The sequence below is a fragment of the Ceratotherium simum genome, chromosome 7 (assembly GCF_057802395.1).
Source record: "Ceratotherium simum simum isolate JZ-2026a chromosome 7, ASM5780239v1, whole genome shotgun sequence".
Taxonomy (NCBI): domain Eukaryota; kingdom Metazoa; phylum Chordata; class Mammalia; order Perissodactyla; family Rhinocerotidae; genus Ceratotherium; species Ceratotherium simum.
The window spans coordinates 85,626,031-85,770,209 of record NC_141906.1 but is presented as its reverse complement, the minus strand read 5'-3'; positions in this window follow the sequence as shown (position 1 = coordinate 85,770,209).

The window sequence follows — 144,179 nt, the reverse complement described above, 5'->3', positions numbered from 1 at the left end:
TTGTTGTTACAGTAACAACAAAAAGAATAAAATACCTAAATGAATTTAACCAAAGAGGTGAAAGATCTGTACACTGAAAATGATAACACATTGATGAAAGAAATTGAAGAAAACACAAAGAAATGGAAAGATATTCCATGCTCATGGATTGGAATAATTAATATAATTAAAATGTCCATGCTTTCTAAAGCAATCTACTGATTCAATGCAATCCCTATCAAAGTCCCAACAATATTTTTCACAGAAATAAAATAAAGAATCCTAAAATTTATATGGAACAACAAAAGATCCCGAATAGCCATAGGAATCCTGAGAAAAAGAATAAAGCTGGAGGTATCACACTCCCTGATTTCAAAATATACTACAAAGCTATTGTAACCCAAATAGCATGGTACTGGCACAAAAAAAGACACACAGATCAATGGAACAGATCGAGAGCCCAGAAATCAATCCACACATCTATGGACAACTAATTTTTGACAAGAGAGCCAAGAACGTACAATGGAGAAAGAAAAATCTCTTCAATAAATGATATTGGGAAAACTGGACAGCCACATGCAAGAAAATGAAAGACCATTATCTTACACCATACACAAAAATTAACTCAAAATGGATTAAAGACTTGAATGTAAGACCTGAAACCATAAAACTTCTGGAAGAAAACACTGGCAGTACGCTCTTCAAAATCAGTCATACAGCATCTTTTTGAATACCATGTCTCACCAGGCAAAGGAAATACTAGAAAAAGTAAAATAATGGGACTACATCAAACTAAAAATCTTCTGCACAACAAAGGAAACCATCAACAAAATGAAAAGACAACCTAACAATTGGTGGAAGATATTTGCAAATCACATATCTGATAAGAGGTTAATATCCAAAATATATAAAGAACTCATAAAACTCAACAACAAAGAAGCAAACAACCCAACTAAAAAATGGGCAGAGGATATTAACAGTCCTTTTTCCAAAGAAGATATACAGATGGCCAACAGTCACATGAAAAGATGTTCAACATCACTAACTATCAGGGAAATGCAAATCAAAACTACAATGAGCTATCACCTCATGCCTGTCAGAATGGCTATAATAAACAAAACAAGAAATAACAAGTGTTGGAGAGGATGTGGAGAAAAGGAAACTCTCATACACTGCTGGTGCAAATGCAAACTGGTGCAGCCACTGTGGAAAACAGTATGGAGATTCCTCAAAAAATTAAGAATAGAACTACCATATGATCCAGCTATTCCACTGCAGGGTATTTATCCAAATAACACAAAAACACACATGTGTAAAGACATTGGCACCCTTATGTTCATTGCAACATTATTCACAATAGCCAAGACTTGGAAACAACCTAAGTGCCAATCCAGGGATGAATGGATAAAGAAGATGTGGTATATATACACAATGAAATACTACTCAGCTATAAAAAAGATGAAATCTTGCCATTTGCAACAACATGGATGGACCTCAAGGGTATTATGCTAAATGAAATAAGTCAGAGGGAGAAGGTCAAATACCATATGATCTTGCTCATAAGTAGAAGGTAAAAACAACAACAACAACAAACAAACACATAGACACAGAGATTAGATTGGTGGTTACCAGAGGGGAAGAGGGGAAAGGAGAGTGAAAGGGGTGATTAGGCACATGTGTGTGGTGATGGATGGTAGGTAGTCTTTGGGTGGTGAACATGATATAATCTACACAGAAATAAAATTATAATGTACACCTGAAATTTATATAATGTTATAAACCAATGTTACCACAATAAAAAAAAAGTTGATAATGGGCAAACAATTCAAACAGGCACTTCACAAAAGAAGACATATGAATTCCAATAAGCACATGAAATCGTGCTTAACATCATCATTTATCAGAGTAATGCAAATCAAAATCACAATGAGATAGCATCTCCAACCCATTAGAATCACTAAAATAAAAAAAAAGTTATGACAGTATCAAACATTGTCAAGGATGTAAAGTAACTAGAACTCTCATACACAGCTGAGGGAAGTAAAAGGAAACATTTGCTTTGGCAAATTCTTTGACAGTTTGTTTGTTTGTTTGTTTTTTATAAAAGCAAGTACACATCTGACCAAACAATTCCACTCCTAGCTATTTACCAAAGAAAGTTTAAAACATGTGTTTATAAAATGAATTATTTTAAGAATCTTTACAGCAGCCTTATTCATGACAGCTGAAAACTGAAAACAACCCAAATATTCATCAACTGAAGAACGAATAACCAAACCATGAAATACTCATATAATGGAATACTGCTTAGCAATAAAAAATTAACCTACTGATAAATGGAACCACATGGCTGAATCCCAGAAATATTATTCTAAGTGAAATAAGCCAGACACAAAGAGCACATTCTGTTTGATTCCACTCATATGAAGTTGAACAACCAAGTCTATTCTATGGTGATAAAACTCAGAAGAGTGGTTTCTTGTTGGGAGGGGTAAGGATTATATAAATGAGCACAAACAAACTTTCTGGGTTGATGAAAATATTCTGTGTAGTGTTTTTACTGTCATTTTATGGGTATATATAATCATCAAAATTCATCTAACTAAACTGTTAAATTATGACCTTAATAAATAAAGGTCATGGGTTACGGTGTTAAATAAGCAACAGTATCTAAGGTCAGCTGTTAAGTTCTTTCTGACTAAGATGAAACTGAAAACTGGATAATTACCAGTAACACAGCTACATTGTTTCATTTGATGGTGCTACCTGAGATACTGCTTGTTGATAGGTAATGGACATGATCTAAATCACTCTCTATGCCCCTTCAGACACAATCTGTTATCATCTCACAAAATAATGAATCTACCATACTGCAGAATCTCAGAAGGTCTTGATAGAATCAACCTCTTGAGTTTTATTTCTAACATTTTCTTACTCTTGAAGTATTTCCAACTCAAGCGACTCTCCTCATGAGACTCCAACAATAAACTGTAGAATGAGAGAGAAATACTAGTACCATGACTAGCTCTGTTACACAGCCAGAGATGAGAAGCTGAAGAGGGAGAGCGCATAGAGAGGAGGAAGATTGAGAGGGTGTGAGAGCAGGGAAGCTAAAGTACAAGGACAAGCAGAGAAGAGGAGGAGGGAGAGAGAAGGTAGATGAAAACAGAGAGAAAAGCTAATTATTTACTTCTGATACAAAAGAAAGTCTTGGGCCGGCCTGGTGGCGCAGCAGTTAAGTGCGTGTGCTCCGCTTCGGTGGCCTGAGGGTTCACCAGTTTGGATCCTGGGCACGCACCCACGCACTGCTTGTCAAGCCATGCTGTGGTGGCATCCCATATAAAGTAGAGGAAGATGGATGCGGATGTTAGCCCAGGGCCAATGTTCCTCAGAAAAAAGGGGAGGATTGGCATTGGATGTTAGCTCAGGGATAGTCTTCCTAACAAAAAATAAGTAAAAGAAAAAAGAAAGTCTCAGACTTTGGTGAAAATCTGTATTTTCAAACTCAGTTTCTGTACCAGGAGGTGTCATGAATTAGATAATAAAAGAGATGTCTCAGTATCTCCAAGGTAAGCACGTTGGACAGCTCCCCCACTCTAGGGACACCAGACCCTGGAATTACAGTAAAGCAACTCCTCTCAGGATTAGCACAGTTTTCGGAGACCCATTATCAAAGCTTTTATTGAGGCACATTCTGTACGTATTTACTGATATTGGAATCTATATTTTTCCTCACAAAAACTTTGTTATGGCATCAGGGATCATCTGTTTATTGCCATCTCTTTCTAATTTCATTTCTTGTAGATATATTTATTAAGAATAGGGAGGGCCAGCCCCGTGGCTTAGTTGTTAAGTGCGCACGCTCTGCTACTGGCGGCCCTGGTTTGGATCCCTGGGAGCCCACCAATGCACCGCTTCTCCGGTCATGCTGAGGCCCTGTCCCACATACAGCAACTAGAAGGATGTGCAATTATGATATACAACTATCTACTGGGGTTTTGGGGGAAAAAAAGAGGATGATTGGTAATAAATGTCAGCTCAGAGCCAGTCTTCCTCAGCAAAAAGAAGAGGATTAGCACAGATGTTAGCTCAGGGCTGATCTTCCTGACACACACACAAAAAAAAGAATAGGGAAACTCTCTTTTTGCCCGTTTTAGTTTTCAGTTGATTTGTGGAATAGTATGTTTCACAGAGGACTCATTTATTCAAAACATTTTTGTTACTGACTTTTTTCAAAGCATGTAATAATGCAAAATAATCTGTAACATAGCATTGTTTGAGGCTTTGTCTCTTCCCCATCGCTAAGTGCCTGAGAAAGTGAAACATGACTGATGGCAGCTGCATGTACCTGAGCCACACTATAGCGTCTCCATTTGTATTCCAGACCCTACCGCAGTCGTGGCACTTCTAGAAGAGCCTGGAAGAGCTGGTCTTGGAGAAGAAACAGCTCTTCTTACCTTATACAGTTTTTCGTGATTCAGGTGTTGTCAGTCCAGCTCTTGAAATTCTCAGAAGAGGAAGCAAAATGACAAGCCGTGGAATGAATTTGGAGAAAAAAATGGAGAGAGTTCAGATTCCAGTGAGAATTACCTTCTCAGTTCCCACCAGCTATGATTTCAAGATCCCAATGAGCATCTATCCTCAAGGAACCCCTCGTCTCTTTCATAGCTAGCAACTTAGAGATGATCTGGGGCATCTGACTGCAAGGACAGTGAGTACAGAAGCTGTAATTGTAGGTCCAGCCTCTTTCCTCTCTCCTCACCTGCTTACTGAAAGGGAATACCAAAGTGGGGATAAACAGCCTCAGGACCTTCGTGTAGCTCCCCTTATACAAATCCTTACATCTAGATTACTCAGTTCCCCATATTTATCCTCTGCCCATTTATACCTCTGAGATATTAAGGTCCTCATCAGAATGCTCTTTCCTAATGGGTGCACAGCACAAAGTGATCCTGTTCCTATAGGGCAAAACTACTGGGGGGAAGTTTCTTGGAAGGCAGCTGTTAGGGGTATCATTGCAATATTCAGAATTTGTTCTTGGGGTGGCTGAGAAGACCTAAGATAGAAAGAGAATTGATCAATTTCAGAGCCATGTTGGCAGTAACTAAAATGGGACCATCTTTCCAAAGCAAGTAAGTGATTATCTGGGCGTAATGACATGAAGCATAGAGTTTCTCAGTTTCACAAACATCATCTTCTAACTAAGGATGAGCATCACTCTGGGCATAGTGAAATTGGAAAAGGAATCTGAGCAGATGAGAAGTTTCTCTTTCCCCTTCCCTCAGCACCCTCACCCTTCCCAGCTTGCCCCTACAATTTGGGAAGCTCATCTTCCCAGAGGCACTCTAAGCACTTCAACCGTTCTTTGTGGTTCACTGCTTTCCACAAATGGCCTCTTAATAAAAGAAAGCTCTGCCTGGGACCCCTGACTTCTGAATTCAGATATTTATTATCAAAATTCAGGTAAAATAATAATCCTGATAGGAAATATTGACATGCTCATAAACTCACCCCTCAACTCAGCCTGCCTTTCCTAGCACAGGGTCACTTTGGCTCATGCGTTTTATCATGTCAATTTGAAGACGTTCTTTCGAATTTAGTCCACTGGTAGGAGTGAGATAAGCAGCAGGGAAGGGAGTACTAAACCAATTAGTACCTTAAGAATTGTGGCTAGAGGAAAGGGAGAATCATAAGAAGAGAACGGATATAAATAGACTTGGAAAATTTATATGAGTATAATATATGAGCTATAGGCTGCTATAAAAAAAGGATGTGCATGAAAAATAGCTTTAGGATATTTTAATATCCCTACTGGAATTGTTGCAATAATTTGAGGGTGGGAGAAATTTGGATACATGTGCAACTTTTATTCTAAGATAACTTCTCATACTGTCCATTTGATGGTGGCTATTATGAGGCTCAAATGAGGTAACAGACATTTTGAAAGTAATTTTAAACTATAAAACACTTTGCAAATATTGACAATGGTTCTGTTTGACATTATTCATATTAACCCAAACAAAAACTCACATGGAACTTCCCAAATTATTTTTCAAGTGTGTCACAAAACTATGTGGGATAAAAGATGCTAGGCTTGTTTCTATTTTACTCCAACGCATAGAGGGAAAATACTTGGAAATTTATGACAAAATTGGGACTAGAATCCAGGTCAGTTGTCTCCTGAGATAGTAGAGTTCATATTATACTATATTATTTCTATGTAGACAAATTAGATCAGAATACTATAGCGGCCTAGCGTGAAAGATGTAGCTTTATTCAAGGAATCTGGTCCTATAGAACAGAAGACACACCTGTAGAAAACAAGCTGTCAGTCTCACAATAAGAAAGTTTTGTGGAAGAAAGGATATAACATTCATAGTCAGGAGACTCAGGTTGGTGTTCTCACTCTACCACTCTGGCACGTACTATTTTTTGGATAACCCTAAAAATATCACCCACACTATTTTCTCCTATTCTTCCACTGTACAGGCTAGAAAACTCATTCCTTGTTTTCCCACCAAACTGACCACTAGGTGTGGCTATGTGATACAGTTCAGGTCAATAAAATATATGTTATTTTAGAGGCTTCTGGGAAAGATTTCTCTTTCCTAACCAAAGAAACAGTTAAAATTGATGCTATTATTCCATCTTCTTTCTACCTTAATTCCAGATGTAAGATCTGGAGCTAGAGTGGCCATATTATGACCATGAGGCCTCAAGCATGAAGAAAAATCCAATAGAATAACAGAGATGTCAGTCTCGATACTACCTAAGTGCTGAACATTACCAATATTTTTCTATCTCCAGATTTTTAATGTTTTGGGAAAACTTAAACCTCATTTCTTTTAAGCCACTGAGACAAGTTATTTTTTTTGTTTTTATACAGGTAAATATACGTTTAACTTGTAGGTAACCCTATTAAGTTGCAATTGAGCATGCTATTCACCTGCCTGGGCTGATGAACTAGATAAGTGATTGCCTAACACAGAGTATTGAAAGAATTAACTGAGAAAGTGTGGGGAAGGGAATAACAGAGGCTGACACACAGAAGACATTGAATGTACTTCTTCATCCCCATCCTCCTCCACTATTGCCTCTTGCTCTACCTCAATCATGACTGCCTCCATCAGTTCCTCCTCACTCCTCCTCTTCCTCCTCCCCCTCTTCTATGAATATTTTCTACCATTCTCAACACAAAATTCAGAATATTTTCTCCACTGAACAGATCCCAATACTAAATTTGCACTAGGGCCTATGCTGGATGTAAGAATGACTGAGATATAGACTTTCTAAACCTAGAGGCAAAATAATAAATTAAACAACATTTGAATGGTGAACCATTTATGAAATATTCTAGAACCCCCTGTGTTAGTTTGCTAGGGCTGTTGTAACAAAGTACCACAAGCCAGGAGGCTTAAAACAACACAAGTTTACTGTCTTACAGTTCTGGAGGTTGGAAGTCTGAAATCAAGGTGTTAGCAGGGCCATGCTCCCTCTGAAGACAGTAGGGAAGGGAACTATTCCATGTCCCTCTCCTAGCTTCTGGTAGCCTCAGATGGTCTTTAGCTTATAGATACATCACTTGTTTCCTCCATCTTCACATGGAGTTCACTCTGCATGCCTTCACACTGTCTTCCTTCTGTGTATGTCTGTGTTCAGATTTCCGTGTTTTATAAGGACACAGTAATATTGGATTAGGGCCCACCTTAATGACTTCATTTAACTTGGTTAAATCTGAAAAGACTCTGTTTCCAAATAAGGTCACATTATGAGGTGCCGAGATTTAGGACTTCATCATATCTTCTTTTGGAGGACATAACTCAACACATAACACCATTTGTAAATTATTCTATAGCCCTTGCTTCATTATTTCTGCATTATACCTTAATCAGGGAGAAACTTATTTTCAGCTATATGTCACAGTTTTGTCTTATTTCCTGTTTTTCTTGTGTTTTTAGGTTTAAGATGAATATGATTATAATTTTCTTTTACCCAAAAGTATTTACCTGTGAATGGGAGATTATTTAATCCAAAAGACTCCAGTTACTCTAGACAGGTAGTGAATAAAATATGAGACATAAAGGGGACATGTGCTCTGTAATTCCCAAAGGCCTGACCTGGTCTGAGGAATCATCACTCAAGCAAAAATAATGCTTATCTGTTTGATCCTCATGGTGGTGAATTCCCAACAGAATCCATTTCTTTGTCTCTTTTTCAAGAATCACTTCTCTAGCCCAGGTCCAGTAATTACCTGTCAACCCACAATAGGGATATTTTAAATGATGTTGATGGCCTTGTCTCTTTCCAGTGTAATTTATTGTTGTTATTTATAAGTGCCCTAATGTCCCCGGCTTTTGCCACAAAGAAAATCAAATGTGAAGTTAAGAGCAAGATTCATTGGCTGAGATTTCCTCAAGCAACACACATAAAAAGAGCTTGATTATTAGTGTTAGGTAGACAGCCATTTTCAGCACTGCACAGGGACAACCAGGACCAAATGTTCAGTGCCACTGGATGAGGAGAGGCCTGATAAATGTAGAGGAGGAAAGCTCTCCAGTAGGAAGGAGGTGGACAAAATAAACCTGGCTGGAGAAAGAGAGGAATCAGAGTAAAACTGGGAAAATTTTATTGGTAATTTTGATTATTTTCTCCTTTTCCCCTTGATATCTGAGCAGAGTTTTTCACGTTTAGTTGTGCATCTACTATGTTCAGAACTATTATCACTACGTAATAAGAGCCATCCTTTTCCATTCTCTTCATGCCTGCCTTTTTCTCCTTGTCTGACACCAAGTTTCCCATAGTTTGTACAGACTCCCTATCATCTATTTTTTCCTCCACTTCCTCCTCTGATTTAGCTATCCCTCCCTTCTGCTCCCTCATCTAAGGCAGGAAATCTTACCAAACTAGAGAAAAACTCCCACTCACCTAAAGAAAATGACCTGGCGAGGGCAGATGGGATGCTGTATCTTGTCACTATCTCGAGGGCTTTCTGCTAGCTGCTGACTAAACTCTAGTGTTGAGATTGCTTTTGCACTGCGCTTCTCCCACTAAGTGTGTTTAATCTGCTGTAAAATTGTTTTCATGGTTGCAGTCAGTGTTATTGTAGCTGTTTAACAGTGTGCATTTCTTTGCTTTGCAAAGGGCCTTGACAGTCTTTATGCAAATTAGTGCCTTGTCTAATGCCATTAAGCATGGTTCCTGGAAAAGCAACAACTGGAATCATGGATAAATTTGTGCACTCAGTCTGGAGGATGAGGAGAGTAGAATAAGGAAGCAGAGACTCTATCTGTGATGCATTGAACAGATATTGCCTGGAGATACATGATCTTCACCTTAACCTGTAGCTTTGTGTTTGGGACAGGAATAAGCAAATTTCATTATACCAGCTGAATTCGTGTCCCCCTCATCATCTGAGGCTGTTAAACTCTACCCTGAACTAGAACACAATTTAGATTGGTCAAAGAAAGCAGTTTTTGATTTGGGTTAGTCATGGAAGCCATGTGTCAGGGAGAAGACATAGAGTGCGTTTGGGGGGGTCCCCAAAAATATTTAGCTTGTGATGTTTTAAGGAAGGGGGTAAAGAGACATGTTGTCCAGTAATAGCACTAAATACTGTACATTTTATTTCTTTTAATCTTGGCACCAATTTTGTAAAGTTAGGTGTCACAGGTTGGGTTCCTATGAAAGCTAATTCAGAGACAGAGTTTGGAAGGCAGAATATTTATTAAGAAGTGTCTTTTAGAGGCCAGGTCAGGTGACCTAGTGGTTAATTTTGGTGTGCTCCACTTCAGCAGCCAAGGTTTGGTTCCCGGGCATGGACCTACACCATTCGTCTGTCAGTGGCCATGCTGTGGTGGCAGTCCACATACAAAAAAAAAAAAAAGAGGAAGATTGGCAGTGGATGTTAGCTCAGGGCAAATCTTCCTCAAAAACAACAACAAAAAAAGTGTCTTTTGGATGAAGATCTGTGGAAAGAAGAGAAAGGAAGAAAGAGTGGACAGAGGGATCATTTGAGCTATGATATAGGCCCAACAACAGCTTCAACTGGATCCCTGAAGGAATGATGGTCCTTCAGAGTTGTCCCAAGTTGGGCAAAGATGATCAGGCCTTCATACTCCCACATCCATCAGTCATTGGATGTGTGCCAATGAAACAAGACATGCCCCTAAAAGAACCACTTCTCTACAGCTAACAAGATCCCTGAAGGGACTGGTAGCTAAAGCCTGTTGCCAAAACCACTTCCAATAATAGGAGCAGCAATTCTTCATTGAAGGGTGTTCTGGGTGGTGTATCACAGTGTCCACCATGTAAGGTAAGTTTCTCATCACCTTAGAGACAAAAAATAGAGAAATTAAGAGAGGTTAGTGGTTGTCCAAGCTCACACAATAATAATAATAATAATGACAATAATAGGTACTATTTTTCAGGATCCCTTTGAAGCACTTCACATGTGGCCTTGTTTAAGTGTCACAAAAGCCCTATTGAATAGGTATTATTATAATCCCTATTTTAACAGATGAATAAACTGAGGTACAGAAATTTAACTTGCCCAAGATAACCCAGGTAAACCTAGGATTCAACCCCAGTCAGTATGATTCCAGAGACCATGCTCTTAACCCTATGCATCAATGCATCTGTCTGAATTTGAACCCAGAACTTTCTGACAATGAAACCCATGCTATTCCCTTCATACTAAGATGAATTCTTCAAGATTGGGATTTGGGGAAGGTGCTAGGACTAGGGAAAGAATGAGCTAAAACTTTTTCACAAAGCTGAAATTCAAGCGGAACAGGTGTGAAGCCGCATTTTCCTGAATCCACCACTCAGGAACCAGAAAAATCATCTGAGTGTCAAGAATGAGAGACTGCCTCATTTTTCTTGGCTCTGAACCAATGCAACCAGGTTTCCAGCCTCCCCAGGAGCCTGGAGAAGGGGACAAGTCTGGAGGATTTATTTATATACCTCTACCTCCTTTCCCCTGGAAGGCACAGTGATAAGGAGGCTGCCAGCTTTTTACCTTAATGTCAGTCATGCTGTGTGGGGCCTACATCTTTCTGAACCCAACACCTGTATGGAAGCTCCTCTTGCTTCTTTGAATAGGATCCTATCAGCAGCTAGTCAGCATTCTAGTGGCCTCTCCCCTCTTTGGCAAATTCTACATTTTTTGGTTTTTTTAGATCTTTTGTATGGGTCTTTTTTATGGGTCTTCTCTCTCTCTTCTCCATAAACCAGTCTCTTGCACCAGAAATTATAGCCCCTAGGTTCCCCATGCCTGCTTAAAGCCTTTGCCGTCACCACTTAGGCTTCCTGTCTTTTCTGGAACATGTAGAGGCACTTGAACCAATATCTAAAAGCTACCATGTTTCTTCCTCTTTTGTTTTATTCAACCAATATATATTAAACATCTGATAAATGATCTGATGGATCCCTGAGCTCCAGAAGCTCACAGACTACAGGCAGAGACAGATTCATAAGCAGATAACACAAGTGAAATGTCCTTGATAGATCAGAGTTGAGACTGATATAAGTCCAGATAGTAAACACCAGGGATACCTTGAGTAATTATGACCATCCTTTGAATTACAAGGACATGAGTTGATTCTTGGAAAATTAGTACTTGATCCATGTCACAAGAGAAACTCAGATTAATTCAGACATACATGAGAATCTGAGAATACATGATGTAAGCAAGGTAGAATGTTAGATGTTAGATGTAGAATGCCTCAAAAGTGAGGAGGGAGCTTGGCTAGTTTAAGAACATGGCCTGAAGTTCAAAGAGGAGTGATGATTTCCAGTGGAGGATTCCATTTAATTACCTCTTATGACACAGATACTTTTATAGGGTTTGTGTACTTTCAGGAAAATGACTGTGGGTGAACTGGAAGATCTGCTCCACTAAACTTTATGACATTTCAGTTCACAAGCATCCCTATCCTGGGGTCCTCCCCTTCAAATTAGCACCACACAGAAGGTGAAAGGATTCTCTGATTTGTTCTACAAAATCCTTGGCCCCAGAGACCTAGAAGGAGTCTGCCCTTGGTAATAAACATAGAGAAGGCTTCAGGCAACGTAAGTCAGGGCTAGCAGTGAAGGCAGCCATGACCACAGTGTATCTCCACCTACAGGACAGCAGTAATGACAATAGTGATGAAGGAGGTGCATATTTCTGTTAGAAATGCCTTCAGCAGAAAATATTAGAACACTTGGCCAAGGGGCACTTAAAAAAATATGCAATTGTTTTTTTTTCCATAAAATTAGAAGTCTGAGAGTAGTTGGCTCCTAGCATTGCTTGAGTTAATTAACGCAGTCAGAACCAGATTGTTGCAATTCTCTTGGCCTCTCCCTCTTGACTTTAAGTTTTCTACCATAGCCCCAGTTGTAAAATAAAGCATCAAACGCTGGTGGAAATAAATGTGTCTATGTGTGTGGAGGGAGGCGGGTAGCAGCAGCTGCATATGTCCCTTTTTATCAATAAATAAAATTTTCCCCTGAAGATAGCCCTTACATTTCAGTGGCCATAACTGGGTCATATGGTCACCCCTGGCTACAGAGAAGGCTTGGAAAGTAAGTTTCTAGCTTTCCAGTCTCATTGGATGAAAAGCCAAGGTAGATGAGAGTTGGAAATAGTAGTGATTAGTCAATCAAGTTCGCTGTGTGCCTCTTGACATCAAAAAATTTGTCAAGAAATAAAATTATGCAAGAGGCTGAACTACTAGAGAAGGATGGGAAGGCAGAGCTGGCCCATTCTAATTTGGACATGAATGTGACCTTATTTGTCTACCAGCTGGCTCTTCCAAAATATTTGAAGGAAAGTCCTCCCCACCTGCCTACCCCTTGCTCCTCGCCAATCCCACTGCCACCACCTCCATTATCTGGCACCTGGATTATGTGGATTTGCCACACCCAGTCTTATTCTTCTCCAATATACCTTATGCACTTCTTCCAAGTGGATCTAAAGGAAACACAAATTTTACCGTTACCCCACTGTTTATACCATTAGGTCGCTATGCCCAGAGGATAAAATCCAAGCTCATTATAATGACATAGAGAACTTTAAGACTTACTATGAAGCTACAATAGTCGTAACAGCATGGTATTGGCAAAAGAATAGACACAGAGAGCAATGGAACAGAATAGAGAGCCAGAAATAGACCCATACAGATATAGTCAACTGATTTTTGACAAGGCACAAAGGCAATTCAATGCAGAAAGGATAGTCTTTTCAACAAATGATACTAGAAAAATTAGATACACCTAGGCAAAAGAATGAACCTACTGAATTGTACATTTAGAAATAGTTCAATGGTAAATTTTATGTTATGCATTTTTTGCCACAATAAAAAATTTTTTAAATTTAAATGAATAAACCTAGATACAGACCTTACATCTTACACAAAAATTCACTCAAAATGTGTCATAGAACTCAATATAAAATGCAAAATTATGAAACTTCTAGAGAAAATAGAGGTGAAAATATATATGACTTTGGATTTGGGAATTAAGGTTTAGATCCAACACCAAAAGTATGATCCATGAAAGAAAAAAATGATAAGCTTGACTTTATTAAAATTAAAAACTTTTACTACATGAAAGATACCATTAAGAGAATGAAAAGACAAGCCCCATGGTGGGAGAAAATATTTTCAAAATTCATATCTGATAAAGGATTGTATCCAAAATATACAAAAATCTCTTAAAACTCAATTATAAGAAAATAAACAATCCAATTTTAAAATGAGCCAAATATCTAAACACACACCTCACCAAAGAAAACATACATATGGCAACAAGAATACAAAAAGATACTCAACATCATTTGTCATTAGGGAATTACAAATCAAACAACAACATGATAGTAATAGAAACTATGATAAATGGCTTTAAAAAATCTGAAATACCAATTCCTGTCAATGATATGGAGCAACAAGAACTCTCATTCATTGTTGATGAGAATGGAGAATGGTATAGCAACTTTAGAAGACAGCTTTCTTATAAAGCTAAACGTAGTCTTAACATAAGATCCAACAATCATACTCTTAGGTATTTAGCCAACTAATTTTAAAAATTATGTCCACACAAAAACATGCACATGAATAATTATAGTAGATTTATTCATTATTGCCAGAAACTGAAAGCAAATACAATGCTTTTTAATTGATGAATGAATTTAAAAAACGGTGGTACCTTCATACAGTGGAATGGTATTGAGTGATAAATAGGAATGAGATATCAAGACGTGCATAGACATGAGTGAATCTGAAATGCTTATTGCTAAGCAAAAGAAGCCAACCTGAAAAAGCTACACACTGTATTTTCCAATTATATGCCATTCTGGAAGGTAGAACTAGAAAGTAGAGTCAGTAAACAGATCAGTGGTTACCAGGGATTCAGGGAGGGAAACATGAAGCATTGAGGATCTTTGGGGTGGTGAATTTATTATATACTGAAATGGTGGATACATAGCATTGTACATTTGTCAAAACCCAAAGAAAATTATAGAACTTTAATGTATGTAAATTTAAAAGATTATTTAGGAGGTTGGGCAATCACAGGATTTGCAAAAGAATCTAGCTATATTACAAATGCTTGAAATAACCTAAAGGAAGGCGTTTGGGGGGTGGGAGGTGCCATTTAAGTAACTTTGGAAATGGATGGGGATCTGCAGAACTAAAGTACATAAGTACTGTATCCTAGTTGATAAAGTTGTTTCCCATGAGGGTATGAGTTAACACCTCATATACATATGGTAGTATGAAACCACTATATATACATATTGAAACTGAACAATTATGTAAATGGATGGTGGCTCGTAGGAGCCAGATTTCTCACTGATAGAGAGGTTACAGATAAGCATGAGGAGAAGACTAGAATGACGTGTTTGGCACTGGATTAGAGTTAGAGACATCAGTATGAAGTTATGTTTAGCTTAATATAGATGCAGATGGCTACGTGTATGTGTGTGTATGGGTTAATATACACAGATATATCTTTTGTTCTGATCATTGAGAGGTCCTAGAAGCAATGACATTCCAGTGTCACACTTAGCACCCAAATTTTGTTTTTTATTTTCCAATAAAAAGAACCAGCCCTTCTTAAAGAAATGACTGATGTTCAACACACACACACACACACACACACACACACACACACACACACACTAGGGGTATGTGAAATGGACTCCAGAGCCAACAGAAAGAGCACCTGATGGTCAAAGTTGGAATAATTTGAGTAACAAAATAAATTAAGCAGTATTGGATTATAATCCAAAATAAAAAAACAAGTTTCCATGAGTCCATGTATAGGTGAAACATTAGGGACATTTTGGGGCAGTGAAACTATTTTTACAGTACAGAAATGGTGGACCCATAATGCTATGCATTTGTCAAAACCCCTAGAAGTTTTATAGCATTTTAATGTATACCAATTTTAAAATAAATAATTAGAGGAGGAGACAAATCTCCCATGCAGAAGAATTTCAAATAATATATGTAGATATTCTGCCCTTAAGAAGGGCATATTTCCTCAGTCCTTAAATGTGAGATGTGTATAATAGATTGCTATATCAATATTGGTTCATCAGTTGTAAAAATTGTACCATACTAATGTAAGATGTCAATAAAAGGAAAAACTGGGAGTATGGTATATAGAAAGTCTCTGTAATATCTTTACAACTTTTATATAACCTAAAGCTATTCCAGAGAAGTCAAGATGGCGGCATAGGTGGACTCTGAACTCACCTCCTCCCACCGACACAGCCGATTTATAACTACTCTGGGAAAAATTACCACTGAGAGAGAACTGAAAACTGGATAGGAGGAACCCCTGCAAAAAACAACAGTCCCAATTGAGGTGGAAGAGGCAGAAATTCCCATCTAGAGAGAAAAAACACCACCTTCACAAGCTGCAACACTTCACAGCCACCTGGGAGCAACCCAAAGGTACGCAGCCTTCCCTGGAGGAGTGGGGGCCCTGAGCCAAGGAGTGATCCTGCTATAGGCATTTTTTGGACCCAGCACAACTGAGATGAATGGCATAATATCTGACTTCACTTGCTACTAACAACATTGGGGAGTACCCCAGAAAAGCTGGTTCACAAAGAAATTAAAGCTGGCTCTTAAAGGGCCCATGCACAAATTCACCCATTTCAGAAAGCAACCTAAATCACCAGAAAGAAAGGTGCACAGTGCTTTGGTGAAAAGAGACTCACTTGATAGGTTCTGAGTGCATCTTGGTGAGAGGTGAGACCTCTCCAGGGACTGGGATATTGGCAGCAGCCATTATTGTGACCTGATGTGGGTGTGCTGACACAGACGCTGGCAGACACCATTGGACTTCTCCCTTGTGGCCTGCTAGCCCAGGGTCTGCCCCACCCACTAGAGCAGGGATTTAATCCAACTCAGCCAGGACAGGCAACCCACCTTAGGAACTGGTCCCATGCAGCAACAACTTGTCATGGTTGCCTCAGGCAACTTGTGGTCCTGCATAGATTTGTGACTGGATTCTCCACAACCTGGCAAGTGGGTCCAGCTCTGTGGGGCAGAGTATGCACAAGGAGCAAGTGGAGAGTGTGGGGGTCCTGCCTTGCAGAGACTGGGCCCACTTCAGGGGGTCATAATGTGCACATGGGGCAGGACTGTGTTGACTAGGTGTGGACCTGTGGGCAGTGGGGTTTGTCAGCTGCAGAAGACTTATCCTTCTCAAAGACACATAGGGGATTGGCCTCACCTTCCAAAGCCTGAAATAATTGGGTGCTCCTGTGCCTGAGGCTAGCCCCACCCAGCTGTAATCCTCAGAGAGCTGACAAGAGCCTTATAGGCCAGAGGATTATAGCAATTGTAAGCCCCAGAGCCTAACAACCAACCATGCTTGGGACCTACTCACTTAATAGAAAAACTGCAACAGGAATGTGCTATTATACCTTGCAGCCAACTGTGCTGGGGCTCCCCACACCCAATAAAGAGACAGAAGGGCCCACAACAACTACACACAGCTGAACATTACAACCAGCCAGGTAGGGGGACAGCTCAGCCTCCCTGGGCACCTACAGGAAGAGCAACCCTGCCACAACAGAAGGACACTTAGCCCACATAGGAGTCACTCCTGGAACATTTGGAACAGGTGACAAGAGGGAAGCACACTGCTGGGCCTCATAAGGTATCACTTACATAAGGTGATCTCTCCAAGATCAGGAGATGTATCTGACCCACCTAATACATAGACACAAGCATAGAGAAAGAAACAAAATGAGGAGGCAAAAGATTACATTCTGAGTAAGGGAACAGGACAAAACCCCAGAAAATGAACTGAACGAGACAAAAATGAGCAACCTACTCAACAGAGAGTTCAAACAAAGAGTGTTAAGGATGCTCACTGATCTTGGGAGAAGAATGGATGAACTCAGCGAGAATGTCAAGAAAGAAATGGAAGATATAAAAAAGAACCAATCAGAAATGAAGAATACAATACTGGAAATGAAAAATTCACTAGAGGGACTCAAAAACAGAGTAGAGGATACAGAAGAACGGATCAGTGAGCTGGATGAAAGACTAGAAGAAATCACCCAAGCTGAACAATTAAAAGAAAAAAGAAGAAGAGTGAGGACAGTCTAAGAGACCTCTGTGACAACATCAAGTGTACTAACATCCTTGTTATAGGTGTCCCAGAAGGAGAAGAACAAGACAAAGGGGCAGAGAATTTATGTGAAGCAGTAATAGATGAAAACTTCCCTAGCCTAAGGAAGGAAATAGACATCCAGGTGCCAGAAGCACAGACAGAACCAAACAAGATAAACCTAAAGAGGCCTACACCAAGACACATCATAATTGAAATGTCCAGAATTAAAGATAAAGAGAGAATCCTAAAAGCCGTAAGAGAAAGACAACAAGTTACATACAAAGGAAACCCCATAATGCTATCAGCTGACGTCTAAGCAGAAACCTCACAGGCTAGAAGAGAGTGGCACGATATATTTAAAGTGCTAAAAGGAAAAAACCTACAGCCAAGAATACTCTACCCAGCAAGGTTATCATTCACAATGGAAGGAGAGATAAAATGTTTCCGAGACAAGCAAAAATTAAAGGAGTTTGTCACCAAAAAAATGGTTATAAAAGAAATGCTAAAAGAGACTTATTTAAGGGGGAAAGAGAAGACTACTAATAGGAAAAATTATCTATTTCCATGATAAGAGGGTAACAGATACAAATGCACAAAAAAGAGATTAGAGATGATATGAAAAACATAAAATGTAGAAGGAAGGGAGTTAAAAAGTAGAGCTTTCAGATAGAGATCAAACTAAAGAGACCATAAACTTAATACAGATTGCTATATACATAGTTTAGTGTATAGGTACCCCATAATAATCACAAATCAGAGACCTATAACAAATACATAAAAAACCAAGAGAAAAAACCCAAACTAAGTATGTACTTATCAATAGCTACTTTAAATGTCAATGGACTAAATGTCCCATTTAAAAGGCATAAGGTGGCTGATCAGATAAAAAAACAAGACCCATATATATGCTGAATACAAGAGTCACACTTCAGACCTAAAGACACTCACAAACTGAAAGTGAAGGGATGGAAAAAGATACTGCATGCAAATGGCAATGAAAAGAAAGCTGGCGTAGCAATACTCATATCAGACAAAATAGACTTTAAAACAAAAACTGTAACAAGAGACGAAGAAGGGCAGTACATAATGATCAAGGAAACAATCCAACAAGAGGATATAACACTTGTAAATATCTATGCACCCAACCTAGGAGCACCTAAATATATAAAGAAATTATTAACAGACATAAAAGGAGAAATAGACAGCAACAAAATAATAGTAGGGGACTTTAGCACTCCACTTAGACCAATGGATAGATCATCCAAACAGAAGATCAATAAGGAAACATTGGCCTTAAATGACACACTAGAACAGATGGACCTAGTAGATATATACAGAACATTCCGTCCAAAAACTAAAGAATACACATTATTTTCAAATGCACATGGAACATTCTCCAGGATTGATCACACATTAGGCCACAAAACAAGTCTCCATAAATTTAAAAGACTAAATAATACCAAGCATCCTTTATGACCACAATGGTATGAAACTAGAAGTCAACTATAGGAAGAAAATCAGAAAAGCCACAAATAAGTGGAAATTGAACAAGATGCTACTGAACAACGATTGGGGCAAAGAAGAAATCAGAGGAGAAATCAAAAAATACCTGCAGAAAAATGAAAATGGAAATACAACATGCCAGAATTTATGGTATACAGCAAAAGCGGTTCTAAGAGGGAAATTTATAGCAAGGCAGGCCTATCTCAATAAAAAAGAAAAATCTCAAATAAACAATCTCACAATGCACCTAAAGGAACTGGAAAAAGAAGAACAAACAAAGCCCAAAATCAGTAGAAGAAGGGAAATAATAAAGATCAGAGCAGAAATAAATGAAATAGAGACTAAAAAAAAATAGAAAAAATTAATAAAACCAAGAGCTGGTTCTTTGAAAAGATAAATAAAATTGGCAAACAAATCCTTAGCTAAACTCACCAAGAAAAAAAGACAGAAGGTTCAAATTAGTAAAATCAGAAATGAAAAAGGAGAAATTATGACACCACAGAAATACAAAAGATTATAAGAGAATACTATGAAAAGCTATATGCCAAAAAATTGGATAATCTAGAAGAAATGGTCAAATTTGTATAATCATACAACCTTTCAAAACTGAATCAAGAAGAAATAGAGAATTTGAATAGACAAATCACCAGTAAGGAGATCAAAACAGTAATCAAAAACCTCCCAAAAATAAAAGTCCAGGACCAGATGGCTTCCATGGTGAATTCCACCAAACATTCAAAGAAGACTTAGTACCTATCCTTCCCAGACTCTTTCAAAAAATTGAAGAGGAGGGGAAGCTCCCTAACGCATTCTACAAAGCCAACATTACCTTGATACCAAAACCAGACAAGGACAACACAAACAAAGAAAATTACAGGCCAATATCACTGATGAACATCGGTGCAAAAATCCTCAACAAAATACTATCAAATCACATACAACAATACATTACAAGATTATACACCATGATCAGGTGGGATTTATCCCAGGGATGCAGGGATGGCTCAATATCCACAAAACAATCAACATGATACACCACATTAATAAAATGAAGAATAAAAATCACATGATCATCTCAATACATGCAGAGAAAGCATTTGACAAGATACAGCATCCATTTATGATAAAAACTGAATAAAATGGGGATAGAAGGAAAGTACCTCAACATAATAAAGGCCATATATGACAAACCCACAGTTAATATCTTCCTCAATGGTGAAAAACTGAAATCTATCCCTCTAAGAACATGAACCAGACAAGGATGACAACTTTCACCACTCTCATTTAACATAGTATTGGAAGTCCTAACCACAGCAATCAGGCAAGAAAACGAAATAAAAGGGATCCAAATTGAAAAGGAAGAAGTGAAACTGTCACTATTTGAAGAGGACAGGATTTTATATATAGAAAACCCTAAAGAATCCACCAAAAAACTTTTAGAAGTAATAAATGAATATGGTAAAATAGTAGGATACAAAATCACTATAGAAAAACCAGTTGCATTTCTATATACTAACAAGGAATCAGCAGAAAGAGAAACTAAAAATACAATCCCATCTACAATTGCAGCAAAAAGAATAAAATATCTAGGAAGAAACTTAACCAAAGAAGTGAAAGATCTGTACACTGAAAACTATAAAACATTGCTGAAAGAAATTGAAGAAGACACAAAGAAATGGAAAGAAAGATATTCCATGATCTTGGATTGGAAGAATTAACATAGTTAAGATGTCTATATTTACTAGAGCAATCTATAGATTCAATGCAATCCGTATCAAAGTCCCAACAACATTTTTCACAGAAATAGAACAAAGAATCCTAAAATTTATATGGAACAACAAAAGACCCCAAATAGCTGAGGAAAAAGAACAAAGCTGAAGGTATCACACTCCCCGATTTCAAAATATACTACAAAGCTATGGTAACCAAAACAGCATGGTACTGGCACAAAAACAGACACACAGATCAATGGAACAGAATTGAAAGCCCAGAAATAAACCCACGCATCTATGGAGAACTAATTTTCGACAAAGGAGCTAAGAACACACAATGGAGAAAGGAAAGTCTCTTCAACAAATGGTGTTGGAAAAACTGGACAGCCACGTGCAAGAAAATGAAAGTAGACCATTATCTTATACCATATACAAAAATTAACTAAAAATGGATTAAAGACTTGAATGTAAGGCCTGAAACCATAAAACCTCTCAAAGAAAACATAGGCAGTACGCTCTTCGACATGGGTCTTAGCGACATATTTTCAAGCTCTATGTCTGACCCGGTAATAGAAACAATAGAAAAAATAAACAAATGGGACTACATCAAACTAAAAAGCTTCTGCACATCAAATGAAACCATCAACAAAACAAAAAGACAACCCAACAGTTGGGAGAAGATATTTGCAAACCATACATCTGATAAGGGGTTAATATCCAAAATAGCTAAAGAACTCATAAAAACTCAACAACAAAAAAACTCACAACCCAATTAAAAAACGGGCAAAAGACCTGAACAGACATTTTTCCAAAGAAGATATACAGATGGCCAACAGGCACATGAAAAGATGTTCAACATCACTAACTATCAGGGAAATGCAAATCAAAACTACAATGAGATATCACCTCACTCCCATCAGAATGGCTATAATTAACAAGACAAGAAACAAGTGTTGGAGAGGATGTGGAGAAAGAGGAACTCTCACACACTGCTGGTGAGAGTGCAAACTGGTGCAGCCACCATGGAAAACAGTACAGAGATTCCTCAAAAAATTAAGGATAGAACTACCATGTGATCCAGCTATTCCTCTGCTAGGTATTTATCCAAAGAACACGAAAACAGCAACATGTAAAGATACGTGCACCCCTGTGTTCATCACAGCATTATTCACAATAGCCAAGACTCGGAAGCAACCTAAGTGCCCATGAAGGGAAGAATAGATACAGCATACGTGGTATATATACACACTGGAATACTCCTCAGCCACAAGAAATGATGAAATCCAACCATTTGTGCCAAGGTGGATGGACCTTGAGGGTATTATGCTAAGTGAAATAAGTCAGAGGGAGAAGGTGAAATACCATATGATCTCTCTCATAAGTAGAAGATAAAAACAACAAACAAAGAAGTGACGTCAGCATCATGGCGGAGTGAGCTTTCCCGTGAACTCTTCCCCGGATAAGATACAACAAAAGGAACAGTCACAGACCACCAACGGAATCCCAGACAGTGAAAAGCTAGATCAGAAAGATCCACACTGCCGCACATGTGAGAGTGGAACGCGCTGGGTCCCCGAAGGAAGTGGGGAGAGGTAAGGAGACCTCCACTCCCTCCCCATCAGATCAGCGATCCTGGTCCGCCCGGCTCCCAGAGAGGGGGGGAGGGGCGGCCCTCAGTGGGGAAACCGTAGCTCTTCAGGGTCTCTCAGCCAGTGGGAAACTCCAGCACAGAGGACTCAGAAGAGCCACAGGGCTACCATCAACATCTGAGCACCTCAGAGAGTGGATAAAGAGGGGCAAACGAGAAGCCTCCCACGTCAGGGACCCAGAGGGCAAAAGAGAGAGGTCCCCCCTCCCCGCAAACCGGACTCTGCAGCTCAACCGACCAGACCAGACCAAGCGATCCGCGGCAGACCAGACCAAGCAATCTGTGGCAGACCAGATCAAGCGACCTGACCCGCGGAAAGCAGCAATGAGAAAAAAAAAAAAAAAACCTGCGGATTGCAGCAGAAAAACCTCGGCAGAGCGCAGGGGGCTTAGACTACACAGCCCTTTACCACCACACAGTGGCAGCGGGTGGAAATTGCAACCAGAGATTTCCAGGATGAGGAAAAGTAAACCAACACAGAAATGACAATGCAAAGATATATGAAATCACCAGACCAGAAGCAAAATGACAAGCACCCAGAAACCAACCCCAAAGACACAGAAATCCATATCTAAATGACAGAGATTTCAAAATAGCTATCATAAAAACACTCAATGAAATACAAGACAACACAGACAAACAATTCAATGAGATTAGGAGTTTCTTCACAAAAGAGATTGAAATCATAAAGAAAAACTAATAAGTGCTGATGGAGATGAAGAACACAATGGAGGAGATAAAGGAGAATCTGGAATCATTAAAGAACAGAGCTGACAATATGGAGGAAAGAATTAGCCCTTTAGAGGACAGGAATACAGATATGCTCCAGATGGAAGAGGAGAGAGAACTAAGACTAAAAAGAAATGAAGAAAGACTCTGAGAAATATCTGACTCTATTAGAAAATGTAACATAAGAATTATAGGTATTCCTGAGGGAGAAGAGAGGGAAAGAGGAACAGAGAGCCTATTCAAGGAAATAATAGCTGAGAATTTCCCAAATCTGGGGAAGGAGCAGGAAATACCAGTAAGCGAAGCCAACAGGTCACCTAAATATATTAACAGACAAAGGCCCTCTCCATGACACCTAGTGGTAAGGCTAGCCAGAGTCAATGACAAAGAAACAATATTAAGGGCAGCTAGACAAAAACAAAAAATAACGTACAAATGAACTCCCATCAGGATCTCAGCATATTTCTCAACAGAAACTTTACAGGCTAGGAGAGACTGGAATGATATATTCAAAATACTGAAAGACAAAAACTTTCAGCCAAGAATACTTCAAATATGATGGAGAAATAGTAACTCTCCCAAATAAACAAAAGCTAAGGGAGTTCATGGCCACGAGACCCCCACTACAAGAAATACTCAAGAAGGCCCTCAGGCCTGAAAAAAAGAAGAGAAAGGGAACACAAAGCTTGGAGGAAGGAGAAAAGTAGGTAGACAAAATCAGAGAAATTGTAGATCTTTACCGGTATAGGTTAGCAACCACTTAAATACTCAATTCAAAGATCAAAGGAAGAAATTCACCAAAAATAAATTTAACCTCATCACTGTAAACACACAGCCACAACACAAGACAGAATAAGGTATAACAAGAACAACTTAGAAGGGGAAGAGGAAAGTGACTGAATTGACTTAGTATAAGGAAATAGGAGGCTATCAGATAATGGACTATCTCATACACAAGATTTTTTGCCCAAACCTCAAGGTAACCACTAAACAAATAATCAAAACAAAACCACATATGATAAACAAAGAGAAAACTAGAAGAGTCATAAGACAGAACAACCAAACTGAATTGGCAGCCCGAAACAAATGAGACAAGAAACAAAGGAAAGACAAATGAACCAGAAAATAAGTGACAAAACAGCAACATTAAGCCCTCATATATCAATAATTACCCTAAATGTAAATGGATTGAACTCTCCAATCAAAAGATACAGAGTGGCAGGATGGATTAAAAAGCAAGACCCAACAATATGCTGCCTTCGGGAAACACATCTTAGCACTCAAGACAAGCACAGGCTCAGAGTGAAAGGATGGAAGACAATACTCCAAGCTAATGGCAAACAAAAGAAAGCAGGTGTTGCCATACTCATATCAGACAAAGTAGACTTCAAGATAAAATAGGTTAAGAAAGACAAAGAAGGGAAATATATAATGATAAAAGGGACACTCCACCAAGAAGATATATCACTTATAAATATATATGCACCCAACATAGGAGCACCAATGTACATAAAGCAACTGTTAATGAACCTAAAAGGAGACATCAACAACAACACAATAATAGTAGGGGATCTTAACACCCCACTTACATCAATGGATAGATCATCCAGACAAAAAAGTCAATAAAGAAATAGTAGACTTAAATGAAAAACTGGACGAGATGGACCTAGTAGACATATACAGAGCACTCCACCCCAAAACAGCTGACTACACATTCTTCTCAAGCACACATGGAACATTCTCTAGGATAGACCATATGTTGGGAAACAAGGCAAGCCTCAATAAATTTAAGAAGATTGAAATCATAACAAACACCTTTCAGACCATAAGGCTATGAAACTGGAAATGAACCATGAAAAAAATTTTTGTCACTGGGAGAGTGGCAAAAATGTGGAGATTAAACAACATGCTACTGAACAACCAATGGATCATTGATGAAATTAAAGGAGAAATCAAAAACTATCTGGAAACAAATGAAAATGATAATATGCCATATCAAACCATATGGGATGCAGCAAAAGCGGTCCTGAGAGGGAAACTCATAGCGATACAAGCCCACCTTAACAAACAAGAAAAAGCCAAAATAGGCAAGCTTAAATTACACCTAACAGAACTGGAAAAAGAAGAACAAACAAAGCCCAAAGCCAGCAGAAGGAGAGAAATAATAAAAATCAGAGCAGAAATAAATGAAATTGAGACCAAAAAAACAGTAGAAAGGATTAATGAAACAAAGACTTGGTTCTTTGAGAAGATAAACAAAATCGATACACCCTTAGCCAGGCTTACTAAGAAAAAAAGAGAAAAGGCTCAAGTAAATAGAATTGGAAATGAAAGAGGAGAAATTACAACGGATACCATGGAAATACAGAGGATTATAAGAGAATACTATGAGAAATTATATGCCAACAAATTGGACAATCTAGAAGAAATGGATAAATTCTTAGACTTATACAACCTCCCAAAACTGAACCAAGAAGAAATGGAGAATCTGAATAGACCAATCACAAGTAAAGAGATTGAAATAGTAATCAAAAACCTCCCAAAAAAGAAAAGTCCAGGACCAGATGGCTTCTCCAATGAATTTTACAAAACATTCAAAGAAGATTTAATACCCATCCTTCTCAAACTATTCCAAAAAATAGAGGAAGATGGAACACTTCCTAAATCATTCTACAAGGCCAACATCACCCTGATACCAAAGCCAGACAAAGACAATACAAAGAAAGAAAATTACAGGCCAATATCGCTGATGAACATTGATGCAAAAATCCTCAAAAAAATATTGGCAAACCGAATACAACAATACATTAAAAAGATCATACACCATGATCAAGTGGGATTTATACCAGGACTCAGGGATGGTTCAACATCCGCAAATCAATCAATGTGATACATCACATCAACAAAACAAAGAATAAAAACCACATGATCATCTCAATAGACGCAGAGAAGGCGTTTGACAAGATACAACATCCATTTATGATAAAAACTCTCAACAAAATGGGAATAGAAGGAAAGTACCTCAACATAATAAAGGCTATTTATGACAAACCCACAGCCAACATCATACTCAATGGGGAAAGACTGAAAGCCATTCCTCTGAGAACAGGAATGAGGCAGGGCTGCCCACTCTCACCACTCCTGTTCAACATAGCACTGGAGGTTTTGGCCAGAGCAATTAGGCAAGAAAAAGGAATAAAAGGAATCCAAATAGGTAACGAAGAAGTGAAACTCTCACTATTTGCAGATGACATGATTGTATATGTAGAAAACCCTAAAGAATCTGTTAGAAAACTATTAGAAACAATCAACAACTACAGCAAAGTTGCAGGGTACAAAATCAATCTACAAAAATCAGTTGTATTTCTGTATGCTAGTAATGAACTAACAGAAAAAGAGCTCAAAAAGATAATAGCATTTACAATTGCATCAAAAAGAATAAAATGCCTAGGAATAAATCTTACCAAGGAGGTGAAGGACCTATACAATGAGAACTACAAGACATTATTGAAAGAAATCCATGATGACATAAAGAAATGGAAAGATATCCCATGCACGTGGATTGGAAGAATATACATAGTTAAAATGTCTATATTACCTAAAGCAATCTACAGATTCAATGCAATCCCAATCAGAATCCCAATGACATTCTTCACAGAAATAGAAAAAAGAATACTAAAATTTATATGGGGCAACAAAAGACCCCAAATAGCTAAAGAAATCCTAAGAAAAAAGAACAAAGCAGGAGGCATCACAATCCCTGACTGCAAAACATACTACAAAGCAATAGTAATCAAAACTACATGGCACAGGTACAAAAACAGACACACAGATCAATGGAACAGAATTGAAAGCCCAGAAATAAAACCACACATATACGGATAGCTAATTTTCGACAAAGGTGCTAAGAACATACAATGGAGAAAGGAAAGTCTCTTCAATAAATGGTGTTGGGAAAACTGGACAGCCACATGCAAAAGAATGAAAGTGGACCATCTGTTATCACCATTCACAAAAATTAACTCAAAATGGATCAAAGACCTGAAGGTAAGACCTGAAACTATAAAACTCATAGAAGAAAATATAGGCAACACACTATTTGACATTGGTTATAAAGGAATCTTTTCAGATGACATGCCTACCCAGACTAGGGAAACTAAAGAAAAAATAAACAAGTGGACTTTATGAGATTAAAGAGCTTCTATAAGACAAATGAAACCAGAATTAAGATGAACAGATAACCAACCAGCTGGGAGAGAATATTTGCAAAACATACATCTGACAAGGGGTTGATCTCCATAATATATAAAGAACTCACACAACTGAACAACAAAAAAACAAACAACCCAATCAAAAAATGGGCAGAGGAAATGAACAGACACTTCTCCAAAGAAGATATACAGATGGCCAATAGGAACATGAAAAGATGTTCAACATCACTAATCATCAGGGAAATGCAAATCAAAACAACACTAAGATACCACCTCACACCCGTTCGAATGGCTACAATCACCAAGACAAAAAACAACAAGTGTTGGAGAGGATGTAGAGAAACAGGAACCCTCATACACAGCTGGTGGGAATACAAACTGGTGCAGCCTCTATGGAAAACAGTATAGAGATTCCTCAAAGAATTAAAAATAGAAATACCCTATGATCCAGCTATCCCACTATTGGGAATCTATCCAATGAACCTGAAATCAACAATCCAAAGAGGCTTATGCACCCCTATGTTCATTGCAGCATTATTCACCATAGCCAAGAAGTGGAAGCAACCTAAGTGTCCCTCCACTGACGATTGGATTAAGAAAATGTGGTATATATGTACAATGGAATACTACTCAGCCATAAAAAAAGACAAAATCGTCCCATTTGCAACAACATGGATGGGCCTGGAGCGTATTATGTTAAGTGAAATAAGCCAGAAAGAGAAAGACAAACACTGTATGATCTCACTCATATGTGGAATATAAACAAACACATGGACAGAGAAAACTGTGCTGTGGTTACCAGGGGCAGTGGGGGTGGGGGGTGGGCACAAGGGGTGAAGGGAGTCATATATATGGTGATGGACAAACAAAAATGCACAACCCAAAATTTCACAATGTTATAAACCATGAAAACATCAATTAAAAAAAAAAAAAAACCTTTCCTTCCTTCCTTCCTTCTTTCCTCCTCTCCTTCCTTTCTTCCTTCCTTCCTTCTCTCCTTCCTTCTTCCCTGTCTTTCTCTCGCATATACTTTTCTTTCTTATTAAAAGCTTAATGCTGATCTCTGAGTTAACAAGGACATTAGATAAAAAAACAAAAAAAAACAAAGACATAGAGACAGAGTTGGATTGGTGGTTACCAGAGGGGAAGGCGGAGGGAGGAGGGAGAAAGTGATGATCAGGCACATGTGTTTGGTGATGGATTGTAATTAGTATATGGGTGGTGGACATGATGTAATCTATGCCGAAATAGAAGTATAATGATGTACACCTTAAATTTATACAATGTTATAAACCAATGTTACTGCAATAAAAAAATAAATAAATAAATAAAAAGAAAAAAATAAAGCTATTCCAAAACTAAAGATTTCTTTAGAAAATAAGAAAAACACCCAATTATCCCTAGGAATACTATTTGGCAATAAAAAGGATCAAAGTACTAATACATGCCACAGCATGGTTTAACCTCAAAAATGTTATGCTAAATGAAGGAAGCAGAAATGACAGTCCACATTGTATGATTCCATCTATATTAAATATCCAGATAAGGCAAATTGATAGAGGCCAAAATTACATTAATGATTAATGTTATCTGTACCAAAAGAAATCAATTTTCCAAGGCAAGTATCCAGTGTGTTCAATATTCCCCTTCAAAACAGAACGTGGAGGGGCTGGCCCCGTGGTGTAGCAGTTACATGTGCCCGCTCCGCTGCTGGCGGCCCAGGTTCCGATCCAGGGCGTGCACCGACGCACCACTTGTCAGGCCATGCTGTGGCGGAGTCCCACATAAAGTGGAGGAAGATCGGCACAGATGTTAGCTCAGGGCCAGTCTTCCTTAGCAAAGGGAGGAGGATTGGCATGGATGTTAACTCAGGGCTGATCTTCCTCACAAAAAAAAAGAAAAACAGAACCTGGAGAAAGGTGGGGCTACCAGTCTTGGCATGATTAAGACTTTCACTCTATCTGGAGGACCAGGAACTGAAATGTTGAATCACCAGTGTCACTTTTACAGTATTCCCAATGTGCTTTCCAAAGAGCCCAAAGGTTCGAGAGTTTGGAGAGGCCTCCAGCCTCAGGTGGGCCATCAGCTCTGCAGACTGACGCAGCCTCAGCCTCCTCCAGTCTCTCCACTCAACTCTGCACCCGCACCTCCCCATGCCAAGCCAGGTATTGATCAGCTCCCCCTCAAACAACCAAGGGCATTTGAGGGGTGATGATGATGCATCATAAACATGACCAAGAAAACCACCACGCAAGGCAGAAACTGTAATGAAAAGAGAAATTTGTTATTGACTTTGCTTTTTCTTCCATGTACACATTTAGATAACACAGAACATGAGGAGAGCATGGAACTGCGCAGAGCCTGTTGAACCAGCGAGAGTCAGGAACACCGGCTTCTAGTCTCTGGAGAACCTACTCCACCCCCTGGGCATCAGCTCCCATGTCTGCACATGAGAAGGTTGCATGGCATGTGGTGGAGAATATGGGGTCCCAGCTTTGCCACCTACTAGAATTTGGAAATGAGAGAGCCACTTAATCTGCCTGAGCCCTGAGTTCCTCATTTGTAAAGTGGGGACAACATCACTTTGTGTCCCCACTTTGTGGGGTCACTCTGAGATTAGAGGTGGTGTCAAGGGCCTGGCACAGCACAGCCTGGCATGGAGTGGGTGCTCAACCCACAGAAGCTCCACACAAAGAGGATGCATCTGCAGTTCTGCCAGGTTCCAATGGCAACATCTGATGGTTCCAATGACACACTGGGAAGGACAGACATGGAATCCCACACCTGTGATTACTGCAGGGACTGGAGATACCAGAACACAGGACCAAGTAAGAATCACTCGACTCAGGACTCTGACAATAAAAATCAATAGCGGTAATTAATAATGACAATAATAGCACCATGCGCCAGACTGTTCAGAATCCTTAGGATCTGTTAACTCATCTCACTACCACAATACACTTCTGCATTGGTGTGTTATGTTTATTTGCTCATAACCTATACAGTTCACTGGAAGCGATGCTGAGATGGAGTTTAGGGTGCAAGATGTTTATCAGGGACTGCACCCTAATGAAAATGAAACTGGGGGAGCAGGACTGCGCAGAGGAAGAACTCTAGCTGCAAGGCAGCCCCAACAAAGACTTGCCAACCCAATAGGGAGCTCAGGGGTGAGCATTGCCCTCAGAGCTGTCCTACATCGGCCGAGGTGGGCAGGCATCATACCCCTCAGGGTTCAGATTTTCCCTGGGCTGCCTGGGCAAAGCTGTGACCCCAGGAGAGAGAGCTCTCTGTAGGTCAGGCCAACACTCAGGGCTAGAGGCTGTGTGCTGATTGCAGTCCCTGGGGGGACAGCAAGTTCTTTCCTGGAGGGAAGTGGGCAGCACACATTTTATAGGCATCGTAACGGAAACACAAACAACTCACCAAAAAGCACATGGATAATCAGTGGCTGTGCTTGGAACCATTCAACTACACCGCTTCTTAACTACTGACATTTGTACTGTGCTTTACAATTCATAAAGTACAGATCTTGAGTTCCATCCAATAAACCCATCGAAGTTGAAACTATCATTAAGTTGAAAATACATTTAATTCACCTAACCTACCAAACATCCTAGCTCAGCCTTGCCTACCTTCAACATGCTCAGAACACTGACATTCACCTGCAGTTGGGCAAAATCATCTTACACAAAGCCTATTTTATATTGTGTTGAATATTTCATGTAATTTTTTGAATACTGTACTGAAAGTGAAAAACAGAATTGTTGTAAGAGATGAGTATTATATCACATATGGCTATACCGGGAAAAGATCAAAATTCAAACTTTGAAGTACAGTTTCTACTGAATGCATATTGCTTTTGTACCATCATAAAGTCAAAAAATCATAAGTCGAACCATTGTAAGTCAGGGACCATCTGTACTGTCACCTCCATAATATCACTTGATCCTCTCAGCAACTCTGTCAGAACTGTCAACTCCACATTTCAGATGAGGAAACTGAAGATTGGAGAGTTGATATTATCTTGTCCGGAGTCACAGAGAAAGTGACAGAGGCAGCATTTGAACCCAACTCTGCCTGTGCCTGATTCCACAATTGAGCCCTCTCCTCTGAGCCAGACTGACCTCCAGAGGAGCTCTGAGGTCCTGGCTCTGGAAGCCTGTGCCTGACCACGTTGACTGTGGCTGTTCTGCAGGACCAAGCACCCCAGTGTGCTCAGCCCTGGGCGGCAGTCTGTTTAGTCTGATGGCATGTTAGGGAAATGAATGCTCCTTCTTCATACAGAGGTGAGTGTGGGTGTCAGTCCCAAAAGTGTCAGTCTGGGATGGGGGAGGACACACCTGCCCCGCAAGAAGGCCCTCCTGCTCGGAGGAAGGGCCTCGATAAATGGGGAGGAGGGAACTGGAGGTTGATGGCCTGACCTTGGCAGTTGGCTTTGTGACTGTCCCTTTCAAAACACATTTACAGACGCAGGCATTGCAGCTCAAGAGCAGAGATGCTCACAGAACAGTGAAAATAAGGCCGTGATATCACTGACATGGAAAGAATAGCAATGTTATCTTAATGATTCTGAAATAAAATATAATCACTGGAGGAAATTTATCCTGAAATCATATTCATCAGCTTTGCAGGGAAGCCTCTCACCTTCCCGGCCATCACCCTGGTGCACCTTCTCCCCAGAGGATGAGACTGCAGAGGCCTTTCTTAATACCCCATCTCTGGGCTGCCTAGGGCAGAGGCTTCTGGCCCCTAGCCAACTTCTCCTGAAATGTCAGGCTCCTCCCTGAAATGTGGTCAACCACAATAGGGGCCACTAGACACGTGGCACCCCCTGGCCCTCAGACTGTCAGCTGTGGCTATTTCCCTCTGTGGCTGAGCCCTCAGTGACCTGGCAGACATACAGGGGCTGCTCAGGGCTGCATTACAATTGCCTACTTTCCACAGCTGGGGCTGCCTCTGGGGAGGCATTTTACTTCTCATTTTACTTCTCAATTTTACTTCTCATTTCCTTAGAAGTAAAATTTAAAATCCTACACAAAGCTTTCAGCGTCTTCACAATCTGGGCCCAACAAATAGTTTTAGCTTCATCTCCAGCCACTCAGCACCCCCAGCTATACTGAAAGGCTTACTGCTCCCCAAACACAACATGGACTTTCAACTTCTGTGTCTCTGTCTTTAGTAGAAGTCACCAAAGAAAATATACATATGGAAAAAGTGTACCAAAAGATGTTTAACATCATTTATCACTAGGAAATTGCAAATTAAACAACAGCTTGACAGCACTACTACAATGGCTTAAAAAAATCTGAAATACCAATTGCTGGAAGGCCTCTTCTCAGCCCAGCGAGCCAAGTCAATGTCTCCTCCTCCATGTGCTGCCCTGAGCTCCCCCCACCCATCAAATTAAAATTATCCCCTTGTCTGTGCTCAGTTCCTGGCAGTGGCACTCACTGCGTATGTGACTAACTGTTTACTGTCCTTCCCTGATTGATTGTGGGCCTCCTGAGGTCAGGGGCTGCCCTGTGCCCCCAGACCCTCCCAAAGACCCTCACACACCCTCACACACACCTTCACAGACTCTCACACAACATTTGCTGAAGGATTGTTGGCCGGCACCAGGCACCAGCCCCACCTTCCTTCTAAAGCCAGCTCTCTCTGCTCTGACCTTCTGAGGCTCAGAAAGTGACATGCAGGACCCACGTGCAGGGCAGGGGGCGATGCCTGTATCTGATGACGGCAAAGATGCCGCCATAGCCAGGCTCACTAGTGCAGAGAATGGAGCTTAATATCCACAAGTTTCTGACCTGAATGCCTGGTCTGCCCCTGCCTCATTCCTGCAACAGTCACACACACACTCACAAGCACACACTCACCCACATGCTCATACACACATGTACTCACACACACTCTCACATGCACACAGACACGTGCATGCATTCACACATGCACTCATGCCCTCTTTTCCTTGTCATCTTTCAGATGAATTATATATGCTTCAACCTTTTTGCAGTTCAAGGAATTGTCATTTCTGAATCTCCTCCTCCATTTTTTTGACAAATAAAATTACATATATTTAAAGTGAACAACACAATGATTTGATATACATTTACATTGTGAAATGATTACCATATCAACTTAATTAACACATCCATCACCTTATATCGTTAACTCTCTGTTTGCTTGTTTGTTTGTGGTGAGGACACTTTAAATCTACTCTCTTAGCAAATTTCATGTATATAATACAGTATTATTAACTATAGTCATCATGCTGTATATTAGTCCCTCAGAACTTACTCATCTTGTAACTGAAAGTTTGTACTCTTTGACCTGCACCTCCCCATTTCCCTCACCCCCCAGCTCCTGTTAAGCACCATTCTACTCTCTGTTTCTATAAGATCAGCTTTTTTTGTTTTTTAGATTTCACATATCAGTGAAATCATACAGTATTTGTCTTTCTCTGTCTGCCTTATCTCATTTAGCACTATGCCCTCCAGCTTCATCCATTTTGTCACAAGTGACAGGATGAATCTCCTCCTCTAAATTCTGTTTAGTTCAGGTGGTCTTCCCCAGGTCAAGACTCTCAGAGATGGAGACAGCTGGCCCAGGAGGGGAAAGTACCAGTGCCGCCGCAAAAGTAAGTGTGGTTATCTCTTCTCTACTCACTTCCCAGGTGGTTAAAGCCTTTCTCCATAAAATAGGGAAAATCACAGAGAGATAAATGGGGTCCATCCTCCAGTTTAAGACATGAACTGGGGCCCAAGCCCTCCGCTCCAGTCTCAGAGTCCCCCAGGCACTGTCTGATTCCTCATCATCCCTGCCTCCAGCAGAGACAGCAGGCGCTCCTGCAGGCTGCGCCTCCAGCAGAAAGTCTGGAGAGCTCTCAGGGCTGAGGCAGCAGTGCTAGCAGAATGCCTTCCCTGGAGCTGATCTAGGGGAGATGTGACACTAGGTGAAAGTAGAGTGCGCATGGTTATCTGAAAGTGGGGTGAAGTTTCTGTGCTTTTTGCACCATCCCCCCTCGCCCCTTTGGCTTGAGACATTGCATTGGAGTGGGGAGGTTTTCCCTGCCTGTCCCCCTATGAGGCAACTGAAAGTCCCCTGGGATGCCCAAGAAAGTGACCTCAATTAATAGCAGAGCCTTGTCACCTGCCATCCTTGGTCTCAGTTTCCCCATCTGTAAAATGGGGTAGAGAGAAATGGGAAACCACACATAAAAATAGAGTATGCAAATTCCTGCTGAGAGAAGCTCAGCTCTTTCTGAGCTCTGGACCCAGTGCCTCCTTGAACAACCCTGAACCCTGATGGGCCTGCTCTGGATGTGAGAATCCAGGCCCTGGAGGAATGGAGAATACAGACAACACAATCATTCATGCCCAGTGAGGACCTACTCAAAGACACTCAGGGACCTTGGTCACTCTGAGAGGCCTTGGTCACACATGCAGTGATAGGGATAGGTGGGTGCCCAAAATGCCCAAGGAAAAATTGATACATGGGAGGTTCAAACTGAGTTGGAAATTGGGTACCCTCTCCATCAGGAAACATTCTTTTTAATTTTCTCCACACTTTATCAAATTGACCAGAACAATTCCCGGGCCAGCAAGAGTACGCTCCACTATGCATTGATATTTCTGTAATTATAGAGTATCCAGCTATCCCTATTAGCTCAGATGTGACCAACGTCTCTCATTGTTATATTGGGTTGATCTGTCCCTCAATCTGTATGCCTGATGGAGAAAAGGGGCATGATATCCGGTGGAATCTACCAACTGGAATCTCTTTAATTCTTTTTTACACGATGCTTGACAAGCAATAAAGAAATAACCAGACATATGAAGAGGAAAATGAGATTGTTAATCAAAAGACAAACAATATAAGCAGATAATGATTTTTCAAATATTGAAATTAACAAATAAAACTTTAAATAATTATTATAAATATGCTAAAGAAATAAATAAAAACATAAACAAAATTGATCAAGAGATGGAAAACTGACAAAGAAATTGAATCTAAAGAATAAAGCCAGATATACAATCTATAATTGAAAATTATAACATCTGAAATAAAAAACTCATCTAAAGGACACATATTTGACAAGAGAGGATCAGTGAACTCTCAGATAAATCGATAAAACTTTTCCAACTGAAGCACACAAACTAAATTTGAAAATGAGAGTGAGTAAAAACAGAGATGAGATGTAGTGAAAAGATCTAATACATGGGTGACTGGAGTTCCAAAAAGAGAGAGAATAAAGAACGAGAAAGAAGCAATATTTGAAACATCCATGGTCAAGAACCCATTACAAAACTGATGAAATACATCAAGCTACACAGGGAAGCTCAGCAAAACATAAGCAGGAAAAATAAAAAGAAAACAACACCTACACAAATCATTGGCAAGTGGGTAAAATATAAATATATCTCAAGGAAAATCAGAGGAAAGTATATATTACTTTCAGAGGAACAACGAGATTGACAGGGGAAGAAAGAATGACAGTTTCAACAGAAACTATGGAAACTAAAAGACAAAGAAGTACAGAGTGAAAGATCTGAAAATGAAAACCACCACCTTACAATCAACATAAAAAAATAAAAATAAAATATAGATATTGTCAGACAAACAAAAGTAGAGAGAATTTGTCACTCACTGACACTTACTATAGAAAGCATTATTTAAAATGCTTCAGAATGAAGTAAAAGGTCCCAGATAGAAGCATATATTTGCAGGAAGGAATAAAGAGCTCTAGACAGGGCAAATATATGGGTAAATAAGAAATAATATCGACTATTTAAAGCAACAATAATAACAATATCTAAAGGGTCTGTTACATATGAATGAATAAAATATATGATAAAACAGTAAATATAAGTGATGAGATGGTAAGTGTAGTAAAATTATCAGGAATTCTGGAATTGTTTATAAAGGGATAGGTTACTAAGTTTTATTGAAATATGTAAAAATAACCACTAAAAGTAGTACCAAAATATAACTAAAATTTTAAAAAGGAAATCGAAATGAACTCATAATCTTAATTTTAAAAAAGGTAAGAAAGGAGGAAAAAGGAAATAAAAATGATTGAGACAAATGAAAAAAATACTAAGATGGTAGATTTACGCCCAAGTATATTAGTAATTAGCTCAATGGTAATTGGAATAATCTCTCCAACTAACAAACAATGTCAGATTAGTTAAAAAACACAAGATCCAACTACGTGATGTTTATGAGAGACACACTTTAACTATAAGGATAAAAATATATTGAAAATAAGAGGATGAAGGTATATGTGAACCCACACAAGAGAAAAGAAAAAGAAAAGCAAAATATCTGAAAAGCAAGTATTATTAAAGTGTTATTTCTTTTTTAACAGCTTTATTGACATATAATTTACATACCATTCAATTCACCAATTTAAGATGTACAATTTAATGTTTTTTAGTATACTCAGAGATATGTGCAGCCATCACCACAACCAATTTTAGAATATTTTCATTGCCTCAAAAAGAAACCCCATAGGGACTGGCCTGGTGACACAAGCAGTTAAGTGCACGCGCTCCACTGTGGCAGCCCGGGGTTCGCCGGTTCGGATCCCGGGTGCGCACTGATGCACCGCTTGGCAAGCCATGCTGTGGCAGTGTCCCATATAAAGTGGAGGAAGATGGGCATGGATGTTAGCCCACAGCCAGTCTTCCTCAGCAAAAAGAGGAGGAGTGGCAGATGTTAGCTCAGGGCTGATCTTCCTCACACACAAAAAAAAGAAACGTCATATATTTAACTATCACCCCTACCAATTCATTTTTTCACCATTAAGTATGATGTTAGCTGTGGGGTTTTTGTATATGCCCTTTATCAGGTTGAGGAAGTTTCCTTCTATTCCTAGTTTATTGAGTGTCTTTATCATGAAAGGGTTTGTTGAATTTTTTCATATGATTTTTATACACCTATTGAAATGACCATCTGATTTTTGTTTTTCATTCTATTGATATGATGTGTTACATTATTTGACTTTTGGGTGTTAAGCCAACCTTGCATTCCTGGGATAAATCCCTCTTAGTCACGGTGTAAAATGCTTTGTATATATTGGTAGATTTGGTTTGCCAATATTTTCTTGAGGATATCTGTGTTTATATTTATAAGCAATATTGGTCTCTAGTTTTCTCGTATTGTCTTTGGTTTTGATATCATCATAATACTGGCTTCATAAAATGAATTGGGAAGTGTTCCATCTTCTTCTATTTTTTGGAAGAGATTATGTGAAGTTGGTAATAATTCTTTAAATATCTGGTAGAATTCATCAGTGAAGTTGTCTGGGATTGGTCTTTTCTTTGTGGATTTTTTTTTTGTTATTATTACTACTTCAATCTATTCACTTGTTATAGTTCCTTTTAGATTGTCTGTTTCTTGTGGAGTCAGTTTCAAGTGTATGAATCTTTCTAGGAATTTGTCCATTTCATCTACATCATCTAATTTGTTGGCATACTATATAATTCTTTTATTTCTGTAAAGTCAGTAGTAATGTTCCCTCTTTCATTTCTGATTCTAGTAATTTGAGTCATCTGTCTTCATAGTCAATCTAGATAAAGATTTGAAACTTTTGCTGATTTTTTCAAAGAACCAGCTTGTGGTTTCTTTAACTTTCTCTATTGTTTTTCAGTTTTCTATTTTGTTAATTTCCACTCTAATCTTTATTCTGCTTGCTATTCCTTTTCCAGTGATTTAATGTGAAAGCGTATGTTATTGATTTGAGATCTTCCTCCTTTCTTAATGAAGACATTTACAGCTACAAATTCCGTTCTAAGCACAACTTTAGTTACAGATCAGAAATTTGGGAGATGTCTTTATTTTAATTCATCTCAAAGTATTTTCTTGTTGCCCTTTTGATTCTTCTTTGACCTATCGGTCATTGGGGGTGTTTTGATTAATTTCCATGTATTTGTGAGATTTCCAAATTTTTCCTTCTGTTGATTTCTACATTTAATCAATTTTGGTCGAAGAACATACTTTGTGTTACTTCTATTCTTTAAAATTCTTTGAGATTTTTTTATGACCTAGCATGTGGTCTATAATGAGAATGCTCCATGTGCACTTGAGAAGAATACATTTTTTTTTGTTGGGTAGCGTGTTCTATACATATCTGTTAAGTCTAATTGTTTTATAGTATTGTTCAAGTTTTCTGTTTCCTCATTGATTTCTGTCTAGTTGTGCAAACTATTATTGAGAGTGGGGTATTGAAGTCTCCAATTATTATTGTCGAATTGTCTGTCTCTCTTTCAGTTAGCTTTGCTTCACGCATTTTGGTACTCTTAGTTGCATATAACTGTTATATATTTCTGAATGTATTGACCCTTTTATTATTATCAAATGTCCTTGTTTATCTCTACTAATTGTTTTTTTTAAAATCTATTTTCCTGATATAAGTATAGGCACTCCAGTTTGTGTCTATTCAGATACTTTACCAATTTCTTAACTTTGTTATTTGATTTTTTGCTATTGAGTTTGTATGAGTTCCTTATATATTTTGGATACTAAACCCTTATAAGACATGGTTTGAAAATATTTTCTCCCATTCCATTGGCTGTCTCTTCACTCTGCTGACTGTTTCCTTTGCTGTGCAGAAGCTTTTTAATTTGATGCAATCCCACTTGTCTATTTTTGCTTTTGTTGTCTATGCTTTTGGTGTCATATTCAAAATATCACTGCCCATATCAATGTCAAAAACTCTTTTCCTATGTTTTTTTCTAATAGTTTTTCAATTTCAGGTGTTACATTTAAGCCTTTATTCATTTTGTGTTGATTCTTGTATATGATGTGAGATAATGGTACAATTTCATTCTTTTGCATGTGGATGTCTAGTTTTCCCATTACCATTTATTGAAGATACTTTTCTTTTCTCATTGTGTGTTCTTGGTATGCTTGATGAAGATCAGTTGATCATATGCATGTGGATTTATTTCTGGACTCTTTACCCTGTTCCATTAATCTAATATGTCTGTTTTTATACCAGTACCACACAGTTTTGATTTATGTAGCATATTTTGAAATCAGAAAGTGTGATGCCTCCACCTTTGTTCTTCTTTCTCAATATTGTTTTGACTATTCAGAGTTTTTTCTTGTTCCATATGAATTTTATGATTTTTTTCTGTTTCTGTAAATAGTGTCTCTGGGTTTTGCAGGGATTGCATTGAATCTGTAGATAACTTGGGGTAGTATGGACATTTTAATAATATTAATTCTTCCAATCCATGAACACGAGATGAATTTACATTTTTCTGTCTTCTTTATTTTTTTCATCAGTTTTATAATTTTTTGTGTACAAGTCTTTCACTTCTTTTGTTATGTTTATTCCTTAGAATTCTATTCTTTTTGTTGCTATTGTGAATGAGATTACTTTCTTATTTCTTTCTCAGACAATTCCTCATTTGTGTATAGAAATGAGACTGATTTTTTTATCCTTCAGCTTTATTGAATTTATTTATTAGTTCTGACAGTTTTTTGTTGCAATTTTAGGGTTTTCTGCCTATATGATCATGTATTCTGCAAATAGAAATAATTTTACATTTTGCTTTCTGACTTAGATAGCTTTTTTTTTTTTTTTCTTTTTCTTGTCTAATTGCTTTGGCCAAGACTCCCAGTACTATGTTGAGAAGAATTGGCAAGAGTGGGCATCCTTGCATTTTACCAGACCTTAGAGAGAGAGCTTTCAGTTTTCCCCTCATTGATTATGATGTTAGCTGTGGGCTTTTCTGTATATGGCCTTTATTGTTTTGAGCTAGGTTCCTTCTATACCTATTTTGTTGAGAGTTTTACATGGATGGATGTTGAATTTTGTCAAATGCTTTTTCTGCACCTTTTGAGATGATTTTACTTAATTTTGTTAATGTGGTATTTGACAATGATTGATTTGCATATGTTGAACCATCCCTGCATACCTGGGATAAATCCCACTTGGTCATGATGTATGATCCTTTTAATGTGCTGTTGAATTTGGCTTGCTAGTATTTAATTGAGGATTTCTGCATTTATATTTAACTAAGATGTTGGTCTATAGTTCCCTTCTCTTATGGTGTCTAGTTTTGATATCAGGATGATGCTGGCCTTATAAAATGTGTTTTGAAGTGTTCTTTCTTCTTCTAAATTGTTTGAAAGAGTTTAAGAAGGATTGATATAATTCTTCTTTGAATGTTTGGTGGGAATTACTCATAAAGCCATCTGGCCCTGGGCTTTTCATTTGTTGGTTGGAAGGCTTTTGTTTACCAAATCAATATTCTTAACTGTTATTGGTTTTCAGTCTTTCTATTTTTTCTTGATTCAGTTCTGGTAAGTTGCATGTTTCTAGAGATTTATCCATTTCTTCTCGGTTATACAATTTTTTGACATATAATTGTTCATAATAGTCCCTTACCATCCTTTGTATTTTTGAGGCATCCATTGTAATATCTCCTCTTTCATTTCTGATATTCTTGAGTGAAATTTCTCTGTTTCCTTTGTATTTTATCTTTTCAAAAACCAACTCCTAGTTTTTTTGATTTTTTCCATTGTTTTTCTATTCTCTATGTGATTCATTTCTGCTGTAATCTTTATTATTTCCTTCTTTATGCTAATTTTGTGCTTAGTTTGTTCTTTTTCTATTTTCTTGAGCTATTAAGTTAGCTTGTATATTTAAGATCTTCCTTCTTTTTTAATGTAGGTGTTTATTGTTATAAACTTCGTGCTTAGTACTGCTTTTGCTGCATTCCACAAGTTTTGAAATGTTGTGTGCTTGTTTTCACTTGTCTTGAGATACTTTTAAAATTCCCTTTTTATCTCTTCTTTGACTCAATTGTTATTCAAGAGTTTATTGTTTAGTTTCCATGTATTTGTAAATTTAACCATTTTCTTGCTGTTGTTGATTTCTAATTTCATTCTATTATTGTCAGAAAATATACTTGAAGTGATTTTGATCTTCTTAAATTTGTTAAGACCTGTTTTGTAACCCAATATGTGATTTACTCTGGAGAATCTTCCATGTGCATTTGAGAAGAATGTGTATTCTTCTGCTGTTGGGTGGAAAGTTCTGTATATGTCTGTTAGTTCAATTTGGTTTATAGTGCTATTCAAGTCAACGGTTTCTTTATTGCTTTTATGTTTAAATGTTCTATCTATTATTGTATGAGGAGTATTGAGGCCCTCTACTGTTATTGTATTGCTGTCAATTTCCCCCTGATATCTATCAATATTTTCTTTGTATATTTAGGTGTTCGGATGTTAGGTGTGTATATATTTATAATTGTTATACTTTTCTGTTGAATCAATCATTTTATCATTATGTAATGACCTCTTTTGTCTCTAGAGACAGTTTTTGACATAAAATCTATTTTGTCTACTAAAAGTATAACCACTCATGCTTTCTTTTAGCTACCATTAACATTGAATATCTTTTACTATCTCTTCAATTTTAGCCTATGTGTGTCTAAAGTGAGTCTTTTATAGGTAGAATATCACTGGATCTTGTTTTTATCTTTTTTTTTTTAAGGACTTTTTTTTTTATTTATTTATTTTTCCCCCCAAGCCCCAGTAGTTGTATGTCACAGCGGCACATCCTTCTAGTTGCTGTATGTGGGACGCGGCCTCAGCATGGCCGGAGAAGCAGTGCGTCGGTGCGCGCCTGGGATCTGAACCCGGGCCGCCAGCAGCGGAGCGCGCACACTTAACCGCTAAGCCATGGGGCCAGCCCCATTTTTATCTTTTTTTAAATCCATTTCACTACTCTATGCATTTTGATTGGGGAGATTAATCCATTTACATTTAAGGTAATTATTGAGAAATAAGGACTTACTATTGCCATTTTTAAAATTATTTTCTGTCTATTTTTAAGTTGTTTTGCCCCTCTCTTCCTCTCTTAATGTCTTCCTTTGTTATTTGATAATTTTTGTAGTGATTTGTTTTGATTCTTTTCTACTTATCTTTTGCATATCTATTATAGGTTTCTTTTTCCTGTGGCTAGCTCAAGATTTTAATGAAATATCTTATATTTATAACTATCTATTTTAAGGTGATAAATAACTTAAACTTAGTTGATACTATTTGTGGTTCTTTGAGCTTCATGAATTTGGATGTCCATTTCCTTCTCAATATAGAAAGTTTCAGCCATTATTTTTTTCCTCCCCTTTCTCTCTCTCTTTTCCTTCTTGGACTCCAATAATATGATAGGTTAGCTTGATGTTATCCCATAAATCCCATAAGCTATCTTACTCTTTTTCATTCCTTTTTCTTATTTCTTCTGCTACCAGATAACTTCAAATGACCTATTTTTGAGTTTGTTGATTGTCTCCTCTGCTTCAATGAGGCTTCTATTGCAGGTCTCTATTGCACTTTTTCATTCAGTTATTGTTTCTTCATCTCCAGAATTTCTGTTTGGTTCTTTCTTTATGATTTCCATCTCTTTGTTGAACTTCTCATTTTTGAACTTCAGGCATTCTTTACCTGATTTAGTTGAGTTCTCTCTCTATGTTCTCTTGAAGCTTGCTGAGCCTCCTTAAAACAATTATTTGGGCTTTTTTTCAGGTACTTTATAGCTTTCCATTTCTTTGGAGTCAGCTACTGGAAATGTATGTGTTCCTTTGGTGGTGTCATGTTTCCTTGATTTTTTATGTTCCTCATAGCCTTGCATTGATGTCTACACATTTGAAGGGGCCATCACCTCTTCCAGACTTTACAGACTAGCTTCAGTGGGGAAAGACCTTCACCTACATGTGGGTGCAAAGGCAACATCTGGGGCTGGGGCTCTGGTGGGCAGAGTGGCACATACTCCAGACAGCTTCATCAGCTGAGGTCAACACCAGCAAAGACTGTGGGGGTTCAGTGTCAAAGGCTGTGGGTGTCAGTGGCAGCAGGTGGCAAATGCTTCTAGTTTCTTCTTGCTCTCCTTTTGCCCCATAGGGGGAAGTCACAGCTGAGGGTATCCCTCTTGGCCTCAGGGCATGGATATGTGCAGAGTGGCAGCAACACTGGGGTCTCGGTTGCAGACACATATGCAGTGACACTAGCTCTGGGGACCAGGGCATGAACATGCACATGATAATACACCACGTTTAATAGCTTGTCAAACAAGCAGACAAAGACCAAAAAGCATATGGATCTGACCAATATAATTAACCTTGGCCTAATTTTGATATGAATGACAATATACACAACAATTACAGAATTCATTTTTTCCAAAATGCATATAAAGATTTACTATACCAGGGGCTGGCCCAGTGGTGTAGTGGCTGGGTTTGCATGCTCCATTTCAGTGGCCTGGGGTTTGTGAGTTCAGATCCTGGTACAGACCTACACACCACTCATCAAGCCATGTTGTAGTGGTGTCCCACGTACAAAATAGAGGAAGATTGGCACAGATGTTAGCTCAGGGACAATTTTCCTCAAGTAAAAAGAGGAAGATTGGTGACAGATGTTAGCTCTGGGCCAACCTTCCTCATCAAAAAATAAATAAATAAATAATAAAAAGGTTTACTATACCAGCCATATATTGAGTTTATAGAGTAACCTACGAAATTTTTTTTAGAGATAGAAATAATTCTTGATATAGTCTCTGCCTCTAATTCAAGAAAGCTAGAATTCTATAACAAAAATCTAACTAGCCAATCTCCATTTGCCTGAATATTTTTAAAATGTACTTCTAAATAACAAATGAATCAAGAAAAAAAACAAAACATAAATTAGAAAATATGTTGACTTGAATGGAAATGAAGATATGACATATTAAATTTATGGGATGTAGCTAAATCAGTGTTTAGAGGAAAAATTATCACCATAAATGCATATATTTAAAAGAAAGCTTGAAAATCAATTATTTAATCCTCCATCTCCAGAAAAATAGAAAATGGATAGTAAATCAAGCTTAAGAAAGATAAGATAAAAAAATAATAGAGAGAAGAGTAAAAACTACGTATATGAAACTAGAAAATTGAGACTATAAACACATTTTCAATAGCAGGAATGAAGAAGGGGATATACAAATTTTATAGACATCATAAAGAAAAGAAGAAGAAACTACAAACTACTTTACCTCATGAAATGAAAATTTGCATGAAATACAAAAATCCTTCAAAAAACATATTCTACCAAGGTGATAGAGGGAAAATAGCATATCTGAATGGCACAATGCAAATAAAAGTAATTAAATCAATTATAAACATTCTCATGAGAAAAAAACCCTTAATCTAATGGCTTCACTGGTAAATTTTTTCAAAGTTATAGGAACTAAATAACACCAATTTTTTGGGGGGGGGTGAGGAAGATTAGCCCTCAGCTAACATCTGTTGCCAATCCTCCTCTTTTTTGCTGAGGAAGATTGGCCCTGGGCTAACATCCGTGCCCATCTTCCTCTACTTTATATGTGGGACGCCTGCCACAGTGGGGCTTGATAAGCGGTGCATAAGTCTGCATCTGGGATCCGAACCTGCGAATCCTGGGCCATCAAAGTGGAGCACGTGAACTTAACCGCTACACCACCAGGCTGGTCTCAGTAACACCAATTTTATAGACTCTTTCAGAAAATAAAGAAGGAGACGTCTCTTTCCAGTTATTTTTACATGACTGATAAATACTTGACAGCAAAACCTGACAAGGAAATTACAACACACCCTCACAAAAGTAAACTTACAGATAAATCTGCTTATAAACAAAAAATGAAAATTCCTGAACAAAATTTTGATAAAATCTAGGCCCAGTAATGTTTAAAAAACTCTTAGTAATGTGGAAATAGAAAGTAATAGCCTTAATGTGATGCATAAGATATACAGCAACTTACAGCAAATACTTTGTGAATTATTGAAAGCATTCCTTCTTAGACTGTGAATAAAACAAGATGCCCACTATTAATCTTTTTCCTTCAATATGTTATTTAAGATTTTGGCCAGTGTAGTTAGGAAATAAATAAGTAAAACAAAGTTTAGAATGGAAAAATATAACACTGAGTTTTGCAAATTCCTTGACTGTGTATGTAGAACATTCAAAAGAATCTATACACTATTAGAATTAATAAATTAATTTAGCAAAGTCATTGGATACAAGGTCAATACATAAAAAGCAGTTGTATTTTTATATAGTATTAACAAACAGAAAACAAAATTTTCTTTACCATACATAATTGTATCAAAAAATTTCAAATGCATAGGAATTAATATGAATGATACACGAAAGCTCAACACTGGAAATGATGAATAATCATTGAAAGAAATTCAAAAGACCTAAATAAAAGGTGAAATATCTCATACCCCATGAGTATGATGAATGGAACAGAATAGAAGCCAATAATGGATCAACACATATATATTCCTCTTTACAAAGTTGGTACTGTAGGTCCATTCTTAGGGGTGATGGGAGAGATGGAATTTTCAATAATGGTTTGCACATCTAAATGGCAAAGGTAAAACAATAAGATTTTTATATGGAAATTAGGAGAATATTTGTGACCTTGGAGTAGAAAAATATTTCTTAGAAAAAAACACAAAAAGCCATAATCATAAAAGAAAAAATAGGTAAATCAGACTATTTTTAAATTAAAAACTTCTGTTCATCGAAATAGACTGTCAGTGAAAAAGTAACCAACAGAATGAAGAAGATATTGGCAACACATATATACCTGACAAAGAACTTGTACCCAGAATTCCTAAAAATCAATAAGAAAACTACAGAAAATCAAGTAAAAGACATAAACATAAGACGTTAGTAGATGTAAAAAAGAAGAAAACCGATAACCAAATAGCCCCTAAAATATGAAAGGATGCTCAATTCCATTAGTATCTTAGTCCGTGCAGGATGCTATAACAAAATACCACAGACTGGGTAGCTTGCAAACAACAGAAGTCTATTTCTCACAGCTTTGGTGGCTGAAAGTCTGAAATCAGGGTGCCAGGATGGTCGGGTGAGGGCCCTCTTCTGGGTCCCAGGCTTCTCTTTGTATCCTCACATGGCAGAAAGGGGTGAGGGCTCTTTCTGCATCCTTTTTTATAAGGGCACTAAATCCCATCATTGGGGCTCTGCCCACATGACCTAACAGTCTCCCAAAGGCCCTACTCCTAATACCATCACACTGGGCGTCAGGATTTAACATACGGATTTAGGAGCTACACAAACATTCAGATCATAGCAATAAGTCATCATGATAGATAATGGTATGTGTCAACTTGGCTAGGCTATGACATCCAAATATTTGGTCAAACACCAGTCTAAGTGTCACTGTGAAAATATTTTTTAGATGAGATAAACATTTAAATCAGTAGACTTCAAGTAAAGCAGATGGCCCTCCATAATATGGGTGGGCCTCATCTAATCAGTCAAAGGCCTTAAGAGAAAAAGACTGAGATCTTCTGAGGAAGAGAGAATTCTGCCTATAGACTGCCTTTGGACTCAAGCTGCAACATCAGCTCTTCTCGAGTTTCTAGCATGCTGACCTACCCTGTAGGATTCGGGCTTGCAAGCCTCCACAATCGTGAGTCAATTCCTCTGGAAAACCCAACTAATACAGTCATCATGGATACATGAGGTCACAAAATTGCAACCACAATATATTAAAGCTACACATGCTCCAGAATAACTAATATCAAAATTATGAAAAATACTGAGTGTTGTGATGTGGAATAACCAGAACCCTCAGGCACTATTGATGAGTATATAAACTAGTACAGCCACATAGTAAAACTATTTGGTAGTGTCTACCAAAGAAGAACATACACATACCTTCCATATACATAAGCATGGAACTGGGGGAAATTTCTGAGACACATGCATTATTTTCTGGCAATCACCTTTCTAACTCCTCCCTTCTCAAGATCTTCTTGTCCTGAGAGCAGTTCCTTCTAAGCATATAACCAATATATATTCTCCAAAGACAGGTAATAAAAGGTTTAGGGAAGCAGCATCCATAATAACTCCCAACTGAAAACTTCCCAAATTCCCATCAACAAAACAAATAAAATGTAACGTATTCACAGAAACAGCAATGAGAATTAGCAAACTACAACAACACATAACAGTTTAGATAAATTTCACAAACATAATTTTGAACAAAACAAGCCAGGTCCAAGAGGATACATACTGTATTATTCATTTATATTAAATTCAAACACAGAAAAAACTGATAGTTTCTTTTGGAAGTCAAGGTAGGGTTGATCCTTAGGTGGAGGCTGAAATAGTGAGTAAGAGAGGAGTTTCTAGGATCCTGGTCATGTTCTGTTCTCTTGAGCTGAGTGCCGGTTACACAGGTGTGTTCAAACTTTCATGCATATTTATCAAGGCAGGCAGGGCCAAGGGGCACTCGCTGGTGTACAGGGAGAAAAACTGAGGCACCAAGAAGTTCAGCAACTTTCTCAAGACCACACAGAGGCTCAGTGGCTGGACTGGGCTAAAGACCTGATTTGCTGACTCCAAGCTCAGAGCTCGGCACTCTCCATCCTCACTCTTCTCAAGAAAGGGTCCAGAGCTTTGCTGTCCAATATGGTAGCCACTAGCCACACATTGCTATTAAAATTTAAATTAATTAAAATTAAATAAAATTAGAAATTCAGTTCCTTAGTCACCTTAGCCACTTTTTGAGTGCTCAATACTGACATGTCACCAGTGGCTGCTGTATTAGCACGGATATAAAGCATCTCCACCATCACAGAAAGTTCTGGTGAACAGCACTGGTCTAGAAGGACCAATGAGAAAATCAAGACCAACTGAGTCCCTCAAGGCACTAAAACTTATCTTAAGCATCTCACAGGCCATTTAGCTGTTTATCTCGTGGGGGAGAAAAGAGCCCGAATAGTGGCTATTTACCAGGGCTGGTTCTTAGCAAGCAGATGTAGTGTGTCACTGGTGTCTCAGCCCACCTTTATCTGTCCTCCTCCTTCGTTGGGCTCAATGCCCACCCCGTCATCAGATCACTCACCGTATTTCTGATCCAAGAGGACTCATGCTTCAGGCTTTAGCACTTAATTAAAGGAATTTACAGTACCAGAGGAATGAGAAGAGACAGTCTTGGGACACAGCACATTCTAGAACATTTGAACCCACCCATTCTAATCTCGAACTGAAGAAGACATTTGAGGGTGGGTCAGACCTTACAAAGCCAGACTGAGACCTCACGTACCTGGGATCTCAACCCTTCTGGTTCACAAGAAGCCCTGGGTAAACGAAGGTCCCCCAAACCCCTCCTCCATGCCACAAAATCCCTCCTGTGGTGTGCTGAGGTGTCAGAGCAGGAACATTCTCTAGGAAGATCCCAGAGTGATGGAGCTGCCAGGATTACACCTCTATTAACATCTCACTCAGTAAAGTAGATTTATTCAACTTTCCAGTCGTAATAAACTTCTTTGAGATTTTTGCATACATTTCACTCCTCATAACAGCCTAGGAAGAGCTGTGAGCTCTCCTGAACGAGTGGATGGGCATAGAGCTGAGTATCTCACAGGAAGAAAATGTCCCATGCACCTCAAAGAAGAGGTGCCCAGGCAGGGCCCAGAGCTCTGCCGTGTGTGCTGAGTGAAATCCTAAATGGCAAGCATACTAATCTAGCACAGAGCAGCCTCTCTTTGCCCCTAAGTCCAGGGGACATGGTGTGGAAAGCACCCCCAAATTGAACATTCCCATGACCTCTCTGTTGGGCTAAGTCTCTCTAGCTCTGCTTTGACCATTGATTGTTTTTTTTTTTTTGACTCCTCATGGAGCCATCTAGAATAAAGCATTCTTAGGAAAAAACCTACATCCAGGGATCGCACAGGCCTTCAATTTTGTGTGTGTGTGTGTGTGAGGAATATCGACCCTGAGCTAACATCTGCCAATGCTCCTCTTTTTGCTGAGGAAGACTGGCCATGGGCTAACATCCGTGCCCATCTTCCTCCACTTTATATGGGACGCCACCACAGCATGGCTTGCCAAGAGGTGTGTCGGTGCGCGCCCGGGATCCAAACCAGTGAACCCCAGGCCACCGCAGCACAGTGCGCGCACTCAACCGCTTGCGCCACCGGGCCGCACAGGCCTTCAGTTTTTAATCATCTTAGCACCTGATCCCATTTCCCACTGCTGAAAAAGGTCAAACTAAAAGAACACTTGAAATAACCATCGAAGTAAAAATTGGAATATATATATATGCCTGTATACCCTTTACCCCCTACACCCCAAGCCCTGAGGTCACTCTCTCCTGTAACTCTGTCACAGGAGTCACTCAGTGTTGCTGAGTTGATGATGTCTTCCTGACTCACCTGGGAGAGTGTTCACAGGTTTCTTCTTGAATGTGCCCTGACTGCTCATTCAGCCTTCATCAGAAGCCCATGCCTGGTGAACGTCAGTGAACTTGCACTTCTTGTTCACCTTCTACTCTCCTTCCTCCATGAACACTGGGGGATAGTAAGTGGGAACCCCATGGATGTCTCAGTCTCTGGTCCATCACTCCATCAGAGGAGCTTCCTACTTCAGCATATAAAATCATGCTCCCTGGACAATTTCCTACTATTGATTTTGCTGCTGAGTGGTGGCGGAGAGGCGAGATTGAGGAAGGATGGATGGGGGGAGTGGAGAGCAGGGAGGAGACCCTTTTCTACAAGGCAGGTGGATGATTGCATGGCTCGGCCAGAGAAAGAGAAGGACAGGTGCAGGGATGACCTTCATTTGCAGAGACAAAAAGCTTCAAAACTGGAGTTGTGTGTGTGGTGATTTGCTCAAGAACCTCTCCCTCCCTCCCAGCCAAGGTCTTGGTTGCCACTGTTGGGATCAAAAATCTTCTACTTTCCTGTCTCCTGTGTAATGTAATCTTCTCCTAGCAAGAGGATCAGTGTAGAGACGAAGTTTCCCGTTTAATAATGGGAGCACAGGATGTACTGAAGGCCACAGAGCAAATCTGGACAGAATCCAGCCCCACCCTTTTGTATTTTTACCCACATCAACACCCCTCCCCTTGCCTCATCTACTAGTCCTGTAATCTAAACCAGAAGACTGATATGAAAGAGCCCAAGTTACACGGAGTTGGAGCACTTCTCTAAACCCATTTCCATCCTATTCTAAGTCAGGACAGAGTTGACAGTGTTCTCTTCTCCCCATTACTTTTTGGGGGCCTTGGGGCTGACGGCCAGCTTGGCCTCTGTCTTGGGGTACATTCTCTTGGGCATGTGCTCCCACAGGGGATGCAAGGGTCCATTTCAATGAGTTATAGGCATTTGGTGAGATAACCTGCACATCATGAAAACTCAGAAGTGTCAGGGACTGTTCTCGTTATTACCTTCTTGTCCTCACAGGTTCCCGTCTTCTCCACACTCTGCCCTGAGCCCTGGACTTTGGGGTCTCCCAGTGTGAAGAGGGGGACAGGCCATGCATAACAGGTGGTCTTCTCACCTGCCCACCCTCAGGCCAGAGGCAGCAGAGCAGGTTCTTCTGACCCCACGGGTCTCAGTGACCACCCCTTTCCATGCTGCCCAGCCCTTCCCCAGACCCCAGAGCTGGCCTGTGCCTTCCCCATGCCCCAGCTCCAAGCTGCTTAACCTTCAGCTTGGGCCAAGGCCATACTCACAGAAGAGGTGGTTTAGTTCATGTTAAGACATCTATGAGGAAATCTACAGTGTGTGAATTATTTTGCAACTGAGGACTGAACTGGATCCTAACCACCTATAAATGTGGGAAACAAAGAAACAACCCCAAGCCATCTTTGGAAATTCTCTCTACAAAGCACAATAGAGTTTTCTTTTGCCACCTTCAAGAGAAAAACCAAAAAACAATCAAGAAAAAAAATAATTCCTCTGTCCTACCTTAGTCTAGTTCAGACATCTTATTCACTTATCCCTTCCTTCCTTCATGAGAAGTGGGGATAGCAGTGATGGTAACAGATCTGCAGTATTTTTGTAGACTGTGATATTCTGGTTACTCTGGGTATTTGAAGCAGTGGTGGAGATTATAACACCCATTATATAGAAGAGCAGGCTGAAGTCAGGAGAGGAAGCAGACCAGGGTCAGCCTGACTCCAGTGCTAAGCACTTTATTAGATCTCGTTTCCAAGGGCTCCTCTGTGGCTCATTCTCCTTGAAGCCACACTGACTGTCCCTCTACCTGATTCACAGGTGGCAGGGGTAAGGACTGAAGGCCATGATCATAGAGGTCGTGAGAGCATGGGGGTCTGCATGGTCAGACCTGCCCACCACCACCCCAACCTCTGACTTGCCCACCAACCCCCAACCTCTGATCTGCCCTCCACCACCCCATCCTCTGACCTGCCCTCCACCACCCCGTCCTCTGATCTGCCCACCACCACCCCGTCCTCTGACCTGCCCACCACCACCCCGTCCTCTGACCTGCCCTCCACCACCCCGTCCTCTGATCTGCCCACCACCACCCCATCCTCTGACCTGCCCACCACCGCCCCGTCCTCTGATCTGCCCACCACCGCCCCGTCCTCTGACCTGCCCACCACCGCCCTGTCCTCTGACCTGGCCACCACCGCCCCATCCTCTGATCTGCCCACCACCACCCCGTCCTCTGAGCTGCTCACCACCCCCTGTCCTCTGACCTGCCCACCACTGCCCCATCCTCTGGGCCTGCACCCCCTCCACTGCTTCCCTCCTGTCTGCTTCTCTTCTGGCTGCTACTACCTTCAGCTTCTCACTCTGGTCCACTGGGAAACAACCTCATTCTCCCCTTTCTTCCTGTTTATGAAGCAAGCACACCCTCTCTGGAGTTTTCTAATGTTTTAATACTTTCAACACTGATGACAAGAAAAAGTATGCAAAACAACAAGCAGAGGAGGACCTGAAGGCCTCACAGAAAAGCTGTCTCTGGTGGCCTTGGTCTGGTTCCTCCTCCCCACTTTCATGATCATTCCCCTGGAGAGCTGCCTCCCGCCTGACTCCACTCTGTGCAGAGCCCCTTCTAGTCCCCCCATGTGGGCCTGAAACAAAGTGGGAAGCAGAAACGCAGGTGGGGAAGTGGGTTCCCAAGCACGGGCAGGGTCTGCTCCAGCAAGGTGTGGGGACACAGTGGGGGCCACATGGTATCCAGAAGAAGAGCTGGGGTCCTTCTTGGCAAACGCTGTTTGCAGGGCAGTGACTGAAGCATGTGGGAGGATCCAGAGTCCCTCAGTCACGGGGAATCTAGCCCAGGCTCAGCGACCCACCACCTGCACACCAGGTGCCCACCAGCCACACCGAGAAACTGTCACCAAAGTGTCTGTGTCTGTTCAAAGGAGAGTTACGAGGCCTCTGGTTTTACAGTATCTAATTTTAACTCCTTGTCTCTCCATCAATTGAATATTTTTTTTCTGAAAACCTGCTGAGAGCCCAGCACTTTGGGGGGGTGCAAAGCACAAGTAAATAAAGAGAAAAAAGCGGAGGAAGCACTGGGCAGGCAGCTGGAGACCTGGACGCTAACTCCAGCATTCACCAACCATCTGTGTGATGCTGGGCAAGTCCCCTCCCATCTCTGGGCTCCATATCCTCGCCTAGAAAACCCGGGAGTGGCCTGGAGATTCTGTGACTCTGCAGTACTCGACGGTGTTCCTTCACTCATGGAGCTGACAACCTGGCCAGACCCCAAAGCCCAATACTCAAAGGTTAACCTATTCTTTTGGGGTGACTTTCATTTCTAAAGCCTCCTGCTACTTTTAGCCCCCAAATGTTCTTTTCTATTCTAGTCAACAGATGGCTGCCCCAAAGCGTCAGGCCCCAAGGGATTTGGGAGAGGCTTCTGTGTGCCTTCCCTTGTTCCCCATAATCTCAGACTGAAAGAACAGCCTGCCAGCCCATCAATGCCCTGCAAAGTGTGCTGATGGCTCCTGTCATCACAGAATGAGCACCCAAAGCAGATGAGCCCCACTGGCGCACCTCTCATTTTGCCTTTTGGAGAAGTTGCAGGTCCGTCTGGACAAAATGAAAGATTGGTGCTCTCCCCACACCATGGGAGGAGGTAGCTGTGTTCCCTCCCATGGTTAGCTGTGAGCACCTGCTGTTCTGAGTCCACTGTTTTCTGGAAACACCAGCTAATGAGGTCCCCAAGCAGCCTAGCCAGGCTCAGCCTTGATCAATTCCTCCGACTCACCACCTGCAGGCTGATGGCGATGGGAACATGAGGTTTTAACCCCACCCCCACCCCAGGTACGGGAGGCTCTTGTCTACTTTGTGGACACCCATCTGAGTGTGTCCAGAGATGAGCAGGGTCCCTGGCCTGGTGAACACTGAGTTGCTTGCTCACGACACTGTCAATCCTCCCCAGCCAGCCTGCAACCGAGGCAGTTACCAACCACTGCGGCAAAGTTCTCCACGTCTCCAGGGCAGGTGAGGATGCTGCACAGAGTCACGATGATCACTGTGAGATGTGTGTGTGCATGGGAGCATGTGAGTGTGAATGAATGGGCAGGAATATGAGTGGAGTGTGTACAGCACGAGCTAAGAGTCTCATCTCTGACATTTACAGCATATCCTTGGTTTCCAGAATAGAGAAGGTGCTAACAAACGCGTTGAGTCACTAAATGAATGGATGAGCAGTGCAGTAGGTATTGTGGGGACACTCCTTCTTCAGATGAGCACACTGAAGCCCAGGGAGGTTGGTAAGAGGCAGAGCTGTCACTCAGACTAGGAATTTTGATTCCCAGTACAGTGTTGTTGTTTCTAATACTAGAAATGATCACATCTAGCAGGCACCAGACCCCATCTTCTCATGCCATGTGACCTTTCTGTCCTCTGACCCACAGTTTCAGAGGTTGGGCAGGTGCAGGTGGGGAGGTGGACACACATCTCAGGCGGGAGATAAAGGGCTCCCAGGACTTCCTCCCACACTTAGACCATGACACAGTCCCCAGGCAGTGCAAGGGCAGGGTGAGGTGCTTGTCCTGGACGGCAGTGGCCTGTGAGCTGCCCCTGGCATGGCGGACAGAGTTGTGGGAGGACAAGGACCCTGGATTCCGGGGCCCATCTGTGTCCAGAGCAAATCCTAGCCTCCCTGGACCTTGGTTTCTCAATCTCTGAAATGAGGTCCTGACCCCATTTCCCTGCCCGGGGTTCCTCCCAACCTCTGTGCAGGGAGATCTGGAAGGCTGCTCTGGACCTGGGCCCAACCCCCTGGCCAGGACATCCCTGCGCCCACCTCCCTGGTGACAGAGCCTGCCCTGGCTGCTTTGGGTGAGGGAGACAGACCCGTAGGAGAAGAGAGATTGCCCATGGCTGCCGCTTCTATTCTCCTCAATTACAAACCTGCCCTGGGAGGTTTTATCAGGACTTCTGCTCCCAGGAGCCCCTCTTTCTAGAGTCACCCTTGATCCCCAGGATTTAAAGTCACCTCCTCGCTACTCTCTTCTCAGACAGTACTCTCTGTCTCCCTGAGATGGCCTGCAGGTCCTCCCTGGCTCCAAGCCCTCCCACCTGAGAGGGTCCCAGCACCGCTGCACAAGCCTACAGTTGTGCATATTGTGCAGTGCGCAACCCTAGGGGATGTAGTCTCCTTGTGGTGCGGGTAACAGCGCCCCCTGGGGCTGGGCACTGAAAACCCACACAGCTCTGCACTGTGATGCTGGAGACCTGAAATCCTCTCAGGGGCTGGGGCTGGTGAATAGCACCCTCGGCCCTGTATACCTTCACAGGTGGACAGGAAGCAAATTTCTGGAGGTGGTCTCAAATGCCAGCTTTAAGGTGTGAAAAACAAAGCATAAAGGTGTGAGGCACATGCTTTCTACAATGAATATTAATAAAACATGGAGTAGTATCTCTTCTCTATATAAAACTTTCAAGAAAAATGAGATATAAACTGAAAAGAAATACAAAATTCTAGTTTCAGTAAGATAATTTCTCATCTTACGCATTGTTAAAATCCAAATTTAGTTTCCCTATTAGAGAAAAGTGAAAAATCACATGCAATCTTGTCTTAGAGTTAGAAGCCTCTGGGAGAGTATCTAGAATCTATATTTGAATAATTTGACACGTAGCCTTCATAAACAATTTTTCTCTGATATTTCTGATGAGGCGTTTAATTGTGGGCTCACAACGTGCCGGGATTGATGTATCAGGCTGTTTTCTCAGCTTCTCCAGTTAACTCTTGCAACCATCTCTACTGTCATTTACATGAGTGAAAACTGGCTTTCTGCTCCATGAAGTTTTAAGCCAAAAATAGAACATTTGCTTCTACCCATCCCCAAACTCCACTTCACATCTCAGCCTTGAACAAACTATAACCCAGGAGAGGGTATCCTTCTGAAAAGAGAGGCCATCCCTTGCCCATCAATTTAAGAAATAATGTGGTATCAGATAGGCTAAATTTGCAAATTCAAGTTCAACTCAAACCTGCTTTGAAGCGATGCATGCGTTTTTTCCAGATATAAGTTAAATAAAGCAGAGACATAAAGGAGAATGCGGCTTGCACGTTTCCCTGTTTGTGCTCCACCCTGCTGTCCTCCAGCAACATTTGTCTCTGACACACAGGGCCACGCTGAGCCTTACTGACCACCTCTCCTTCGACTAAATCCCCTTTGGGCACCAGACCTTTAACATGTGTTAGGCAGCTCCATGGTATTCAAGGTGAGCGGGCTGTATGGGGCAGAGACATAGACACCTGCAGGGAAATTATGGCAGCTGCCTGGAGGGACTCTCCGGTGTGCCATTGCAGCAGGAGGCACTGAGATGACAGATGTGGTTCCCCATCCTGGTGCATTGGGATCTTCTGTAGAGATTTATAAAATTAGATCCTGGGCCCCAACCTCGAGATGCTGATTCAGTAGCTCCAGGGCTGAGAAACAGTAACTGTAGTTAACAAAACGTTCATAAATGATTCTACTGCACAGCAGAGAGTGGAAACCACTGCATGAGGTCATGGGGACAATTAATTGTCTCTAAGGATGTGAGTCAACAAGCTGTGTTTCTGCAGAGGCATGGATTGGGTGACACCAGGAGTTGTAATAGTACAAATTTTCGTACTTCACGCCCAGTGTTATTTAGAGCAGGCCTGACCTGGGTTACCAGACTGTGAATCACCAACTTCGGCTCATGTCATTTCAGATAAAAACCATATAGTCATAGAATCTCGGGTTATAAGATATCTTAGAGATCATCTGGACAACTTGTCTCCATTCTATTCATGATTGTCATCTCTAATATCTCCCTCAATTCATCTTCCACTCTTTACTGGAATTGCTTAAATGAACTATTTGATCATCAGTAAATTGTGCCTCTCTGTGAGAAAAATGTAGACTCCACAGCAGAATCGACAGCCTTGTCCTTGCCACGTGAACCAGAATCTGCCACTGAGTACATTCTTCCAGCCTCCGTCCTCGATGTCAAAGCTGTCGTCCCTGTCGAGTGCAGTGCCTTCCAGAACAGACTTCACATTGACCCTGTCCCCACTCCTTTGTCTGAAGGGTGTGACCTGAAGCTCCTCTCCCAACATCGATGGGTGCAAAACCTGTCCCATTTCAGTGAGGAAATCACCTCAGGAAGCCATGTGTCAGGACCCACTTGGGTCCTGGGATGGGGTTCCAGGTATAGACGTATAACAGTTTTGAGGAGGCTCCCCGAAGCCTTTGAGAAATCTGCCAGAGAGCTAACAGATTCCTTAAAAACACTTCGGAAAAGTCAGTCATGAGCTCCCATCCCAAGGCTCAGCTCCCAAGAAAAGATTATTCAGCAGGGGGGAGATGATTAATATTGATGACTGGGACCACGCCGGTCAGGATGAGGCCCCCAGGTGAGCAGACTAGCCCTTCTCCACCCAGAAAAGAACCACAGGTCAGGGATCTATGCATGCAGAACCCAGTTTCAACCTGCATTTCTCTCACCATTTGAGCCCAAATAGGCAGTGTGCAGACCTTCCTTACCTAAGATGGACTGAAATAAGTTTGTAAGCTGCTAAATAATTCTGCATATCCTGTTCACCTGCTTCCATTGCTTCTGGAATCTGTGGCCCAGATGTGGGCAGCAGGTGGTCATTTGTCCTTCCTCCTGCCTGCATAGGAGGAAACTTCACAAACTGCCTTGGTAATCTCCCCCAGGGCCTTGGTCAGCCCTTATTTAGAGTTGAGCATCACTCTACCTGGACCTTGCAATCATTTTCAACATGCCTAACCTCATCAGTCAGCCCCCAACCTATCTCCCCGAGACCCCACCCGCCACTGTCAAAGCACATGTTCTAAATGCAGTGTGATATCCTAGATGGGACCAGAAAAGGACATTAGTGGAAAAACTGACAAAATTCAAATAAAGTCTAGCGTTTAGTTCATAGTGATGTGCCAGAGTTAAATCTCTTAGTTTTGACAACTGTAGTTATGTAAATACTAACAATAGGGGAAACTGGGTAAATGGAACATGGAAATTCTCTGTACTATCTTTGCAACTTTTTATAAACCCAAAATTATTCCAAGAAAAAAGTTTTAATCACATTAAGGGAAAAAATGTTTTCCTTTGGTCCAGAAATACCCCAAGAGGAGAGTTTCCCATCATATCAGATCTAGAAGCTTGAGAGAGGGGACTAAAGCGAGGATGAGAACGTGGATCTCCTTTTACATTGAGGTCTGCTGCTCTTAGGTGTCGGGAGCACTTGTGCATGCCTGTCTTTTGCTCAACAAACCTGTCCAATGAGGCAGGTACTAGGATGCATGTTTTACCACGGAGAGATCCAGGACTCAGAGAGCACAGGCCATTCGCCCAGTGGCGCCCCTCTGAGTGGGGACATCAGCTGGGGCATTCCAGCTCTGGTGGTCAGCTTCCCCCACCCCGTGAAGGCTGTCTCAGGCCACTGACTCAGGACTCTGAGCTTGTCACCAGCAGGCAAGGCTCAGGGCTCCAAGGCCTCAACTCTCTATCCGTGTCCTCCAGTCTCACAGTGTGGGACCCAGAAGGGATCCCACTTCTCCTCTGCCAGGGCCGGGCCTGGGATGCACAGGCTGTAAGAGAAGAGAGGGCATACCCTTGTGTCCTTCCCCTCACATTTCTCCCTCCCGCCTCCACTAACCTCGGCCTCAGTGGTCTCTTGGCTTCCGCCTTTGCCTCCCTACAGGGTGTCCCCACATAGCGGCCAGAGGACGTGTGAAAACAAGTCAGATCATGTCACTGCCCTGCTCCATACCTCCAGGGGCTCCACGTCTCACTCGAGGCAAAAGCCAATGTCCTTACAGTGCACCTTCCGGGCAGCTCCATCTCCCAGCTCATCCTTCCTCACTCTCCCCCTCGCTCACTCGGCCCCAGCCACACAGAATCAACCTGCATGTTCCCACCTCAGGGCCTTTGCACTTGCCCTTCCCTCAGCCCGGCAGGCTCTCTCCCTGGATACCCACAGGGCTTGATACCATACTCATTCTCGTCTTGCCTCACATGGTGCCTTTGCAGTGATGCCCGCCCTGACAATCCTGTGTAAACATGCAGTCCTCACCCATCACTCCCACCCCCACTACCATTTAAATTCCCTTCATAATACTCATCACTTGTTAATACACGCTAACCTTTATTTATGTATTTTGCCTCTTGTACATCGCTTCTCACTGAATTTAAGCTTGCTGAGGACATGGCGTTCTCTGTTTAGGTCACTGTGTGCTGCTCAACACCAAGAGCAGAGGCACTCAGTAGATACTTGTTAACTGTTGATTAAATGAATGAATGAAAGTCGTGTTCAGAGATGCCATTTTCCTGTCACCTGCCCACAGCATGGAAACAAGATCTGCCCCATGATTCTCTCTCACAGCACTCTTGTTTCCTCCAAGGTGCCACGATTTCTAAGGCAGGTACTGTGTCTGCCTTATTTTTGTATTTTTGCCCCAAATACCAGTCAGATTAGAGGTGCTCAGTAATTACTATGCAGCAGATTGGACAGGCTTTTCAGATTTTAGAGAGTTATAAAAATTTTATATTTTTCTGGAAAGTTGGCCTTGGGTGTGGTTGGTGCACATGTGTGCACATACACACACATACATATTCACACAAATACACACACATGCATGCACACACGCACACGTGTGCACAAGCATTGACTGTCCAAGGGCCCGAGGGTGTTCTTAGCTTCCAATGCCCAGCTTGTGAGATGTGAGTTATTCAAGAGAAAATAAGAGGAAGCACATTAGCGTTTTGTGTGATTCTTTCCCTGGTTGATTTTAATGTGAGACCTTCAGCCCTCACCATGTGCAGCCTCTCACACAGATCCCATAACCCCTCAGCATCTGGGGCTCCAGGGCCCATCTGTTCCCAAGAATCTTCAGCTGCCACATCCAGGAGAAGGAAGAATCTCCCACCTCCCTTTCTGAGTCTGACTTTTAAAGATTGGGTTTATATTTCAAAGGCTCATCCACCAACTACCAGTTTTGAGATACAGGCGAGTGGATGTGGGAGGGCTGGGGACAAGAGAAGGAATCTTCTCACGCTAAATTTCACAGGACTGCTCTCCCTGGTGTAAAACAGGCATGTTTTACATCTACCTGGGGATGAACCATCTGTGAATACAGTCAACATGCATACACACGCGTACACACGCACAAGCACACACACACCTGAGCACACACAGGCACCCATGCAAGAAGAAAAGGATGTAACCAGAAGCAAGGACAGTAATTACACCTGTCAGATCCTGTGGCATTGCTCCTGTGGGCTTGCCTCCAAGCTGGGCACAGCCCCACAGGATCCCAAAGGATTTGGGAAGGCTGACCTTCCATGGGGAGTCTGGATGTGTGAATTCAGGTCAGGTTTCTGGTTGGAAGAAACTTGCTCACCTGGTCTCAGGACTGCTGCTCCTCAGAGACCAGGAAAGGAGCAGTCAGCAGCAGCCTTTACTGGCCACCTAAGAATTCCCAGGACTTTCCATGGCCCAGGTTAACTCTGTCATGAAAAACCATCCAAGAAAAGGGCAATTAAAATGAAAGCTTGATGTCAAAATCGGGAAGAAATGTCATCACCACCGTAAGAGATGTGGCTGCTCTCAGTTTCACACTCCACACTCAGGGCACAGGTGAGTGACTTTGATTTAACTCTTTCATTCATGAGTCCTCTTTTTCCATGACATCTTCCCCCATCCATGAGCAAGACTCTTCCATTAGACCTCGATTTATTGCAACAAGGATGCTGTAACATTGCAGGCAGAATCCCATCCCCTAAAACACTTCCCACCACTTGCTACTGCTTTAGCGTGCCTTATACTCCTGAAGGGCCTCCCCTAAACCTTCCCTGGATCCAGAATGCCCCACTCCACACCCCACCCATCCCACGTGTTCCTTCAGATCAAGTCACCACCTCTAAGAGGTGTCCCTGACTGTCCCTCACTCAGATTCCAAAGTTCACTCTCTGGTGCAACACGCCTCAAATCAAGTTCCTCAGCTGTGTTGTGAGTGTGAGAGGTGAAACTCTGAGGGGTCGGGGGTCCCTCTGGGCCCAGCGTAGAGCCTTCAGCATAGGGGTAACTCGTAAATGCAGACTGACCATGATGCCAACCCTGACGTGCCTGTAAGGCTGCACCTGTCCTCCTCTGCAGGACAGAGCAGCTGCCCTCACCCCAGAGCACCAGCATGTCCTGTCCAGCCGCTGCCCGCTCCCTGCCAGGCCAGAGCACAGAAGGTTATTCCAGCAAGTCTCCTCTCCCCTAGAGCTCTCCTGCGACTTTCCGCCTGCTTCACCCTCAACAGGAAGTGTTTTGTAGCAAACAGCTCAGAGCTCAGCTGGCTTGAGCACTAAGTGGTCCAGGCTACAACCTGAGCAGGCAGCATGTGCTTCCTCTCTTTATTGCCAGAGAAGCATTATCACCTGACAGAAATGCCCAGATGAAGCTCCTAGGGCCCTGTTAATGAGGTTCTTATAGAAGCTAGAGCCCTCCTGTACACCCCCTGCTTCTCCTCACCTCGCCTCTCCCTCCCCCTCTCCCCTCCCCTTCCTCCCCTGTCTACCTCCTTTCCCCTCTCCCCCTTCTGTTCTCCCTCGCCCTCCCTGTATTCCTCCCCGTTCGGCTCTCTATCCCTCTCTCTGTCTTGCCCCCTCTCTCCCTCTCTCTCTCACCCCTTTCCCAACCTTTCTCCATATCCTTCCCTCAGAGGCAGTTCCCTATGGGGCCTGAGCTGCATTATCTTCAGTACTTTCTGGTCCTTGGGCAAGAAGGTACTGAGGTTAAGACTTGGAGTTTGCTCAGAAATAATCTCTCAACCCAGATGATTCTTTCATCCCGGAGGAGATGGCCCAGTCTCCTCCTCCTCAGCTGAGGAGGGGCTACTGGCTCTGAGGGGCCAGTTCCGAGCCCTGCATGCGGGAGATGCCGTCAGCACTGGCCCACTCCTCTGACTTCTGCAGAAGGCAGGGGTTACTGGTGGAGGTACACAAAGCCAGACTTCAAAGGAGGGTCCAGACAGCATCCGAAGTTACAGCACTGTGTGAGAACGCGCACACTTAGGTCCCAAGCCCTGTTGGAGGGATGGAGTAACGCAACGGGTGGGTCAGGAACGGGCCAGGATCAAACAACCAAGATCTTTTAAAGTGACAGAAGGCTCAGCCTATTTACAGAACTACACCCCACGTACCTAGGAGAATCACAGATCAAATAATCCCTTCTTCATATTCTGGGTGAACTCTGTATATTTGGGTCCCGCTGAGTTTTTTGAGACACTATTTACAACAGAGAAGTAGAGGACATCTCCTGGGCCAGGACAGAGCAAAGGTGTTAGGTGACCACAAGCAGGTCTGTGGGGCCAAAGATCCCAGAAGTTTGGGGGCAGCACATGGGAGGAGCCATGCTGGGCACTTGTCACAGCATCAGGGACAGGTGACAGGGCCCCCCTGGATCTCCAATCCTGGCTGGAATTCTTACCATGGGGATTTCTTAGCATCCAGAGAGAAATTGAGTTGTTCTTCCCAAATTGAAGTTTATTCTTTTGTCAAGGATGTTGAGGAGCCATAAAACACCACAGTAAACGCAGTGACTTGGAGCAGCAAACAGACTGAACAGAATTACCCCCAAAGGGGCAGAGAGCAAGCAGTATGTTCTCTTCATTAAATCCTGGAGTTTGCCAAGAGATATTTGATTTCAAAGGAAGGAAGAGAGGAAGGGAAGGAGGGAGAAAAAAAGGAAAGGAAAGAAGGCAAGAAGAAAGGAAGGAAGGGAGGGAGGGAAGGAAGAAAGAAAACCACCAAAGTAATCTCCTTTTTTTTACAACCTCTAAGACCCTCCTGTGAGCAGAGCAGTTTACAGTAAGCCAAAGGCCCCAGACCTGCAGTCCTGTCTTGTGTGGGAAGCAAAGGAGGAGTACAGCCTGTGTCTACCACCTGCAGAAATCCGTATTTTACTGCTGGGTGTGTGGTTTGTGTAAAATAGACCTCGAAGAGAGCTCACACTGCAAAGGGCTCCCCACTGTCCACATGTATACTCATGCCAGAAGCCACAGCCTGGCATCATCTCCATATAAACCCTGCAATACCCCAGCCTCTGTCTCTATATTTTGTCCCTAGATACATGATAGTCTGTTTGCCATGGCCATGAACTCTTATGAGTCAAAACACACTTATCAACACTTCAGCTTTCTCTGCATCGTGGTAATTATATCCACCTTTGTTCTAACACTTAAGATCTGTCTTCTCCTATCCCATTCCATAATCCCATAATCCTCATTGATGTTCAAGAACCCAATATCATTGCAGCATCCCTCACTATAAACACTGGTCTTCAGAATTTCTCTTCCATCCGTTTCCTCAGATGTTCCAATGACCTTCTCACCATTGCATTCCTTCTTGCCTTAGTGAAGATAGTCTCCTCCTGCCCCTTCAAGGAAATATAGTCAGAAGATGCATTCCCAAGTCTTACGTAATAATATCTATTCTAATGTATTTGAATTCTTGAACCTTCCAAGCTTCTTCAATGCTATACCAAGAAATCTCCAATATCTCTACCGTATTTACTGTTCACCATTATCATATCCAGGCTTCAAAGATTTTATGAAACATCCTCTCAGAATCCTTCCACAATTGTTCCCCAACTTCCTACTGGTTCATAATAGCCAGATCCTGCAATTCATTTGGCAGTTAGGTGATTGCCTCTCCTGGAAAGAACTATACCTTCTAGCATAGGAGGCAATATTGAGGAGAAATAGTTTCATTTTTATAGGCACTTAGATGCCATGTACCTATTATTTTCCTTTTGTAAAGCTTCAAATGCCATAATAAATGCCAGGCAATACCACATTTTTATATTTATTTTTGCATACATATAAATCAAGCACCATCACTATTCATATCCCAGACTCTCAACTTCTAACTTCACCTCATCCCAATACAAAAGCCTTAAAATTTTCATGCCAACATATACCAGGGTTCATCACCACCCCACTCACTAACAGCAGTGTGGTTCCTAAATCTCATTCTGAGGATTTGATTATAAGTGCCACTCCTGGTAACCACTGTCAAATGTGGGCACTTTAGATTATGTGGCAGCAGATTATGTGGTACTGAGGACATTGCCCTCTGGGAAGAGGGAGTAGAAGTACTTTTCCCTATTATTCCTGCTAAGTGTGACTAAAAGCCCTGGGCATTCTATTTTAAAAAACATGAGAAGACACTAAAAGATGGAGAGAAGAAGGCAGACCAGTTAGGAGCTTGGACTCTGAGAAACACCACCACAATGAATTCTCTGGATTTTCCTTTTGCCTTATATCTCAGATTTGGAGACAAAGAAGACAGCAATCCAGAAACACAAATAGGTATAAACCACAACAACAAAAAGCCTCAACAAAAGCCTGCTATCTGTAGTCAAATGACAAGGAAAGGGACAGCATAGGAAGACAGTAAAAGTGTGGATGATAACCGCTATAATCCGGCCAAACACCATAGAAAAAACTGTGATCCCACCTTATTCATGCCAGCAAAGGCTGAGCGAGGAGCCTTGACTTCCACCCTTGTGATGCTGTAATGAGGCACCCACCCTACCTACCAACCCCACCAGGGCTGTGGCAGAGAAGGCTGAGTTGGGAGCAGAGACTTTCTTCTCTGTTGGGCAGCAGTGTCAATGGGGAACACACAAGGGATGTGGACTTCCACTTCTACCAGGCAGTAATGAGGCACTCCTACCCTCTCCATTGAGTGGTCTCAGGGGAGGCCTGGTAGAAAGTCAGCACTTTGCCCTTACCCATGGTAATGAGGCCCCTCCCATCGTCTCAGTGAAGGACATGTGGGAGCAGTAATGAGGCCCTCCTGCCCCTCACAATAAGACTGATATCAGCAGAAGAACATGGAGATCTAGAACCCCCACTCCTAACCAGCAGTAACAAGGAGCACCTTCCCACCTTGGGTGTCAACCAAGACCAAATGAGGAACCTGAATTTCTACCACAACATGACAGCAATGAGCCAGTGAAGACAGAAGGTTTAGATAAGATCCAGAGTCTCGTTCCATAATATCCAAAATATCTAGGTTCCAACTGAAAACAATCCGTCATATCAAGAAACAAGAAAATGTCAACTTGAATGAGAAAAGACAGTTGATAGATGCCAACACTGAGATAACAGAGATGCTAGAATTATCTGACAAAGATTTTAAAGCATCTATCCTTATAATGCTTCAATGAGCAATAATGAACACACAGGAAAAAAATGAAAAATTAGAAAATCTCAGCAAAGAAATAGAAGATGAGAAAAAAAACAAATAGAAAGTTTAGAATTGAAAAACACAATAAAGGAAATTTAAAAACTCAATGAATACAGTCAACATCAGAATGGAGGAGACAAAGAAAAGAATCAGTGAAATTGAGATTTAACAATAGAAATTACCCAATCTGACCAATAGAAAAAAATATATTGAGGGGAAAAAATGAACAGAGATTCAGGAAATCATGGGAATATACAAAATATCTAACATTTGTTTAATTGGAGTCCTGGAAGGAGATAAGAAAATGGTTGGGGCTGAAAAAATATTCAAAGAAATAATGGCTGAAATTTTCCCTAACTTGTCAAAAGACATAAACTTACAGTTTTAAGGAGCTAAGCTAATCCCAAAGAAGATAAACCCAAAGACATCCATGCCAGACACATCACAGTCAAATTTCTGAAAACTAAAGTCACCTTACTTATATGGGAAAAACTATTTGAATGACAATGTATTGCTCATCAGAAACCATGAAGGCAAGAATGTACTGGCACAACATTGTTCAAGTGCTGAAGAAAAGAACTGTCAATCCAGCGATATATCCAGCAAAAATATTCTGTACGAATGAAACAGAAATCAAAACAGTGGTAAAAGAAGGAAAATTAAGACAATTTGTTGCCAGCAGACATACTTTAAAAGCATGAACAAGGAAGTTCTCTAAATAGAAAGGAAATGATAAAAGAGGAAATCTTAGAGCTTATGGACAAGAAAAAGACATGGTAACAGCAAAAATACGGGTAAACACAATAGCCTCTAGAACTCTTCTTGAGTTTGCCAAATTATATTGGAAACTTTAAGCAAAACTTATAAAATTATGTGATATATTTCTAAACATATGAGAGGAAATGCTTAAGACAACTGAATTACAAATGGGGAGGGTAAAGTGTTGTAAAATGTGGTGAGTGTTGTACACTCTGCTAAAGGTAGAGCAAAGTTTTTATATACTAGTGAAGTTCAGTTAGTATTAATACAAATTACATAGTTATGAGTTAAAATCTTAATTGTAATCTCCAGGGTAAGCACTAAGAAAATAACTTTAATAAAAGTAAACTTAATGGCACGGAAACCAAAATGTTACACTAGAAGATATTTTTTAACACAAAAATATTTATGCAGTAATGGAGAGATGAAAGAGAGAAAAATGACATAAGACATATAAAAAACAAATAGCAAAATGAAGAAGTTAAGTCTTAATAGTAATTACACTAAAGGGAAATGGATCAAAAACTCTAATTAAAAGAAAGAGATTGACAGAATGTATTTAAAAAAATATGATTACCTATATGCTGTACCCAAGAGACACACTTAAGGTTCAAAGGCAAAAATAAATTAACGGTAAATGGATGGAAAAAATATACCACACAAAGAGTAATGAAAAAGAGCTGGAGGAACTATACTAACAAAAAAATATATACGTTAATGCAAAAATTGTTATTTCAGACAAAAAAGAGAATTTTATAGTGATAAAAGGGTAGTCTATCAAGAAGATATGACAGTTACAAACAGAAACACACTAAACTAGAAAGCTTCAAAATACATAAAGCAAAAACTGACAGTATTGAAGGGGTAAATAGAAAATTCAACAATAATAAAGTTGGATATTTCAGTATCTTACTTTCAATAATTAGTCAAAAAACAAGACAACGGATGAACAAAAATATTTGAACCAACTAGACCTAATATACCTCTATGGAACACTGCATCTAACAGCAGCAGAATACATATTCTTCTCAAGTGCACATGGGACATGTAGACCTAATGTTAGGCCACAAAACAAGTGCCAATACATTTAAAAGTATTTAAATCATGCAAACAATGTTCTCTATCCACAATATAATGAAATTAGAAATCAATAACAAAATAAAATTAAGGAATTCACAAATATGTGGAAATTAAAAAAAATTCCTAAATAATCAATGGATCAAAGAATATATTGCATGGAAAATTAGAAAATACTGTGAGGCAAAAACAAAACGTACCAAAGTGTATGAGATGTAGCAATAATAGTGCTTAAAAGGAAATTTATAGCTGCAAACACCTACGTTAAAAATAAGAAATATCTGAAATCAATTACCTAACTTTCCACCTTAAGAAACTAGAAGAAGAGCAAACTGAACCCAAGCAGAAGGAAGGAAACAATGACTATGGGAAAAATATGAAACACAGAATAAAAATCAATAGAAAAAATCAATAAAACCAAAAGTGGTTGGAAAGATGAATAAAGCTGACAAATCTTTAGCTAAACTGACCAAGAAAGAAAAACAAGAGTCAAATTATTAAAATCAGGAATGAAAGTAGGGCCATTACTACCAAATTTACAGAAATAAAAAGGATTATAAGGGAATACTATGGACAATGTATGTCAACAAATTAGATAACCTTAGAGGAAATAGACAAATTCTTAGAAAGACACAAACCGACAAAACTGACTCAAGAAGAAACAGAAAATCTGAATAGAACTATAACGAGTAAATGTATTGAGTTAGTAATAAAAAAATAAATAAATAAAAAGCTTTCCCACAAAGAAAATTCAAGGCCAGACGACTTCACTGGTAAATTCTACCAAACATTTAAATGAAGAATTAACACAAATCCTTCACAAACTCTTCCAAAAAATAGAAGAGGGAACACAATCCAGCTCATTATATGAGCCAGTACTCCCTGATACTAAAACTAGACAAAAATACTACAAGAAAAGAGCTACACACCAATATCCCTGATGAATGTAGATGCAAAAATGTTCAATAAAATACTAGCAAACAGAATCCAGCAACATAGATTCCAGCAACATGAGCTAGTTTGATTTATACCAGGAATGCAAGGTTAGCTTAACATATAAACATCAATCAATATAATATAATACGTCATCAAATAAAGAAAACAATACATAATTATCTCAATAGACACAAAAAAGTCATTTGACAAGATCCAGCACTCTTTCATGATAAAAACATTCAATGAACTAGGGATAGAAGAGAACTTCTTGACCTAATAAAGGACATCTACAAAAAACCCAGCTTCAACATGCTTAGTGGTGAAAGACTAAAATCTTTCTGCCTATAGTTAGGAACAGGACAATAGTGTCTGCACTTTCCACTTTCTCTCAACATCGTATTGAAGGTTTTAGCCAAGGCTATTAAACACAAAAAAGAAACAAAAAACATCCAAATTGGAAAAGAGAAATTAAAACTATCTCTATTCACAAATGACAGGATCTTGTACATAGAAAATCCTAAGGAATGCTCTAAAAAACTATTACAACAAATAAATGAGTTCAGCGAAGTTGCAGGATATGAGATTAACATACAAAAATGGGTTGCATTTCTATACCCTAGCACGAACAATGAACAATGTGAGAATGAAATTAAGAAAACAATTCAATACACAAAGCATTAAAAAGAGTAAAATACTTAGGGACAAGAGGTGAGTGGATGCCTCTATAAAAGCGAAACATAAGGTATTCTTGGGGTGATGGAATTGCTCTGTATCTTGACTGTATCAGAGTCAATATTTGGTTGTGTTGTTGCTCTATAGTTTTACATGATGTTACCATTCGGGAAAACTGAGTAAAGGGTACAAAGATCTCTCTGCATTATTTCTTTTAACTACATGTGAACCTAAAAGTCAAATTAAAAACAAAAAAGATTACATGGTACCACCTCATTGGGGTAGGCATTCCTGGGAAGCAGGGGTGATGGAATTAGGGAAGGAGGGAGAGCAAATATGAGGGGCTGTGTTACAAAGCCAGAGGTCCCATGAACGACTACCTCTCAGGACCAAGAGCATGGTGACCCAGCGTGCCCACTCTGTGCCTTATCTCTCTCCCATTGTTCCTTAACCCCACGCGTACTTAACTTCTCAGCATTTCTGGGTTATGTCACATCCTGGAGAAACCAAAGCCCTGTATTTGCCCCATGTCCCCAGCTAGATGAGAACAGAACACCTGAAGTGTATGTGTTCTCAATCACCTGGAAGATAAACAACAAGAAGTTGGGGGACAACACTCGTGTTATTCTGTGTCCCCACACCCAGCACCAAATGTTAAAAGGGAGTGGGAATTCTACGCTAGGTGACTGTGTGTCCTCACTGCACACATGATTCCATTTCATACACAATTGATGTGGTTTCTTCTCACTCTGTAGAAGGCAGCATGCCCAGGATCACACCCCTTGGAGTACCACATCCCTGAGTGCAGACATCCTGCAGTCCACAACAGGCCTTCTCCCTCCTCTCACATACACACTGTTCAACAGCAGTATGAGTTGTGTTTGCTAACACCTTTGGCAAATTACCTAAATTTTGATAATTGGCCTCTGCTCCAACAGGTTGTTTAGGTTTCTGAGGCTTTTAGCCAGGGAATATCCTGGATCATCTTCAAAGAGTGACAAATCCCTGGAGAAACGATGGGCTGCCAATGTCGGGCAGTAGGGTCTGGGGGAGAATCTGGAAGACAGGAAAGAGATGGTCTGCTGGGTGGTGGCATGGGGTGGTGCTGGGAGGTCTCACTGAAGGACCTGTGCAGGGGGAAGGTAGGTGGAGGTCACTTAGGGAAAGGGGTAGGAATAAGTCTGTAGTATGAGGTCAAGACCAAACCCATCCATGTGAAGTGCTGGCTTCAGTTGTCCTTTGGAGAGGATAACTCCATTTCTGTTTTATTTTCCGTCTTCTATGCTTGGTAGACTTGATGCAGTCAGAGGGAAAACCATAAATCTCTTATATCACTTTCATCTTCACTCTTAGTTTTGCCATATTCTGTATAAATACCTCTCATACACAGAGGCCTGTTAATAAACATTCATTCTCCTTGCCTCCCTCCTGCCCCTCAAGCCCAGCCCTCACCCCACTGTCTCTCTCAGCACTACCCCTCCCTCCCGTCTGTGCCCTGGAACCTGGGACCTGAGGCCCACAGGTTGAGGATGACTCTCTCAGGGAAACAGGCCTCAGGGAGGGATCCCAGTTTCAGGAGCCATGTCTTTCCCAACCCTTGTCTCCTGGGGTCCCAGCTGCCCACCTGGCCCAGAATCTGAGGGACCTGTCACAGTGGCCCTGCGTCTGCCCTAGGCCAACAGCAGCAGGACAGTGAGCTTCCAGGGCTCTCTCTCTGCAGACAGTCCTCTCTGATGGATCTGAGCTGCAGATCCACCTGGAAGGTGGGAGGGGAGGACTCAGGCTGGACTCACCCCTGCGGTGCCTCAGGGTCCTGGAGGGCTACAAGGGTCCTGCAAGGCTGGGATTGAGTTCACAGGACCCTCACATCCCTGTCCACAGTCCTGAGTCTGTCACTCCTGAGGGTTGCTCGTCCAGCACATCTGGGATTGTCAGAGCAGGACCAAAAGGCTCATTTCTGCAGAATGGGGCAAGTGTGCTTCGCTTCAGGCCTGGTCTTTAGTTAGAACAAATAGCCTTAGGCACACAACAAAATAAAAAAATTTATGACCCAGTGACAGCTAATCATTCGCAAAAACAACAGATGCCCTTACAATGAAGATTTATTTCATGGTGTTTTTTCAAAGCACATTTAACTAACTGAATAATGCGTTATAATGATCATGCTTATATTTCTAAATGTGTTTTTAGGAATTTATAACAAGATTTTTCCTCTGAGCTTACCAAGGAGGTTTACTTAATTGGTGATGAAGTTAAAATAGGAATGGGCTCAGGCTTTTTACACACTCACCACCTGTGGTTCCAGACCTTTCAGAGACAGGAAAATGCTTTCTGGGTTTGGAAGACAAGGGGGAGGGCCCACAGTAAGACGGACACAAGCCCCAGAAACAAACCCTGGGTGGGGACACAGATACACCAAGTGGATAAGGGGTGATCTGGGGGTGAGAGAGGACTGGCTGTTCCCCAACCCTTGGAGGACAGAACAGGAGGCTGTCGGCAAGGGGCTGGCTCAGCCAGCCAAGGAGGTCTCTAAGCAGGACCTGTCTGGTAAAGGAGAGGGGCCTGTGAGAAGGAGAGGACATCCCAGCAGGTCTCCTTCAGGCCCTGGTGGAGTAACTGGACTTGCCCACGTGTCATGAACAAGTAGACAACTGGACAACATAAACACAATGACCCTTTGCAGACACTGGGAAAGAGTATCAGGTGATTACCGAGCAGTGTCTGATCTGCCAAGCCATGGTCTGCTGGGGTGATCGGGAGAGGCCTGCATCTTCCAACCAGGGTGTCTGATGGGGACCCCTCCCTCCATGAGTGGCTGGGCCGTGTGAGCATGACCTGTCCCAGTCACTCCGCTGGTCTCTGCTGTCTTAACCAATCTCCCAGGTACAAGCTCATTACAGAACATCACTTGATCTAAAGGTCTTATTAATTCTGCTAATTTTATGATGATCTAATTGTACCTAATTAAAGATAGGAGTTCAGTTCCAGTCATTTTATAGTGAAAATCAGATTCTGCCACTCTCCAAAGTCTCCCCATTCCCTTCAACATAAATCAAAATCCTTACCATTGCCTACAAGGCCCTCTACCACCTGGCCTGGGCCCTCTGCCTGTTTGTCCTCCGTCTGAAGCCACTCTGCTGAGACAATGGCTGGCAATGGGCCCAGCCCCTTGCCTGCACCATCTCTGGAGTCCCACACCTCTGGTGGAATCTGAATCTTCGGCAGGTCAAATGCAGCTCCTTTGGTTTATTTCTCACCGGAGCTGGAGACAGCTGGTGAAACACTCTTGGCATCAAAATCTGCAGATTCTTGAAGGAAGATATTAAGTTGGCTCAGATTTCCCATTTCTAGGCCAAGATATCGACCTTGCATAGCCAAGAACTCTTGAATTTATGTGGAATTGGTTCTTGAAAGATACATTTTTAGTTTAATATCTGGAAGCTATGATTCACAGAAATGCACAGGAAGGAGGAGGCGGCATGGCCACGAGCTGGATTCTGTACACCAAAAACTGCCAGCCTCGCCTCATTTCTGTTGTCAGCACTCCCTTTACAGCCTCACAGACACTTGGCTCTCCCAGCCTTCTGAGGTTTATCCAAACCCAGGGAGAGCAGAGAGTGGGAGAGGAGGAAAGAGGAACATGTTTTGAGGACTCAGATCAGGGGCTTGATATCACCATTCCCAGTTTTGTGACCAGACTCTGAGTCCCAGGGCAGTTAGGTCGCTGGCCAGAGATCACACATGTGTAGTAAATGGCTGAGATGGTCAAGGACTGGAAAAGGAGCAGTTCACAGGCCCGAACGGCAAGTGTCAGATATTGTGGGATTGGTGGGTTGTGAACATACAGGACCAGTCCCTTCTGATTCCTGGGTCTGGAAATGGGCTCCCTCTCCAGAGTGTGTGTAGCTGTGCTACAGCTGGGGACACTGATAGAATCACGTCAGAGGGAGCTTGTGTTTACTTTTATACTTATTTATTGTAGAATTTTCAAACATGCGTGAAAGTAGAAAGAATAGTAGGAAACAGTCAATTTAACCCTTACATACCCATCTCCCAGCTTCAAAGTATCTACTTATATTCATCTTATTTCATCTACCCAGGCTCATCTCTTCCCCCTAGGAGATTTTAAAGAAAATCCTAGGCATTATGATAATTATACCTGAAAGTACTTCAACATGTATTTATAATAAATAAACATTTTTAGCCCATAACCACAATTCTACAATTATATCTAACAATTCTTTAATATCAGCTAATATTTGGCTTATGTTCAAATTCCTTGATTTTCTCAAAAAAAATGCGTTTTACAGTTGCCATACTTAAATCAGGATCCATAGGAGTTTCATACATTGTGGTTGTTTTCTTTAAATCTGTCATACTTTCCCTGTGTTCTCCTTTTCTTGTGCCGTTTATTTTGTTGAATAAACTGGGTCATCTGTTCCTGTAGAATCTCCCACATTCTATATTTAGCTAAGTAGAATATTTAACTTAAATGTAACCTGGATGCTTAAATATACGGGCTTGATTAGAGTCTAGTCTGTTGTTGCTTTGCAGGAATATTTCATAGATGATTCTGCCTTCTTGTTGCATTGTGCCTGATTTTGTTAAAGTGATGCATCTAAATGGGAGCTTTCAGATGATAGCAAAATCTGGGTGATTACAATAATGATGTCAATAATAACAATACAATGGTAATAGCAGTATTTACATACTGAAAGGTTACATGTGCCAGGCACTTCGCCAAATGCTTCACATACATGTTTTCATTCAACTCCATCCTCACTTTACAGAGAAGGAAGTGGACTAGTGGAGGGACTGAGTAAATGACTTGCCCAGGGTGGTACATAACAAAGCTGGAATTTGAGCTCTGGTCGGTCTACTCCAAAGTGCGGGTTCTCTAATACTCTGTGGGGTTTGGTGACTCTGGTACAAGAAGGCATCCCACACGGTGACTCTGGGGAACAGAAACGAGAGAAGTAGAGGGAAGTTTTATAAGTGAGCTAGAGAGGGTATCCACAGCCTGGACCCTGAGAGAGACAACCAGGAGAGCTGTCTGTGACCTCCTTAGGAAAGGCTTTATGCAAGCAGGAGCTATTTAAGTGAGTGGGTGTGTGTGCTGGGTAGAGGTGATGGTTACCTTGTCCCTGTTCTCCTTCACAACAGGCATACATTGAGTGTGGTAGTATTGCTAGGATCAATTGATGGCGTGGCTCCTGGCAGCCCGGGGAATCTGAGGGGATGAGGAACCCAGATCTCAGCCCATATGTGAACTGGTTCTCAGAACAACAAGATGCCATGGGCCACCTGTCAGGAAGTTTCAGTTTTGGATTTGGGATGAGTGTCCAAATACCAGCAGTGTTTGAGCTGGAATGGAGAGACAGAAACCGGGAGCCATGATGGGAAAGATCATGCTTCCTAGTGACCAAGGGGGCTAAGAAACATAATCCCAGCCTCAGAATGATTATAGTTCTTACTTAATTCTCTTCTGTTGGAAAAAGTGTTCCCATTGGAATCAGAAAATCTGGATTTGTGTCTGGCCTTTAGCATTCACTAAACCTTAAAATGGTCATTTAAGCTCAATGGGCTTCAATTTTCTCACTTAGGTAATGAGGACAGTCCCTTTAAAATTCACTCAATAAGCAATCATAGAACATCTATTATGTACCAACTCTGTGATGGGAACTGGGGGTGAAAAGTTGTGACGGTTGGTCATGGACCCTGTGCTCAAGGGATGCAGGATAGGGGATTTCAGAGAAGCTTAAATAAGATAATACATTTGAAACTAGTTTATTACTGCTCAATCCCAAAAAGGACAACACAGTCTTACTAGTGGCGTGGAGGGACTGTGTCTCTCATTGGACACAGTGCAGAGTTCACTGTGGAAGGCACAAAGAAGAGTAAGTTGATCCCTGTCCTCATGGGAATTAGAATATTGTGAGGGAGATTAGCCACATACATAGATGGCAACAGCACATGGCCAGAAAATAAAAGCACCACAATAAAGTTATAAACAAAACATCATGCTTCCGAGAGGATAGAGTACTATGTTCAAAATGGAAGGGGTGGTGTATCAGGAAGTCTTCACCTTCAAATTTGTTCTGGGTATCTGAGGAGATTTCAATACAGGGCAACTGTAAAGGTGGATTCTTAGAAGAGAGAACCTTCTGTCATTCAAGGATTAAGACCAAGAAATGGGCCAACTTCCCTGGAAAGAACACTGGAGAAACCATCTCTTAGGGACACACCAGCTGGGTTAGCTGCACTAAGCAGAAAGGTGCTCCTTAGGCTGAACTGTCACCTGTGTTCCCTGCGTCTCCAGGTGTGAGTGTCCTCTGCCATCACCAACCCTGCCCTTGGATTGACAGATGGTGCCAAAGGAGACCAAAGGGGACTCTGGGTGACAGGGATTCTCAGGGGAACACAGCCAAAGATGCACTTGGTAGGGCAGAAAAGCCACCAATGCCTTGGGAGTGGTGTTTCCAGAAAATTGCTTGGTCACAGCAATGCCTGGAGAACGTCCTTTTAGGGAACATCCTGGGAGCATTTTTCATTCTCCTGCCCAGGCTTGTGGGTCTACTCTGATGCCGTGAGATGGACCCAGGCAGCCTCAGACTACCACTTCACAGTGGTGATGCCCAGAGGAGAGATGACAGGCTTATAGGGATTATAATAATGAAGCTTACGTTATTATTCCTTTAATAGTAATATTTATATAAGCCCTTCACAATTATAAAAAGCTTTCATCCTCATCACCTCATCAAGTCTCATAATTAACTTTTGAGTCCATTTTATAGATTTAGAAACTGAGATTCAGAGCACAATCATTATGGGATTTCTTCAAGATCATAGAACTTGTTCAAGGTCATAGAAGGGCAGAACTGGAAGTGCCTCTGATTTTAAGCCCTGACTGCAGTGGGCTATGGGAACCTGGGAGAAGAGAGGGAACATAAGCTGGACAGGTTTCCAAACGCAGACACTGTTTGTCCTTCCCCATGCTGAACCCGGCATGCAGACAGAAAGGTTTCCTCTCTGTGTCAGGTCATAAATAGTCCCTGTGCTCCAGCGGCACGTCATAGAGCCCAGGGACTTACTCCAGGTCACAACAATGCTTGGGGCCCTGCCCAGGACTGCTCAGCTTACCTGAAAGGCTCACAGAAGCTAAATCTCAGAGAGGGTAAGAGACTTACCCCAGGACATGCGGCTGGTAGGTGGTGGGCCCAGGGCTCCTGATTTCAGAGTTTACTGCTTTCTTTTCTCAATGCCCCAGCAGTCTCCTGAACAATCACGTTAATTCTCAGTTGTCTATGTAGTGTTTGCGATGTGAAGAACACTCCTTCTTCCTCCTTAGTCTGGAGATTTCCAAGGGAAGGACCAAGCTCTCCTCCTTCCTCTGCAGTTCCTCACACCTTGCTCTCCTCCTTACATCAAAAAACATTTCCTCATTGCATCCTAATGGAGATATAGAACAGTCTCATTTTTCTACGTCCAAACCACAACCTGTGGGCATTGGGGAAACATTTCTCACGGGGTCACACTCTGGGGGCCCAGTGGATTGTCTCAGGCCCAGGAAGCTGGGAGCCAAGTCCTGATACACAGGCTCTCCAACATGAGGCACCCTCCCCTCTCCATCGTGGCGTCCTCTCCGCCCCCTCCCCTTGCAGACACACAGACATCATGCTGCCTAGAACACAGCAGTAGAGACCTAACACCAACATTGCCTCTGGAGCCTTCCCTAGAATGTTCCTCATTCCTGCCTGTACCACCTGTAACGCCTTCCATCCTGTGAGCTGCCCATGTCCATGTTGCTTAGAGCCCCAAATACTCTCAAGATGTCAGAGATCAATGACCCACTTTATGAACAAGGAGAGTGAGACCCAGAGAGAATCAAGTAAGAGGCAAGAATAAAGCACCTGGTAAGTTGGCAGCAGGACAGGGTGGGTTCTTGGACTGCTTGAACTCACGTTGTTGCTATTTCCACTTGTCCACACTATCCCCATGGGGAGAAGGAAAGGGAAGGGAGCAGGGTCTGAGACCTGGGTCAGGTGACACTTCCCCTCCAGGGTCTCTGGTCTTATCTCTCCCTTGAAATATAATAATGATGGCTCACATTTACTAAGCGCTCACTCTGTGTCGGGCACCTGGCTAAATCTTTAATATGCTTTATATCATTTTATTCCTTACTAATAGTCCTATTAAACAGGTATAGTCATTATACCCATTTTACAGATTAGGAGGCTAAGGCTTAAAGAGTATAAGTCATTTTCTGCAGGTCACACAGGCAATGACGGTGGGTCAGGACTGTCAGCTCCAGGGCCTTAGCCCTGACCCACAGCGCTGGAGTGCCTCTCTCCTTGGCCATGTGGTCCACACCGTGCCGAGAGAGGTGTCGCTATTCTCTTGAACACAAATAATGTTCTGGGAAGGGATGCCAGTCTTAGAAAGTAACATCACTCTGCTTTCCAGAGGCCCCAATTTTTTTAGCTCTCTCATCTCTTGCCACCACCCAACACTCTCCCTGTGTAATTTAATCCTTCTCAGTGCCCCTGCCACCTTTCACCTGCTCCAGATCATGCTGATTTTCCATGTGGCTTTTTCCAGCAGTTGGTTTTTATCCCTGATTCCTCTCATGTGACCGCTGACATAGGTTGTAGTGCAATCTGCAATCAATTAGGAAGAAAGAATCTCCCCCACAGCAGTGGCTCCTCTCTCTTGAAGCTCAGAAGGTGGAAAGAGTCGGTCCTCCTTACAGCAGCCTATGGGTACAGGGTCGAAACTGCCCAAATGCTGGGCTGCAGGTCTGGTCCACGGGGCTTAGAGGGGAAGGGGGCTCATGAACCATATAAGCTCAAGATTGGAGGGGCCTAACAGTGACTTGACCTAAGTGTTCATAAAATTCTTGTTTAAGTCGGATATAATCTGATTTGGCTCTGCCTCTGAGCATCGAGCTGAGATTGGCTTGAACCTGTGGGAAACCTAACGCTTTGCTGCCCTCCTGAAGTTGGGAATCCTCAGGGTCTTAGGTTTTTCCTGTTAGCCCTGGAGGCAATTTCTGTCTCCCACCAAACCCTCATCCCCTTCTACGTATTGCAGGAGCTCCTGTATTAGCCACAATGTCAACCTCAACATGGGACCCACACTACTTCTCTGATTTCTAGCCCCCCACACACATAAGCACTCACATAAGCAGCCGGGCACTCTATCTGGGACACCCTACTATCTAACGAGGGCCTTGGTGAAATCAGGCACCCAGCACTGAGTTCCAGAGGTAGCCCACGTGGTTGGGGTTGCACTTCACAGAGAGTCCACTGGCGTTGACAGGACATGGGCCTGGGTCTGGAACTGGAATGGACTTTTTACTGTAGGCATTGAAAGTGCTGAGATCCAAAGGCACAGCCAAGCCAATGTTTTCTGGGGAAAGCTAAGATCCAACTCAGAGACCAGGTTCAACGTCTAATCAGAGAGCAGGTCACAGAGCTGGCAGTCAGGAATCCGGAAAGAAAGGAGCAGGGAAAGAGCAGGACAGGAAGAATGAGGTGCTGCGGCATTTCCAGGGCAACTGTCACACATCACAGCAGGGATACTGATTGTCAGTGAAGTACTTCCAAATACAGTGAATAGAGCCCTAAAAATCCAAAGAGGCCTACAAGCCTCTTTTTAGTTGTAGAAAGTGTAAGATGTAGCAATTTATCCTTTATTTTAGAGGGATGTACCATCATGCCCTACACTCTTAGATCCCTAGAATTTCATAAAGATTAAGTCAGGATTTTTATCTCCAAATTTCTGGTACGCCTGCATCTTACTAGTGTATTTGTATACTTACCACTTCTTGCTCTCCAATTCCAAACATTAGGAGGCGCTCTAGTTGATCAGCATGGTGATCCACAGAATGTCAAGGCAATCCAGATCCCTTTGGACCATGTTATGATGAGAGATCAAGAAAGTTAACATAGCCGAGATGCAGAAGAGTAAAAGTACACTACTGTCGATGCAGTGTGAAGACAAACTGCCTTGGGTTCTGCCTCATTGTGAGAGCTGGCAAAAAAGTATTCACCAAATAAGTAGGTGCTGATCAGAGACGTAATGGTGAGGATCCAGTCAAGAGACAGAAACCATTCTAATAATATGAACAGCTAAAATTTAATATAAAGAATTATTAACCAATAAACTGTGATTAACTACTGAAAGAGGTAAGAAAAGAAGAACTCTAAGGAGTACAGACGTAACAAATGCAGGGAGTAGTTATTGCCTCTAGAACTGAAGCGGAATAGACAAGAAGGAAGAGGACTTAGCCGCAGAGCTGAGAGTCAGGCCTCGTGGCTGTGGTCTGCTGGGTGGTTGAGAAGTCCCTGGTGCTGGTGGGCCAGAAATGGTCTACAGGAAGCCATCCTCCAGAGTGCCACAGAAACTCACTGGAGCACCACTGGGGATCCCACATGCCTCCAGCAGCCAGCCACTCTGTAGTAGAAAAAAAGAACAAACATTAGAATCAGGAGTAGAGGTCCCAACCTCTACTATGTCTTGTAGCTTCCCTCCAGGGCCTACTGTGGATAAAGCATAAAATTGCGCCTCCTGGCAAAGGAGAAATATTTACAGGGTCCAGCTCTAGTACCACAGAGCAGTGCAAAGAAAGATGGATTTAGAGCTGAGAGGCAATAAAATGATAGTTGGCACATTGTGTTAATCTCCTCCACTAATGATCCCACATCAGAACAGCAGCAGCAACTGGAGCTGACACCTAGTTAACTCCACCAACTGCTATGGTCCACTTTGTGTTTTCCAAGGGCAAGAAGGTGGACTTAATAGGGATACACCCTAAGGCATAGATCATCTAATTGATGCAGGGACACACTATAGCAGATCTCTTTGGTTTCCCACAGCATTCCTTCTGCCGTGGGAAGCATGCCCACTTCTGATTTCAGCCATGCCTGTCATAGACAACTCCGTGCAGGTTCAGACTCACCTCCTGGTGGAAACGTCCCACTTCAAGCACCATGTGTCATATCATCCCACTTTCCGCCTCAGGGTCTTCCTCCCCCCTCCCATAGCCTCTACAACCTCAGCCAATCTATTATACCTGGGCCTTGAGAGTCTGTTATGTGATGCTGACCAATCCCTTGCCCTGGATTAGTGGCCCAAGCACAAGAGTCATGTAGAAGTGAGTGCTGCGGAGTTCACATGTCTGGAAACAATTCTCAAACAACGTGAGCTGGGACTCGGATTAAACACTCCATCCTCATCTTTAGGTGGAAGATTCTGGGAGGCATTCTGTAGCAAGGGTCTCAGCAAAATTTAGTCCCTTTTTTCTCATAGGAGTTATCTCAATAACACATATTTATGTTGTCTTTTCTTCACTATCTTTCTTAATCTCCCTTCTTCCTCACTTCTGCTTTCTGAGATCACCTCCCAAAGAAATGCCTGCACTCAACAACTTGTCTTAGGCTCTGCTTTCAAAGAAAACCAAATAAGACACCCTGCATACTAGGGGTTCTTACCATACCACTTACCATCATCGATATCATCTGATTGTTCTCAAACAAGTAGGTCATCTGTCAGGAGTTTAACTAACCAACTGTGTGGTATTGCTGCCTCAACATCCATTTTGTTTTGTCAAGCAGGCTGCAGGGACCTTAAACTGACACAGGCCCCTCATGCAAGCACATGCCCTAGGTAACAGCCGACAGTCACAAGCAAGTGTAAGTTCTTGATATGACCTCCCACAGTCCTTGTCATCAACAGTCTCCTCCGCCTCTCAGGGCCTTTCCCTTGTGTGCCCCTTGGATAAGACCCCTTGGAGCTTACCAGAACCCTGCTGTTTTGGTTTGAATTGACCAATCAGACCTTAGTCTGGGAATCCCATGGCACTCCATCCATGGATCCTAATAAAGGTATGTGCCCCAGGTCCTATCACTCTCTTGCTCTCTCTGCACTCTGCCTTGACCTCCCAGTGCAGCCCCTCAATGCATGCCATGTACCTCCTCCAGGATCTGTGAGTAATAAACTTCTCTATTTCAATTTCTCTTGTGGTCTGTTATTGAACCATGACTCATCATTTGGTACCCTGTACTCCACTTAACAAATGTTAATTTAACAAATTTGTAACATAACTCAATCCCAAAATCCCACTCTGATGACTGGCTTTCTAGATCCACGTCTGGGACAATTCATTTAGCCCAATTTCCCCAGGAAATAAAAGCCTGATATAAGGACTTCAACTTAGGCTTTATTTAGAAGATGCAATCCTAGTATGAGGGTGAAAGAAATAGTAGATGGAGAAGTGAAGAAGGAAACGTAATTCAAGATTATGTAGTACTACGCTGGCCTTTGCTTCATGATGAGCCACAGAGAAACACAGTTATTCTGCATATTCAAAGGTTTATTTTCATGGGATTTATTCATATAGGCTACAGGAAAAAGCATACTGTGAAGTAGTCCGTGGGAGAGTAGGGTGAGAAGGATTTAACTTCCTGTGTCCATCCTGTATCCTGACTTCCCTTTGTTGACTTGACCTCATGCAGAATTAACTCTCCATCTAGGGGGTCTTGCCTTCCAGCTTTGGCAGCTGCTTGGATAGCCAGATCCTAATTATGACATGGAAATTCATCTAAATCTGAACATAATCAGAGGAATCATAGACTTAGTAAATGACTGGTAGGTATGGCTTCACAGTAACAGCCAATGGGAGGCCCAGCAACCCAGGACAAGATATCTGTCAGGACCACATCGTGGAATCTCAAGGCCCCAAGTGTAATAGGTTGGCTGTGGTAGCAGCTGAGATGTAGAAAGAGTCTATGGGACTGGGAGGCAGGAAAGAGTGGGGAAATATGAGGAGGTACATAAGATGTGTCTAACACTCCATAGGCTGGAGTGAGTCAGGGAGGTTTTGCATTAGTAGTGAAACATCCAGGGCCTTGACTAGGGAGGAAGGTAGGAGTGGTATAAAGAAGTAATTCAAAGTACTGAGACTGTTGAGTCCTAGGAGATTGTGAGGAGGAAATGTGGAGTGTTCTCACCCAGAGATGTATCCAGCTCACCCTAGTGTGGCAATGCCCAAGATGAGAAATCACCCAGACTCTACCCACTAGGGTTCTGGTTACTCCAGCATGCCTGTGCCAGTAGGAAGCTGACATGATGAGTATTGAACGGGGCCTGTGCCTGCCTTTCAGAACTCATAGATTTAAGCAAACATATTCTTACATTCAGAGTTCAGACTCAAGAAAGGTTGAATTTGTAAACAATTTTGCATCTGAAGTGTCTTCTAAATGCTTGCGCATGAAGACTCAATTTAAGCAATCAGCGCACTTGTAGAGAGGAATCACAAATTAGTTACACTAGATAGAACTGTGACTAGAGACTGAGCCCAGCCCTACAGCTCAGTCGGAAAACCCTGTTCTGCGTGAAGCAGAAAAAATGGAAATGATTTATCTGAATTTCCAGGGGCAAGTACACTGAGCCCAGTTTGCTGCCACTTCTGATCAGGTGAATGAGGAGATGGCAAGAGGCAACTCAGAGAAGCCAAAGTGAAAGATTGGTCATGTTGAATGCCAGAGGTTTCACAAGCAACTGATCTCATCCCCAACAGAGTGACTAAAAATGCTCCCTAACCAATGAGCAAGGAAGCATCACATCAACCTCCAGGACACCAACTTCGTGTCACGAAGTCAAAAGCTATAGCTACAATCACATCAAGTTCCCCTGACGCAGAACATGATGACATAAACTCAAAGCGCATATGTCCTCCGTGCATGCGTTTGCACGTCCACACACAGGTATATCCAGGTTTGCTCTCAGAATCAGACTTCTTTTCTCTCAATTTTGCCACTACGTCCCCTTAGTCATTAACTCCTATTGATTCTACACTCAAAATGGCTGTTGATGCATCAATTATTTCCCTTTACTCTGCTCTTGTGTGAATGCAGGCTTAACTGTCAGATGTTTATCACACATATCCAACCATGTGCACTAGTTCAGGAGAGGAGCAGAGCCCTAACTGGAGGGTTGGGGAAAAAGGAAGGTGGCTCAAGATAGAGACAACCTCCCTCCTTGCCTCCTCCATAAACCCTTTCCTAAAGTGGCCTGTCCAGGTAGGACTGGCCTCTGTATTCTATACACATCTGTGCACTCCTGTACATTCCTTCAGGGTATCCTTATATTGCACTCCTTTGCTTCCTTGCCTGTATTTGTGAATTGGTGTTAAAGGCGACAGCTTATTTGTCTCTGTATCCCCAGCTCCATGTTCAGTATCTGGTGAGAAACTTTGTGAGTGTTGACTGAATTAATGAACATATGAGGCTATGACTCAATCTGAATCAATAACTCTGACTGAAGTAGCAATAAATAGTTATGAATTAATAGGTCAATTATATTTTAAAAATAAGTTAGAAAATGATCTTTTCTTCTGTTAATAGGTCAATAACAGAGAATCAGATCATCAAAGAAATATATTATCACTCCTTGGCATTTACACAAAGGAGTTGAAAACTTATGTCCACACAAAAACCTCCACATGGATGCTTATAGCAGCTTTATTCATAATTGACAAAACTTGGAAGCAACCAAGGTGTCTTTCAGTAGGTGAATGGATAAACTGTGCTACATCCAGATAATGGAATATTATTCAGTGTTTAAAAGATGTGCTCTATCAAAGCAGTGAAAAAGACATGGAGGGAATTTAAATGCATATTACTAAGTGAAAGAAGCCAATCTGAAAAGGCTACAAACTGTATGATTCCAACTATATGACAATTTGGAAAAGACAAAACTATGGAGACAGTAAAAAGATCAGTGGTTGCCAGGGGTTAGGGGAGAAGGACGGATGAACAGGTGGAGCACAGAGGATTTTTAGGGCAGTGAAACTACTCTGTATGATACTGTAGTGGTGGATACTTGTCATAAATATGTTCAAACCCATGGAATGTACAACACCAATAGTGAACCCGAATGTAAACTTAAAGAAAAGCAGCATGTTATTAGAACTGCTCACTTTCTACCAAATAGTCATAATAATAATAATAATGAAGATAGTAACATTTATTGAGCACTGATTACATTCAGAGGCTTTGGAAAGAGCCTTATATATATTGTGAAGTTAGGTGTCATCACCTCTGTTTTGCAGGCAAGGAAAATGAGGCTTGGAAAGGCTAAGTAACTTACCCAAGGTTATGCAGTGAGTAAGCAGAGACACCCAATTTCCTGCTCTGAACCACCCCATCTTTCTGACTTTCAGGGACTACTTCTCTCCAGCAGACCTTGCAGAGGGCCACTCAAACACCAGACATCCTGCTAGCAGCACTGCATTAGCTAAAGAGATCCCCAAAAGGGACCAGCTGTGGAGTTCTCAGAGCCTTCATCCCAGGTCTTGTGTGCTGGGTTTGTTAAGCATCAGTGTGTTCGGCATACTTTCACGATTGGCAAACAGCTTTCTCCGTCACAACACACTACATCCTCACCCACACATGGACTACTCCCTGCCGCATATATTTGTTTATTGTCTGGGTTCCCTACTAGAATGTGAATCCCACAGTTGTCTGTTTTGTTCATAATCGTATCCTCAGTGTGTAGATCTAACATATAGTAGCCTACCAATGAACAAATGAATGGAAAAATACATGGACATACTGCACTACCACTTACATTATTAAATTCAGTCAAATATTATTATTCGCATTTATAGACAAGAAAAAGGAAGCCCACAGAGGTTGTGACCTGCCAAGATCACGGTCTATGATGTCTTGGCTCTTTCAAAAGGACCCAGTCCACTTGGTACCAGGCCCATTGGACCCCTGCCCAGCCTCTCCCAGAAAGCAGTGGAGAGAGCCACAGCAGAGTCAGAACTTCACCAAAATCTTGTGATTCCAGACCCAGAACAGAGTGCAGAAAGTCAAGCTCCACTAGACTCACTGGGAGGAAAATCAGCAATAAAACAGAAAAGGAAACATAAGGAAAAAAGAAGCACAAGAGGAGAAAAATAAAAGTCAATCTTACAAATTATGAAATGAATGTCTTCACAGCCCCGTCTAGGAGTTCTGGTGTTTTGTAGAGCAGAGATACGATGGCTTTGCAGCAAATTGGTAGCTCAGAGACAACCTTCACTCTGGCCCCAGGAGGCTGGGGAAGGCCCCAGCAGCCTGCCACATCTGTGAGCACGTCAGCAGCCAAAGGAGAGACAGGGCTGCAGAGTGACCTGCCCCAAGCTTCTGCTTCTCGCCCCGTGGCCCCTACCTGCTGCCTGTACAGATACCTACATATTTACAGTCTCCTCTCTTCTACCTCTAAAGAATGAAACTCTGGGGGCCATGATTGTATTTTTACTCTCTGTCATGAATTTACAGCTAGTTCCCTGATGATTCTGGGTTTGTCTGCATGACAGAAACGTGGCTGAGAGATAAAGCTGAGGGCAGAGATGGCACCAGCAACGGAGGTCCCAGCCAGGGCTCCCGTGCTGCTGCCTTGGGAAGGCAGATCCACCTGACATGATCTTCCCCCAAGGGGCTCCCAGTAAACTGTCACAGGGGTGCTTGGGTGTGTTCTGGCTGTGAAGGCAGGGTTTCAAGCCCTCCAGAGGCCCTTGGGGAAGCCAGATAGCTTTCTTTTCTACCCCAGAGATGCTATTTCAACGAACTAAGAAGGATGTTTGCACACTTGTGTGCAGACTCCCCCAGACACACTCCCCCATGCATGCCTCACAAGTAGAAAGCACATGCAGGAGGAAGCACTTTGATGTCCACCAATTGGCAGCCATCAGGGATTGCCAAACTGAAAGAGCCTCTTTGGCTGCAGACACTCATATCAGCTGAGGGAGCCGAGTCCCGTTACAGAATTGGGAGGCACCAGGTTAGCCAACCCGGGAAGGAAACAGCCAAAATAGCCTGAATGTGGGTGAGTCAAGTCTGCCTGGATAGAGAGAAGACCCCCTCTTTCTGGGAACACAGAGGCATAGGCTATAAACCCCATCCTTTCACCTCCTTCCCCATGACGACTTGAAAATTCTCTGATCTCAGTTTCTCTGTCTGTTGAATGGGAGAGACAAAACTCTCACTGCATAGATCAAAGCTTTTATATGTGTGTATGTGAAGATCAAGTAAGATACTAAATCAGAAAACATTTTGAGAAAGCATAAAGCAATAAATTAGAAACGTCATGAGGGAGGCACAAACCTTGGTCAGAGGGCTTCTGGTCTGAGGGTGAGGTTGGAAGAAAAATTAAACATGATGAAAAGATGATGGATGACACTTTGGATGTACAAATGAGCATGGCTGTAGAGGTCCAAGACAGAACCCTTGGGGGGTGAGGTTGAGTTGTGTTAACAACTCAAAGAACCTTGAGCTGCTATGCAAGAAAAGGATTGGCAATTCTACATTATTTCTGGAAGTTGTAGGAGGGAAGCAAAAGGAAAAATAACTAAAATGTCTATGAGCAGCGTTTGGCTTAAAATAGATAAAACTTCCAGAAAGCAATGACAGCAGAGGTCATGCTGCAGAAGATGACCGAGGAGCTAGAATAGCCATCTTCTGTGAGTGATGCTGGGGCTTCTGAGAAAATAACAGAGTGTGGGGGACCCTGGGAATCATAGATTTACGAGATGTCATAAAAATAAAAGCTAATATTCACTGAGTACTTACCAGGTGACAGGAACCATACACAGCACTTACAGACACCACCTCATTAAATCCTAACGCAACTATTACTATTATTACTTCATTTTACAAATGTGGCTTCAAGAGCCTGAGTAACTCATTCAGAGTCAGGAGTACAGACTGCTGTCCCAGTTCTCAGCCTGATGGGACACTTGGGGGCAATGTAGCCACCACCCCAGTATCTGTGGGAGAGCAAGGAAGAGCGGGAAACTCAGCCAATAATTGGCATCAGAGACCAAGGTCCCCAGATAACATTGAGCTTCCTGAGGGCACAGCTGTGAATCTCTCCTCCCCAGTGTAATTGCATTATGGGTCTTCAAAAGGGCAAGAGTCCTGTCCATTTGTGTCACCTATGGACAGTTCACCAGTGCACTAATAGAGTGCTTAACACAAAATAGCACTCAGCAAAACTTGGTGAAAGAATGGCAGAGGTCTCTCATTTTATTTATTTATTCAATTTTTTTTTGTGAGGAAGATCGGCCCTGAGCTAACACCTGCCAATCTTCCTCTTCTTTTTGCTGAGGAAGACTGGCCCTGAGCTAACATCCATGCCCATCTTCCTCCACTTTATATGGGACGCCGCCACAGCATGGCTTGCCAAGTGGTGCGTCGCTGCGTGCCCAGGATAGGAACTGGTGAACCCCGGCCGCGGCAGTGGAGCACGCGCACCCAACCACTTGCACCACCAGGCTGGCCCCTATTTACTTTCTTTTTATTGTAATAAGAACACTTAACACAAGATCTACGTCCTCAACAAATTCTTAAATGCACAATACAATATTTTTAACTACAAGCATTATGTTGTACAGCAGATTTCTAGAATTTATTCATCTTGTATAACTGTAACTGTATACCCACTGAATAGCAACTCCCATTTCCCTCTCCCCTCAGGCCCTGGCAATTACCATTCTACTCTCTGTTTCTATGAGCTTGACAATTTTAGATACCTCATATAAGTGGAATCATGCATTATTTGTCTTTCTTTGACTGGCTTATTTCTCTTAGCATAATATCTTCCAGGTTTATCTATGTTGTTGCAAATGACAGAATTTCTTTTCTTTTTAAGGCTGAATAATATTTCATTGTATGTATATACCACATTTTCTTTATCCATTCATCCATCGATGAACACATAAATTGTTTCCACATCGTGGTTACTGTGAATAGTGCAGCAGTGAACATGGGAGTGCAAATATCTCTTCGAATCCTAATTTCACTTCTTTTAGATAAATACCCAGAAATGAAATTGCTGGATCACATGGTAGTTTTATTTTTAACTTTTTGAGGAACCTCTACTGTTTCCATAGTGGCTGCACCAGTTTACATTCCCATGAACAGTGCACAAGATTTCCAATTTCTCCACATCCTCACCAATACTCGTTATATTTCAGGGTTTTTGCTAATAGCCATTCTAACAGTTGTGAGATAATATCTTGTGGTTTTATTTGCATTTCCCTGATGATTAGTGGCATTGAGCTAATTTCATGTGCTTATTGACCATTTGTATCTTCCTTGGAGAAATATCTATTCAAGTCTTTTACCAATTTTTTAACCAAGTTATTTGTTTTTTGCTATAAGATTTGAAAATGAGAACCAGAGAGGTTGAATGACTTACTCAGAGTCACACATCTTTGTGGCCAGAGCATGGAAAAAACTGAACGTACAGCCATCCACACCATGCTGACTCTGGGCTCTGTTGGTTTGCCAGGCACAGCCAGTCTACCAGCCTCTTGTGATTGAAAGAAAAAAGGAAACTATTCTAAGTCCTTCTCTCCCTCAGTGGCAGAGCTACAGGAAGGCACTCCTGTCAAATAAAATAAATATGCTGGAGGGCAGAGATATTTCAACAAAAACGTGTTTATCTTGTAACACCTCCTGCAACCCAAATGCTGGAAACTCTTTGCTGAGCAGCTGTGAGGCAGCAGAATGGGCTGCAGGCCTTTCTCCGGTATCTGTCACTGTCCTATGAGGGTAGGGACTGCTGGAAAGATGGGGACATCAAGGAAAGGAGATGGCGTGGACAGTGGGCATCTACTCAGGTGACCAACCACCCTGGTTACTCCAGGGCTATCCTGGTTTTAGCACTGAAAATTCTGCTTCTTGGGAAACCCTTCCTCAGGATGTGAAAGTTTTAGGGAATGGATACAGAAGTTTAAGGAAAAATGTAAAAACAAATCCCATACAGTGGCCCCCCCCCAAAAATAGGAGCTAGGAACCACATTGCTTTTAGAGTCGAATGGGTATGGCACAGATTGGCTGTCTTCCATGGTCACGTTGTTTTCCTGTTGATGTTGACAACCAGGCAGTTCACATAACATCGCATACATTGTCTCATCCCTTGGAGTGATGTGACTTAATGTGTGCAATCGTGGTGCAATGATGAGCAGTAACAGTCCATCTGTGACGTTGCCTGTGGATTAATTACTATATTTTGTGTCAAAACTGTGCTAGTTTAATTTTTAACATGGTGAATATTGTGACCATGTTTCCTAAGAGTTCAGATAGTGAAAATGAGAACTATTACAATACCAACACTGGTATGACCCAGACACCACCGAGAAAGAAAGTTAAAGGACAGTGTTACTTTAACAACAGATGGACGTACGCATACAACTAGATTCAGGAGTTAAATAGCCAGAGCAGAGCACCCTGCACACTGTAGAAAATGACTGGAGGTTGTGTTCGGTGAGAGGTGAGAAAGCGCATTAGAGACTGAGCCTCAGAAGTCCAGGCTGAGGCAGGCAAGTACTCCTAATCAATTAAAAGTTTTCATCTCCCCAAAAGAAACCAGAGCTCATTCATGAACAGTGATGGCTAATTAGCTTGGATTTATGGTATGAACGAGCATGCATTACCATTCCCTTGTATTGTTCTCTGGATTGCTCTATGAGACTGAGTCAAGTTCTATTTCCTCATGTAGAAGTTGCAACTAAAATGCCCTGTGGGAGAACAAAAGGGAAATTTTGGTGACAGATGTATCAGTTCTTACAACTTAGAGCTGTTTCTATCAGATCTTACCAACATCACAGTTTGTACAGTATTTTAAGTGATGTGTTGTATCATGTCAAAAAAAAAAAATGGTCCACAAACTCTTAGGTACTTCGATTTGGGGAAAAAAGGACTTCCGATCACCTTTATTTCTATGAAGATTTTAATGAAACTAAAGAAGATATTTTAAAAATTATTGATACCTTGTTCAAACATAAACTAGACTTTGCTCATATATCTGCATGTTCAGCAGACAGTGCAAATGTGAATTCTGGCAAATGCAATTCAGTCTGTAAACTTCTTACCAAAGAAAATGAAAAGGGTTCACTTGCTAACTGCCCTGCACACTTTGTCCCCAGCAGCACTTCGGGGGGGCTCAGTTTGCTCCCCGTGAGGCCACGTCCCTCTTCAGGTCTTCGCTCACCTGCAGAGGCGCGCAGTGAGACTTCTCACTCGATAGACGTGGAGGAGGGCTCTTCCTCAGACCTAGGCTTTCCAGATGTCTGACAGGGCTGTGAAAGTGTCGGCCTGCTGTCAACTCGCATTTTCCAAGTGGGGGACCAGGAGAACGTCCTCGACTAATTTGGAAATACATTGGGGACGAGTATCGAGAAAATGATTACAGTGAAATAAAAACTGTCATGCTCTTTCTCCAAAACTGGTCTTCAAAGAGGCTGTAAAGAACTAAGACAAAGTGGAACAGATTTCCCCTAAGTTGTTGGACATCACGTGTGGGTCTCCACAAAAATTCACAAAGTGACAAAGGGCTCACTTTCTGATTATAAGACTGCTTTCTTCCTCAAAATAATGTCACCAGAAAAGGGCAGCCAAGTTAACCACAACTTTCTCAACTTTACTAAAACTGTGACTTGTTTTTAATTCAACTTTGATCTCACAAGTTTTAGTCTGTGCTTTAGAATCGTTTCCCCTGAGAAAGAAAGATTTAACTTTGACAGCATCCAGTGTGCCTCAGAGTATTTGAAATGGACACTACAGACATTCAGAGATGATAAACTTAGGATGTAGAGGCTGACCGACAAAAACAAGCACTCAGGGCCAAAGCAGAGAGACGTGGGTGGAGAGCTAGAAACTAGCTCCTGCAAGTGTCCAACCTGCTGCTGCTGGTGAGTAAAATCCCAAGATGCCCAGCTCGTGGCCTCTGGTGAGAGGACATGCTTGATGTCACCGCAGGGGACTGCGCCCTGGTGAGAGCAGACCTGCAGACCACAGGGCGTCACATCTGCCTCTGCTCAGGCTGTCCACCTCATCAAAGAAGAGAGAAATGTCCCGAAGGCTGCAGGCAGTTCAGAAAAGGACTGGAAAAGGAAATAAAAGGAATAAAAACATCCTGCTGTATCATGGGAAGGGAAGAAAGAAACATATCATTGTTTTAAATATTGTTTTTTAAATATTTGATATGACTTCTGTTTAATATCTGCTTAATTAGTCCTATTGTATTTATATTCTCCTTTTAAAAGGCTTCACACTTATGTATCTTAAGAATACATAATAATATAGGCTGAAAAATGTAAATATCCAATAAACAATTATAAAAACTTTATCTCAGAGAAAGAAATACAAAAAAGTTACTAGTCCTATTGTTATTTTGTTTAAATAATAGCATTTATTGGAACAGAAAATCAAATAGCACAGAATATATAATTTCAAATAAACACATTTTTCATAATGTTTATGACAAAAGTAACAATACAGGGGTATAATTATTATTTATACTATTTTGGGTTATTCTTGTCTGGTTTTGGCTGTGTCCCAGGTTGGCTCTCTAAAAATTGATCACTCTCGCATGCTCGAGGAAGGAGGGAGCCCTGTAATCACAGGAATGTCCAGCTGCCTGCTCCGCCCAGGCCTGGAGTTCCTCGTGGTGACTTCCTGCGAGCCCAAGCCCACCTCTCCTCTCTGGGATCAGAACCATGCCTGCATGTGCTCTTGATCTCCAGTTTTCCCATTAACCAGATAGACAATTCTGGTTTGAACAGGACTTGGGCTTTGCTCAGAGGTTGATACTAACTTAGCTTTTCAGAGAACTTGGCTAACTTTTTCCTTTGCTTCTGGAAAGAACCCACTGAAATAAAGAACTGCTTGTTTTTCTGACTGTCCTGGGGCCTGAAGCTCAGGGACTCCTCTGGTTATGAAGAACTTGTGGTTATGAAGAACTCGGGAACCTGGTAAGCAGCCAGATCTCTTGTGCACACACTCAGGGGATGAGGATGGGCTGTGGTTATGAGGAACTCGGGAACCTGGTAAGCAGCCAGATCTCCTGTGCACACACTCAGGGGATGACGATGGGCTGTGGTTATGAAGAACTCGGGAACCTGGTAAGCAGCCAGATCTCCTGTGCACACACTCAGGGGATGAGGATGGGCTGTGGTTATGAGGAACTCAGGAACCTGGTAAGCAGTCAGATCTCCTGTGCACACACTCAGGGGATGACGATGGGCTGTGGTTATGAAGAACTCGGGAACCTGGTAAGCAGCCAGATGTCCTGTACACACACTCAGGGGATGAGGATGGGCTGTGGTTATGAGGAACTCGGGAATCTGGTAAGCAGCCAGATCTCCTGTGCACACACTCAGGGGATGAGGATGGACTGTGGTTATGAGGAACTCGGGAACCTGGTAAGCAGCCAGATGTCCTGTGCACACACTCAGGGGATGAGGATGGGCTGTGGTTATGAGGAACTCGGGAATCTGGTAAGCAGCCAGATCTCCTGTACACACACTCAGGGGATGAGGATGGGCTGCAAGGCATCAGAGGTAAAACTATGGGAATCAGGGGCACTGCCATGGCAGCACTGACCATGGTTCTGAGGCTCCATCTCCAACTCTCTGTCATGACAGGCTTCAGGAGCAACTTCCCCAGATCTTGGACTATCAGCATCCTTGATGGTGGGGGGAAAAAGGCATTTTGCAGTTACTGGAGCTCCCTGAATACTCAGATCTCCACTTAATTTGTGGGAGATTCCCAGCTCACTGGTTCTCAAGAGAGCTCTTGATTTTGGTTGGGGACCAATGGACTCTTCAGCCTTAACTATCTCCCTAGAACCATCGGCCCTTGAAGGAATTCTTGGCTTCAACTCCCACAACTGTATCCTCTGACACATGGCTCCTCTCTGGCTGGAGTCTCCAGGGGCATAATTTCTACCTCCATTGTCACTGTTTGACTTGTTGTCAGCTCAGGGCTGGCCCTGTTGGCCCTCATGTGGTCACACTCTGCTAGGCTTTGTCATTGGTGCAGGGTATGAGAGGCTGAGCAATTTGACTATTTTCTTTCCCAGTCTGAGGGGCCTCAGCAAGGCCATGACCAGTATCAGGGGGAGATCATGTAGCCTTCCTTACCCATCAGTCAGGGAGGGGTCAGGGAGAGGAGCATCCAGGAGAAACATTGAATATCTCACCTTTCCTCCCTGACCTGCTTGATAATTTCCTCCAAGGAGCTGGGAAACCTCATCTACGGGGGTTGCCCCTGGGGCTGCCTGAGAAGTGATAGGATGACTAGTGATGCACAGGAGCGGGTCTTCCTCAAACAACACTGTTTTATGGATTCAAGGCCCTCGAGTGGTAAGCCCCACCTCTGCCACACGAGAAACCACATAAAATGAGCTTCCAGGACCTGTCAGAAAGAAAGCACCAGAGAGGTGTTCAGCTGATGTTTCTGACCCCCTGAGGCAGCCAGATTTCTGTTTTCCAGGGCTTATTGGACTTCCCAGGAGACAGTAAGGTAAAATGTGCAGCAGGCCATGAAGGACACACAGACATGAGGAGCCTGCCCATAGATCGCCCCAACTTCTTTCCCAGGTGTCTGTTCAGATGTGTATCAGTTACTTCTACTCTGGGTTCTCCTTGGATCCCTTGGTCCCTCCTGGCCTGAGTGAATCACCAAGCCACCGTTCTCCTCCTTCTCAGAATCAACCTCCAGCCCCTTGTTGAGAAGCTCTCTGAGCCCCTTGATAGGTCTCCTTTGGGACTTCTCCCCAGCAATGTCCTAGGTCCTTCCCCAGATGATTCCCTAGATGGAAATTTCCGAGGTTCTTCACATAGACTCTTCCTGATTGCCTCAATCCAATCTTCCCTAGATTTCTGCTGCTTTAGCTTTCAAACACAGAGGACCATGAAAGTCTACGTTTGCCACTAGCTGAGATGTCACTGGTAATTTGAGATTGCATGGATGCTAGTCTCTTGAGTCATGTGCACCTGTCTCTCTATTTTGTGACGAGCCTATTTTGAAGGTGGTGCTCAAGTTGCTTCCATATCTCCTTGCTGACCACAAATTCTTCTGGAAGGGTGGAAGGAGCCAGGAGATCTGGCTGCTTACCAGCCTGGCACCAGCAGTCCAGGCTGTCCTGGGGAACGTGGAGAGCTGGAGAACCAAAGGCTTCCTGAGGTCTTTGGACCTCATAAGATAAATGCCACAAACTTTCCAATTACTTCTGCCACATTTGCCATTTAAGGCTTGGAATTTCAATTGGAGTGAAAGACTGTACCTAATTCTGGGTTCTATGGAGTGATACTCCACAGTCTCAAATCTGGCTTGGAGAAGTCGTTAAGCAGGGGAGAATGCATTGAGGTGGGCTTGGGGCTGTACCTCAGCCCCTTCTGGTTGGCCTCTTCTGCCTCAACATTCCTAGATATAGGGACTGTCATGGGGGCAGCACTGCAGGGAAGATCTGGGCTGGGTCTTGTGTTGGGGCAAGGCTGGGGCTGGGCAATGAGTGGACCTTCTTTAGACTGCATTGGTTTTGGGGACATTAGAAATTACTTTGAATAAAACAAAGGGAGCCCCTAGGGAGGGAAACCTACCAGAGCCCAGGCCTGTAGTCATATAAACTTGCTATGCCTAGCAAGGAGACCCAGAAGAGCTGGCTCCATTTCTGCAGCACTTAGGATTAAATCTTAGGATTTGGGATTTAGTGATTGCTTAGGTGATGGCTCTTGTCTGCCTTCAGCACTCCAAAAGGACTGGGGGAGTCTGGGGTTTAGCTCCTTAGCAAGTGACTCTAAGGTATTCAGAGAATTTAGTTTACAGCCTGGCCTCTGTTGTTTTGGAAATGACTCCTCCTTCTATTCTTTCTTTAAGCACATCTGGAAATACATTCTCTTCATGACTCATCTCTGCAGGTGTTTTTAGACATCAAGCCTAAAGATGGAGATGCTACCAGCATCTAAATGCCTGGTTGCAGGGGTTTCCTAGAGAACGGGCTATGTCATATATAGAGAAAGAAACTCTTGATGGAGAGCACAGTGTGAGGATATGGGGAGGAGAAGTGCTTGCTATATGCCTACCTCCAGGAGAATGCTGAGTGGTCCATGCCTGAGAATGTTGGCACAGAAGATTCCAACCAACAAGGCCTCCCTGGAGATAAACTCTCTGGGAAAGTGTTCAGGAGGATGGTAATCATGTCAGGTGATCAAAGTGAAGGTGGAGTAGAGAGTGCTGGTGGTAAAGGTGTCAGAGCACTGAATCAGTGGGGTCCATAGGTGGTTGAACTTGGGGAAAGATTGCTATCCTGAGAGTGTGTGGCATCAGGTGAAGGCATCCTCCCTTTGCTTCTGCACTGATGCTTAAAGGTAAGAAAAAATTGGAGGCTGGGGCCCAACTGTCTCTCTCTTCTCTCTGGGCAATCTGCAAACAGTCATTATTCATGAATACTATTTTCCACTTTGAAATCATGGAACTCTATGTTCCTCCCTTGTATTTATTTTTAAAAGGGAAAAAATATACTTTATTGTTCCTTCTGAAAAAGTCAAATAAATAAAGACTTTCTATTTGTGATCCTCAGTAGACCTCTGCTTAAGACAGGTGCAAAATCTCAGTCCTACTGGCACATGTGTGCTTTATCAGATGGGATTCCACTCCCTAAGGCAAGCATTGCTCTCCAGATCAGCCCAAGGACTCCAGATATGGGAAGGCAAGACAACTGATGAAAGAATGTTCGGGGTCTCTCTCTCCTATGCATGACTGGCACTTCCTTAATAGTCCCCTCCAAGACCACTGGACCACAGTGTTTGGGGTGTTAGCCTAGAACCCTCAACCACTCCCAGAGAGGTCTGCCTGTGAGCTTTGGGTAGAATCTCTAGTCCCTACTCTAACTCGTGTCCTGCCCAACATGTTTCCCTAGAAGGGAGGTGACCAACCAGCCCAGTTTGCCCAGAACTTAGGGGTTTCCCATGATGTGGGAATTTCAGTGCCAAAACCAGGAAAGTCCTGGGCCAACCAGGACAAGTTGGTCACTCTACAAAGAATGATGCTTTAATTTTTTTCTAAGAGTTCCTACTACAGGTGTTGCCTGTGCAAACAACGTTGGTTTAGTAAACTGGAAACAGAAGCAGGGAAAACAGAAGTTAGTGCATGCTGGGGGCCTGGTTCTAGGGTTTTCTTACTTGGTTTCCATCTCTATTTTGCAGGTAAGAAGAGGAAAATAGATCTTTCTAGAGGGAATAAATAAACAGAAGAGAGACTCCACACCACAGAATTTAAAAGTAGATAAAATGACACAGGAAGTTGAGCTTGCACTCAGTTGTGGAGCTCAGAGGATTCTCACCAAAAGGAGAGATTTTTTCATTATCTGAAGCTCATTGCTGCCTCAGGCAACTAGGCACTGAGAATGAGTGCTCTAGCCTAGAGCCATCACAGAGCTACCAGAAGGACACAAAGGCTTCTCATGCAACAAAAAGAGGAAGGTGAACCCATGGCCCTCTTCGTTCAACCTGACACATCTCACCACCAGCCTGGGCCAATTTCATCCCTCCAGTCTTCTTTGGGCCTTCCTCTTCTCCAACTCCAACTTTTCAGCATTTCATATATCTACTCTACAATTACTCCACACATAACTAGATATTATCCGGGTCCAGCTTTGACCCATAGACATTCTGGCTTTGACCTCATCAATTTCATAGCCAAGAAAGTCTGGACTTCTCCTGGAATTTTTGCTAATTCCCAGTGCTCTCAGGACTTCCTCTATCCTCTCGCTCCAGCCTCTCTTGCACCAACCCAGATATAGAACTCAATACCATCTCAAGTTTCCCAAAAGAATGCACTTTCCCAAAAACTAATTAGGTAACAATGTGTCCTTTATTAATGGTACTATTAGGATAACAGTGAGGAGATGTTAGTCTACCCCATGGAAAATAGTTAAAAAAAATACCTCTCTGTAAATGTTTTCCTTCCAACTCCTTAAGGGCTGCTCTGCTCCTGAGGTCTCTCAAATCTCCCCCTTCCATGCATGCAGTATCCACCCTTAGTGTCCATTTCTCCTCTCATCGAGGTCCCCGGCCAACCTAACATTTTAAATTCTTCTGACATATTTCTGCAGAAAAATTTGGTCCTCCCACTCCCTGCCCCAAGCAGCACACTTAATCCTTCTCAGTCTGGAGAATGGGTGAGATTATCTCTTTAGCATAATACAAGCAGTTGGAGTTATATTCAGCAATATCTTTATTTATTTATTTATTTTGAATTACATGTATGGTGAAGGGCTTCATGGTTTTCCATTTTACTTTCTAGCTTTTTACCAAAATACCTGTTAGACTCTCAAGACTTTTTAAGAATGCAATTGTTTAGTCAATGGTAGATAGATGAAAGACACAAATGTTGATATAGATGTATAGATTTACTTTTTCTTTCCTGGGTTTTCACCAAAATCCCTATTGGTCTCTCAATTATTATCTTAAAAATATATCTTAAACGTAATTAGATATAGAGATAGCTAGAGAGATAGAGAGATTTATGTTTATCTCCCTGTGTTAGGCAGGTACATAATAGAGTTGAAATACTTACAACCTCATATTTAAAATTGTAAACTGCTGAAATTCACCACTGTATCCTTTCTTTTACAGCCTCAATGTTCTGGTTACTTCCTCCTGCAGCCTCCACCCAGGACATTTTCCCACCTATGTGGTAAGCCTCCCAGAGTCCACAGCTCCTCTCTGTGTGTGTTTCCTTTGCAACAAGATCTTGCCCACCCCCCCACCTCCACACCTGCCATGCTCCTCCTCCCACTCTGCCTTCTTGAGTCCTTCTGCTCAGAAAAAGCCTCTGCACAGCTTGCTCCTTCTGGCACTGTCATTCGGGCCTAATTCTGGCTCTGAGTAGCTCTAGAGGCTACAAGAATACCATATGTAAAATCACCCTTCAGAGCTTGAGCAAAGAGAGGCTCCAGAATGAGAATTTCCAGGTGGTAGAAGGGTGTGTACAAATGGCCAATCAACTGTATTCTTCAAAAATTTCAGTCATAGTAGATTAAAAAAAAAAGACTGAGGATCTTTTACAGATTAAAGAAGACAAAGAGATATGATACCACAATGCAATATGTGACCAGTCTTTTACTGGAAGAAAAACAATGCTGTAAAACAGACATTATAAATTGACAAAATTGAAATACAGCTGGTAAGTTAGATTTAAATTCTGTATGAATAATCAATTTACCGAAGTTGATAATACTGTTAGTATAAAAGAGAATATTTTTTTCCATAGAAATACACATTGAAATATTTTAGGGATAAAAGGTCATGATTTATGTGATTTACTATCTAATAAATGTTCAGTTACAAGGGAAATGTGTTTATATCTAGAGAGGCAGCAAATGAGAAAAATTCTTTAAAATAGATGAATGTGATTAAAGGGCACAGGTGTGATTCTTTCCTATTGCAACTAATTGCCAAACAAAAGTTTAAAAATGGCCCATTGACTCCGCTTCCCATTTTGAGCTTCTCTGATTTTACTTCTCACAGCTGCCGCTGTCATAGGCAGCCCCTCAAAGTGCCCTACAGATGTGCTAGTGAGTCTGGATGAGGAGAGGACAGGACAGGCACTGAAGGGATGAGGGGATGAGGCAGGAGCTGAGGTACCAACAACTCAAATCTTTGGGCTGCTGTGTAAGGAGGGTGATTGACAGTCCTCATCACTTCTGGAGGTAGTGGGAGAGAAGCAAGAGGAAAAAATAACTAAAATGTCAATGAGAAGGGAGTCAGTTAGAACTAGATTTAGCATGTGCTGTTCTGCAGTTTTTTGAAGAAAGAATCCACAGCTCTCTTTTGTGTGTGTGTTCCTTTTTTTTAACTGAAGTATAGATGACATACAAAAAAGCTGTGCATATTTAATGCACACATCTTGATGAGTTTTAAGATAAGTATATACTCATAAATCCCTCACTATATACAATGTGTAAACTTAATCATCACTTTTAAAAATTTCCTCTCTCCCTCTATTTTGTTGACAAGAACATTTAACATAAGATTTACCCCTTTAACAAATTTTTAACTTTACAATACAGTATTGTTAACTATATAAACTACGTTGTACAGTAAATCTGAAGAACTTATTCATCTTGCATAAGTGAAACCATGTACTCTTTGACCAACCCCACCCTCTAGCCCCTGGCAACCACCATTCTCTCTGCTTCTATGAGTTTGACTGTTTTCAATTCCTGATATAACTGGGATCATCTAGTATTTGCTCTGCGTCTGACTTATTTTCTTAGCATAATGTCTTCCAAGTTCATTCATGTTGCAGCAAATGGCAGAATTTCCTTCTTTTTTCAGGCTGAATAATATTCCTTTGTACGTGTATATACCACATTTTCTTTATCCATTCATCAGTGGATAGACACTTTGATTGGTTCCATACTTGGCTATTGTGAATAATGCTGCAATGAACATTGGAGTACAGGTATTTCTTGGAGCTTTAAACACCATTTAAGAGAAGTGTGCAAGCCCAGAGTAGTTCCACTCAAGCCACAACATTGGGATAATTAAAGTGGAGCCCCATGTTCCTGCAGCCCCCACCAGTGCACTCTGCAGGTGAAGACAGGGCACCTCACTCTTCTCTCTCCCTGAGCCACATTCACTTGACTTTCTTCCTCTCCAGATGGCAAACTCCTAGAGGAAAAGGACATGGTTTATTATTCATCTCTGTGCTCCTGGGTCCTTAGGTGCTCTATAAAAGTCTGTTGACTGAATGAACGGGTGAGATGTTATGACACAGATGTGGATGGTGTCACTGTGCCCCAGCCCTGCTGAGGACGGAGGAGACACTTGCTTATCCTGAGCCATCAACAGCAAGGCCAGTGCCCCTCTAATCCTGATGCTAACTACACTTAGTTGAGCCCAACGATACCCTTCTCTCCCCCCAGGGAGCAGACTTTCAGAAATGACAACCCAATGTTTGCTTCTGCTTTTAGTGTCTCTGAGCACCTGCATCTGGCAGCTCCTTCCAGGAAGATCATTTAATAAATACTGTTGAGATTTTACTACGTGCTAATGCTCTGAGCTCATGCTGAATGCCAGTCCCACGGAGAGCTGCCCATACCAAGGTGTGGCAGGGAGTCACCCAGAACCTGCGTGCCCCACACTACCGCCCACAACCACCACCCACCCCAAAGTGGATTGTCATGACACTGCCCATTTTCCTATCGAGCCTAAAGTGTTCACCATTTGCATGACTCCTCTGTTGGGCAACATGCAAAGAGTGTCTCCAAAAAGCCCCATGAGGGGAAGGGGCGAGCTAGTGAAGAGAGTGGGAAGTGTAAGACCCTATTCCTCCAGCCCATTCCCAAGACCACACCATAGCTCAGATTAGCAGAGTGTCTCTCTACAAGGCTTCAGGAGTTCACATCTGAGGGATGAGGTAAAGACTGGAGGACCCCACCTTCACTCCCTGTGTCTGCTTAGGGCCAACCTTGCCAAAGAGCAGGAAGAAAAGGCTCCGAGAGAAGAGCCAAGCACAGGGACTCCTGGAGCAGTGAAAGGAAGAGAACACAAGCCCCCACTACACCAAACAGAAGGAGAAAGGGCAGTGAGGAAAGGCTAGTCTTACTCCAGCTTCCTTAGAAAAGAAGATTCAGTCAGGGTCTCCCTGGGAGGAGTAGATAGCCTCAGACAGGACCCACAGGATCCTCTCTGGAAATCCACACACACACACACACACACACACACACACATTACACTTCGAAGTATAGACATGAGCATAAACCACAAGTACATTATCATCACTTTGTGGCAGACTATCACTCCTAACTAGGTTTATCGTCTGACTCAAGACATAAAACACAAGACATGTGGAACATGATAAGAGGAAGGAGCCCTCAGTCAGAGCCAAGAGAGCTGGGCACATACACACATGCAGCCCTGTCAGCTGGTATTCTTACGGTAGAGGTAGAACCCTCAACTCCTTCTGACCAAGACTTTCCGTGAGGCAGCCACACTGCAATTGCAACCCTGGGCAAGAATGTCATCAGGCTTACTCTGTGGTGAGGAGCTGAGAATCTATTTAACTGAAAGTATGTGTCTTCTACACATGCACCCAGTATTCACATACATTGACTGACACGCCCCTCTGTGCCAAGCACTGTGATAAACACTGGGCATACAGCAGTGAGCCAGCCTGACTCCAGTAGGAATCAAGAATGCCGCCCTGTCCTGGGAGCTGAGGGATTTACCAGAGAAAGTGAAGGGAGTTCCTATCCTCAGAGTGCACACAACCCCATGGAAGAGAAAAGCCACACCAGCCAATGAGACTTCAAAGGGAGAAAGCTACTTGCCAACCCCTACAAACTAAGAAGCTGCAAATTGAATACATAGGGCTGAGAATACGGCTCTGTCAATGGACAGAGCATCCCCTCCTAACCCCAGAGGGCAGCAGAAGCCCTAAATGTTGACTACTTTTATTGTTCTTGATCGTTCAGCCTTCTTTTCTCTGCTGTAAATCTCTGATAGATAAGTAGCCACCGTTTTGAACATTTCAGGCCATCTCACACCCTATCCCCACAAGACAATCTAACCAGGCCATTCCCCTTTGCAATAACAGCAATTTGGGAACAGGAGCAAGACTCATTTAGCTTCTGAAAACAAACCACTCAAAAACCTGCCTATGCCATATAAGAACTTTTGTCTGCTGTGGCTGACGGTGGCTTTTACTCCCAGCACTGCTGCTTTCCTGCAGAGGTCTCGCCCAGCTCACAATCTGACAGTGGAATTCAGCTGACTGTGGCTGATAAAGGAGGTGTCATAGGTTGAGTTCCCCAGGAAAATAAGACTCTGAAATAAAACACCCCTATTTGGGAAATTTATTAGGAACAGCATCTGTGAGGAGTAAAGGAAGCAAGATTGGGCAGAAGGAAAAATTGGACTGTGATGCAGTTACAGCAGAGGCCTCAGCAGGTCCTGTGGGGAGCTCTAGTGCCAGTAAGATGACCAACTCATCCCAGTGTATCTGGACCGCTCCTGGAATTCGCAGTCAAAGTCCCACACCCCAGGAAAATCCTCAATGCCCCGAAAACTGAGATGGTTTGTCACTCTAACAGCTAGGCTGACCCTTCAGAGTTCTTCCCATTGAGGCGAAGGGGCCACACCTTTTTATCCTACATTGACCAATCATCCGGTGCAAGCTGCATCCAGAGAGAGAGTCTGATTTGGGCGAGGCAGCTTCCTTCACCATGGGCCATTCCTGGAGAGAGACTCAGCTGTGAGGCACCATCTTGGGGGAGGATTGCCTGGTCCTTAATGGGATCTGGGCATCACACCACAACATCCACTGCAGTTCATTTCTTTTATTCCTGGGTTTATTTGCTCCATATAGCGAGTTCGTCCCCTCTGGATATAGCTGTTCAGGGTTCTGGCTGGTATGTTTCCTGGGGTTACTTATAAGGAGAAGATTAGTAGAATTACTATAGCCCCTCTCCAGTACTACAGCTGGTCTTCAGGCTGCAAATGATATTCATCATCTCCCTCTACTCCCCTCATCTTGGGCTAGCAACTCTGCTGGTCTTAGAGGCTTGCTCAGTGAGATGATCCAGACTCACATTCCTGCGGGACCTCAACCTCTAATCACCCTTCTTAGTCCAGGGCTGTGCATTTGTCCATTTGCTATTGAGATTGTCAAGGTATATCAAGAGATAGGCCAATTGGTGACCTAGATATCAAATGTGCTCTCACTGCCCTTATTAAGTAACATCTGCTTCCTGGTAATGAGAAACAATTACTCCTGCCAGGATGGTGTTCCTGTTTCTTGCTTCTTGACACAAGGAGGCCCAAGCTGTTCTCTCGGTCCAGCGTGAAGTAATGCAGGATCCAATGTTGGTGGATCAAACACTATGTCAGCCCTCAACCAGTCGTGCTGGCTGAGATTCTATAAGTGAAAAAGACAAACCCTTACTCAGAATGCATCAATTCCACTCAAGATGAATTTATGCCTTTTTTTCTTTCTGCTTGTTTGATTGATTGATTTTTTAAATTGAGGTCACATTGGTTTATAACATTATATAAATTTCAGGTGTATATTATTATATTTCAACTTCTGTATAGACTGCATCGTGTTCACAACCAAAAGTCTAGTTGCCATCCATCAGCATTATTCACAGTAGCCAAGACCTGGAAACAACACAAGTGCCCATCAATGGATGAATGGATAAAGAAGATGTGGTATATATATATATATATATATATATATATATATATACACACACAATGGAATATTACTCGGCCATAAAAAGATGAAATCTTGCCATTTGCAACAACATGGATGGACCTTGAGGGTATTATGCTAAGTGAAATAAGTCAGACAGAGAAAGACAATTACCATATGATTTCACTCACATGTGGAAGATAAACAAACAAACATTTAGATACAGAGAATAAATTGGTACTTACCAGAGGGGAAGTGGGGTGGGAGAGGGCCAAGGGGTAAAGAGGCACATGTGTACAGTGATGAATGGCAACTAGACTTTTGGTGGTGAACACGACATAGTATTTTCTAAGTTAAAGCGGTGCGATGTAATCAACCTGCCACTGAGTCGCTGGCTGTCCTCTTCAAGTGATAGTGCAGTACCTGGACTCTGTTGCTCTCTGCTGCTGTCAGGTTGGACGTATGACAGTGATGGTAGCTAAATCTTCTGTGGCGAGCAGAAGCCCATGGTTCTGGCCCCTGCATAACCTCTGTCCCTGCCGTCCCCACTACCCTCCTCAGGCACCAGCTGTCCTAGCCTCAGGGTGAGCAATAATAGAGGCTGGCTGATGTCAACTGGAGAGATCACTCTATTTGTAGTTTTGTCCTTTTCAGTGGTGGATGCTTCTTGGTGGATGTCGATATGTTAATTCCATGCCAGCCACTGTAGGTCCATCCACATGATTCTTTCCCAGACCTCGGTCTTCTAATCTTACAGTATTTCCTCTTCCTGGCCCCTGAGCAGCCAGCCACGCTACTCACCACTGACCATGAGACCATATATATTCTCAGAGCTCTTTGCTTTCCACACGAGGTGTATGACCAGGTATACCACTTAAACTTCTTCCTAGTGGGAGGTTCTCCCATCACCACTGTCTTTCAAGTACACCCTAAGTGGTCTTGTATATAGTAGTCTTTTCTTGTCTTCCTCCCACCCAAGCTTCTGTGAACCAAGTGTGGCCTTTTTCAGACTCCATTAACCAGTCATATGGGATTATCCACAGGGCTATTGGTGTGACCTGAAGGTGAGACACTGGTGCAATGTTGGAGGATGATATGGTGGTTAACCTGCTCATGTAGCTCCCTTTCACTCTCTGGCCCTGCTCTACCTGATCCTAGAGGTACCATGTTTGTACTATGTTGTAATCCATATTACGGTGGATTGCTGCTGGTTCTGCCTGACCATATGTGACCGTATGACTTAGTGGGTCTGAGAAAATCCCACTCACATTGGATGGTCCTGGCCGCATGCTCATTTGATATCCCACAGTTAGGCACCCTACCTCTCTCAGGGTACAGTAGCAGCCAAGACCTCTTTTCAAATGTGTGTAAGATTCTCTGCTTCATATGGCATGTTCTTGGTCCCAAACTCTTGAGGTCTCATCATGATGCTCCTGTGGTGGCTTGCCATGGGCCACACACAACTTTTCTTCTGACCACACCCAGTATTGGATAGGAACAGGCTTGCCAAGCATGGAATGTGCTGCCTGAAGAGTCTGAGGAAGCCAAATAGGTGTTGTGTTTCTTCTTGGCAGGGGGGTGGGGGGGTAGGGGGGTAGTACAGGTGCAATAAGTTGTTCTTAATTTTGGAGAGGATACTCAGGCATGTCCCAGCGCCTAAACACCCCTCAGTGGTATGCAGCCCACCTTCTGACCAGTGCACTCTTATTCTTCTAATAAATGATGGTCCTCTGAGCAGTCTTCAAACACAGCCCACTGGGGGCGTGTCATCCGTTTTGGTGTGCCCACTTTCACATGCTTGCTTCTCTGAGCCCTGTAACTCTTCCTCCACCACGTGCTTCCATGTCCTAGCACTGGTGCTTCTCTCACTGTGGACGTCACTTTTCCCAAGCTGCTCGCCAGTCTAGCAGCAAATTAGCACCATTTCCTGGGGTCCACGCCTTGATATTAAACTCTGTATCAGGGGAGTTTACAATCCCCTGTATTCAATCCCCCTGACCCAATACACTCTGAATCAGTCCCATTACTCCCAGAACATGCCATATACTTGGGATGCAGCTACTTCAGCATTTAATCCTTCTCTTTCTTTCTTTCTTTAGGAGACCTGACATTTCCAGATTGTGACTTGACTCTAGTTATTGGTGTGATGACCAGGAGGAGAGGTGGGAATAGATTATGGGGCATGTGTTACCTTGCAAGGCAGCAGCCTTTACAATGTCTTCAAGTGCCAGTCTTCTACCAGGAGAAGTGGGTGACTTCTTCAGGCCCAGAGTGTTCAGTGAAATCTGGAATTCAATATTTCAAAAGCATTGATCTAAACATCCCCACTCCCGGTTTCAGGGCTCCACACCTTTTTAATCAGGGGAAAGAAGTCCTGCCAGGGTTGAGAATTCTAACTTCTCTGGAGCGCTGTTACTCATACAGAGTCTGGATCTGATCTTCACCTTTTCCTGCCCCTGGCTGCAGGGAGGAAGCTCTCTGTATATGGTGCTGAAGAGGCCCTCTGGCTCTCACACTTTGCCTTCTCTTGGTGATTAATCACCATCTGCCTTTTATTGTCTTTCTCCGATGCACAGAATGCTCCCAAGAGCTATCTAATTCCATAGTACCTAACAATTATTTTTCCCCCAAATGTCTCAAATATCTAAGAAGGCTGTTGCTAGTAGGTAAAATGCACCCACTAACGCATTTTCTTCCACCAGTATCCCAGCCCACATCACCACCAGTGAAAGTTTTAACAATTTGACTGCAATTGCATACCAAGGACTATCAGTACTTCATCTCCCACCAGTGATGGAGCCCTCATAGCCAGCCTCCAGCAGATGATGTATCTCCAAAGTCCCATTTTACTGTCTGCATCCTAAGACCATATCCTGTACCAACTGATGTAGGTTGGGTTTCCAGGGAAACAGACTTCAAGACTCTGAGATTTGCACGCAGTAAGTTTATTGAAAAGCGCTCTTGGAATAACACCCATGAGGGAGGAGAGAAGCTATATTAGGCAGAAGCAGAAGTTAAACTGTGAGGCAACTGCAAAGGAGATTTCAGCTTACCCTACTAGGTGCTGTGGAGCTGGGATGGGCCTTTGGAGTCATCCTCATTGAGACCAGGAAGTTGGCCTTTGAAATGCTGAATTACCAGTCGTAGGATACAGCTGTTCCCAAGGAGGGGGATAAACTTAAGTGGGGCACCTTCCTTCAGGGGAGGGTCATTGCCGCAGAAGGTTACTGTGGCTGTCAATAGCCAACACTTCTGAAAGCTGAGGATTGAGTGTGTCAGTTCTGAAGGGGGACCAGGCCGTACAACACAGCACTCCCTCCTGGAATGACTAGAAGGCTTTATGCCCTCCCCTCAGGAGAGGGCACCACGGACTAATTGAAAAAGCCTGAGATTTTGAGTCAGACACATATGAGTCTCCTCCCCGGTCTTCCAAAAAAAAAAGGGAAATCTCAAAATAGGGCTAATCACACCTATGACTCAGAGATGTTGTAAAGATATTATCTACAAAGATTTACCTGTTCTAGGTCAGGCACAGACCAACTTCTTGCCCTCACGGAGATTTCAGTACCGTGGGAGGATATAGACCAGAAGATGGAGAAGATGTGGTGATTGATGGGAAAAGGCCTTGAGCTGGACCTGAGGGCCTATGGAAGTTTTTCCAAATGAATACTGAGAAAATGCCTGCAAAGGGCCTGGGACTCATTATGAATGAAATGAAACCCATGGGTCACATGATCCAAAAAATGCTGGGCTGATTTTCCTGTATGTTTGCCTGTCTCCTGGGATGTTAAACATGCAACAGGCCTGAAACCAGGGCCCAACTTGCTTTACCTATACTCAGTTAGTTGTTTGTTTGCAAAAGTAGTAGATAATGCATTACTAAATAAAGCCCACCCTGTGGATAACGTCTCTGATGCTTGGGTCACCATGGTAACGGGTGCTTAAGTTTTTCAGGAACTGAGAGTCGACTCCTTGTCCAGCTCAGGCCAGTTAAGACCACCAACTCATCAACTGGGCCTGCATGAATGCCCGATAGGTAACCCTTTGATGTCAGGGGGCCGAAAACTCCACCCTCAGATCATGCTAATGCTACCATTTTGTGAACATGTGTCCTATGAAGACCTGTGAAGCTTGACTATGGTTGCACAGATCATCAATTACCTCAATTTTTCTTACTTCCAATCATCTATTCCCACACTTCAGACCACCCTGTCCCTCTAACCCATAAATATCCCTAATCCCCACTTTCAGGGAGTTGGATTTGAGATTTGTTCTTCCGTCCCCTCGCTTGGCTGCCTTGTGAATCAACCCTTTCTCTGCTGCAAACTCATCATCTCGGTGATTGGCATATCGTGTGGCTGGCAAAATGAGCCTGGTTTGGTAACAGGTCTCCATGCAGCCAGCAAGATGCACCATGGGTGACTGGTCTCACTCTCTGAAATACCTCATCTTCCTAGAGATGCAGTCTAAGGCTGACGACACTCAGGGGCTACTGAGACAGCTCCTGAACGTATGTTTGCAGAAAGCACATCAGTGCTGCTGCTCTGGGCCTCCAGGATCCAGAGCAAGCCTGAGCCCCCCTCCTTATCTGCCACAGCTGCCAGGGACAGAGTGAGCATGGCCATGGGGAGAAAGCCACAGCAACCCTGAGGGACACCACATTCCCCAGGAAGGAAGAGAAGACAGGAGCTAGATCCCTGTGGATCTAGCTGATAGTAGGCTGATAGAGGGTTTGCATTAAGACGGCAAAATGTTAGGAAGAGAGAGGTGAGGAACCTGAGAGACATTCAGCCGCTCTAGCCCCTCTGGGGTTGAGCCCCTCCCCACCGCTGGAGCTCCTTTGAACTGAGGGAGCTGTCTGAGGGATCCAGGTAGACTGCTGGGATCCAGCCGGCACCAGCTACGGGAGGCAAGCAGGAAGGGCACCCAGGAGAAGGCATCGTGTAACTTCACAGGCGTGTTCCCAAGGAGCCAGCCTGGTGCTCTTTCCCAGGGCCACCTGAGTAAGAGACGCAGGGCAGTGCTGAGGCCACCGTTCCTGACACCACCTCTCAGCACACACTCCTTCTACATGGATTTCAGAGAGCCACTCACTCAGCTGCTGAATTTGGAGAAGGGCGTTGAAGCTAAGAAAGGGGGAGGAAGTACAAACCAGTCTGCCTCAGAGGCAAACATCTTGTCAGAAGCCGGGCCCTGGGCAGCAGGGTAAAATGGAAACATTTGTATTTGACACACACAGGCCCTCTGATCCCTGAGGCTGCCTTCTTGCTCTTCCCACCTGCCCTAGGCCGTGCTGAGTTCCTTCAGGACAGGATGAGCAGGCCTGGGGCTTGCCAGGCAATGACCATTACAAAGACTTTACCCTGCAGACACTTCACGCTTTGTGACTCCAAGAACTTCCCAATATTAAATTCAGCAACCTTCTCAGTAACTCCTGTCTCTGCCACATTGGCTCTCACTCTCTCCTAGACACACCCTGTGCCTTCTTACCTCTTCACTCATCTCTGCCAAGAAAGCCCACCCCATCCTCTCCTTTGTGTCTTCAAGTGTGTCCTGTTCTTCAAAGGTTCTCTCAGCACCCCCGCCTCTGGTCAGGCTTCCCAATTAGCAGATCAAAAAACTCTGCCCTACTCTGACGTTCCAGTGTGCAATAACTACCACAGTCATTCTCATTTCCCACTCCAGGGCCGGGATTGTGATTTTCCACATGTATCGTACCTCCCAGGCTAATACACAGACTTTTCAGTGACAGATGCCTACCCTCCATTTATGTCCCAGCTACCTGAGCTTAGTAGGTGTTTAGGAAAAGGATGGGCATTGGCTTCTGCTTCCCAAAGATCTCTTAAAGATCTGCAAGAAAAACTTTTATACTCAAATGTATACATCTCTTGATATTCAATGTTTCTATTAATGATATGGATGAACAACCAAAGTAAATTTTACTAAGTAAGTGGAGTCATCAAGCTGGCATGCCAATGAAAGCCACAGAATTCAGAAGGTCCTAGATGTATAAAAATTAACAAAACTGATTTTAATCAGTTCTGCACTTATCTCTAAGTTGTCAACTATAGAAGCATGAGCTGGTTAACCCACTTCAAGTGTGAATGATGGGTTGTACCTGGGAGTAGGTGGGAAATGGCTAGCACTGTGATGTAGTTTCCAGAAAGGAACCCCAGTCTGTGTGGATAGAAAGCTCAGTCGTTACATCTGGGAAGAGTGGGCAGGGTAACCACCCCACTCAATCCAGGGCAAACCTCCAGGGTCAGGCCTGTTGTTCTGAGCACCACACAGCACAGAGGAGTTGACAAACAGATCAGTCATGAGCAGCATGCAGGGTAACAGAGACTTCAGGAGCTATGAATGAGGCCCACGTCATGTGAGGAACCACAGCATAAAAGGAGGTGACAAGGAACTTAGCCAAGGGAAGAAATGACACAGAGGCAGGACCAGCTTCCTGGGTGTGCAACCCATGCTAGGTCTAATGCTCTGCTCTCACCAGTTTGAAATTCTTAACCACTTGTGAACAATCACTTATGTTCCCCCCATTTTCATTCTGAACTGGGCCCCGCAAAGGGTGCAGCCTCCTGTCCTGGTCAGAGGGTTGCAGTGTGGCAGGTTTTTCATTGCTCTAAAGTGAGGAGCTAGGGAGCATTTATTCATTCATTACCTCAACGAGGATCTACTGAGACCCTCTGTATTGAGCACTATGCTAGAGACTGTCCTTAAGGCTGGTCAACCATGCAGACCAGGTCACTACCCTGGTGGAAGTTGCATTCCAGAGTGGAGAGAAAATAATAAATAAGTAAACTAGAATATGGGATAAGATAATTTCAGATAGTGATAATTGCTAAAAAGAAAAAAAAAATCAGGCTAAGGTAACAGAGAGTAAGAGGTACTGGTGGGATTAGAGATCTTCTTTAGAAAAGGGATCTGAGACCTGAATGACGAGAAGGAGTCAGATATGCAAGTATCAGGAAAGAAATTCTGCACAGAAGAGCAGGAATTGAAATAAGAAACAGTGTTTTACAATTACAGTACAGATAGAACACCTGTGTCCCTGAAATGTGGTAGAAGGAGCAATGGAGATGAGGTGGCAGAGGTAGGTGGGGCCATGTAGGGCTCAAGGGTTATGGTAGAGAATTTGGGTTTTATTTTAAGTAAAGGAGGAAGCCATCAAAGGATTTAAGCAAGGAACAAGTAGAATGAATGGGGATGTCAAAGAGGCAGATCTGATGAAGAAACGAGGAAGAAATTAACAATATGAGGGCTACTGAATGGGCTGTTGTCCTGCATGTGGTCAGAAATGGGAAATCCATTCCAGAAACTGGAGGAAAGGAGAATGTACATGAGATGGGAGGTAGCCTGGGTGCCTCTGAGGTCTCCTCTGGGAAGTAGATCTCAAGAGTTGAGGCAGGAATCCTCCTGAGTCAGACCAGTGAATGAATGCCTGGTGTAAAGTCCGATTCTGTCACTTATGGCTGTGTAACGCTGGGCAAGTTACTTAACATCTCTAAACTTCAGGTTTGTTTGTTGTTGTTACTATTGTTATTGTTTTAATATATAAACTACAAATTATAGTACCTACAACATAAGGGTGTTGTGATGATTTAACAGATGAGGTATGTAAATTGCTCAGAACAGTGCCTGGCACTTAGCAAAGGTTAAGAAATGCAGCAGTGTTATTGACAGTAACACACAACCAGGTGAGATTTTGGCGCATCATACTGCACAACGTGGGCATTGGCCATCTTGCCTAAGAGTAATGCCCTCTTTGCATGATATGTGTCAGTTTTCATATCTGAAAGGAGGGATTAAGTCAATGCCACACGAGGCATTCAGTGGTAATCTCAGGACCAGTTGACCTGTTGACCAGTAGGAAAGTGGTTAAACTTCAGAGGGATCAGGCAAGACTAGTAGCCCAAGACAAGGCAGAGGTCGAGTCACAAGGAGGCAGCACTGGATCCCAGGTGCTGAGGTAGGAAACCGTCAAGGTCATGGCAGAATAGGTGTACCTTGCTCTCTTTTGTTCTTCCCTCTGGGTGTGCTGGGCCGCTGTTGTGCTTGTAGCTAAGGCTTACAGGGGCCACTTTTAGTTTGAGCTTAACCCAGCATTCTCAGCATTAGAACCCAAATCCCCAACAGCCAGGGCAGGTGAGTGGTGAGGGGCAGGTTTCTGAAATGTCCTTAAATGGAATGATTGAGTATGCATGTGGATGAGAGGAAAGAACAAGAAGATATTTAGTAGAAAAACTGTAAGTGTTCCTGTGGATTGAAAGACAACAAGGTAGGTTTGCTTAAATAAGTTAGAAGAATCCCATACAAATGTGAGAAAGACATGAGAGAAGAGCAAAACCTGCTTACAGCCCTCCACACAGCCCACAGAACCACACGCACTTTGCAAGTGCAAAGGGCCATTGCCAAGCAATCAAGATGAAGTTGAAACGTGATTGTGCCTCTGCTTTATGACGGTTTCTTTCTCCTCCAAAAAAAAAAAAAAAAAATCGTTGCTTTCTCCAGGCTAAGGGAAATTTGGAACAGGGACGCATTTGAAAAAATCTTAGAAAAGGCCAATTGAAAATTCCATTGCCAGGCCAACAGTAAAGAGCTTGGAAACCAACACAACTGTCCTCAAAACTGGAAAAAAAGCTGAACAAATTGAAAAACAACAACTCTCCTTAGATGGATCAGAGAATTGAGGTCATAGGGAAAAGGCTGACCTAATACAGTCATGCACCCCTTAACAATGGGGACACATTCTGAGAAATGTGTCGTTAGGTGGTTTCGTTGTTATGCAAACATCATAGAGTATACTTACACAAACCTAGATGGGATAGCCTACTACACACCTAGGCTATACAGTACTAGTCTTATGGGACCACCATAAGTCACACATGCAGTCTGTTGTTGAGTGAAACGTTATGGTGGTGCATGACTGTGACTGGAGAGAGAGGCAGATGCAGAGAACCACAGTTTACCAGGCACAGAAGCCCAGGAGCAGGAATGGGCGCTGGAGCCAGCACCAGGAGGAATGTTTAAACTGTATGTAATTGAGGAATTGCTGGAGGCTCAGTGATGACTAACCTGAGATTTAAAATACAGCCAAATGATCTTTAACACAGGAGCAAGGACAATTCAATGAAGACAGGATAGTTTTTTCAACAAATGGAGATAGAACCACTGGACATCCACACGCAAAAAAAGGAATCTAGACGTAGAACTTACACTTCTCACAAAAATTAACTGAAAATGGATCAAAACTCTAAATATAAAATACAAAACTATCTAGAAGATAATGTAGCAGAAAATCTAGGTGACCCTCGTTTTGGTAATAACTTATTAGATGCAATACCAAAAGCACAATCATTGAAAAGAAAAATTGATAAGTTGGACACCATTAAAATTATTAAAATTAAAAACTCTGCTCTATGAAAGACACTGTTAAAAGAATGAAAAAGAGAAGTCCACAGACTGGAAGAAAATATTTGCAAATATTGGATAAAAGAAAGGTCTCCAAAATATGCAAGGATCTCTTAAAATTGAACAGTAAGAATACAAACATGCAAACTAAAAAATGAGCAAAACATCTGAAGACATCTCACCAAAGAAGATATACAGATGGCAAATAAGCATATGAAAAGATGCTAAACATCATATGTCATTAGGGAAATGCAAATTGAAACAACAATGAAATACCACTACACACCTATTAGAATGGCTAAAATCCAAAACACTGACAACCCCAAATGCTGGCAACGATGTGGAGCCACAGGAACTCTCACACGTTGCTGGTGGGAATGCAAAATGGTACAGCCACTTTGGAAGACAGTTTGGCAGTTTATTACACAACTAAACTTACTCTTATCATGTGATCCAAGTGAGTTGAAAACTTATGTCCACACAAAAGCCTGCACATGGATATGCATAGCAGTTCTATTCATAATTTCAACCATGATGTCACTCAATAGATGAATGGATAAATAAACTACTGCACATTTTAAGGGAGGAAGAACATTTCCTCTACCCATTATAGGTCCTTCTGGCTGGTCTATGTATTAAATTCACATGAGATAGAATAACAGGAGAAAATCAAAGAAAGCTTTATAACATGTACTCATGGGTGAGACCCAGAAAAACTGAGTAACTCAGCCAGAATGGCTGAGGTTGTCATCTTAAATAGCATCTTCAGCTAAAGACAAAGGAGGGTATTGGGGGTAGTGGTTTGGGACTTCAAAGGGAAGGAAGGCAATTCACATGGAAATGGAAAAGCAAATGTTTGATGAACAGAACTTTGATCAGAATGGGCTTCGCAAGGACCCTCCCAGTCTATCCATCCCTAGAGTTATCTATGGTGATGAATTGTCCTGGGGACAGGCCTTTTATCTTGGGTAAGGTCAAAATTCCTTTCACTTTTTTGTTCTATCAAGGCAAAGAGACACATTTTTGGGTGGCCAATTTTGATCCCCCACAATATCAACACAAAGGAATACTATTCAGCAATAAAATAAAGTCAGCTGTCAATCCATGAAAAAAAGGGAGGGAACTTAAATGTGTATTGCTAAGTGAAAGATGCCAACTTGAAAATGCTACACACTGTATGATTCCAATTATATGACATTCTGGAAAAGGCAAAACTATAGAGACATTGAAAAGATCAGTGGCTGCTAGGGTTTCAAGGTGAGGGAGGGAGGGATAAATAAGCAAGCAGAGCATAGGGGATTTTTAGGACAGTGAAACTACTCTGTATGATACTGTAACGTTGGATACATGACATTCAGTGTTTGTCAAAAGCCAGAGAACTGTACAACAAAAGAGTGAACCCTAACGTAAACTATGGACTTTAGTTAACAGTAATGTATCAATATTGTTTTATCAATTGTCATATGTACCACACTGATGCAACATGTTAATAATGGGGATACTGAGGGAGGGGAAGTGTGAGAATATATATGGAACCTCTCTGTATTTTCTGCTCAATTTTTTTGTAATCCTAAAACTGCTCTAAAAAATTAAGTCTATTAATGAAAAAACAAAACAAAATTTAAAAACCTCCATAGCCAGACCTCACTTCTAGGTAGAATTGTGTTAGAATAATCTAAGACATTAACTAAAAAGGGAGAAAAATTACATGTCTTCTTAATAAATTTTTTTAAAAAGCATTTGATGAATTTCTCATGGTGAGAAAAAATCTTAACAGGCTAGGAATAGAAGAAAACATTATTAATCTTATAAGTTATATCTACTGATACAGTTTATGAATACTATGAAAAGTCATATGATTTAGTCATATGAAATTGCCATTCTTGTAGATCTAACTCCCAAAACAAACATTATACTTACAGTGAATTATTGAAAGAACAAGAAAAGGATGCCTACTTTGATTGTTGCTATTCAATATTGTACTGCAGATTCTAGCCAAGGCATCAGACAAGAAAAAGAAATAAAATACATGAATATTGGAAAGAAGCAAATACACTTTACCTATAAACAACATGATTGTGAACATAGGACCAGAAGAATTCATGAAAAAGTTTTTAGACTTAATAAGCAGTTTTGTTGTAAAAATTTACACACACACACACACACACACACACACTCCCACACCCTTATCTAAAATAGATCTGGCACAATAAACACTCAATAGAAGTTAGTTGGATTATTTTTAGAAGCCACTTGTGTCAGCTCTGAGAAGACAGTATACGGTCCATGATTCAAGCTGGCAAATTTCCAAGCTGCCAGGGATGTAGCCAAGGTTTTCCAGTAGCACAGCCAGCACTCAACCACTCCCACGGTAGTGAAAGGTGGAAAGTGTTGTGTTGCTGATATGTTGAGGGATGTTGAGCAGTCAGTGACTAAACTGTACGCAGCACAGTGGTACCTTCATTCTGTGGTACTCCCATCGAAAGTCTGCTTGTCTATCTTCCCTGCAAGATTATGAATTCATTTTGTGGACAAGATCTGTTCTTTTTGGTATTCCCAGCACTTGGTAAAGATTTGGCTTATAAAAAGGCATTGCAAGTATCTGTGATTATTGAATATGTGTATGTGGGGGATCAGAATTAGCCACCCCACAATGTGTCTCTTTGCCTTGATTATTTTAAGAACAAAAAACTCTAAAAGAAACTTTGGCCTTCCCCCTAACTGCCTAAAAGAATTTAAGATAGAAGGCCTGTCCCAGGACAGGCCATCACCATAGATAAATCTGAGTATTGGTAGACTGAGAAGGTCCTTGCTAAGCCCATTCTTATTAAAAGATCTCTTTCAGGTCCCATTTTCTATAGAGGCCCAGCAAATACTTGTTTAATAAACATTTCCATTTCCATTTCTATGTGAATTGTCTTCCTCCCATTTGAAGTCCCAAAGCACTACCCTCAATATCCTCCTTCATCTTCAGCTGAAGATGTTAAGGTGGTGACTTCAGCCATTCTGGCAAGTTACTCAGTTTTCCTGGGTTTCTCCTGTGTATGTGTGATATAGTGTTAGACCAGCCAGAATGACCTAGAGGGTAGAGGAATTGTCTTCCTCTCCCACATGTAACTTATTTATCTCACTTCTGAGATGAGATTATAGTATTAGGTCCCTTTTAGGCATTATATTCACAGGACCTTGGGAAGGTAATTGCAGCACTTACTCAGCTCTGGAGCTCACATCACTTCAGACACTCCCTAAATGTGATGTCAGCACTGGAGAGAGTTCTCCTCCCTCCAACCTGAGGTTGTGCACTATTCCATTACACAAATATACTAAGTCTGTGGTAGAGTGCCAGAATCCAAGGTCACTTAAAGCTTCTACTATTGTCTGATCCAGTGGCCATCTCTAAAATAGAAGGTACCCAGCAGACCTGAGGAAATATTCCACAGGGTAAAGGAAATTTATAAATCTTAGAAAGAACAAAACTTTGTAAAATCAATGAAATGCAGGTCAATCTCATTTGAGCATATTCACTAAGATCTTTTATGCATTCAAACAATTAGTTCAGGGACTTGCTTTAACATAAATGGTTGCCTCTCTGTTGAAGCCAATCAAAGCTTCAAAGAAACTACAAAAAGAAAGAAACTTCAAATGCCCCTGAGGGATCAATTAACACCTTTAAATTTTCATCTAAAACTTTTCTTAACAGGTACCTAACTAATACATGCTTAAATTCTAATGAGGACTGATAAGAGAATCCTAATAGAGTTGTTTGGATTTGTTTTTTAAATGGCAGTACCCATTTGCTAGTCTACATTGAGCAGTAGATGAGAGTATGAGGAAGAATCTAACTTTAAGTAAGTGCAGTTGTGCATAGAAAAAAAAAGCAAATCAACAGTAAAAACATTTTTCATGATACTCTTCTAGCTAGTGCATTTCACTATAAACCTTGTCCATAATATGACATATGATTTTAAGATTCACACAGATATAAATATATTTTAATATTCATGATTTTTACATAAACATTCAAATTGATGAATAACATATCTACATAAAAGTATGCAAATATGTGTATACTCCGATGAGTTTCACAAAGTGAACACACTTGTGTAACCACCACCACCACCACCAAGAGCAATGAATAGAATCCCCCATCCCATTCCAGTCACTGCTCACATCCTCTCCAAAGGGAACAGTGTCCTGACTTCTAGCATCATAACTTAAGTTTTGGCTGTTTTTGATCTTGAAGTAAAGCAGTACATGTACCTTTGTGTCTGCTTTTTTGCTCAGCATTTTGTTTATAATACTCATCCCTGTGGTTGGGTGTAGCAGTAATTTATTTTTATTGCTATGTACTATTCCATTATGTGAATATAATACAATTTTTTTCTACTGTTGTTGGATATGTGGGGTGTTTCTCATTTGGCACTATTAATAATAATGCTGCCACATTCAGTCATGTGGATAGTTGGTTTCTGATGGGCATACACCAAGATGGGAAGTCTCTGGATCACCATAGTGTTGCATAATTACACTTTAGTAGATATTAACAGCCAGTTTTCCAAATGACTTTACTAATCCATACTCCATCCCTCAGGAATGAAGATTCCAGTCGGTCCATGTGCTCTCCAACACTTGACAGTGCCAGCATTTTCTATTTCAACCTTTCCGGTGGGCACACAGTTTTATCTAATTGTGAGTTTAATTTGCATTTCCCTGATGATCAATTAGTTTGAGTGCCTTTTTCATATATTTATTGCCTATTTGGATATCCTGTTTTATGAAATGAAATACATATTCTGGATAAAGGCCTTTTGTTTAATATAAGTAATGTAAATATCTTCTCCTATACCCCAGCCCGTCTTTTCTCTCTCATAGTGGTCTCTTTAGATGAACACAAAGTCTTTGTTTTAACATAGCCCAATTTATGTCTTTTGCTCCATGTTTCGTGCCTTCCCTCCCAAGTTCATGAAGATATTCTCCTATGTTACACACTAGAAGCCTTATTATTTTACTTTGCACATTTAAATCTACCATCTTGGAAATTATTTTTTGTTTGTTGAGTGAATTAAAAGTTAAGATTAATTTTTCCTTCTTTTCACCCTCTCTCTTTCTTAGAGCATAATTTGTTGGGCTTGTTAGCTCTTAGATTCCTTCTAGTTTATTCTTCATTTTTAAATTTATCTACTTCTGTCTTCAGTTACATTGTCTCCTTTCTGAGCTTTTCTAATTCTTTTTTATGCTGATTATTCATATCTTATACTATTTTCTTAAGTATTTGGAACTTGTTTTGAAATATTAGGTTATAGTTTTCATCATTTTTGTGAGCATATCTTTCCGACATTCTTTCTTTGATGGTAAGACTGTTATTCTGTTTCTTACTCTCATTTGTCTTATAAAAACATTATGTGGGATTCAACTATCATACTTTTCTGTTGCTCATTTTCAAATTGGTTTTCCTATTCAGAAGGCAGAGAGGTCAGGAGAGCTTTTCTAGCTTCACATCTACAGCTTCTTCTTTTGTCGTTTTAGCAAAATGGGCAAGATCACAGCTCAGTGCTGTCTGTCGTCACTAGCTCTGTCCCCCCAACTTTTGTCTGGACCTCTCATTTCTTTTCCCCATTGTCCCTGTCCTGCTCAGTTTGGCTTCTCTTCCCAGGAGGTTATAACCTCAGCGTGGAGTTTTATCTTGGAAGGGATCCTCAGGGGTAGTTTTCACAGTTCATGAGGCTCAGATTGTCCAAGCCCTGAAAACAGCACAGAGGGCCCCTTGCATTCACTGTGTGTTGGAGCAGGCCAAATCCTTCCCAGTTTCAGCTGCTTGGTTCAAATTGTCCCTCTGTGTTTACCAGTGCTTGTCTTTTGGCTGCTTGCAGGTTCTGCTGTTAGGTCCATCAGACACCCTCTTGCTTCCCTCTGTTTCATCCCAAACAATGCTGATACCATACAGGACTTAGAACAGTTGAGGCTTTCCTTCTCCACTCAAATTTTGAGGTTCTAAGGGATGATTTGTCAGTTGATTTTGTTGTATATATCGTCTTACATTTCTGGTTCTCCTATCCTGTATGTTTTTATGAATGGTTTCAGGGAGATTCAAAATCTAAGTGTAGCTGCTGTCATTTTCACAAAATTCTTTCAGGAGGGTCTATTTTCATTTCCTCAAAGTTTTAGAATTTGGTACATCCCAAGTGGGGTGGAGAGGAAGATGATTTCTGTCTACTATGCTCTCTCCTCCATTAAAATTTCCAGCCTACCTCACAGGGTCTGGGGAAGCTAGCCTGGGAAGTTTATTATTGGACATTCTAGAGACTATGCCTTGTAAATCCAAACTCATTGTAGGGAAAACACTAGCACATTACCCTGCATCTTGGATAGCTGTCAATCAAGAGTAAGTCCACATCAGAGAAACTCAGGATGTGGAAGGGTGCTTCATGCTGTGGCCTCCCAGATAACGTAAGGCTTGAGTCAATGGTAAAAACCAGGAACTAACTCAGTTCCTTGAGGACTTGGATAAGGACATCTGTGTTTGGGGCTTTTAGAGGTTAGAGAAGACAAAATAAGAATGAGAAAAAATGTAAAAGTAGCAGCAAAAGCACCAAAAAGGGCTCAGAGTTCAGAAATTTAACTAAGCCTCATCTATAATATATTCTCTGTCTAACCGATTAGGAATACAAGAAACATAATGAGTTACAAAGCACTTTTTTCTAAATTCTAAAATGCTTTGGGGACACATTTCCCATCCATATGTTAGTAGACACTAGGTAATCTTTCTCCACTTAAAAAAGTATTCCTGTTGGCATCACAGAACAGGTATATTTGCTCTCCCTTCCTCCCAATCATTTGAGAATATTCAGTCAATATTTCTGACCCCTGATATATGCCAAGAACAGCTGTCATGATCAGTCAGGTTTCAGGCATGACGATGGGCAGTTTGAGCAGGAATATGAGGAGAGATCAATAAAGGAAATATGTACCAATATGTGGGCAGAGTCAGAGGAGTCCACAGGGATAGTGCAGTCTCCAAGGGCGAGTAACATTGGGGGACTCTTAGACTACTAGGCCCAAAGGGGCACTGCCAAGACCCAGGAGAACCAAGACCCTCCAATATTCTTCCAGAGCCCCCCTTGGAGCTTACTGAAGCCTGAGGCCAGGAACCACATGGTTGCCTTAGAATGGTCCAACCTCCTGCTGCACTGAGCAGAGGAGAGTGGGGTGGAAAAAGGATGCAGAGGGGCCAGGGACAATCTCCAACACTTCAGACACATGGTGAACAAACAGGAGAAGTCCCTGTCCCAGAGGAGTTATAGTCTAGTGAGGAAGGAAGACAATAAACAAACATACAATGAAAGTTCAGAAGGAAGAAAAGCCAAGTGAGGGAAAAGAGAGTGACAGGGAGGCCACTACTAAAGCCCTCAGAGAGGCGTCTGGGCACAGACTCTTTGAGAAAGTGCCACGTGAGCAGAGTACTGAGATATGAATTCTTGGGCAGAGAGAACAAGTGCAAAGTGAATGGGAACATGCTTCAGAAACTCAAGGCACAACTGGATCAAAAGGTGATTTCTCTCCTATTTGGTCACTGAATGAAGCGTAAGGACTTTCCAAGGAAAGCAAGGGACACAGTACAAAAACAGAAGTGTTCTTTAACACCAAGATAGATTTCTTCTGTGTCTCAGATGTTCAGGGAAGTCTCATCTCCCTTCCGTCACCACATCAAGTTTTGCCACTTTGAGGAGAGGGCACGCAGTAACATGGAAGCCTGGTAAAGAAGAAACTCCACTGCCAGACATAAAAGGTGGAGAGAAATTCAGGACTGAAACTTGTAACCTTGGGGACTACTGTCTGTCCACAGGTAGAGCCCTCACCAAATCCTAGAGTCTTAGATAGGCCAGTGTCTCCTGGAGACACCTGGTTGGATAAAGGAATAAGGAAGAGGAGGAGGAACAGGAAGAGGAAGAAGTGAAGGAGGAAGAGTCACTAGCATTTATTGAGCACTGACTATGTGTTAAGATTGTTCTCAGCACTTTACAAACTCATTTAATCCTCAATCTTGTGAAGTAGATACTAGAATTATGCCTATTTTATAGATGAGGAAACTGAGGCACAGAGGGGTTAAGTGACTTGTTCAAAGGACTCAGAGCATGAGTACAGGAGCTGGAATTGGAGCCAGGGGGCCACTCTAGAGTGTGCTCTTCACCACAACTTCTTCAATTGGAGCCTCAAAGAACGAACGACTCCTCCATGGCCACAAAACCCCCACTTGAACCAAGCAAAGGAGAAAGCCCTCCCTCCTACCTCACGTATTCTCAGGCAGACCTTGGAGGAGCAGCCTTTCTTTCTAAGACTGATCCTGATTATGATTTCTACAAATTTCACTTGGGGTGTTGGGAGGAGGGAAAGGAAAGGGGGGCATATACAAAGTGTTTCCCTGTTTGGGGTCTTATACTGCAAACCTCCCTCTCTTCCCTACCCCAGCAACAGTGCAGAGGCCCATAGAGTCACAGTGGCCTTCTGCTATGCCATCCATCCACCAGCTCTCAGGAAGAGTCAGACTTCTGTGAGGTACCAATTGCATCAGACAGAAAGTAGATCCAGGCACACTCAAATTGGTCATTTGAGTGACTGTTGATACAAAGGAGGACAGAGTGTAGAGAAAACATTAAAAATAATCAAGTTCACCAAGACTAATAACAGCATGGGTCCCCCCCACCCCACCCTCTGCTCCAGGGCCTGAAGGGCTGAGGATATGACACAGGACTGGAACCCGGAGAGAGAAGCTGTGTGGAAAGAGCCACCTAACAAGAGCTGTGCCTCCAGAGAGGAAGGCAGCCAGCCAGCCCAGGGTGACTCCACAGAGAGGGAGAGAGAGAGAGAGAATCGACATCCTGGCCTTACTCTCCTCCTCTCCCATCTGTTGTCAGTTCTCCCCATTGGTGAAGCCCAACTGGCAGCCAGAGCACAGGGGCAGAGCTCACAAGCGAAGCTCCCAGGCCTGGATCTGGAAGGCAGATGGACATGGCCGGCAGATGGACACGGCCAGCACATTCAGGGAAGTGCCAGCACACACGGCAATGGACTGAGTGCTGGAGACTAAGCATGGAGTGTCCAGACATTTGACAGGCAAACTGCAGCCCTGGTCCTGCCTGTGCCTGCACAGGAACCCTGTCCAGCCCACCTGCCTTTTCCACATGAGGAAAAGACCGATTACATTGTGTTAGGTTGTACAGTGGTTCTCTGCTACTCTGTGTCTCCTCTAGCATTCCTTGCTATGGAGCGCAGTAAATCTACTCTATATTTTATTGTACCTTGCTGGTTGCACTACAATTAACAGATAGGTGTGGCATATAAACAGCAAAGCCAGAATCCGAACACCAGCGTGCTGACTTTAAAATGCATCATGAGCACAGAGAGGTTAAGCATTATTCCCAGAGCAGCTCCTCTAGCCACTTGCAGCAAGCTGTCTTTAGGGAGAGTTGGGTCATTAAATGAATACATACAGACATACGTATATACATACAAGCTTTCAGAGAGGAGAAGTTATTAAATTGTAGAACAGGATATCCTGGGGAATCTAGTTCTTCCAAGAGGGTTTTACAAAGTGGACAAGAGATTGTCTAGGACAAGGCTCTATTAGGCACAGGCATTGAATCCAACAATATCGAGAGGCACAAATTAGACTGCCTAGAAAAACATTTGAGGAGCAGGGCAGGCTCTAAGCAGAATGATAAGTGATCAGAAGGTAAGTTGTGTTTAGGGGTCTTCTCTGACATTGCCATGATTCTTTCCCTCTTGCCCAGTCCTCCCATATGATAGTCCCATTTGATCACATTCAATCTGTCCCTTTTCCCATCCCTGCTTCATATTCTCTCTAATCCTAAAGTGTTAAGTGACAGCAGAGCAATGGCTAATATGTTAGCTGATAATAAGGAATAATCCTGAGACGATTACTAAGGATATTTACATTTTAGGAGCTCTTTCAGAGAACCTCCCTCCCTTATTGGTGGTCATTTCTAGACTGCCTGTCTGGACTTCCCACCCCTGAACCGAAGGTGTAAAGAAATGAGCACTTGGGCCAACACTTCCTCAAATTTGCTAACCTGATCTAAGATGGCTCAGGGGCATTCTAGACAAGGCAAGCCCTGGACTTATTACCTAAAAAGCCTCATTCCAGTCCTAGGAGCTCAGATGCCAGTAGGAAATCAGGGATTAGAATCTTGCCTACACATTTTTACTTTTAATTTCAGACCTAGATATCTAGTTAAATGTTTCTTACTTGGAGATGCTGAATGAAAACAGAAGTCAAGATACCTCTAAGAGGAAAAATGTTAGCATGGGCAATAAATTTTGGTTGCCCAACGTCCTGAGTAAGATAGAGTCTGTCTCCTATACAGACCAATTTAGTGCATGATTTATCACACACACACACCCCCAGTGGAATATATTGTACCGCAGATCAGGGCATTACTGCCCTTGTACATAGGGTTCAAGGGTACAGGAGAAGAGGGGGATTTGGCAGCAATGACCCTCATTTTTCCTGTTCAAAGGCCACAGAAGGTCATAAATCCACATTACAGAAGTAGAAATAAAGACAGAGGGGCAGATAAAGGGCTCATATGAAAAATAGAAAGGACCATCACAGAAGACCTCTACAGGATGAATTGACTTCATCAGGGGATAAGGAGTGACAAGAGGAGGAATACTCCTCATGGAACAGTGACAGTGCCTTAACCATGACAGATGAGACTTTGAGTCTATTACATGTTGACCTCCAGCCTGTGCTCTCCCCAAGGCTCTAAGTGTTGGCCGTGATCTGGGAGACCTTGAAAAGGTGATGAACTGAGCATCAATTTGAGACTCAAATGAGCATCAGGAGAGTGGAGGTAGGTCCTGATTTTTCACTAATTAGCACGTGGCCTTGGGCAAGTCCCTTAACCTTCCTGTTTATAAGATGATAGAAATGGACAAAGTCAATTATTTAGAGTATCATTAATTGCGAAGTTACAATCCTAAAACGCCTGTTATTGTAGGGTCTGTAACTTTCTAAAGTTATTATAGGGTTCAAGCTCATAACACACTTGTTCATTCAATCATGTGCTTGTTCCTCTACACATTCAGTTAATATTAATGGAACATGCTACCAATAAGGGAATAAGGAAGCCCATCTTCAACATGCATTGAGAACATATTTAAGCTTCCGTCTTTGTTGCTATCTTCTGCTGCATCCATCTCTTAGGTAACCTAATCAGTTATTATTTTCCCAAGGAAAAACCAGAGATAAATTCAGTAATGGAATTAATTGTTTGGCTATCAAATCCACCCCCATTCTTAGTAACAACACTGCAGATCTGAAATAGAGAGGTTCCCTCTCCAGGGGTGCTCAGAGATTTCCTTTTCACCTTCCAAGGCTACCTCTTCATTATTTTTGACAAGGTCTGCAGTTAAGATACATCATCAAACTCTGGTTTTGGCAATGATGGAGTAACAGGAACTGATTTAACCTCCTGCCATAAACAACTGGACAAAATATAGGAAACAACTGTTTTGAGACATTGGATGACAGTTATTACAGAGTCCGTGAAAGCTGAGAGGACAGAGCCCACATGATGAGCTCTGATTGTGTTGCAGTTTTGTCCGGAAAGAATTTCAAGACTCAGTGGGGAAGGGGAAATCCAAACAGAGCCTATTGAGAAGAGAGAGATCAGAGGTCAGAGAGGTGGATTCATCTACAACTACACAGATAAAGAGCTCCAGAAATCAACAGAGGATCCCCTTGAAACTTTGTTGAATACTAGGATGTACATGTTTAGAATGAATCTCCACAAAAGCTGGCTGAGAATGACCAGGGAGTTACAAGCTGAAAGTTCCCAGAGCTCATCTATGGTGGGCAGATGTTCAATTCTGTATTGGTGAGCTTAGGCTGCTATAACAAATTACCATAGACTAGGGGGATTAAACAACACACATTTATTTCTTACATTTCTGGAGGCCAAGAAGTCCAAGATCAAGGCACCAGAAGATCCACTATTTGTGAGGGCCCACTTCCTGGTTGGCAGACAGCCATCATCTCATTGTATCCCCACACCGTGGAGAGGAGAGAGAGAGGAAGAAAGATCTCTCCTGTCTCTTCTTGTAAGGGCACTAATCTCATCATAAGGACTCTACCCTCACGACCTAATTACCTCCCAAAAGCCCCACCTCCAAATTCTGTCACATTGGGGGTTAGAGTTTCAACATATAACATGCGATCCACAATAAATTCCAACCAGCCACAGAGAAGAGTCTTCAGTAAACATTCAATATTCAATGGAACATTGACATTCAGTGGAGACGCCAGAGGAGACATACCTTAATAGTGGCACGGAACTTTCCCTAGAGTCAAAGGTGCGGTATACCTGTCCAAAGGAAGACTAGTGACAGGCCTCAGAGACATCAAACTGACCCACAAGTGACTTGACTGCCTGTAAAACAAAGTCTACTACTCCTTAAAGAAAGATAATAAAATCCAGGCACTTACGATGTAATGCATAACATAACCACCATCCAATCAAAAATTACTAAATGTGCAAAGAAGCAGGTAAATGTGACCCACAAAGAAGAGAAAAAGAAAATACAAGCTAATATCTCTTGTAAAGAAGGATGCAAACATTTTCAACAAAATAATAGGGAACCAAATCCAGCAATATATAAAAAGGATTATTAACCATGATCAAGTGAGATTGATCCTAGTCATGCAAGGTTGGTTTAACATCTGAAAATTAATCAATGTAACACACCATGTGAATAAAATACAGGATAAAACCACATTATCATCTCGATAAAGGAAAAGCATGTGACAAAATCCAATACTCTTTCATGACAAAAACAATCAACAAACTAGAAATAGAATGTAATTTCCTCAACCTAATAAAAGCATCTATAAAAACCCCACAGCTTACATATACTAAATGGTCAAAGACCGAATGCTTTCTCCCTAAGATCAGGAATGTCTGCTTTTTCCACTACTATTCAATATTGTATTGGAAGTTCTAGCTACTGCAATTAAGGGGGAAAAAGAAATAAAAGCATATAGATTGGAAAGGAAGAAGTAAAACTATCTCTATTTGCAGTTGACATGATCTTGTATATAGAAAATCCTAAGGAATCCACTACAAAACTACTATAACTAATAAATGAATTCATTGAGGTTGCAAGATAAAAGATCAAGATACAAACATCAGTTGTATTTCTATACACTGAGCAATGAAATATCCAAAAATAAAAATTAAGAAAACAATTTCATTTGCAATAGCATCAAAAAGAATAAAATACTTAGGAATATATTTAATATACTTAACAAAAGAAGCGCAAGACTTGTACCCTGAAAATTGTTGAAAGAAATTAAAGACCTAAATAAATGGAAAGGCATCCCATGTTCATGGATCTGAGAACTTAATGCTGTTAAGATGGCAATAAGCCCCAAATTATCTACAGATTTGATGTAATTCCTACTAACATCTCAGCTAGATTCTTTGCAGAAATTGAGAAGCTGATCCTAAAATTCATACAGAGATGCAGGGAACCCAGAATAGCCATAACAATCTGGAAAAAGAAGAGCAAAGTTGGAAAACTCACACTTCCTGTACTGTCAGACTTAAAAATTCATCTCTGAGCTGCACAGGCCCTATGAGGCCCCTTGCTCTCACTAGATATGCTCCCTCACCCAACAGGAAAGGGTCTCCACTCTGCTAGTTCCCCTGTAAGCTGAACCCTATCCACTCCTCAACCTAACAGGTTTCAGTTCCCTGCCAGCCTGTGAAATTATTCAAACAAGCCAATTACATCTTCCGATGGGAACCAGGGAGACCCTACCCTCTGGTTACTACAAAGCTTGCCTCACACAGCCTCTGCCAGTGGCTCCCAAGTGCAACCTCCATGTGGCCCTGCATGGTGTGTGGTGTCCTCCTCCCCCAAGGTGGGAGTACCTGTGACAATAAACTGCCCCCAATCTCAGCTGTCCAGTATCAGACGTCTCATGTTTAGTCATCTAATACTTTAGGGTGGGAGATCCCCCCTTTACCAACAGAGCTAATAGGACAGTCCCAATTCAGAATTTATTACAGAGGTAATCAGAACATCTCCCAACTACAAAACTTATTACAAAGCTATAGCAATCAAGATTGTGTGGTACCAGAATAAGGATAGATAGATATATTAATGCAATAGAATTGAGAGTCTAGAACCTTTACATTTATGTCAGTTACATTTATGGTCAGTTGATTTTCAACAATGGTGTCAACACAATTCAATGTGGAAAGAATAATCTCTTCAACAAATCATGCTGGGGCAACTGGGTAACTACACGCAAAAGAATGAAGTTGGACCTCTATCTCAAAACATATACAAAAATGAATGAGAGACCTAAATGTAAGAGCTAAAACTATAAAACTGTTAGAAGAAAATGTTGGTGTTAATCTTCATGACCTTACATTAGGCAATAATTTCTTAGATATGACACCAAAAGCACAAGTAACCACAGAAAAAAATAGTAAATTGAACTTCATCAAAATTAAAAATTTTTGTACTTCAAAGGACACTATCAAGAAAGTGAAAAGACAACCCATAAAATGGGAAAAAATATTTGCAAGTTATATATCTGATAAGAGACTTGTATCCAGACTATATAAGGAATGTTTATAACTCAATAATAAAAAGACAAAAAAAAATAATTTACAAATGAGCAAAGCGTTTGAATAGACATTTCTCCAAAGAAGATATACAAAAGGACAGTAGCACATGAAAAAATGCTCAGCATCATTAGTCATCAAGGAAATGCAAATCAAAACCACAATTAGATACAACTTCACACTAAGATGGCTATAGTCAAAAAGACAGACAATTTAATTGTTGACAAGAAAAATTGGAAAAATTAAAACCCTCATACATTATTGGTGGGAACGTAAAATGATGCAGTGCTATAGAAAGCAATTTGGCAGTTCCTCAAAATGTTAAACATATAATTACCATGTGATCTAGCAATTCCACTATTAGGTATATATGTATCCAAGATAAATAAAAACAGACCTCCACACAAAAAAGTTTATAGAAGCATTAATCATAATAGCCAAAAAATAGAAACAACGTAAATGTCCATCAATTGATGAATGGATAAACAAAAAGTGACAGGAGCATGCACTGCAATATTATTTAACAGTATAAATGCATGAAATACTTGTGCCTGCTACAGAATAGATAAACCTTGAAAACATATGCTAAGTGAAAGAAGCCAGTCACAAAACACCCCACATTGTATGATCTCATTTATATGAAATATTCAGAATAAGCAAACCTATAATGACAGAAAGTAGATTAGTGGTTGCCAGGGGCTGGATGGAGGGAGAATGTGGAGTAAGTGCTAATAGGCATGGGGTTTCTTTTTGGGGTGGTGAAAATATTCTGGAATTAGAACACACTAACACAACTCTGAATATACTACAAACCACTGAATTGTGCACTTCAAATGGGTGAATTTTATGGTAACAAATTACATCCCAATAATGCTGCAAAAAAATTTACATGGCAATGCAAAGATCTAATGTAGCCAAAACAACCTTGAAAAAGAAAAACAAAGATGGAGACCTTTTATTACCAGATTTCAAGACTCATTATGAACCTACAGTGATTAAGGCAGGGTCAGGTATCAATCCACAAAGCAGAACAGAGTCTGGAATAGACACATAATTACAGTATCAGCTGATTTTACAAAGATGCTAAGGTAATTCAATGGGTATAGTCATTTCCGCAAATGGTGCTATAAAATTGGATATCTATATGCAAAAACAAACAGACAAAATTTACCTTTATCTCACACTATATACGAAAAGTAAATAAAAATGGGTCACAAACCTAAATGTAAGAGCTAAATTTATAAAACTTGTGGTAGAAAATAGAAGAGAAAACATTTGTGATCTTTGGTTAGGCAAAGATTTCTTGAATGTGACATAAAAATATAAACTATAAATGAAAATTTTAATAAAGTGAAGTTCATAAAAATTAAAATTTTTGTTCCTCAAAAGACATTGTTAAAAAAAAAGAAACAGCAAGACACAGACTAGAAGAAAATATTTGCAAAACACATACTTAACTTCAGAATATATAAAACATTCTCACAACTCAATAATAAGAATACAAATAACACAATGAAATGAGAAAAATATTTGAAACTAATCAATTAAGTCATAAAAATGATAAAGATCATTTATTTCAACATCATTACTCACTAGGGAAATGTACATTAAAACCATAATGAGAAACTCCTACACATCCACTAGAACGGCCAAAATGTAAAAGACGACAATACCAAGTTTTGATGAGAAAGTGGAGCAACTGGAACTTTTAAATGTTATTGGTGAAAATGCAAAATGGTGCAGACACTTTGAAAATCATTTGGCGACTTTCTATCTTAAGTATATACTTGCTATATGATCCAGCAATCCCACTTCTACATATTTATCCAAGAAAAATTAAAATGGATGTCCACACAAATACTTCTACTGGAAAGTTCATAGTAGCTTCATTTATAAAAGCTGTCAAAAAAGAGAATAAACAAATTGCCATACATCTCTACAATAAAATACTACACAACAGTTAAAAGGAAGGACCAACTGATGCATATAACAGCGTGAAGGCATCTCAGAAGTCTGGTGCTCGGTGAAGGAAGACAGACACAAAAGACTACACATTGCATGGTTCAATTCATATGGGTTCTAGAAAAGGCGGATGCCCAAGGTCAGAGGAGGGGATGGACTGAAATGGGGCATAAGGGAAATCTTCTGTATTTTGATTATGCCGATAGATACACTTCCATGCACATTTGTCAAAATTCATCAAATTATACACTTAAAATTGGTAACTCTTACTGAATGCAAATTATACCTGGATAAAGCTGATTAACAACAATATCTGAGCTATAGAAGTAATTGGCAAGGAGGCCGTTGGGAGGAAAGTGTGACCGTGTACTGGGATAGAATAAAACAACATGACCCCTTATTCACAGAGACCTGCACGAAGAAAAGTGGGTTTCAGTAGTCACAGAAGGAAGTATAACTAAATTTAACAAAACACACAACCATCCTCTTTTTGAAACTGAAATAGGAAACGTAAGAGTGATGTTCTTCCTGAGCGTGACTTCTTCCTTCCTCCCGGGGGAACGTGAGTGGAACTGGTGTGGAGTCTTTTCATTAGAGCACGAGCCTTAACCTGTGGGAGATGATCTCTCAAGTGTGCCTTCAAGTCCCAGAGGCAACACCCAGCAGGGGAAGTGTACTGTGACCCAGGCGCCCACCTCAGGGCTGCAGACTCCCGCTAGGGGCTGGGTATTCACGACCCTGCGTGGATGTCAGGGGCTGGGATCTGACCACTAGATGTAGACAGTAGATTCTCTTTTTTTAAAGTCATGTTTTAATTTCCAGGCCTAAGGTAAATCAAGTGGTGTAGAAACAATGTGGGTTTAGGAGATATTGAATTTTTTTTTTAAATACTTTAAGCCATCTGCAGAAAAACATGATCTGCAAGGTAAAACCTTGAGTTCCACTTCTGGCTTCAAAGATCTGGCTTCTCTGTTCTCAGTTCTACCTGCCTAGCATCGAGGACACTAAGTTATCATTACATATTCTAAAACCCAAGTTCTGGACTAGCAGACAGGTAACCTGTGTACACACCTGAGTGGAATTTTTGTTTTGTTTTTTCCCTAGAGAAAATGGAACACCCCATCTATTCTCATTTCTTTTGCAAAGTGGCTTTCATCTTTCACATAAATACCACTATCTGGCTTATTCCAGCAGGTGAAGGCTTGCTCCCTACCATTACAACATATGGAGGACCGTTACTGCTCTCTGCAGTTGCTGGACAATAAGAAATCCTTTCACTCGTTGAGAGAAATATGAAATGAAGAGAAGAGGACATGTTTAGAAGGCATACAGAGAAGTAGGAAGTGCTTCCTCACCTCAGGGATACATTTTAAAGCTTCTAGCTTCTAGCTCTCAATTAACAGATCCACAGTTCAATTCCCAAGCCAAATTTTCTCTGGTCAAGTCAAGCAGAATTATTAGAAGTGTGGAAAGCAGTTGTTTTAAAGAGTGTCTCAACCAGGGAATAATCCTCCTGCTGAAGCAAGCAGCTCCGGTGGGTGAGAAGGCACTGGGACAGGCTGCTCCATTTTCAAAGAAAGGCATGTTTACCGGGCCCCACAATGCTCCAGGCAGACTGTACTTATTATAAGGATTCTTCATCTAGAGATGAAATGAGGCACCACCAAGGCCAGGTGTATTTTGGGTACAAACCCTATACTGTTACAAATCCAAGGACTCTAGGTCCAAAATCAGGGAAAACTATTTGAGAAATGCTTTAAAAACTTAAATCTAGCTGTTTTTCTTTCTTGCCTTATTGTGTCCAGACACATGAACACACAGACACACACAGCACACTCCTCAAGGACGTGGACTCCAGCACTAACAGCCTTTGTGACAAGCACTGGCAGGTTGTCACTTCACTGTGACTTGGTTTCTGCATCTGTAAACTATGACAGAACCTGCCTCAGAGCGCTGTTGGGAGGAATAAAGGAGACAAGGCACATACCGCACATGGATTAGAACCCGGCCACGCTAAGTAATTGTTAACTTGCATTATAATCACGATGTGTATGGGAGAACACACAGACACCCATGCGTGCACACCTGCACATCAGCATCACGGGCGGGTGCGTGCACCCACACACACGCACAGCAGGGGCACAACCTTTGACCCATCTGGACATATGTAGACGTACGTCTCCCCAGCCCGCGCGGGCGTGCTCAGGCGCACACAGCGGCACATGCCCGGCCAGGGTCAGCAGTGGCCCCTGTAACCTCACAGAGCACCTAGTTCTTGCTGCCTGGCCTGTCCCTCCGGTCGTTCTCGGAGGCGCCAGCTCTCCCAGGTCCCGCGTCCCGCCCGCGGTGCGCAGTGGCCCTGCCTGGGGAGGGCCCGCGCGTCCCCGCTCCACAGCCTTCGTCCGGCGTCCCGCCGGAGCCCACGGCAGCTCCCCGCGGAAGTGAGCGCCCGCACAGCGCGCCCGCTGGCTTTAGGGGAGCCGGGCCGAGGAGACACCTTCCAGCGTTCCCCACCGGCCCCAGGGTCAAGTCCAGACTCCTTCAGCCCGCGTGCAAGGTCAGGCTCCGCCCGCCCCGCCGCAAGCCCGCCCACTCCAGGACCACTCTCAACACTCGCATGCTCCAGGGCCGTCTTCACGCCGTCCTTCGCCCAGCAGGCTCCCCCTTGGTCTTCAAAATCCTGCTCAAGCGTCAGAGCTTATCCGAATGGGCCCCAGAATGCACTGTTTCCTTCTCTGTGCCCCTGCTCAGCCCTTCGCTCCCCAGCGCGCCTCTGCTCGGGCTGCACTGAGAGGATTCACCTGGGACGAGTCCACCTTCTCCCCTAGCCGGCTCTGTCCTTGACCATCCGCCCTCAGCAGCTCCCACCTCACTTTCCGCCGCTCTTTGTGTTACTCACGGCTCCGTCCTCCTCAGCCTCCATCCCGGGCCCCAAATATGTCCAACTTTTCTCTGCCTCAGGACTTTGCACTGGCTGTGCCCTATGCCCCACCCCTGCACCCGTAACACACACACACACACACACACACACACACACGACCCCCGCCTATTTGCACGGCCTTTGCCTTCTTCTTAGCCTTCCAGTCCCAGTTCCAACGTCCCCCCCTCAGCGCGGCCTTCCAGACTCGCCATCCCAAAGACGCCCTTCCCCAGCTACACCGCGGGTTCAGAGCTCTTGACTTCCCTCACAGCGCTCTCCACAGCCTGTGATTACTCTATGCAGTTTTCTGTTTCCTGTTTCTTGTCCGTCCCCCAGTCGAATGTCAGCTCCCGTGTTCTTGGCCGCGTCTGCCTTTCCGTGTATTCCCACAGGAGGCGCTCCGTGAACGCCAGTCTTTCCCCCGGGCGCTGAGCTCCTGAAGGACAAGGACTGCGGTGAATATTCACGACTTGCTCTTCTCGCTGTTGACTCTCCAAGGGTGACAGGAGCGCTTCATGTCACAAGGGAAAGCTCCGCCCCTTAGGGAAGACTAATGAAGCGGAGCTGCTCTGTGTGAGGCGGAACGCGTGGAACATGCATGCGCACACACACACACGCACACACACTCACACACGCTCTCTGGTTGGTTTGTGGTCCCTCCCTGGAATCGCCATGGCTCTAATGAGCTGAGTGTGAAAAACACACTAGTGAGTTCTCTGAAGTATGTTGCTCTGGTCCCAATAATTGCGTCCCCCATAATCCGTATGTTACATCCTAATTCCCAACCTGATGGTATCAGGAGGTGGGGCCTTTGGGAGGTGATGAAGTCATGAGGGTGGAGCCCCCATGGATGGGATTAGTGCCCTTATAGCAGGGACCCCAGAGAGCTCCCTCGCCCCTTCTGCCCTGTGAGGACACAGTGAGAAGTTTGCAGTCTGTGACTGGGAAGATGGTCCTCACAGCAACCTGGCTGTGCTGGCACCCTGATCTCACACTTGCAGCCTCCAGAAGTGTGAGAAATGGATTTCTGTGTTTATAAGCCACCCAGTCTGTGGCATTTTGTTATAGCAGCTTGAACAGACGAAAGCATAAGTGTTTCCCACCCTAAGTTCTGGATTCCTGGGTGCGGAAGGGACAAGAGACTTGAGTGTCTGCTGCCCGGAAGAGAAGCAGTCAGCCAGCCGCGGGGAGGACACAGCCAGAGACCTTCCCACTTGTTTGCTGGGTCCTAACAGGCCTCTGCAGAGGTTAGGGTGATAGGCGGCAGGGGGCTGGAAGGTCTCCAGAAGAATGGAGAGGACTCCTCAGAGGGGCGTCCAGAGCATCACCCCTCGTGGGACCAGTGAGACCCGCAGAGGGCGCCAGCCTCTGTCTGTGCTGGGATCCCCTGAGCCACACAGGCAGGGCCCTCCTGTGAGCCTAAGCCACCTCCTCATCAGAAACACAGACTTGCAGAGAGGGAAGGGGTCTGGGGTTATTCGCTCTGTTAGTCAGGGTTCTCCAGAGAAACAGAACCAACAGGGTGTACACATGCAGGGAGAGACTTATTTTAAGGAATTGTCTCATGTGATTATGGAGGCTAGCAATTCAGACATCTGCTGGGTGGGCCGGCAGGAAAGAGCTGAATTTGCAGTTCATGTCTGCTGCAGAATTCCCTCTTACTCGGGGGTGGTCAGCCTTCTGTTCTACTGAGGTCTTCAACTGATTGAATGAGGCCCACCCACACTGGGGAGGTCAATCTGCTTAACTCAAAGTCCACCAATTTAAATGTTAATTTCATCCAAAAACACCCTCACAGAAACATCCAGAACAACATTTGACCAAATATCTGGACACCATGGCCCAGCCAAGTTGACACATGAATTAACCACCACATTCACCGAAGACCTTCATTTGTTACAACAGAAATCTGAGCCACAGAGAGCTGCTGGCCAGTGCCCCAGGCCACAGATGGGGCAACACCAAGATCAGGATGCAGGCCTCCTGCGTCTTTGTCTGGTGCACCCTCTGTTCCCAGGCTGCCTTCCAGAGCAGACATGAAGCTGGCCCACAGACACACAGCTCACCTGACTTCTGGACCCAACGAACCTTCAAAGCTGGTCTTCCTTGTCCCTCCTGCCAGTCAAGCCATTGTCCCCAAACCCCAGAATGTCAGAGCCCTTCTTCAAAATTTCCCCTGAAGTTACAGTGTGTGGGTGGACAGAGAGCCAACTGTCTCTGGAACCTCAGCCTTTACTCTCCCTGCAGCTCTTACCCCCCTGCTGGTCCACGGGGCACCTCTCCCTGTCCTCTTTCCTGCTGTCTCCGAGTGCCTGCTCTGTTGACTCCGGGATCTTTCCCCCTCACACTGCATCCCTCTCCCTGCCCCTCCTCTCTTCCCCTCCAGCCCCCTCCTGCTTCCCCCTCCTCCTTTCACCTCCGCCCCCTCCTTCCTTCCCCATCACTATCTCTGCCCCTCCTCCCTTCCCCTCCAGCCCCTCCACCCTTCCCCATCACTGTCCCTGCCCCTCCTCCCTTCCCGTCAAGCCCCCTCCTCCTTCTCCCTCCTCCCTTCACCTCCGCCCCTCCTCCCTTCCCCATCACTGTCTCTGCCCTCCTCCCTTCCCCTCCAGCCCCCTCCTCCCTTCCCCTCCAGCCCCTCCACCCTTCCCCATCACTGTCCCTGCCCCTCCTCCCTTCCCCGTCAAGCCCCCTCCTCCTTCTCCCTCCTCCCTTCACCTCCGCCCCTCCTCCCTTCCCCATCACTGTCTCTGCCCCTCCTCCCTTCCCCTCCAGCCCCCTCCTCCCTTCCCCATCACTGTCTCTGCCCCTCCTCCCTTCCACTCAAGCCCCTCCTCCCTTCCCCATCACTGTCTCTGCCCCTCCTCCCTTCCACTCAAGCCCCCTCCTCCCTTCCCCATCACTGTCTCTGCCCCTCCTCCCTTCCCCTCCAGCCCCTCCTCCTTCCCCCTCCTCCCTTCACCTCCGCCTCCTCCTCTCCCTCCCTTCCCCATCATTGTCCCTGCCCCTCCTCCCTTCCCCTCCAGCCCCCTCCTCCTCCTCCTCTCCCTCCCTTCCCCATCACTCTCCCTGCCTCTTCCCACCCAGCCACTCACCTTCTTTTTTAACCACCTTCCTCTCCTACCACCATCAGCCCTCTCCTACCACCTCAGCTTGCCTCCACCCCTGAGCTTCTTGCCTGTGCCTCTGCCTCCTTTGTTTCCACAGGATTAGGAGTTGGGAGCCGGCATGACTGGGCAGGTGTGATGCAGGTGGAGCAGTATCTGAAGGTGGAGCCTGAGAGGTTGGGAATCAGGAAGGCCAGCTTTTGGACCCATTTGTCTTGTTCTTTTCAGTTCTCTTAATATTCGTTGAACCAACCTCTCCCAGTTCCTAATCCTCTTCACTGACAGGAGGTGATGACAGCTATATACCCCCTGGGTTTGAGGTGCCATTGGGTCATCCAAGATGAGACATCAGTAGTGGACAGCCCAGCGTGGAGGCAGTGTCCTGCATGGTGAAAGGCACTTTCTGGAGTCAGACTGCCTGGGTCACATCCCATGCCTCCTGGTTGCTAGCTGTGTGGCTTTAGACGAAGCGTCACCTCCCAGCCTGTGTCCTCATCTGCAAAATGGAGATGATGACAGCATATGACCTGGGGGCTGCGAGGAGGACATCCATACATCAACGCTTGTGACGCAACTGCATCAGGGCCTGCACGGAGCAGCTCGTCCATCTCTGCTCTTTGGGACCTGCTCCGTCTTGGGCCCCAAGACACACTGCTTTATGTCCCGCCACGCCATAGGAGGAGAGGAGGAGTCCTGATCACCAGAAATGGAGCCTTGTCGGTACAGGGAGAAGCTTCCAGACCAGGCATGGTGACCCTCCCTTACCTGCATAGGAGCTGGGCTGGCTTCCTTCTTCTCCAGAGCTGCAAGGAGCTCTGTTGTTCCTGCTCTTCCTGTCCCCATGTAAAGTTAGACATTTGCGTTGTCTTCTGCAGGTTACAGGACATTCCCGAAACCTCATCTTACTCAATCCATACAAACACCCTGTGACAGAAGATTTCTCCTATAAGAGAACTAAGGTCAAATCTAAAGCATGAACTAAGAACCATGAACTTGGCTTTGTCAAGGACACAGAGCTAAAGAATGTGAAGGACTCCAGGAAGCAGAGAAACAGACGGTCTCCCGCGCTTCCCAAGGCCTGACCACCAGCAGGGCTGTGACTCAGCAGGAGCTACAGGACAGCTGACCAGTGCTAACCAGCCACCACCAGGCCTGGGGCCTGTGTCACAGAGAGGAACGTTCTGTTCCACAAGCAAGGAAAGGGAAATAAAAATATCCAAGAAAGAAAGAAAAGTGGATGGCAATAGAAAAATAATTCTGGAGGCTTACAGGAGAGAATTGCTTTATTTAACAAGTGAACTTGGCAAGATACGGGAGCCTTGTTTGCGGGATGCTGCCAGCTTCGCCTGGTTCACATCAGGATCCTGTTAAGAAACAAAGTGGGGAATTGGGAAGGAGGGATCTCAGGCCCAGAAACATTCCTATCTTATCCACAGTCCTGGCTGTGGGCCAAGGGTGCCCGTGGTGCAGGGATAAGGGGACACTTTCACCTCAGTCCTGCCCCTCTCCCAGGCTGAGGTCACCTCAGGCCTGGCCCTGCCTGCCCATGCAGCCTCACGTGGTGTTACAGGACATCCCCCTCCTAATGATGCTTCACCCAGCAAACCACAAGGAGGGCTGGGGGGTCCGAAAATACAGTCCTGATTGACGTTTGCACTGTGACCCACAGTTAAAATTGCTTTGGATAAGCTCCAGACTTTGCAAAAAACAAATTTCAAGTCATTTGTCATCAGGACCAAATTTCAAATCATTTGTCATCAGGACCAAATTTCAAATCATTTGTAGCTCTGGTTCTTAATTATTTCAGAGAAACAATTAAGGGTAGCTAATCCCCTAACATGTGTGTGTGTGTGCCTATATGTGCATGTGTGTGCATGTATGTGTGTGTATGTTTGCTTGCTTAGGTAATTCTTTTCCGTCTCTTAAACAGATGGTAGGAACGTGTCCATGCCACTCGAGGCTTCAGGAAGGGCCAGCTCTTGGCCAGTCTGACCTGCTGTGAGAGGGCAGCAGTGAGCTCTTATTTAAAGATCAAACAGCATCTCCGGGACTGTAAACAAAATCTGCCATCCAAAACAGGGCATGAGTGGGATCCGAAATGACAAGAGGCCTTCAGAGTGGTCAGGAACTTGAGCTCCCGGCGTGTCCCTCACCACGCAAACACCTCCCGGACATAGAGTGCCTGCACACAAATCCAGTGTGCACGGTGTGGCACTAGGCTCCTTATCAGCCTGCTCCCACTGTCATGTATTTCCACCCCCTGCTCCAGTTAGCGGGTTTTCAACTGCAAGTAACAGGAAAATCCGCTAGCAGGGACATAAGTGTGAGGACAGTCACTCTCTCAGATTCTAACCACAAGTTTGGACTCAGCAGTGCCCACCCAGGCTGGCAAAGCACCTAAATGATGACAGCAAGCGAGGCCCATGTTCCCTCTTTCCGCTCCACATCCCCAGGGATTGCAGATGTCTCCTTCCATGTGTGCAGAAGGGCTGAGGCAGTTCCCGGCTTGAAATGCAGGCGTAACCACGTCCAGAAACAAAGAGGGACATTTTCTTCCCTTCGACTGTTTTATCAAGGAGGAAAACTTCTACAACTCCCCTTATGACTTTCCCTCAAGCTCCCTTTGGCTAGAATTGGGTGATAGTCCTGTGAACTACTCAGAAGAGAAACTGGGACAGCAAAAGTACGACATCTTCAGCCCACTGTGGGCTGATGGAGGGATGATTTGGGGAAGCAGACACCAGCGTGTGTGGGGGTAGCTGTGCACCAAGGGGCTGGTGTTCCCCACACAACAGCCTTTGCACATGCTGTTCCCTCTGCTCTTACTGCCTTCCCCTCTCCAACCCTTTCTTCACTTGCAAATGCCTTTCCGTCTAGAAAGTTCTCTCACTTCCCCTGTGAACTTCCTTGACTCCCCCATAGAGCTTCGTTAGATCCAAGTCTGCATGAAATATTTCCTCACCTTCCACATCTATTCCTCGAATGTGAACTCCTTGATTTCAGATACCACGTTCCTGCTTGTGTATGCTGCAAACCTCACCTTCCCTGCTCCCACCAAGCCCCATGCCGGGCACAGTACTATTCAGCTGATAGTCTATGTTCTGTACATCTTGATGAATGAACGAATGAGTGAATGGGCAAGTAAATGATTGAGTAAGTTAAAATATAATTTACACGGTTTTTATGCCACTCAGGATCTTCAGAGTGCCTAAGGAAAGTCACAATTGGGTATGGCCCTCTCTAAATCAACAGACTGCGACTGCTCTTTGGTTTGGATGCTGTTCCTGTTCTGGGAAGAAAGAGGTGACGACTGCTGTCCCCAGAGACACAGGGCTGTACTCAGTGTGTCCAGGCCTCAGGTGTGGCTCCTTATGTTAGTACATGCAGAAAATGCGGTCCTCAAAATCCAGTATGTGTGTTCGCTTCCTATGGCTGCTGCAACAGACGATATCACACTTATAGTGGCATAAAACAGTACAAATTTATTGACTTACAGTTCTGCAGTTCAGAAGTCCAGCACAAGTTTCGCTGGATTAAAATCAAGGTGTGAGAGCTGTCCTTTCTGGAGATGTGAGGGGAGAGTCCACTTCTTGCCTTTTCCAACTTTTAGAGGCCGCCAACATTCTTTGGTCCATGGATCCTTTCTCCAACTTCAAAACCAGCCACATGGGCCAGGTCCTTCTCCCACTGTACGTCTCTAACCTTTCTTCCTTTGTCCCATCTAACTATCTAACTCTCTAATCATTGTTGGGAAGAGGTCTCTGAATTTAAGGACTTTTGTGATTAGATTGGGTCCACCCAACAATCCATGATACTATCTCTATCCATAACCTTAAGCATATCTGCAAAGCCCCTTTTGCTGTGCAAGGTAGCTTACTCACAGTTTCCAGGAGTTAGGATGTGGACGTCCCCAGGACCGTTATTCTGCCCACTGTGTATGTGGAAGACTCACTGAGGAACTTGGTAGGGGGGCTCTCAGACTACTCCTGCAGAGATTCTGATTCAGTGTCTGGGGTGTGCCCATGGGTCAGCACTTATAACAGCCCCCAGACAATTCTAGTGAGAGTAGCTTAAGGAGATCTCTCCGAGAACCACTAATGGGGTACTCACAAGGCGTTTCCACTTCCATGATTTGGAGTGATTTGCACAGGAGCCTTTGGAGACAGGAAGGTAGGGACACTCGTGCCCATGTCAGAGATGGGGGCCTGGCACTTAGACTGAGAGAAGGGCATCGTATGGAGTGTGACGGAGCCAGGGGTGTGGCTTCAATCTTCAGGCACCAAGTCAGGAGCTCCTGGCACCATCTCTGCCAACAGTATCACCACAGAAAATGACAGTGGCCACACATCCCTTCCCAGAGGCAGGGAGTGGCAAGCAACATCACAGGATGAAGGACACAGAGCGCCCTGGGGGCTGCTCTGCAAGGAAAGGACGGCAATCACACAGGCTCTCTCGTGTGAATCGGACCACCTCCCACAGGGTCCCCCAGGCCTGAGCAGTGGTGGAGAGATCTGCCCCCCTCTGCCCCCCGGACCCTGTGCAAAGAGTCTCTCCACACTGGATTTCAGCTTGGCTGCACCCTGCCCAGCTCCTCCCACCACTCGCAACCCGCAGTCTCTGCTGCAGGAAAGATTCCATCTGCAGGGAGGGGCGGGGCCTGGGTCTCGGCAAGATCTGCTTCTGTTGCAGGCCTCTGTGTTTGTGTGCTGTGTTACAATCTAATTATTCATTATTATAATGTAGTGGGATGTGAAATATTAATTGAAAAATTTTGGTGCTTACCTTCTGCACTCTGGAGAGTGTGTGTGCCTGTCTAGTTAACAGGAAAGGGATAGTATTTTCTAGATCATTGATTTATCATCATTAAGGCTCCAAATACAGTGCTGTATGAGTCAGTATCAGGAATATGCTTTTCCCATTGTTTCCCTCGAACTGAAATCGCCTCCAGCTCTGAATGTTAAAGTGGACTGGATTCAATTTGTTGTGATGGCCACCCTCCTGTCAAGGTTTATTTGTCTCACTTACGTTCAGAACGGGTGATTCAGTGAGACTCGCACAATTATCTCTGCACAGTATTGGCTATAAAGAGGACATCTTGTGTGCTCGGCCCCTGGTATTATGCCCATCATGGAGGAGGGGCAGGGGAGCCAACCTTGCTGTCACCTCTCCTCTCACCAGGCGTGCCCAGACCAGCTCCCTGAGCGAGGCGGTGGCATCCTGGCCTTAACAGGGAGTCCCAGGAGAAGGATGAAATGGGCAGTAAGAAATCGGCAGCCTTCACATAGCATGCGTTTGGGATGCGGGGGTGGAGACCAGATTTCTGACTGAGGCAAATGCCCCTCGGACTCAATAAAGAATCCAGCTTCCCCCAAATCTTGTGTGCCAGTCCTGCGCCGCCAGGCAGTCGCACCTCGGGGTGCAGTTCCCTCCAGCTGTGTGCTAGACCCTGCAGATACAGAGCTTTGCTCCTGACTCATGTAGAAGTGGGTGGCGGCAGCATCGTAAGGCACAGTCATGCTGTCACACACAGGGACACACTCAGGAGCAAGGACACAGACCCACGGTCACATGGTCCCACACAAAGACGCACACACAGATGACAGTCACACAGATGCACACATTCGTATTCTGTCACCTCACTCTTTTTTCATAGCTGTTGTTACTAAGCTGAAATTAGGTTAATTGTCTTGATTTTTATCTCTTTTCCTAAGGTGGAGATGTTCACCAAATGTCTTTTGTCTTCCTTTGGGACCCCCAGAAGACTACTGGCCCAGCACCCTTGTAGGTGGGTGTGCTCAGCTCCTGTGCCCAGCAGAAGTGATGCGGGTACTTCCCAGCACCATCCTCTGTCCTCTCTTCCCTTTTCTTCCCTCCTCGCATGGATGAACTCAGTGCACACACTTTGAACTTTACATGAATGAGAAATGAACATGTACAGCATGAAGGCGCTGAGATTTTGGAGTTTATCTGCAAAGCACCTGGCATCACCTGAACTCATACCCTCCTCTAACCAGGAAGCTGGCTCTGTGAGGGCAGTTTCTGCCTTACACAATCCTACCTCCAGCACCCAACACACAGCAGGCCTTCCATCAGTAGTAGTTGAATGAACGAGTGAATGAATGAACAAACAAGTGGAAGGAGGGTGCCCTGCCTCTGCCTACTCTCCACTTCTCCAGCATGGACATCACTCCCCCTGGGAGGCTCTCTCTGGCCTGGCTCTGGACACCCTTTCCTGGATGCACACAATGGCTGGATTTGTTCTCTGGGGTCAGGGATCCCCTGCCAGCCCGTGAGCGCCCCACGCAGGACCACTTGGATCTGTTGACTGTTGTGTCCAGCTCCCGCTGCCATGCTGCTCATCCAGCAGGAGCTCTTAAACACGAGTTACAGGACTGAGTGGATAAGCCAGCATTTTTTAGCGCTTTGAGTCTACAAAGCTCTTCCATATACAAATGTCCCTCACCATCTAGATGTGTTTGATTCTTGGGTTCAGATAGTGAGAGCTGTGGTGACAACAAGGACAGTGTGATCTGAATCTGCTGGTTCTTGAGTGAGAGAGAGCAAGTGCTGAGAGTGCTGATTTTAAAATGGATCAACAATTATCTTTTTAGTTCATCTTTCTAGCTCCTAGGTTCCGACAGTAAGGGTTATCTGCACTCTAGTTGATTTGATCTTCACAATAATCTTCTGAGGTATAACCATCCCCATGATAAATGACAAGGCAGGTTCAGAAAGGTTGACTATTTTCCAAAAGACCCACAGCATGTTAATGACAGAACCCAGCCTGGAACTCAGCCACAGAATTCTCTCTCCCTTTGTGTTCTCTACAGAAACCCAAGAGACTATCTAAGAATAGCAACAGTGTGGCCTGGATTTCCTGAGAAAGCCCTGATTTTAAATCATTTTCCCATTTTGCCTGTAAGTGCACTAGAACTTGTCAGGCGCTCGTACAATTCCCACTTGGAGAATGTGGTTTCTATTTGTCCAAGGTACAGCCCAAGAAGATATGGCGTGCTGTGCATCAGATCCCTTCAGACTCTGACCACCATGAATCTAGCCCCTGGAACCACCCACTACAGTGCCCTCCCCTCTACCACCCATCTGCTGCCTGCCAAGCTGCCCCCTTATCCCCTACTACCCATCCCCACCAGAGTCCTCCCATCCCCTGGAAACAAGGTGCCTCCTGGGGAAAGCCTTTCTTCTTTTCCTGGCCTCCCAGGCTTCTGGGGTTCCAGCAGACAAGGAGTGGGAAAAACTCAGGGCTGGCAGAGCTGCCAAACCAGGGGGGCCAGGCATCAGACCACAGCTGAGCCATCTTGCTAAACACCACTTGAAATGTCGGCAGCATAATTGACTTCTGCGCCTGTGAAAATGTAGGTCAGCGCTTCAATGCAATGCCAAAAAAGCATGACCATTGGAGTGAAAGACAGAAGGGAAGTAATTACAAAATATAGATTAAATAACCATCAGATAACAAGCCGAATAATAAGCATCAACACATGGAGATAAAGGAAAACAATTAAGTCAGTGGGTTGTAGCTGGTTCCCAAGCTTGTCAGGAGCTCCCCCTCCCTCCTGTTTATGGCAAATGTAATTCTGCCCCACTCCTGCAGAATCTGCTTTCTCTTCTCTCTGCCCAGTGCCTGGAGCTGCCTTGACAGGGGTTATTCTTTGTCCCAGAGGATTAGGGGCCTGGTCCCTGCTGCAGGCTTTGCAGGCTTGGAAGCAGTTGTGGATCCTAGAAGAAGGGTGCACCTGGGGGTGCTCTGAGAGTGTCGAGAGCCCCAGGCCTTGCACTCAAGTTGTTTGCCTTAGACAATGTCACTATGAAACCCTCCAACACTCCACATCAAAAACCTCCGCTTAAATGGAGCTGTCCCAATACTTTTATAGCTTCGCTCCTTCCATTGGAAATTTAGCTGCCAGGAGAAGAGAAGGCTAGAGAGGGTTCCAGAAGGTTGGGTAATAGAGACACTTTTTGACCAGGTGTCAGGACACCTAGGCCTAGATTTGGTTCTGTTGGGTCTGCTATGACCTTGGACAAGCGAATTAACTTCGCTGGGCCTCCATTTCCTTGTCAGTAAGACAAAGGTTTCACAAGCTGGTCTGTGAAGCCATTATCTTTCTAACAGCGGGAGTCAGGCAACTTGGGAAGGTCTCCTGCCTGCTCAGTGGACGAGGCTCAACCTGACTAAACCTGGTGGAAGGAGACTGCCCTTCTCCTCCTCAAAAGATCTGATGTCCAAGTGGCACCTGCACCTCTCAAAGCTGGTGCTCACACCTGCTGTCCTCACTGGTGTCCTCCACCCTGGCACAGAAGGCCGTCTGCCCTTTGTGGTCACTTCTCTCAGCTTCTCTCAGGGAACAAGAGGCCCAGCAGCACGGGAGGCAGAGCTCCGAGGCCCCCAGGGCTCTGAGCACGTCCAGTTCCTCGCACAGATGAGTGCACAGGCCCAGGGAGAGGACGTGACTCACCCAGCTCTTACTCTGCCAGCCTAGGGCTTTGAGCAAACCGCTTTCCATTCAGAGACAATTTCCTTACCTGCAAACTGGGCTTCATACCACCTACTCACAGTGTTTTGTGAGGAAAAATTAAGACACATGTATAACACCCAAGACGTGGTAGGTATTCAAGCGATGGGTAATTTTCACACCACAGTCTCAAAATAACACTGGGCAGGCCTCCAACTAGACTCTAGGTTTCCTGATTATGAGACCCATATTCTTCTCTTACAACTTGTTGCTTCTGAGAAGGAGTAACACCTCTCCACCTGCCCCTTAGACGCTTCTGAGCAGAGGACCCGGCAGGAGTCCACGTTTGATGATGGACAGTGAGGTGAACTTGAGGAAAGCAGAGGGGCAACACTGCACCAGGGGCTAAAGACCTGGGTTCTGGGATCACCTCCACAGGTGGGTGACTTAGCTGGGTGACTTGGCAGACCCTTAACCTTTCTGTCTCCTCTTCTCATCTGTCACATAACGGTAAGATTAGCCGTCTCACTAACCTCACAGACCCGCTCTAAGGAACCTTCAGGAGCACAGTTATAAAAAGACCTTAAAAATACACAGATACTGGTCCAATGAAAAGATCTGTTACTCTAAGGGGTTTCCCAAAGTTTGTGTTGTTATGAGGATCAGAAAAGATTATGGATGTGAAGGCTTTTCGTGAACTTCAAAATGCCTAGCAAAAGTAAGCACCGTTCTTATTAAGCCGTGTGGGCTGACGGGGGCAAGGAGGGCGTGCTCAAGGTCACACAGCCTGGTCTGGTGGACACAGCACACAGGGGCCTGGTTTCCTCCCGGGCACTCTCCTCGCGCCTGTCCCTGACACGCATCATGCAGAGAAGAGAGCCACGGGCAGGCTCCCAGCTGGGTTTGTTTGCCTGCTGAAACCCCTTCTGTTACAATCCCACTTATTGAAGCAGCTTCCATTTGTCAGAAAGAGCAACTTTGCATCATAAATTACATTGGTTTAATCAAATATTTCCATAGGTTTAATTATGTGTAATTGGTTGTCCTCAAGACTTTACCCCCCTTCCCGGCAGAGCTGGCCACCCCCCCATGCCCCGTCTTATCCTCTGTGCCGGGAGCAGCCCCTGAATTGGCCCCTAAGCCAGGCCCAGGGGGGCCTTGCCTGAGCCCCCAGCACCCGGCGGGGTGCACTGGGCTGTTTGGTTGGAGTGTGGCATGGGTGCTCCAGATGCTCTGTTCCCTGAGCACTCTTAGACATTCT